The sequence below is a fragment of the Xenopus laevis genome, chromosome 2L, assembly GCF_017654675.1.
Source record: "Xenopus laevis strain J_2021 chromosome 2L, Xenopus_laevis_v10.1, whole genome shotgun sequence".
Classification (NCBI taxonomy): Eukaryota; Metazoa; Chordata; class Amphibia; order Anura; family Pipidae; genus Xenopus; species Xenopus laevis.
The window spans coordinates 132,118,568-132,260,894 of record NC_054373.1 but is presented as its reverse complement, the minus strand read 5'-3'; the positions used below and the strand labels follow the sequence as shown (position 1 = coordinate 132,260,894).

Sequence of the window (142,327 nt, the reverse complement as noted above, 5' to 3'; positions counted from 1 at the left end):
TGTTTCTGCATTTCATCACCAGAGAGTGGAATGGGAGAATGGAGCAGGAAAAAAGGGTTTATATCAACAGACAATGAATTTAGCAAGGTTTGATCATGAAAACATCTTTATATTTATGGAAATATATCTTTATAACGTAGCACTGTAAATAAAGATGTCTGCGTATGGGGTTACATTCCAGATAGAAATAAACTGTTTATTTTTTTCATCCACCATCAATTTGAAATGACTTGCGGCTATACGTTTTATTTATTGACATTCTTTCCACTGTGGTTTGTAGGAGAGTTAGGTTTGATGCTATACAGAACCAAGAATATTGAAACCTTGCGGATAACCACTGCATGATTGTGTGCTAGAAATAGAGAATAACTTGGGTCCATATCAGTGCTTCATCATAGACGTTAACTCAGCTGCAGATTCAGTTGAAACTGTCTTTCATTTTCTCACTAGAGTGCACTGAAAACATTTGGCCAACCTGTAATCGCTTCCTGTAATGTATACAAGTCTTTGGATTCTCATACAAATAAAGTATGTGTCCTAATAACTGATATAATTGTCAGTGATACAAAAAAACTAAGTTTCATTCCTAATCTGAGGACTCTTAGCCTAGTTAACGACATCTGAAACCTTCGTACAAACGGAATATTGACATAGTCTTAAGGTGGCCATACACTACAAGATCCGCTCATCGCCAAACGAGCAGATCTTTTTTCCCCTATATGCCACGAACGGGCTATATTGGGGGTAATCAGATCGGATTACGACGAGCGCAATGGGCTCCGGCAGGACAGTCTGGAGAAAAAAAATCAAACCTTCCCGATCGGCCATAGGGCCGAACGTTCCAATTAACCCCGATATAGCCCTGCCATTAGTGGCATATCGGGGAAAAGATCTGCTCGTTTGGCGATGTCGTCAAACGAGTGGATCTTATAGTGTATGGCCACCTTAAGACTATGTCAATATTCCGTTTGTACGAAGGTTTCAAATGTCTTGCTACAGTGATTTAAGCCAATGCATCACTGTGAGTAGGCTTGGACATAATGTGGGCCTTTTTTAGCAACAACCAGAGCACGCAGATTCTGTCATGCCATCTCTTCTGCTAAGAAGTATATTTCATAGAAAAGTCATTGCCTTTTAAGTATCAAAATGGTGGAATTATATACAGTACATATTATGTACTTTAATTGCAGCATAATTAGCTCAGTAATGGTTCATTATCCTTGTAAATTCAGTAATCATTATTATTTTTGTAGGCCCTAAGGACAAAACTTGCTGAGAGATTGAAGTGTTTAAAGAGGAATTAGGTCTGTTCTCTTGGCACTTAGTTTATAAGCATGTGAAACCAGAGTATATTATTTGCTTCTCATATAGCTGTCTATGGGTTTCATTATGTTTGTTTTGCACACTGCTTAGAATGGTTTTCTAATTCAGATTTAGAAAAACACATATTTGTTCATAATACTGTGCATATGTATTTTTGTTGGCATTGGTGAAATATGCATTTACTGTACAGACAAAGTAATACTAGATATTTAAAACTTGTTAAAAGCCACAGTGGAATTTTTACATTATTAAGAAACTGGAGCTTTCGGTGGGCAGTCACTGAGTAAGGTTGCCACCTATACTGGCCTTGTGTGTTAGGCTAGTGCCACACGTGGGCTTAAACCAGCCTGTTGAAATATGCAGGCCAATTTCTCCTACATGAGCAGTAGCCTCCTCTTTTTGGTTCCAACCATGCTTGGCTGATTTTGGCACGAATATGCAAAGAGTGTTTCTGCAGCGGAGCCGACGCAACTGTTCCAGATGTGAGAAGAAGAGGAGGCTACTGCCTGTGTAAGGTTTGACATCTGCCTACGTATTTCAACAGGCTGATTTCAGCCCACGTGTGGCACTAGCCTAAATGTACAGCTTAAGATAACAATTGAATGAGGAAGGACCAAAGACTGGCCATTGATGTACCAACAGCCAGGTCTAGTAGAGTGGAAAAAGTACATAGAAGATCGTATAGCAGATGTTCAACTATATTGAAGGTTTAAAAAAGCCAAATAAAATAAAAATGGCCCTTGCTCCAATATATTGCACAGTAATCATTTTATAAATATTGGCACAGGGCTCTGTAGTTTGTACATTTCATATATTGTGCGAGCCTCTAGAACTTTTACCTTTATTGTTATATATGAGAAGATATTATTTTTCAGTTTGTGGTAGACAAAACCTAAATAAAAGTTCTGCAAAGAGATGAACTACAGTTTGTACAACAATTTAAATATAACAAACAAGGGAAAGTTGTGCTCACCACTATTTTTTAAAACCATTAGGCGGGGGTGCAATGAGGCTGTGACCACAAAATACATATAGTCAAATACAAGAGTCCTCTGCACTCAACCCATTATCAATATATTTAAGACAGAGACATTTTGTGCATACTGCTACTGAAAAATGCCTTACCCTTTAAACAACACAGGGATTGTTTGTCCATATATTGCAATATATTTAAGCTGGCCAACTACGTCAAAGTCATCCCATATCTGGCCAGTCCTACGCTTAATTTCTCATCTGATTCATTAAGAATTCAATTGCTTAATTATACATTTTACAAAGGGACTAAGTTTTACCTGCAACTTACTAGCTGCTTTCAAAGTAAAACTCCCAAACTTGGCTGCCCTTTTATTAGACACCAGTGGGATCACCTGACTATAGCTGGAGAGGGTGGGAGCTACAACATGGAGCTGGTCACTGCTCCTGTATAACTATAACAAACAAGGGAAAGTTGTGCTCACCACTATTTTTTAAAACCATTAGGCGGGGGTGCAATGAGGCTGTGACCACATAATACATACAGTATAGTCAAATACAAGATTCCTCTGCACTCAACCCATTATCAATATATTTAAGACAGAGACATTTTGTGCATACTGCTACTAAAAAATGCCTTACCCTTTAAACAACACAGGGATTGTTTGTCCATATATTGCAACAATTTAAATATACCAACCAGTATCAAGCTACAATAATTACTAAAATGTAAATGCTTAATTTTATACACTTTTCTCCCTAGAGGCTAGGCAGTAGTGATATTTTTCAATAGTTACATGACCAGTCTGTCTTTTCTCTTCTTATCAACTGATTCAGTTGAAACCATTTCTTTGTTAAAGTCATACAATACTTGCTATGGCTTGTCTGAAGAATTGAAATCAATTGCCTCTAAATGGTTTTAAAGAGTTTGAATAGGATCAACATAAGCTTAAATATTTATAATCTCTTTGTTTAGGTAAATACATTGGTACAATACAGTGACCGTTAATTTCCTATCACCAAAGCAAGTCATGGCCTTGCTTGGCTAGCTATTCCCAGTTATCTCACTGATCCACAAATATTTAAGAAGTTAATCTGTAGGCCAGCTTTTTGGAAACAAGATAAAAGCAAGCAAATCTTTAATGTCTAACCTTGGCACAAAATAAGGCCTGGAGTAAAAACCTGGCCTTAGGTTTTATAACAGATATGCTAGAGTTTATGCCATCCCTTTACTGGTAGTTAAACATTTAATTGAATACCCTAAAAAATATATACTGTATATTGTGATAGTATTACTCCCTGTAGTGTACTTCTATCATAGGCTCAAGTAAAAGTACAGGATTTAATGGGCTGATAAATATGTTACTGTTTCAGTAAAGGGAATGTTATTCAGTTTTTTCCCAACATTAAAGCACTATCATTATGCTCAGTATGGCGATGCAGTGCAGGAAATAAAATTCAATTTATTGGGGAATCTGCTATCTCAATGGAGCTGTGGTGGGATTGTACAGCCAAGGCTGTTGCCAGTTTAGGACCGTTATCCCAAACGTCCCCCAAGGTGGTTAGTTTAGTGTAAGCCATACCCTAGGGGGGGTTTTCCAAGTACAGTCATGGAAATTCTCAGTTTCCCCAGATGGTGGTTTGCAGCAGGTATGTATTTATTGTACCCAATCAGTTTGTGTGCTTTGCATAGTATATTACCCTGAAGGAGAACCAGCATCGTGACCCTTTTGCATGTTTTTTTCACTAAAAGGGCATGCCGTGGGGGGCCTGCCAGACCTGAGGCAGCCATCCATAAAGGGGAACTCCACAAAAACATAACTTTAGCTTTTTGAAAAGTAAACATAATTTCAAGCAACTTTGCAATATTAAAAAATATGCAGACTTTTCAAGATTTTTAATGGTTTCTGACCGTTCCCTAAGCCTAGCCCCCTGCTCTCCTGCTGATCTGTCTGACTAATTTGCTGAGCTGGCTGACTATGGTTACTTTGTATCAACAACCAGCTGTTTTTAGTCTGCATCTTCCAAACTTCACAATTCCCTGCACATGTGATTTCAATAAGGTACGGAACATCATAGTGCAATGCATTGTGGGTTATGTAGTTCCGGCATGCTGTCTGTAAGCTGTGGAGAAGTTTTGACAATGTGTAACATCAGTGTTTTAGTCCCTCCTTCCCTGCCAGGATTTCAAATGATGCATAAAGAGAAGAACTGTTAACCAGCTGGATTGCAGCATAGAAAATGGCATTTCTTCATAATTTTTGAAGAAACAGGTAACTGTGGTGGGTATATTAGGGGTTTCTGTGTTATGTGGGCCTCTTTATCAAATTTTGGTTTGGAAGCCTGGAGTTTCCCTATAAGTTATATAGCGGAGCGGAGGGGAGGTCTCCTGGTGTATCATCATTGGAGAAATATGTGCAAGCTGAGTTGCGATGAAATAAAGGTATAGTTCAGGAAGGGCCATTCCTCCCCCATTCTTTGGCCTCGTTAAGGTAATAAGGCGTAGTCTAGCACGTGATGCGCCCCATATAAATTTACCAAGAAATGGGTTTAGTGAGGTACAGGTTGTTTTCAGTATATACTGGGGAGCGCCCTAAGGTATACTGTACAACCACTTAGAGAAATGAACATTTTTACCAGTTGGATTCTTACTGCTGGCTCCACCGGGAGGGTTTCCTTATTCTTAGTCTATTGGATAAGGGGGCCAATGTTATTTGCAGAAAACTGGTATATAAGGAGTGTGACTTTGTCTCCCAGGTACACAAAGGTATTGGCTATTTGTAGGGAGCAAGGCTGCAGGGATTCACCAGGCCTTTGCCCATCAACCAAAAATAAGACAGATTTAGATTTATTGGTTTTGAGACCGGAGACCTGCCCAAATACTGGTTAACCAGTGCCTTCTATCGCCCCCAGGGTGTCGTCTGCGTAAAAATTTTTTCTGTGATGCCTGGCCTTTCAAAATCCCTTAAAGAAGAAGGAAAGCTACAGAGGCCGTTTATAGACAATAAATTAGCCACAATAGTGCAAGCTATAACACTATATTTATTCTGCAGAATTCTTTACCATATTAAAGTAAACAGCTCCAGATGCTCTGTTTAAGATAGCAGCTGCTATATTAGCTTGGTGTGACATCACTTCCTGCCTGAGTCTCTCCCTGCTCACTCATAGCTCTGGGCTCAGATTACAGCAGGGAGGGGAAAAGGGAGAAAACTAAGCATGCTCATGTTGTACGCTGAAAACAGGAAGTCTGATACAGAAGCCAATGTGTACACAATAGAAAGACAGAAATGAGTTGTTTCTTTTGACAAAGGACTCTAAGCAGCATTACTTTGAGGGTTTACTGGTATATTTATATAGACCTTTCTGATAAAGCTTACTTAATTTTAGCCTTTCCTTCTCCTTTAGGGTTAGTCCACATGAGGAGATTCGGGGAGATTTAGTCGCCTGGCGACTTTGGAAAACTAAGCGCCGCGTGTGCTTTAGCGCATGCGACTTTTCATTATAGCGGATGGGAAGCCACGCAAAGGCAGTTTGGGGAGATTTTCACCCAAAAGAAGAGGCATCTCCCCGAATCTCCTCGTGTGGACTAACCCTTAATATGCAGGTGTAGTCTGACAGCTTGTGCAAAGGACTCTATTGCTAGTGCAAAGAGCAAGGAGGACAGAGGGCAGCCCTGCAGTGTCCCCCTTGATAGAGTACTTAGAGTAGCTGTACGATCTAAATATAGTTTGGACCAAACCCAAAGTGGGTTAAAACCTGCCACACGTCTGTGTCAAATACCTTGGCCATGTCCATGGCAGAAATGGCTCTACCACACGTGTTTTGGCATGGCAGCGTTAGGTTAAGGTTTAACCTTCTGTTGTTGAAGCCAATGGTTTTGGTTGGTATGAAACCAATTTGGTCTGGGTTAATTAGGTAAGTTATAACTTTCCCCAGCCTTTTGGCATATATTTTCAGCTGTTAAATGGGGTGAAATGATTTTTAAATTTTACTAGGGATGCAAATCCCTAGTAAAATCCTGGATTTGGGCTGAACTGAATCTGAATCCTAATTTGCATATGCAAATTAGGGATGGGGAGGGAAATCGCGTGAATTTTTGTCACAAAACAAGGAAGTCAAAAATATTTTCATCTTCCTCTTCCCGCCCCTAATTTGCATATGCAAATTAGGAGTCGGTTCGGATTTGGTTCGGTATTCGACCAAATCTTTCGCAAAGGATTCGGGGGTTCAACCGAATCCAAAATAGTGGATTCGGTGCATCCCTAAATTTTACAACAACTATGAATGCTTTGATAAAAAAAGAATTTGGATTCATGTTTAATTTAAAAAGGACTTTTATTATACAGCTTTTTATGCCTGGGTGACAGTTCTTTAAAGTAATACCGACACGTTCCTATAAAAATCATAGGAATGTGTCAGTATCAAGTAGGTGCTGCACCAGCAAAAGTTCCCCTCAAAGCCGCACCCCAGCCCCGCGAACCTGCATTAACACAACCTTCCGACACTGCTTAAAGATCTTCGGTGCTGTTTCAGTCACGTTCGGCTGGGTGCGGCGCGATACTTTCATATGCTAATTACAAATGAAAACAGGACTTCCGTCTATGGGAGGATCGCTCCGTCCCCAGCCCAGCATCACTGAAGTAATACGGAAGATCTGTTAGTAGTGTCAGCCGGTATGCTGCACCAAGGTTCGCGGGGCTGGGTGCGGCTTTGAGTGGGATTGCGGGGGAACTATTGTGGGTGCAGCACCTACTTGATACTGACATGTGCCTATGATTTTTATATTGCTTTAAGTAATGGTAACTCACAAACAGTTGTTACCTCGAGCCAGGTGTTTAGCTCCTGGGGTGTGGTGAAGAAAAATTATCTTCCTTCGGCTTGCACCCAGAGTCTGGTGGGATAGAACATTGCATATGTGAAGTCTGCCGTGCGAAGATGGTTCTTCCTGCTCTTCCACGCCCCATATTAGCATCTTTAACATGTATTTACTGTATAAAGCAGCAACAGATTCTGCAACACTGTACAATAGATTAAAGGGATACTGTCATGGGAAAAAACATTTTTTAAAAAAAATGAATCAGTTAATAGTGCTGCTCCAGCAGAATTCTGCACTGAAATCCATTTCTCAAAAGAGCAAACGTATTTTTTTATATTCAATTTTGAAATCTGACATGGGGCTAGACATATTGTCAATTTCCCAGCTGCCCCAAGTCATGTGACTTGTGCTCTGATAAACTTCAATCACTCTTTACTGCTGTACTGCAAGTTAGAGTGATATCACCCCCCTCCCTTTTCCCCCCTAGCAGCCAAACAAAAGAACAATGGGAAGGTAACCAGATAGCAGCTCCCTAACACAAGATAACAGCTGCCTGGTAGATCTAAGAACTGCACTCAATAGTTAAAACCCATGACCCACTGAGACACATTCAGTTACATTGAAAAGGAAAAACAGCAGCCTGCCAGAAAGCATTTCTCTCCTAAAGTGCAGGCACAAGTCACATGACCAGGGGCAGCTGGGAAATTGACAAAATGTCTAGCCCCATGTCAGATTTCAAAATTGAATATAAAAAAATCTGTTTGTTCTTTTGAGAAATGGATTTCAGTGCAGAATTCTGCTGGAGTAGAACTATTAACTGATGCATTTGGAAAAAACAAGTTTTCCGATGATAGGATCCCTTTAAGCTTTTAGTGGAAGCCCAGCCATGGGTTTTCCCAGGACAACAACCGGTTAAGAGATGCAGGTGATGGGACTGAGGGGCTGCTGTAAGATGCCATAGACAATCACTATTTATTGGTCTGCTATGGGGCTGTTTGAGTCTCTGTGTACTTAAAATGCCAGTCTGGACCTGTAATAAGGCACGGCAGGTAATTTTCCCAAGAAATTTTCTCAGAGGGAGGGAAGCCTTTCCATCAGAGATATTGTAAACAAACCCTGAAAAGTCTGAATGAATTTATACTGCAAACTTGCTTAGAATTATATTTTCTTTTATTAGGCTAATTTTTATTTTGGGGTTGGCTTGCCCTGTAAAATCATAGATTTCATATGAGCAGCATTAAAAAAAGTAGATGAATCTGTAAGGACAATGGAAATCTGAGTTTGAAAGTTTGTTTAATAATAAAAAAAAAGGACCAAACATTTTTGCCTCAGCTTCTATAAAAGAAAAAAATTAAAGTAGCAGTTAGAAAGCTATATGTAATCACAGACTCTGGGTTGCATGTCTTTGCTGTAACTATCCTCCCTGTTTGCTTTATATGATCATGGATGCTACTATTCTGCTTCAGAAATATCTAGCTTAGATCTAGCTAAAACAGCAGTAGTGATGCAAGCAATTGTTTGGGTGGCCCTTTCATGCCTTCGTTTGTTTTGTTTTTTTCTCACCCAGCAAGTATCCCAACTTGATTAACATCAAACCACAGGGGTCTGCATCTCATGCCTGAGCTGGACACAGGGCAGGTGGTAACAATTGGGCTCCTTAGCACCTTATACCTGCCACCTCTCTTGACACAAGTTACATGCAGGAATAGGATACCTACAGTATGTGCCCACCCTCATACATACTGCTGATGCAGAATTCTGTATTCATGGGAAGATTGCAGGTCTTTGTGCTGAATTCTAGGGTCTTACTGCGCCTCACACAGGATTAGAAATCTGATATGAGGTGCAATGCACAGCACCGATGGTCACAAAAGAGATATATCCCTACCGCCTCATGGAGCAGGTGGAAAGGACAGGATTTCTTAAAACCCTGCCTGCCAGTATTCCCTGGGATGGGGGATACCTAAGTGCCTCAACCAGCCGGTCTCTTATGGAAACATTGCTTTCTCGCATGCACTGCACCAGTGGTGAAAAGTGCCAATCCAGAGTGCAATCGTGGGATGCAGGTTTCAGATTTGCCTGAATGTGTGTCGTCTGAATGGGTGCCTGGCCAAACTGAATTGAAACCATATTTTTTTTTTTCTAGACTTTTTTCCCCTTGATTTTGCTAATTTGCATGTAAAAATTATGTTTTGGATATGGTGCAGGATTCGGAGAAATCTTTTGTAGCGGATTTAGTAAGTAATCCTAAAATTGAGGATTCAGTGCATCCCTAATGCCAATGTGCTATATTGCCATCATGCCTTTTTAATTTGAGTAGTGATGCAGGTGATGGGACTGAGGGGCTGCTGTAAGATGCCATAGACAGTCACTATTTATTGGTCTGCTATGGGGCTGTTTGAGTCTCTGTGTACTTAAAGGGATACTGTCATGGGAAAAAATTTTTTTTCAAAATAAATCAGTTAATAGTGCTGCTCCAGCAGAATTCTGCACTGAAATCCATTTCTCAAAAGAGCAAACAGATTTTTTTATATTCAATTTTGAAATCTGACAAGGGGCTAGACATATTGTCAATTTCCCAGCTGCCCCAGGTCATGTGACTTGTGCTCTGATAACTTCAATCACTCATTACTGCTTGTACTGCAAGTTGGAGTGATATCACCCCCCTCCCCCCCCCCCCCAGTAGCCAAACAAAAGAACAATGGGAAGGTAGCCAGATAACAGCTCCCTAACACAAGATAACAGCTGTCTGGTAGATCTAAGAACAACACTCAATAGTAAAAACCCATGTCCCACTGAAACACATTCAGTTACATTAAAAAGGAAAAACAGCAGCCTGCCAGAAAGCATTTCTCTCCTAAAGTGCAGGCACAAGTCACATGACTGGGGGCAGCTGGGAAATTGACAAAATGTCTAGCCCCATGTCAGAATTCAAAATTGAATATAAAAAAATCTGTTTGCTCTTTTGAGAAATGGATTTCAGTGCAAAATTCTTCTGGAGTAGCACTATTAACTGATGCTACTCCAGTCTGGACCTGTAATAAGGCACGGCAGGTAATTTTCCCAAGAAATTTTCTCAGAGGGAGGGAAGCCTTTCCATCAGAGATATTGTAAACTAACCCTGAAAAGTCTGAATGAATTTATATTGCAAACTTGCTTAGAATGATGTTTTCTTTTATTAGGCTCATTTTTATTTTGGGGTTGGCTTGCCCTGTAAAATCATAGATTTCATATGAGCAGCATTAAAAAAAGTAGATGAATCCGTAAGGACAATGGAAATCTGAGTTTGAAAGTTTGTTTAATAATAAAAAAAGGACCAAAAATTTTTGCCTCAGCTTCTATAAAAGAAAGAAATTAAAGTAGCAGTTAGAAAGCTATATGTAATCACAGACTCTGGGTTGCATGTCTTTGCATCTTCTACAGTCTACAAATAGTTTGTATTGCTCCTCTGCTTAAAATAAAAGTCCTTAAAGGGATCCTGTCATCTGATAACATGTTTTTTTCAAAATGCATCAGTTAATAGTGCTACTCCAGCAGAATTCTGCACTGAAATCCATTTCTCAAAAGAGCAAACAGATTTTTTTATATTCAATTTTGAAATCTGACATGGGGCTAGACATTTTGTCAATTTCCCAGCTGCCCCTGGTCATGTGACTTGTGCCTGCCTTTTAGGAGAGAAATGCTTTCTGGCAGGCTGCTGTTTTTCCTTCTCAATGTAACTGAATGTGTTTCAATGAGACATGGGATTTTACTATTGAGTGCTGTTCTTAGATCTACCAGGCAGCTGTTATCTTGTGTAAGGGAGCTGCTATCTGGTTACCTTCCCATTGTTCTTTTGTTTGGCTGCTGGGGGGGGAGGGAGGGGGATGATATCACTCTAACTTGCAGTACAGCAGTAAAGAATGATTGAAGTTTATCAGAGCACAAGTCACATGACTTGGGGCAGCTGGGAAATTGACAATATGTCTAGCCCCATGTCAGATTTCAAAATTGAATATAAAAAAAAATCTGTTTGCTCTTTTGAGAAATGGATTTCAGTGCAGAATTCTGCTGGAACAGCACTATTAACTGATTGATTTTGAAAATTTTTTTTTTTCCCCATGACAGTATCCCTTTAATGTAAAAGTCAAGCCAGACCTGCAAGTTTAGTATACAATGTACAATTTAATTGTTTTTTTTAACCAAAATGCAGCATTTTTTTACCACAAAGGCTTTAAAATAAAGGATCCATGAGTATCTGATGGTGCCTTTTTTTCAGTGGTCTCTCATACATTTCCTTCCATGAAAAAATCTTCTTTCTGCTATTAGGTACTTGTTGAAAATGCTAATTGGCATTTAGCTTTGTTTTCATACCACTGACATAACCATGTAGAGTTTTGTTTACAGAAGCGAGGACTCTGAAGTAACATGTTGCCTATTTTGTTATTTGAAAAAATGTTAGTTGAAAATGATACCTCAGATATTCCCAAGGGTCTCAGATTAGTCCTCTCGCATTCCAGAGCATTGCAGTTAAGGAGAGCAGGACTGAGCAGCATCAAAGGGAGTTTCAAATGCTTCTAATTTTACCTAATTGATTGGGTGGCCCTTTCATGCATTCGTTTGTTTGTTTTTTTTTTCTCACCCAGCACTTATCCCAACTTGATTAACATCAAACCACAGGGGTCTGCATCTCATGCCTGAGCTGGACACAGGGCAGGTGGTAACAATTGGGCTCCTTAGCACCTTATACCTGCCACCTCTCTTGACACAAGTTACATGCAGGAATAGGATACCTACAGTATGTGCCCACCCTCATACATACTGCTGATGCAGAATTCTGTATTCATGGGAAGATTGCAGGTCTTTGTGCTGAATTCTAGGGTCTTGCTGCGCCTCACACAGGATTAGAAATCTGATATGAGGTGCAATGCACAGCACCGATGGTTACAAAAGCAATGTTTCTATAAGAGACCGGCTGGTTGAGGCACTTAGGTATCCCCCATCCCAGGGAATACTGGCAGACAGGATTTTAAGAAATCCTGTCCTTTCCACCTGCTCCATGAGGCGGTAGGGATATATCTCTTTCCTGTTCCTTTCACATGGCAGTGGGCACTCAAAGGGTTAATCCCTCCTGCCGTGAGAAAGGCACAGGAAGTGACGCAATAAAAGGACTTCCCCCAGCTCTGGCGCCCATTCTTTTTCTTCCTGTCAGGCAATACCCCCACAATATACCAGCAGAGCCGCTCTCCTCTGTTTGAAGCTCCTCAGGCCGAGATACTGCTTCTCATGTGAGCCGTAGGAGAAGCCGGCGGGCTTGTTGCCAACAGCGCTGTAAGTCGCAATGCCGACGTTCGCGCGGCACATGCGCGATAAGACGCTGATGCGCCCAATGACGTCGCGCCAACCCGGACGCACTACTGCGCATGTGCGCACTTCCTGGTAAGGTTTAAAGGGACGGGTGGCGTGGTGCAGACAAACAATTCAGTTTATGCTGTTTGGAAGTCTGGCGTCTTACTGCTGTGAAAAGAAAGCAGAGTGCTAATAGTAGTGCATTTCTGGTCCCAGGTGTAAGTAGTTACCTGTGGATATGGATTCAATCACGCTTGGAGCTCAGGTTTGGTAAAACATAACTAACCTGTGGTGTACATATCTTTTGCAGGCTGTCTGTAATGAGTCACAGACGTTCACACTCAGGCTCCAGGGGGTAAGCATGTCTAAGGAGAGAGCTTCTTTGAAAAAAACTGAAGTTCAAAAGTAAGTAATTTCATTTTTTGACTTACAGGAGCCCATCTCAAGAACCCGAAAGAGGCAAAAGTTCCAGAAGGGAGTGCACAGCATGTGGAGAACCGGCCATGCTGGATAAGAGGCTGTGTAAAAAATGCCTAAATGAAATCAGCAATCCTCCCACGGAACAACTTAAAAAACATGATGGACTGGATGCAATCCACCTTCAAGCAATCCATGGCTTCAATGGTAGACGAAGTTACGGGAAAGGTGATGCAGAACCTAAGTAAACAAGGACCTGCGGCTAGTACGGAAACAGCTGGACCATCTAGAATCACTCCAGACAGAGAGCCGACTTCTTCTGAAGGAGAATTATCAGAAGCAGACACAGAGGAATCAGAAGAGTCAGCTTTCAACATTGAATACATTGAGCCACTCATAAAACAAATGAGACTCACATTGGATTTGGATGAGGAGGAGCCTCTAACCAAACAAGATAGAATGTTCCGATCAAGGGAAAAGAAAACACAAGTGTTTCCAGTCCATGACGTAATTCAAAACATGATAAATATGGAATGGGAAACTCCTGATAGAAAAATGGGGGAATCCAAGAGGTTCAATAAGATGTTCCCATTTGCAGAGAAAGATATAAAATCATGGAATTCCGTGCCCAAAGTAGATGCATCGATCACCAGAGTGGCCAGGCGTACAACACTGCCGGTAGATGAAGGTGTCTCCCTCAAAGATGCCATGGAGAGAAGGCAAGATGCCATCTTGAAAAAGCTATATTTGGCAGGGGGAAAAGCTTGCAAAACGACGGTAGCAACTACATCACTCACCAGGGCCAACTGTATTTGGATCTCTGAAGTGGAGAAAGCAGTCAAAGAAGGAGCAGACCAGGAAAAAATATTAGACATGATTCAAGACATAAAAACGGCTAATAATTTTGCTGCTGAAGCCTCCCTTGAGGGAACAAGAGTGGCAGCCAGATCTATGGGCCTCGCGGTGGCAGCTAGACGGGCCCTGTGGTTACGCCATTGGCACGCGGATGCGCAGTCCAAACATAACCTTTGTTCTTTGCCATATAAAGGAGAATTCCTTTTTGGGGAAAGACTAGATCAAATAATCTCAAAAGCATCAGCTGGAAAATCCGCTTTTTTACCACAAGACAGGAAAGATAGAAGAAATTTCAGAAACCAAAAACCTTCATTTCGGGACTCCAAGCAATACAAACCAGGAAAGCCGTTTTTCAATCAGCCTTGGAGATCTAGGTTTCGTAACCAAGACAAAAGAGATCAGAAACCTGAAAAGAAAACAGCATGAAGGTGCGCGAGCCCCTCTGGACCAAGTAGGTGGCAGATTAAAGGAGTTTGGGACAGTGTGGGCTCAACACATAAAAGATTCTTGGGTCCTCAAAACAATTTCAGAGGGCTACGCCTTGGAACTAATGAATACACCCCAAAGAAAATTTGTGTCATCAGACAAACAGAGATCAGAACAAGACAAAAAATACATCCACACAATCATTTTGGAGCTCTTGGACAAGGGAGTCATAGAAGACGTCCCGAAAAGAAGTCAGTTTTCTGGGATTTATTCCCATTTGTTCCTCAGACAGAAACACAATGGATCAAATCGTGTAATACTCAAGTTGAAAGATCTCAACAAAAATCTCCTTATAAAAACATTCAAGATGGAATCCATCAGAACTATCGCGATGAATATTTGCCATGGAGATTGGATGGCAAAAATCGACCTGATGGACGCCTATCTCCACGTCCCCATATGGGAACCCCACAGAAGATTCCTTCGATTCTTCATATTGGGAAAACATTTCCAATACAAGACAATCCCTTTTGGTCTGGCAACGGGTCCCAGGATATTCACAAAGATCCTGGCACCCCTTCTGGCGTTCCTACGGATAAAAGGAATACAGATATTTGCTTATCTGGACGATCTGTTCATAAAAGCCCCATCATGCCAGTTATTGATCGAGCATTTGAAAATTGTGGTTACCACTTTACAAAATTGGGGCTGGATAATAAACTGGGAAAAGTCAATCCTGACCCCGACTCAAGAGTTACTGTTCTTGGGAACAATAATCAACACACAAGAGGGCCACCTAAGTCTCCCCTCAGAAAAAATACCAGACATTCAGCATCAAGTACAGAAAATATGTACAAAACCCAAAGTCTCAATGAAATTCTGCCAGCAAGTCCTGGGGAAACTGAGCTCTACGATAGATGCAGTCAAATGGAGCAGAATTCATTCAAGAACTCTGCAAATGGAGTTCTTGACACAATGGAAAAAGGACAGTCCAGATTCAGACCAGGTCATTGTCTTATCAGAGAAAACCATTTCATCCCTAGCCTGGTGGTTGAAGGAAGAGAACTTGAAAAAACCAATATCTTTCATTCCCAAAATCATGGAGATTGTCACGACAGATGCCAGCAAATTGGGCTGGGGAGCACACTGCAAGAGCTGGACATGCCAGGGCATTTGGTCCAGGGAGGACAGCAGGAAAAGCTCCAACTGGAGGGAGTTGAAAGCAGTGCTGTTGAGCCTGATGAAATTTCACGAAGTAGTCAGAGGGAAAGAAGTCCAGATAAAGTCGGACAATCTTACGGTGGTCAACTACATAAACAAACAAGGGGGCACCAGATCAAAGACCTTGTTGAGCACGACCATAGCTATATTTGCGTATGCAGAACGGAACCTGATAGGTCTATCAGCCTGTTACATACCGGGGGTTCAGAACTGCCTAGCGGATCAGCTCAGCAGGAAATTCCCAATGGTAGGAGAATGGGAACTCAGTCAAGAGATTTTCAACTTGATAGACAACAAATGGGGCCCTTTTTCCATAGATCTGATGGCCACGTCCCAGAACAAGAAGTTGGCGACATTTTGTTCTTGGGGAACGAACAGTCAGACGACATACTGGGATGCCTTTTCTTTCCCATGGAAGTTTCAAATGGCTTACATTTTTCCACCTTTAGCGGTGATACCGAAAGTTCTCAAGAAAGTCAAAACAGACAAAGCGAAAGTAGTCATTGTGACACCTTGGTGGCCCAGAAGGGCCTGGTTTCCAATGCTGATGCAGCTCAAACAGGAGGAACCATTCCACCTTCCAATAACTCCAACGGTACTTCACCAAGGAAGAGTACTTCATCCGAATCCAGGTCAATGGGCCTTAACAGCCTGGAAGTTGAAAGGCTAAAACTTAATCAATTAGGACTATCCGACTCCACAGTATCGACTATATTAGCTTCAAAGAAAAGATCGACACACATAAAGTATGCCAGAACTTGGGAAGTATTTGCGGAATGGTGCAAAACAAAGAGTTATGATCCTCTCAGAATATCCGAGGTCACTATTGTAGAATTTTTGCAAGCCGGAGTAGAACGCAACTTAAGTATCTCTACCCTCAAAGGTCAAGTAACTGCAATTTCAGCACACACTGGTTTTCATTGGGCTTCATCAAATTTGGTAAGAAAATTTTTCCAGGGGTTGAAAAAACTTCGTCCGATCATCAGATCACAAGTTCCGCCTTGGGACCTTACCTTGGTCTTAAAAGCACTAATGGGGCACCCTTTTGAACCATTAGAGGAAGCATCTTTGAAGCATCTGTGCCTAAAAACAGTATTCCTATTAGCCATCACATCGGCCAGAAGAGTAGGAGAACTGCAAGCGTTATCAATTAAACCATCGAAGCTATCCTTCTTCACAGACAAAGTGATACTCAGAACAGAGGATAATTTCTTGCCCAAAGTATCATCCAGTTTCCATCAACAGCAGGATCTAATCTTGCCTGCTTTCTATCCAGAACCACAGAGCCAAGAAGAACATAGGCTACACTCGTTGGATGTAGTCAGATGTTTGAAAATCTACCTAGACAAAGTAGCATCCTTCAGGAAAACAGAATTCCTTTTGGTGACCATAGGAAATAAGAACTCTGGAAACAGAGCATCTAAAAGTACTATTGCAAGATGGTTGAAGCAGTGCATCAGAACAGCATACTCATTACAGTCAGCACCAGAACCAGCACCGAAAGCACACTCCATCAGAGGGATGGCAGCTTCCTGGGCACTCAGGGCCCAGGTGTCATCAGAAGAGATCTGCAGAGCAGCCACTTGGTCATCATTTTGCACTTTCTCCAAACACTACAAGTTTGATACATACTCCAAGGATCTAGCTTGCTTCGGGCATTCAATTTTGGAGGCGGCAACTGCTGAATAAATATTAAATGCAGTAAATAGTGTGTGTGTGTGTGTTCCCTCCCTAAAAAGAAGCTTGTTAAGTCCCTTTGAGTGCCCACTGCCATGTGAAAGGAACAGGAAAACTGAAAATCATATCATACTTACCGAGATTTTCATTTCCTGGACTGGAACATGGCAGTGGGCAGGGGCTTCCCTCCCAGGGGTATTGTTATCAGTCAGAAAGAATGGGCGCCAGAGCTGGGGGAAGTCCTTTTATTGCGTCACTTCCTGTGCCTTTCTCACGGCAGGAGGGATTAACCCTTTGAGTGCCCACTGCCATGTTCCAGTCCAGGAAATGAAAATCTCGGTAAGTATGATATGATTTTCAGTTTTCTCGCATGCACTGCACCAGTGGTGAAAAGTGCCAATCCAGAGTGCAATCGTGGGATGCAGGTTTCAGATTTGCCTGAATGTGTGTCGTCTGAATGGGTGCCTGGCCAAACTGAATTGGAACCGTATTTTTTTTTTTTTTCCTAGACTTTTTTCCCCTTGATTTTGCTAATTTGCATGTAAAAATTATGTTTTGGATATGGTGCAGGATTCAGAGAAATCTTTTGTAGCGGATTTAGTAAGTAATCCTAAAATTGAGGATTCAGTGCATCCCTAATGCAAATGTGCTAAAAGCAGGATTTTTGTTTTTCAATATTGCCATCATACCTTTTTAATTTACTTTGAGCTTTTGATAGCCTTGCATTCTCTTGACGCCTTCAAGCCACAATTGAAAACTTTCTGCGTCTTTCAACACATAGGATGATATAACAACATGACTATTTCAGTTCTGTATAACAAAACATTAGACCATATGATAATGTGTCTTCATGGTTATACAGTTGTGTCTTTATCTTTCAAAGGGAAGAATTCCAATTGGATCAGATTACAATATATGTTTTAAGAAAACAACACAACTTCCTCCTTTCTGCAGTTCACAAGGCAATTCCCAACAACTTAGGTTTCACCTCTTGATCTGCTGCATTCCTTGATTTACCACAGGCAGGATGTACAGTATAACTGTAACTATCCTCCCTGTTTGCTTTATATGATCATGGATGCTACTATTCTGCTTCAGAAATATCTAGCTTAGATCTAGCTAAAACAGCAGTAGTAAAATTGCTCCTCTTTCCTCATACTGTATATGCACCAAACAGGGGAACACCAAAGGCAAATAAAAGCAAATCTAGTCCAGCCTTACAGAATGGTGTATCAAAAATGCCCCCCCCCCCAGGTGATACATGCCCAGTTAGTCAAAATTAAATTAACCAAAAGGGTGAATAACTGTATGACCACTTGCAATCTCACTTGCAAATCTGCAGAGACACCTTGCTCCTCATACATACCAGTAGCTACATCTGCTTCATCTCAGTCTATCATATTTCTGTGCAGCTAATATAAAAGTGCACCAAACTAATTTAGAAGTCAAAAAAGGTCGGGTATGTGTCTTAAAAGATAATAATTGTAGCTATTGTATAAAGTGCAGAGGTAAATACAGGTACCTGATAAAAAAAGCTTAGGTTTGTGTAGAATTTGTAATACTCACTAAGGGGAAGATTTATCAAGGGTCGAATTTCGATGTGAAAAAACTTCGAAATTCGACCATCGAATAGGTGTAGTACGATAGTCAAAGTCAAAGGTTTTTTCCACTAAATTAAAATGGTACGATCGAAAAATGAAATCCTTCGAATTTACGATCGATCATACGATTTTACAAAAAATTCTTGGAATTCTCAAAACTTAGCCAACGGCTCATATAGGTTATAGAAGGTTCCCACATAGGCTAAAGAGCAGTTCGGCAGGTTTAAGGTGGCAAAGTGTCAACGTTTTTTAAAGAGACAGTACTTCGATTTTCGAATTTGTGAAGTATTTTCAATTCGAATCGAAGTCGAATTTGACCTATTCAATGGTCTAAGTACCCAAAAATTACTTTGAAATTCGAAGTTTTTGAATTCGAAAATTCACTTCGACCCTTAGTAAATGGGCCCTTTCGTGTTTAAATTTAATTTAATTTTAATTCAAAATTCATCTTTTAACTCTTTCCAGCTTACAAATGGGGGTCACTGACCCCATCTAAAAACTGCTCTTTAAGCCTACAAATGTATTGTTAGTTCTACTTTTTATTAATCATCTTTCTATTCAGACCCACTCCTATTCATATTCCAGTCTCTTATTATGCATATATTCAAATCAATGAATGGTTGCTAGGATAATTTGGACCCTAGCAACCAGATTGATGAAATTGCAAATTTAAGAGCCGTTGAATAAAAATCGAAATAACTCATAAAACACAAATAATAAAAAATGAAAATGAATTGCAAATTGTCTCAGAATATCACTCTCTACATTATAGTAAATGTTAACTCAAAGTTGAACAACCCCTTTAACTAGTTCTAAGCAGAGTAAGTGGGTGAGGTGGATTTAAATAGGCTGCACAGGGTCTGTGTAATGGTGTATAATACACAAAAGCTATGAATATCTTGTAAATTATATCCTTATAAACGGTGAGTTCTGATGTCATTTCTGTCACATGACTCACTGAAATTTCTGTATTATAATAAAGTACCCCCAGTTGCAAAATATGAGGATATTAGAAGTTACCTCGGAGTTCCATGACCTGTATAAAAACAATTGGCCTTCGGCCTCGTGTTTTTATATGGTCATGAAACTCCTCGGTAACTTATAATATCCTTATAATTTACAAGAGGGGGTACTTTATTCACTATATATTATATATCATCTTCTTTAGGTGAGTTTACAATTTTTATACCCAACAGATGTGTTTAGAATTTACAGGGAATCATACATCACTCCTCACAAGCACAAACACTTTGTCTCATTACAACTCTGTTGACATACAGTTTTGTTGTGTATGAGTTTGCCTTATATCATGCCACTGTTGCCCTCCATACAATTCCTGGTTCTCAATGGATTACATGGTTAACAGTAGATGTTTCGACAGTGAAAACCAAGCAAGCATATCACAATTTTGCTGTGATATTTGTTTTATGCATATGTGACCCCACCCTATGCCGATCAGGCAAATGGAATCCAATAGCCTTGGCCCTAGTCTTGTATATGTGTGAGATCAATGGATGATTTGCACTTGCTTGCTATCCCAGTGTGTTGACAGATTTATTTAATATCCATTTGGTTCCACTATGTAACCTTATAATTTCCATAGGGATACAGTAATGGCACTTGAAACAGCTAAGTGCTCATGTGTCAAAATCAAACGCAAGCTAAACAGCTTGCTTATGGTTGATTTTATTTAAAAAAAAAATCAGTTCTAAAGTCACCTGTGACTAGCTGGTTACTAAATAAAGTAGGCAGTGATGTGTCTTGGCAGCAATCATCCACAAAAGAGTAGCTCCTGTTTTTCCTGAAGATTTTTCACATATGGGCAGAGAGTTTCCTGGTACCAAGAGACCTGTATTTCTAAAATAGAAACAATAACTCTACAAGCCACCGGTGAGCAAAATAAACAATACCCCTAAAGTGAAAACGAATTGATTCTATGTCTCACCAAATGGTATTACAGAAGTGAAATTATGTAAAGAAAATGTCCATAGATACAATAGGTTTTATTGCTTTATCAACAAGCCATCACAGTACAAAGCCTAGTCTCTCGGAAGTATTGTTTGTGTATAGCAGTGCTGTACAAGGGTCTTTTTTTTTGTGCCTGACAATTAGCTTTTTCCTTCTGATGTTATTTTACACAGTGTTACCTAGCCAAGGGTGACTGTGCACAGCCATGCAGAAATATGAATGGAATGTTCAGACGTGTTTCTCCTTAAGAGTATTCATAATGCGGATTATACTCACTCAGTCTAACTCCTTGTACAGTACTGACCTATGATCTGTTGTACCTAGAGGTATGTATTCCCCACAACACAAAATATGTGTATATCTTTCTTTCTATTCAGGGAACAGATGATAAATATATTCATTTTCTATTGTTAAATTTTTTTCTAAAATTTTTTAAAAAAAACTAATGTAAAAATTAGGGATGCACCGAATCCAGGATTCGGTTCGGGATTCGGCCTTTTTCAGCAGGATTCAGATTCCTACTGAAAAAGGCCGGATCCTGGCCGAATCCCGAACCGAATCCTGGATTCGGTGCATCCCTAATCTTTCTGCCTGGCCGAACCAAATCCGAATCCTAATTTGCATATGCAAATTAGGGGCAGCGAGGGAAATCACATGACTTTTTTTCACAAAACAAGGAAGTAAAAAATGTTTTCCCCTTCCCACCCCTAATTTGCTTATGCAAATTAGGATTTGGTTCGGTATTCGGCCGAATCTTTCGCAAAGGATTCTGGGGTTCGGCCGAATCCAAAATATTGGATTCGTTGCATCCCTAGTAAAATTAAATCTAATGTAAAGTAAATCATCCTGTCTAGAAGCATTATGTAATTAGAAATTATACTGTTATTTTATGGTATAATCCATCTATGAAAAAAAAAAGATCAACATACAGCGTTTTTCAAAACACATGAGTTAATAGTGCTGCTCCAGCAGAATTCTGCACTGAAATCTGTTTCTCAAAAAAACAAACAGATTTTTTTATATTTAATTTTGAAATCGGACATGGGGATAGGCATATTGTCAGTTTCCCAGCTGCCCCCAGTCATGTGACTTTTACATCATGTGACTTATAAACATCAGTCACTCTTTACTGCTGCACTGCAAGTTGGAGTGATATCATCCCCTCGCTCCCCCCCCAGCACAATGGGAAGGTAACCAGATAACAGCTCCTTAACACAAGATAACAGCTCCCTGGTAGATCGAAGAACAGCACTCAATAGTAAAAAGCCAAGTCCCACTGTTACACATTCAGTCACATTGAGTTGGAGAAACAACAGCCTGCCAGAAAGCAGTTCCATCCTAAAGTGCTGAAAGGACATGTGCTGAAAGGACATGACCAGGCAAAATGACCTGAGATGGTTGCCTACACATCAATTTTATAAATTAAAAAACAATACACTTGCTGGTTCAGGAATTAAATTTTATGTGGTAGAGTGAATTATATGCAGTGTAAACAGTGCAATTTAGAAATAAAAATTATACCATAAAAATCATGACAGAATCCCTTTAAGGAATGTATGGGCAGATGCTATGTAAAGGCTTCTAATATAGTTATGGATAGCCTTAAATCAAGTTTGTTTTGGGTTTACATCTGTCTTTTTCATATGGCAGCCAAACAGGTCCAGACTGCCAATCTGTAGATTCTGGCTAATGCCAGAACAGCTCCTGTAAGATGTCATAGACAGTCACCATTTGTTGGGCTTGTGGGGAGCTGTTTGGACCTCGGTGAACTTGTAATACCAGGGTCTATTATCAATTTCTATCCAAAACACCACATGTGCCAAAGCCCTAATGGGGAATCAGGCCCGGATTTGTGGAAAGGCCACCAAGGCCCGGGCCTAGGTCGGCAGGATTTTAGGGAGGGCGGAATTCTGCCCAACCACACCCTCATTGGTTCAAGAACACTGGGGATGTGCTGGAGATACAATCATTTCTTAAATTCCCAGTACTCTAATCCCCATTACTCCTGTCCCGATGATGAAAATTTGCATGAATAACGGGGAGGGGACAGGGGAGACGGATATTAGTGGGCCTAGGGGCGCCCGCTATGTAAATCTGGCCCTGTGGGGAATAGGATGAATATGCTTTATGAATACTCTCAATCCTAGATCTGGTGCATCCCTTAAGCTGGCCATAGACGCAAAGATCCGATCGTACGAATCATCGTATGATCGGACTTCCCCATCTCCCAACCTGCCACTAACCATTCAGATCAAATAAAGTAGTAAAATAACAAATCAGCTGATGTTCTGCCCCTGATAGCAATCGTACGATAGTTATGTCCCACAAAAGCTAGTGACAGTCTCCCTCTGAAAATTACGATCGGCAATACATGCAGAGATATTACCCGCAGGTGACAGAAATCTTTTAACCTGTCCGATCGACCAAACGACTGATCTCCGCAGGACGAAAAATTACGGGACTCGTACGATCAGATCTTTGCGTCTATGGCCAGCTTTAGGGGACTAGTGGACAAGGAGATTAGACACTAGGGACACATCTTCAATTGTTTCCTGCTGGCAATAATGTAAATCGCTGATGGTAAAACAAATAAAACACTTCTGCTTTCTGAATTCACCTGAAGTTTCCTCATGCAGCAATTTATAGGCAGTGAAGCAGTGACTTTTTTGTAGGTTCTGAGTACTGTAACTCAACAGCTGAAAGCCTATAGGATGGGCAGTCACTATAGTGGCCTTCTGTAAAGTCTGTTGTGCGCATAATGGTGACCCTAAACAGGTCCGGACTGAGAATTAAAATAGGCCCTGGCATTCAGGTACATAGAGGCCCAAACAGCCCCCACCAGCCCACTAAATACTGACTTTCTATGGAACCTTATAGCAGCCGCCCCTCTGGCATTTGCCAGAACCCGCAGATTGCCAGTCCGGGACTGACCCTAAATACAGAAATGTATAGGCGTGATTGCCAGCTGGCTGTGTAAGAATCAGAGACACTCTAGTAGCATGTAAAACAGTCCCATTGTTACATACATACAAACATATATGCCTAAAAACATGATACCCCCTTTTCATTTCATATTGTTATAGAAAACTGACAATAGTTAATTTAAAAACACTTTTGTAAAGTAATTAGTTTAAATCACATTATACAGATCTGTTTTCACTTTGACAAGTTAAATCCACTGTGACTCCATGTTCTATTACAATAAATATGACAATTTCCAAGAGAGGCATCAATAAAAAAAATCCCCTTGCATGTACGGTCACATCCTCGATCCACCTTGACCACGCCTCAGTTATGTCAAACCTTTGCCTGTGATACTCCCAAGCCTCATCCACCAGGCCTGGACTGGCAATCTGTGGGTTCTGGCAAATGCCAGAGGGGCTGCTGTAAGATGCCATAGACACTGTTTGGGGGGCTGTTTGGGCCTCTGGGTACCTGAAATGCCAGGGCCTATTTTCATTCTCAGTCCAGACCAGGGCTGGACTGAGAATCAAAATAGGCCCTGGCATTTCAGGTACAAAGAGGCCCAATCAACCCACACAGAGGCCCAAACAGACCCCACCAGCCCACTAAATACTGACTTTCTATGGCACTTTATAGCAGCCCCTCTGGCATTTGCCAGAACCCACAGATTGCCAGTCCAGGCCTGGTCCAGACCTGTCATCCACTCCCCTGCAAGCCTAGTGTCTATCTATCTGATTACCGCCACTGCTATGGAGACCCTGTCTGCATTACCCCATTCATTATGCTGAAATGGTACATAAAACTGTATATGTGGATAAAGCTATTCACAGTTTAGGTCTCAGAGAAGAACAAAAAAGGCTGTTTGCCCTGGGAGACCCTTGTTCAAAAATTTCCCTTGTCAAAAGCACGTTAACTTATTTACATGCTTAAAAGTAAACTATACCCCCCAAACAATGTAGGTCTCTATAAAAAGATATTGCATAAAATAGCTCATATGTAAAATCCTGCTTCATGTAAATAAAACATTTTCATAATAATATACTTTTCTAGCAGGCCTGGACTGGCAATCTGTGGGTTCTGGCAAATGCCAGAAGGGCTGCTATAAAGTGCCATAGAAAGTCAGTATTTAGTGGGCTGTGGGGCCTCTGTTTGGACTGATTGGGCCTCTGTGTACTTTAAATGGCAGGGCCTATATTATTTCTCAGTCCGGACCTGTTTTCTAGTAGTATGTGCCATTGGGTAATTATAAATAGAAAATTGCCATTTTAAAAAATAAGGGCCGCCCCCTGGGATCGTAGGATTCACTGTACTTACAAACATACCAACAAACCATACATGTTAGGTCACATGAGCCAATTAACAGACAGAGTTCTGTCTTTTGCTTCAACACTTCTTCCTGTTACAGTTAAAGTTGTAGTATTTCTGGTCAGGTGATCTCTGAGGCAGCACAGAGACCATCACGAAATGGTGGCTCAAGGCAAGAGATGTAAAAGGACAATATTTACTTAAATATATATTCCAGTTTGGTAAGATTCTTTAATATGCCACTTAAAATGATATAAACTATCTGTTGCTTGTGTTCATTTTGGGGGTATAGTTTTCCTTTAAATGTGATAAACAACAAGCCCTCCAGCTGCTCTTGAACTCCCATTATGCGGCTAACACACAAAACCTATCTGATGCTTGTAGATGGGTGCTAATAATAGCTGAATGATAGTGTGGTGGACATTCCTGAAGCTGGGACCCTAAATTCCTGCTTTGCCTTGGGCCCCTCCCTTTGTCTTTCATCACTCTGGCCCATCAATTCTTACAGCTATATTAGAACAAATGGGTAAGCAGTGTATTGAGCAATTCTCAAAACTGTTGTACAATTTAATAGTGGTAACAACAGCCAATTGCAATTTTTCTTTCATCGTCATCACCATAATCATCATCTTAATTGGTCCTGTCGTAGCAGTCACAGCTAATTAATGATTTGTTGCTACAGGTTTCTTCTTGAAACTACAATTATACCAGATTTGCGATTTCCTTCCATGTGGCCAAGGCTGCCTTTTCCTGAAAATTAATTTTGATTAAAAAAAGTAAAAAGACGTGCAATGGTCAAACTGGCTGAATATTTCTGCATAGTCATACCCCCATGCATTCCTATACATTCTTAGAAGTTTGAACTTTTTTTAAAGATAATTTAAAAATAGAAACACTACAGTTGATGAGGGATATGGCTAATTTGTCTGGAATTCTCTGTCCAGAAATATGTAAAGAATGTTTGGTCTCCGGGTTCATACAAATAGAAGATTATGCCACCATGAACAAATCTTGTGCATATCTCCACTAAGAAACAAACAGTTGTAAACAGATTCTTCTTCTGTATACAGTTTCAGTAAATGCTTTTTTGTGCCCCTACCAGTTCCTAAGATATTGACACAGTATTTGGAAACACTTATTAAGTCAGAGTACAGGGCAACAATCTCAATCAAGAGACAACAGAGGCAAGTAAACAATCCAAACATTTCAAGAAAGAGGTGTTAGATGTCTCAGTGCAATGGCCTTATTTGGCATTCTTACCTTGATAGAAGCAACTGCAGGACATAGCAAACTTGCTACAAAGCACATACACGGGGTGATAGCAGCTTGCTTGCTGCCTTTTCCTAGGAAAGTGATCCCCAACCAGTAGCTCGTGAGCAACATGTTGCTCTCCAACCCCTTGGATGTTGCTCTCAGTATCCTCAAAGCATGTGCTTATTTTTGAATTCCAAGCTTGAAAGTAAGTTTTAATTGAATAAAAACGAATTATAGAGCCAAGTAGAGCCTCCTCTAGGCTGCCAATCCACATAGTGGCTAAAAGATGAAGGAGACGGCAAAATTAGTTAGGAAATAGAGGGGGAAATGGGACAAACTTATAAACAGACATATAAAAAAAAACATACAAGAGGTATGATGTAGAGCAGGGGTCCCCAACCTTTTTTTACCCGTGAGCCACATTCAAATGTAAAAGGAGTTGGGGAGCAATGCAAGCATGAAAAAGTCCATTAAGGTGCCAAATAAGGGCTCTGATTGGCTACTTGGTAGCCCCTAATGAACTGGCAGTCTACAGGAGGCTCTAATTGGCACTATACTTAGATTTTATGCAACCAAAACTTGCTTCCAAGCCTGGCATTCAAAAATTAGCAACTGCTTTAAAGGACACGGAGAGCAACATCTAAGGGGTTGAAGAGCAACATGTTGCTCACAAGCTACTGGTTGGGGATCACTGATGTAGAGGAAATCAAGGAGAACAGAAAATGGGGTAAAGGAAAGAAATACAAAATTGGGGATAAAGGGAGAAGAAATGACAAAATGTACAAAAGGTATCAATCAAGAGTGAACAACTAATACAAATAACGAGGGGTAAAGGTGGATGCAGAGGAAAAAGAGAGTGGTTAGTGGGCCCTTTGCCTTCAGTTTTCTGCATTCCTACTTTAATATGGCTACTGACACTTATATGCAGACAAATATGAGTCCCTGGCTAGATTTACCTTGAAAAAGAGTCCATATATTATTTAGAAAAAGGTAAAATAAATGCAAACCTATGGGAAGTTATACTGACATATTTAAGCTCATTGGGTGAGACCATAACTTAAACATTACATTAAGCTGTGGACCTGTCCACACTGAGATATTAATTAAAAACTGTTCAGAGAAGTTCAAACTAGAAGATTTGTGGTCTAAATAGAAAAACATGTCAGCAAAGGCTTTAAAATCTCAACATGTACAGATTACAAGGTAGAAAGATGATAGGACAAAAACAGGTCAGAAGAGAGTTCAGGAGAGGAGGGTTTTGTGAAAGAAGATGACAAGACCCAGGGGACATGTCATGAATCTGGAGGGAGGAATACTGACAGTTAAGGCAAGGAACATTTCTTTACAGAAATAGTAATAAATACATCAATAGCCTTCTTGCTGATGTGGTGGGTTAGGAATTCACATAGGATAAAAATACTGCATTTCTGGCTGCCAGCAAAAGTCAGATTAACCATTTCATGGGCAGACTAGATAGACCATCGATAGACCATAGCTTTCTGCATTAGTGTTTCTTATAATTAGACACACTTTTTACACCCAGGGGAAACTGCAGAGAAAACAAACTGCCTGACAAATTCCATGGAGACAGAACATAGTGATAATGGCAGGTCTAGCACTGAAAGTTACTGCCAATTCCCCAGGGGAAATATTACTGGGAGGGGGTCCTTTTAAAAATGTTGTCTAACAAGTTGTGACTGAGAGACTGTGTATTTACTATGGCTGCCACCTTTTCTGGACCTTTACCTTTATAACACTGAAAATTAAGATAAAAAATAAGCGGACTGGCTGGGCTGCGAAAACCCATGCCATGAGACTTGTTTATTTTTAACAAATATTTAGGATTACAGGCAATTCCAAGCCATGAGCCTCCAGGATGCTTCAGACTGCGTCACGAGAAAATGGCAGCCAATCTATATGCTCCCACATTCCCCCTAGGGTGACTCTTCAAAATGCTACATTGTGAAGCAAAAGCTGTGGTGAAACGTGTGAGAAGGCCCTGGAATAATCAAGTTTTATTTAAATAAATATGCCAATGCTATTCTCACTGAGAAACGACAAACAGGTACATTCTGTTATCAGGCAAGGAATGGAGTTTCTATGAAGGTGAATATGAATGCACGCAAATCACAGCCCCCTAGTGCGCGATTTAGAATGTGCATTTACAATAATTCGGTACACAGCAGGTCTCTGAAACCAAAAACATTCATTCCACTTCAAGCTGAGATTTATTCGACGCCCCTCAAACAACACAGTCCCCTAACTGGCTGAGAGCGCCCAGTGGGAAGCGAGAGTGGGGCGGGGCATTTACTCGCTTTCTCTTGAGACGATTTGGAAGGGCGGGGCTTCGCACAGTCTCCTTGCTCACCTGCAGCCTGGACGCGCAGACTTTTTTTTCTGTACTTCAGCGATACTTTCTGCGGGGAGTTTGTCAGAGAAACTGAGAATCGGACTGAGCGCATGCAGTTCATCTGCGGCTCCTTCTGAAAAGGTGAGATGAGCGTTCTCAATGGCAGTGCCATAGCTCTCCTGGTCACAAACGATATTAGTCCCTATATAGCGGCATCCCCAGCCTGCAGCTCCCTTACATTCCAGCCTCGCTTAGCCTTTGCCTGTAGTACAACTTCAGTTAAGTGGCTGTGGGTCAGTAAAGAACTTTAAAACTTTATTTTCAGGCTTATTGTTCCTGCGCACAGCCATTTGGAACTTCTAGGGCTGCTGGGAGTTGTAGTTCAGCTCGTGATGGAGGGCATTGGTTAGATCTGCTTGCAAGCCTTGCCCATACACAAAATGGAAGTATAGCAGACTGTGAGTCACTTTTATTGGGGCTGCGGGCTACTTTGTTTGTCTGGTTGCTATAGAGAAGTCTCTGCATACCCGTGTGTATAAATGCAAATATTTATGCTTCTCTTTCATTAGTATGAAGCAACCCTTTAAATTCACTTTAGCATTAACTTTTTTTTTTAGTTTTATAGTGATATTTTGATCCCAGTGTATTTGGCTTTTTTGTAGTTTTTAAATCAGTTTGCCTGTCTCTCTTCCCAATCTGAAAGTGGAATAACTATATCTGCATCAGACGGCTGCAACTGGAAAAGCAGATTAATGCTAAGGTAGTTGGATGCTGGATAAGAAAGATCTCAAGAGCCTATACATTTGAACTTTTAATGTTTATGGATTTTATAGATTCTAGACCGTCATTTAGAACAGCCTTGTTCTAAGCAGCTTTTCAGTTGCTCTTCGTTATTTATTTTGGGTGGTTTTTAAATGACTAGTCATCTTTTATGCCCATATTCAGCCTACATCTGAATACTATGTCTTTTTGCTGCACCAAACACTGCAAGGGGCATCTGCCACTAGGCTGACCTGTAACTCTGTAACTCCATTCACTAGTGATATTGGACTATGAACACCTTTACTAGGACCAACCGCAGTCTTTATTCATGCCCTCCCCTTAGCTTATAATGTTACATACATATATGTATTTTATATATATATATATATATATATATATATATATATATATATCTCCATCCATCCCCTGATTTTAAGTTTCTACGTTTAATTTGTGGTCCCACCTATACCATATATATTTATATATATATATATATATATATATATATATATATATATATATATATATATATATATATATATATATATATATATATTTATAGGAAAATATTGTATAAGCATTCATCAGTGGTCGCAAGAATATTTAGTAGTTATGTGCGACACTTAACCTGGAACCTGTGAACCCACGAGTTGACCACGGTTTGGGTTGAAATTTAGCCAATCATTGCGAGTTAGGTTTGGGTGCAGATCAGACTGGGGAAGTTCGTTCCTCCATGGTTCCCGAATATTCCGTGTTTTGGAACTAAAGGAGCGCACAGAAGTACAGAGCGAGGTGACCTGAGTATGGGCCGGGTGCAGGTCTTACAATGACTGCATTTTGCAGGTTAGGGTTGAGTTTTTCTTGACCCACACATCACTAATATTTAGAGGCAACAAAAAGATTAACATCTACACCAAATTAATCTTGACTTACCTCAAAGCTAGACTTTCAGGGGAATTTTAAACAGTTGATGAATCTAGATCCCTAGACCTGACCCTAAATAGACTTTTGGGTAAGTACAGTTTTGTATCAATTGTACACCTAGCAACAAGAAAGTGTGCTACCAACATTATTGGCCAGTAACATATTCAACAATACCGGCAACGATTTCCTTATGTGTTTTAATGCCAGATATCTTTGCACCCAATTATTTGGATTGTTTTGCCCACTGTCTAAATAAATAACCCATATTGCATTAAGCCAAAGCAGCAAAAAATCTTGGACAGTCTTTAACTGAAACAGTAACATACATTTTGTTGGACTTTCTTGCTTATTTTAAGTGCCTCTGATTTCTACAAGATAACTTGCTGTTATCAGCACATGTGTTTCCAACATTTCACAGGTTAACAAATTAGAGCTCATGGTGAGTGAATGATTTCTATGCTTCCCCCACTTAGATCAGGATATTCACAGCTGTGAGTCTTCTACTGTTTCTGAGATGCTTTGCAAAAGTTTCCTTCTAGGTCTGTTCCTCTGGTGATTACTCTATTTCCAAGGAACTTGTCATGTGAAAAATGTCAGGCTGGAAATTGCTTAGTAATGAGGCCAGGTGACCTAGTAAACATTTCACTGTTCTGATGTGCAGAGATACATTTTATATAGTATAAGTAGTTGATTATCCTGACTACCCTGAATTCTAAACCACATGTTTGTCAGTGGTGCTTATTTACAAATATAAGTACCAAATTGCAACAGTGCAGTTACCCACTTTAACTAGTTGTGAAATGTCTTACTGCTTACACTAGAATGTGAAAACAAAAGTCAGATTGGTTGCATTGGGTAACTACTCTGGTGTAATTTAAGACTTTTGTTAGTAAATCACTATCTCTTTGCTGACAGATGTGGATTACTTTGTGATCCTTGTACAAATTTTGTAGCAACTATACGGCTATGATGGGAGGGCTGGAAGCAAATACAAACTGTCGAGTATCTCTGTCCAGAGATGCTTTACTTAATAATGCCCAGTGTATTACTTTATTAATTTAAATTAAGCTTCCATTTTTCCATGAGGAAAGTTTAAATGGGGGACACTTTCCAGTTATGACATGGGTTTGTTGCAGTTTTTGCATAGAACCCATAACTGTTTCATACAGCAACTGCAGCAAGATGCAGGCAAGGGGGTGATTCTGGTTATTACATTTTTAAACCCAAAATCTCGTCACTGCAATAAAATTAAATAATGTAAATAATACAAAATATAAAATTAAATAAACCACAATTTTTAAAAAACAAGACACAAAGTATGCCTAGGTACATTAACACATTAGCTCTTAAAGGGAATATATAGCTCCCTTTTTGGTATGAGCTCATTCAGTTGGGCTTATGAAGTAAATATAATAGATTATATGTTATAATGTTAGCCTGACACTGGTGGGCACCCATATTGAGAATCAAGGCCACCTGAGTTTACAAAATAAGGACTTTAAAGGGGTGGTTCACCTTTAAGTTAAATTTTAGTATGTTGTAGAATGGCCAGTTCTAAGCAACTTGTCAGTTCGTCTTCATTATTTTTTTTTTTTATAGTTTTTTAATTATATGCTGTCTTCTTCTGACTCTTTCCAGCTTGTAAACAGGAGCCACTGACCCCATCTGAAATACAAATGCTCTGTAAGGCTACAGATGTATAATTATTGCCATTTTAAATTACACGTCTCTATATTCAAGCCCTATTCCAGTCTCTTATTCAAATCAGTGCATGGTTGCTAGGGTAATTTGGACGCTGTGTTTAAGGTTTGCATTTCAGCTTTAACTTAAAGTGTATTTTTTAATCCCCATTTAGTATTTGCACTCACCCCTGGTACTGACTTCAAGCAAGGTAGCAGAGGTTTGTGTCTTTGATAGTCTCTTTTATAGTCTCTTTGATTTCCAGCAAATCTCTGCACCAAATGGAAAGCAGAGTTTTTTTTTTTTCCCAGAATCCATTACTTCTCTATAGAACAAGGTGAGGATGAGGTTGCATGACACTGTGAGTGTGGAAAATGGGGAAGTGGTTCATATGAGTCAAATATAGGCACGGTTTATTTTTAGTTTGTGTAATCAGGGTATGTGTGGAATAAAAATTATAAAGTTTTTGTTCATGCAACCTCTTAAAATAAGCCCAACTTCATGAGCTAATGTTAAAAATGGGATATTTCCCCTTTAAGTAAAACTCATTCAGATGCTTCTTGGCTATGTTTGTTGACTTTAAACTGAGGAAAGACTGGAATGTTTATGGTTATTTTCACTGGAGGAAAGGAACTCGCCTGGGGACATGATTCCTCTTTGCAAGAGGACATTATAGACTGATGGCGGGGAAACTTTTTCCCCATAGCAAAGATCAGTGCTCCAGTGGCCACCCCTTTAGACTTGAGTAGGTGGTTCTTCACAGTTAAGGCCCTGAGGTTGTGGATCACCCTGCTGGGTGTTGTTGTGATGGCAGTGTTAAAAGGGTTGTTCACCTTCCAACACACTTTTCAGTTCAATTGGTTTCAGACAGTTCACCAGAAATAAACACTTTTTCCAATTGCTTTCTATTTTCTGTGTGTGACCGTTTTTCCTAATACTGAATTGTAAATCTAAGTTATCACCTTTCTAAATCTGCTTTGGGAGGGGTGGTCGCCGACTCTGTAAACTGTTCTAAATTGATACATTTAGTTGAAATATTGCTTATCTTTGTCACAAGTTTCATGAAAGAGCACCTGTTGGGTAAAAATGTTATCCCCAACCAAAGGTGCAGGCTAATAGAGCCTGCATTCCAGTTGGGGATAACAGTGGTTTTAAGAAAAAAAAAAAATCCCCGGCCAGCGCTACGCTACCCGTACCGGCAGGCAGCCATGTCCGGTCACTTGCATGCGCATAATGAAAAGCTACCCCAAATTGCTCATCATGCACGTGACGTCACATGTGCTTTATGCACATGCAAGTGTCACAACATGGCAGCTCGCACCGGGTCATTCCCTCCCTCCTCACCTTCTTCTATTGAGAAGTGATGGATTCTGGGACATGAAAAACCTCTGCTTTCCATATGGTGCAGACATTCTCTGGAAATGTTATTCCCAACCGGTATGGGGGCTCTTTTAGCCCGCACCTTTGGTTGGGGTTAACATTTTTACCCAGCAGGTGCCCTTTAAAGGTGGCAGTTGAAATTGATACAATAGTTGCTAATATTCTAGAGATGTTGCTGAAAAATGTATCCAATAAATGTAGCAAAATTGTAACAGTGTAACAGAATTTGCACCTGACTTACTGCCATACTCATACACCAGGGACAGGAACCTTAAAAGTAGATTTTGGAAAAACGGTAAAAAATAAACAAGGGGGAAAACAAATCAACTGAAAAAGTGTTTGGAAGATGAAAAACCAATTTAATGCCTTAAAAAGTGTCTTGGATGACAATTCGTGGACAAGCATAATGAGGCTACAGCCTACAGTAAAATGTACAGTTCTTTAGTATAGGAATGTGTATTTTTAAATAAATTGGGTGTATCTACCTACCTATATACCTATCTAGTGTGTGTGTTTATATGTTTCTATATGCTCTGGGGGTCATTTGAAGGGCTTGACCTTAATGGTAATGGTAAATCAAATTAATTGTGTGAATACAGGGAATGCCTTGTAGCACAGCATATTCACATGGTACACACAATGCATTGCCTCAGACCCAAACAGTGAATAGTTGATGATGACCTGATGATTACCACTTGTTCTGTAGGAAAACAATGAAAAATTATATTATTGTAGGGGACTGATAAATAGTTCCCCATTCATATTGCAATCCCCTAAAGTTTGGCCACTGAAGTTCCCCTTAGTTTATACAGGGCTAGGCTCATCTTCCTTGAACAAAGCATGACTCCAAGCTTTCCCTAGTGTTCTAAAATATATAAGCTGAGCACACATGCACTCGGTGTCCATCTTGCCAGTACCTTTAGTTGAGCAGGCAGGAAGGGTGCATTGGAACCTAGACAGGTCAGGATAGGCTACTCAATTTAATAGCTCACTCTAGGAGTAATAGATAGCCAGGACTGCTAAGCCAAATAGCACAGGCTCCACCAAAGAGAGTGAGTGGGACTAGGATCCTGGTACTAATTGCCCAGAAGTAGGTACTAAGTGTCAGAGTTCGTCTCTAGAGCAGGGATCTCCAACCTTTTGAACCTGTGAGCAACATTCAAATGTAAAAGGAGTTGGGGAGCAACACAAGCTTGAAAAATGTTCTTGGGGTGCCAAATAAGTGCTGTGATTGGCCATTTGGTAGCCCCTGTGTGGATTGTCAACATTGAGGCTCTGTTTGGCAGTACAGCTGGTTTTTATACAACCAAACATGGCTCCAAAGCTCCCCATAGACGCGACGATTCTTCTTGCTGAAGGACCAATTTTAGAGAAGTCTGACCAATCCTTCGAAATTATCGTGCGGTTAGTGGGATTCGAACGATCGTACATCTTACGATTTTTCGGCCGACATCTGTCGGGAAATTGGTCGGCCAGCCAGGTCAAAAAATCTTTGTCAGGCCCAGTGCAATCTATCTATGTTTGCAGGACCAAGCAAGCAGCTCCCCTTTGTTTTCCTGGCTAATTGGTCTTTTTAGTTGATGGTCAATTTGTACGATCATTCCGAGAAAATCGAGGTCTCACAATGAGGATCAGATCTTTTAAAAATCTATGATCTATGGCCAGCTCAAGCCTGGAATTCAAAAATGAACACCTGCTTTGAGGCCACTGGGAGCAACATCCATGGGGTTGGTTAGCAACATGTTGCTCAACAGCTACTGGTTGGGGATCACTGCTCTAAAGAGACACCATTGGAGCTGGGAGTGCCTCTGTCTATGCTGTGTATTCTCTCTCTCTCTCATACCCTGTGGGGATTTATACTGAGCATTGGTGCTGTGAGTATTTGCCTGTCCATGAGTGTTGTTTGTTCCTGTATTACCTCATTCGTCTCCTTTGTGTTCTCAATAAATAAGTTCTATGGTTAAATGATAAGAACCACTGGTGTCCATTCTTGTGGAAAATACTAAAGGTTACGTTTGTACTGTACCCTGCCTCCACACCATTGCCCACACTTGTTAGTATCTGGAGTCTCATCCAAAGCAAATATATGGCTACATTTTACTATAGCCTTACACTATCTATAGGGAAAGAGACCGCCAACACAGCCATTTCAAAATGTGTGTGTATGTATATTTTAAATATTGTAAGCTTTTCAAAGGCATCAACATGTTCTCAGGATTTATGAATATTACCAGATCAGAATTTTGTACTTGCCCAATTTCTTGTTGCAACTGAGCAAAACACATGCCCCTGCAAAGGGCATATGGTCATTCGGGCGATATTTTCCTACTGCTTAACCCTTCACATGTTTTCTCCACCTTGTAGTAAATAAAAAAGTAAGCATGTTTCTAACAGTTGTCACATTTCATTTGTCCTTTTGAATCCTGGAAAACAATTTTATCCATTGCATTTTATTAAATGTTTAATTTGGTTTACCGGTTTTGAAAGTTGTAATAAAGTTAAACTTTTATGTGATTATGCTGCTAAGATTGATTATGCCATGTGATGCCACTGTCTTTATGAAAGAATCAAGCACATCCTTTTTTCTGTCTCTCAGCTTGCAATGGAATGGAATGAAAATTCAGAGGTGTCTTGTGACTTGGCTTATTCCGAAGCACAAAGGTGGATTGAGGTAAGACTAGCTTTTTAGTCACTCCAGTTTCTGACTGTTGCTGATAAATATACAGCAAACGGTACCCTATGAGCACTGTAGTGGATTTATAAATGTTCTTTGCCCAAAGGATTCCCAAGGATTTTGCAACTGAAGCCTGATATTTTCCTCATGCAACATCTGTTGCACTGCTGCAAGACAAGTTATTCTAATTCTAAAGAGCAGTTTATTATTGTCTGTGTGTGCTAGCTTTAGAAGGACAATTTCTGAAAAGCCAGTACAGGTATGAGACTTATCCAGAATACTCAGGATCTTCTGTTTTTCGGATAAGGGGTCTTTCTGTAATTTGGATGTGCATACCTCAAGTCTGCTAAAATTCATTTAAACATGAATTAAAACTGAGAAAATTATTTTGCCTCCAGTAAGGATTAATTTCATCCTAACTGGGATCAAGTACAAGATAGTGTTTTATTATCCTAAAGAAAAAGAAAATCCATTTTTAAAATTTTTAATTATTTTATTAAAATGAAGTCTATGACAGGTGACCTTCCTTTAATTCAAAGCTTTCTAGGTAACGGGTTTGCGGATAATGTATCTCATATAAGCGATTGCCACACGCTTCTCTCCCAATTATATGCCAGTTTAACTTTGTGCTGATGACCAGTGTCATTGCCATGTGCAAAAAAACAATATTTGGCATATCTAAGTGAAAGGTGGTTTTCTGTTCACTTTCGAGATATGTATATGCAGGACCCAGCACAGACTGTAATTTGCTTATAGAATAACCTTTTTGAACCTCTGTTGCCTTTGGGGTTGGTGTCAAGTCAGCATGTAACCTTTTCAAAAAAGTTTATTTGTGCAAAATATAGTGCCACATTCCTGGGTTAAACCCCTAAAGGGATACTCATAGGCTCTTATTTTACTTGATATAAAGTGAATATCTACATATTCCATTGAAACAGAAGAGGTAGCAGAACAGTAATACGTTATTTTGCTATTCAATAAAATAAGTGAAGTTAAATAGATAAATAAACTATTTCATTCCAGGAGGAATATACATTTTGCAAGCAGTTTTTCCTGACTTCCTCTCTGCAACAATTTTAATATTTCTGCAGTGCCACATCAAAGACCCAATATCATGGGCTTACCACTTTGTTCAAATTCATATACATTTTCATAACTACAACCCCCTCTAGGCCTTCCCCCCCCCTAAAGTCAATGCAAATATTATTCTTCAGTGACTTTGAAGAACAAGAAGTCATGTTGCTACCTGTTCTCTGTGGGAGCATGCAACAACCTGACTGTCTAAAGTGCTTCTTTATTTACAATCTACTGTTGCCCCAAAATATAACTGGCTGTACCAGCAAATACCCAAAATAAAATTTTAGTAAAATTTATTTTCCATCTATACTACGGATAACGCATAATACACTGTGAGGGTGTTTTCTGTTATGTGCAGTCTTTTTAACAAAGTCTTGTTTCCTTTTCCCATTTAAACTATAAGCTTGTGTGAAGTTTTTTATTTATAGAGTTGAACTTAATGTGCTAGCTATGAAAGTTGTTACGTTGATATGTGCGAATGTTTAAATAAATTGACAGAAATGTAAGGGTTTTGAACTTGAGTTTCCACTGTACCCAGAAACTGCATCCATTGCATAATGTTGATCCTATGGCATGATACTGAAGTGTGAAGTTCACTTTCACACTTTGAATCTCATTTGACTTCAGTGTATGCAATTTGTGTGTATAGTTGTGAGCAGGTAACCACAACTGTTATGTAAAATTCTGATATGCATAAAACCTAGTGCAATACAAGATTCTGACGTATCCAAAAACAGTTCTCAAAAAAACAGGAACATTTTTGAAATGGTGGATGTGAATGTATCAAAACACTTATTCCATGGAGCAGTTGTTTTTATAAATAAAATTGATCAAGCAGCACAGGATATTTTGAAAATCTGTAGTTATCACAAACACACGTTAGCTCAGATAGGAATTCTCCTACATTGACAAGAGGATCCATGTTTTATTAGGCAATTATACTTTACAATGTAGAATGAATGTTCTATAAACCATGGCTCTTTGATGTCTCATGAGGTTGGATCGCTTTTATCATTTGTTTTCCCATGACTGAATCTTCCTTACATCTGGGGCTTTGAATCATTAATTTTCAGACTCCTCAATCTCTGATGTTTCGAATTTTCATTTTGAGTAAACCTGCCTGCCCTTATGGCTCTACAGAACTCCGGATCTTGTGATTTTAAGAGTGCTAGTCAGTACTGAAGCTTACTGAACATTCCAGAAGACTGGCTATTAAACTTTAATATGCCTGATCCTGTGCATATTCCTTTCCCTTCTACTATAACGTACCTCTCTTATACTTTAATATATACCTTAAAGGTGGCAATACACTGTCGCATTCTGTATGTACAGTATCTGACAAACTGGCTCGTAGGCCAGTGTTCTGTTGCTGTGTGGAATTATTAGCATTTAATGAAACTTCAATCCTATATAATCTATCTATTGATAGATGTACAAAAAAAATAGTGTGTTGGAATGTGAGCATCTTGGTCACCAAGCTTAGACGTTTGCAGTGTTGAAGTAAGTTGCATAATTGAATCCTAAAGTATTTTCTTTAGTACAGTTCCCTTACAATGTAGAGCCATGCAAAGTTTATGATTTACATGAAAGGGTTTCTGCCTTGTGTAACGTGATATAATATTTCTTACAAAAAATACACTTGCTAAAACAGAGTTGTATCATCTTGAAGGGTTAATATACATCTCTGTTCAATGTGAGCACTGTGAATCATTGCTTTGTTGTTAGTGCTCAGTATAAACAAGACTATCCCCTTTTTTTCTCGGATGCAACCTGCCTGTGCTTTAGGCCAGGGCCAGACGAGTGCGGATCTCTGCCTGTGTTTTTCTGCAGTCGGAGAATCCACTGCCCCACTGTGCTTCTGCTCCTAGTCTGCCTGCAGACACTGTGGATTTCGGCTCCAAAACATGACGTTTTGCATTTCCTGCCAAAATCCGCCCGCAGTTAGAAAGCCAAGGGGAGCAGCAGGACAATGGATTCTCTGCCTGCTTTGGTAAGGGTCGTAAGGCCTTAGCCCAGTGATCCCCAACCAGTAGCTCACGAGCAACATGTTGCTCCCCAACCCCTTGGATGTTGCTCCCAGTGGCCTCAAAGCAGGAGCTTATTTTTGAATTCCAGGCTTGGAGGAAAGTTTTGGTTGTATAAAAATCAGGTGTACTGCCAAACAGAGGCTCAATGTATGTTGACAATCCACATAGGAGCTACTAAATGGCCAATCACAGCCCATATTTGGCACCCCAGGAACATTTTCATGCTAGCGTTGCTCCCCAACTCCTTTTTACTTCTGAATGTTGCTCACGGGTTCAAAAGGTTGGGGATCCCTGCCTTAGCCTTAGGTTTAACGTACAAGGTATTCATTATATAGGGACTTTTATTTTAAAGGAATAGTTCAGTCTGGAAATAAAAACTGGGTAAATAGGCTGTGCAAAATAAAAAATGTTTCTAATATAGCTAGTTAGCCAAAAATGTAATGTATAAAGGCTGGAGTGATTTGATGTATAACATGTCTGTCAGAACACTACTTCCTGCTTTTCAGCTCTCTTGGTTTACACTGACTGGTTACCAGACAGTAACCAATCAGAGACTTGAGGGGGGGGCCACATGGGTCATATCTGTTGCTTTTGAATCTGAGCTGAATGCTGAGGGTCAATTACAAACTCACTGAACAGAAATGTACCCTGTGGCCCCCCTTCAAGTCGCTGACTAACTCAGAGTTATAGAGCTGAAAAACAGGAAGCTGGATTCTGGCCGTTTTATTAGACATCTGTTCACTCCAGCCTTTATAACAATTCCTTTAAGGGCTGATTTAATTAATTACCTCCTACTTCTCCTGTAATTGCTTTAAAGGACCAGTAAGCTAGGAAATAAAAGTACTTTCAGTTTCACTGTTTACATTACTTGGTGCATGAAATAACCAAAACATATAAAATATATTAAAACAGCCAGAAAAAGCCCTATTCGTCAAAGTCCTGTTGAACACAGGTGTATATTGACAATTTTAAGACTTCTGTTTGTGTTTGGCATCAATAATAATGTACTGTATTATCAAGAGGGAAAAGCATATCCATTTTGATACAAAACCAGGAACTCTAAATGACATGGCAGGGGATTATTACAAATATGAAGTATAATAAACTAACAAACCTTCAGCTAGCCTCATTGCCAATGCTGTTCCCTAATTTTCATTAAAAGCCAGGTAGCATGCTGGCTCTGAGTTGCTATTTTTTCTTTCTAATTGCATAGTAGTTAATCAGACTTGGCTCAGGGGATGCATGCTGTAATTGCTTTTATTGCTTATCAGCCCACCCAAGCAGTCCACAAAGGTCATGATTTTTATGGCATTTTAAGTAGGTACTAGGCTTGGGCAAATTTGACCCGTTTTGTTTAGCCAAAAATTTGCCGACGGCGAAATGTCGCTGACAACCATTAAAGTCTATGAGCTTCAAAGAAAATTGACCCTCTGCAAATTTTATTTTGAAACGTGCCGCCATACAAGTCTATGGGCGTCATTACCACTGCGAAACAAGGCGAAAAAATTCACCCATCCCTAGTAGGTACCTGAAGTAAATGATTCACTATAAGACTGAAATGGGCCCCATTTTATTAGATCCCCTGTATAGTACTGTTGCGCTATAGCCTTCTTGTTTAATACTTATTTTACTATTGGAGCTGGCTTTTGCCTGATTTGTTTTTGGTCTGTGCCGTTGCATAAGCTGTGCTTCTGGTTCTTGTTGTCCAGGTATGTGTAAGTGCAACCATCAGTACTGTCTTGGATTATGGCACAGAATATAGATATACTCTAATGAATTACTCTTTATCTGAAAGGCTGATAAATATTTACTGTCCTGCTACTTGAAGATACCCGTGATTGATTTAAAAATGGGATTGAATGACAAAAAACTAAATACAGTACTATTAAAGCTTGTGAAGGCATTATAATTTTATTAAGATATTATTATTAACCTGTATTTATATAGCGCCAACATTTTGGACCAATCTGATGCTGTCCTCACCTGATCACATTTGAACCATGCATGATGTATATCTGGATGATCACTGTGAATTTGTCGGGCAATTCTTTTAGTCCGAGACATGGGCCAAAAATCTGTCATATTTATCTAGAGTGGCCAGCTATTTATGTCAAAAATATTATTTTATGACTGACACATGTTCCCTCATTCCACACACACAAGTTCGCAAGCTCACTTACGCAATCTCAAAATTGAAAAAATTTTTAAAAAAATGTCTAAAAATTACTTGGGCCAATATATCCGACTTTCTACTTACACTTTGTGCTGAAACACTACTTAACTTGCTTTGCTATGAAACGTATAAAGCAAAAAACGCAGGGAGCACAGATTTAAAGAAAAAAAACAAACCGCAAAATTTCGTACAATATTCTGTGTGTGTATGGTGGTAGATGAGGCAATCAATATCTGCAACTATAGATATCTGTCTAGTTGATTGGACATGATGGAAAATGTTTAGGGGGTGCATTAGATGGCACCTGAACATCGGCATAAGGTTAATGCTAAATCATCAGAGAGAGAGAATTCTATTGTTTCGGCCTGCATATCTGACAATTCAGCTCTTGACATTTTGTAACAATCGTTTGTGTCCAATGGCCACGGGAAAGATCGCAGTAGTAAAGTGTATGGCCACCTTTAGGACGTGAGTGATTTATTTATTTTGAACACTTGATTGTTCTGTACAAACAGAAATTCTGCAGGAAGAAAAACAACAAGAGAAAAAGCAATTGATACAAGCACACAATTATTTTCTGGCAATGATTATCCTGCACCCAATGCTTGACCAGTAATAAATATTTTCCCAAGTGTGCTGCTTCTCTTCTTAATCTCCCTTCAAGTATTCAGGAAAGGGAGAATGATCAGCAGCCTCAGGAGTCCCAAATCGCATAGTCCAGCCAGAGTCTGCATTATTTATAGCATCTCTAGCATATGGCTGCCCACCTGTTGCTGAATATTTGGCATCTTGTGATTTTTATTAACAAGAAGTGCAGAAAATACTGCAGAGCCCTGGGCTGGCACGCAGTCCTCGATGTATTGCATGTGCAACTTATGCGTGAAAAGAATGAATCAAAACCGATTTTAAACAGTTCAGCAGTTGTAAATCAAGTCAAATTGCATGGGGTGCACATGTATAGTGATAGGTGTAGCATGTTAATCATTGCTATATCTTTTGTCACTCTTTTACAGTGAACAATGCTGGTACTGCGTAATCCAGTGAAAAAAACATTTGCAGGTGACCTTTTAGTATTCTTTAACATTTTTGTTCAGGCTCAAACATTTGCTTTTTACACCCAGCTGTCTGAATGTCAACCTCTGATAATGTCTCTAACACATTTAATTACCTGATTTTGGTGATTGACAAAAGTATGTAGCAACAGTGAAGACTACATTTTAAAACCGATAAAACTACTAAAAACAGGAATTCCAGGCTAAAAAGAGTTGTAAGGCAAATAATATGGAAACGAGCAAAAATGACCCTTAAGGCAGCCATGCATGGGTTGGTCTGGTATACTTTTTGACCGAATGGCCCACAAGCTGGACAGAGGGCATTACTCATGCCCACACTTCATCTGCTGATGCACCAGGAATTTGCTCAATCCTCCAAAATGCTATCTAAAGTACATGGATATTGGGTGGGTTTGTCAGGCCACTGTACACATTAGATATGTGTAGTCTTGTGTTTGAATGAACAACATATCTTACATGCGGTAAACCCAGGTAATCGTAGGAAAATGCATATAGATTATTACTCTGAATTACTGCATGTAAAGTGTTTTACGGGGATTTTAGTGGATCCATATAGAAGGGTATTTTCAGGAGAGATGGCTTCTCATTGGTGCCTGATGAGCTTCTGTGATCTACTAGCCACTACAGGTATGGGACCTGGGATTTTCCAGATAACTGATCTTTCTGTAATTTGTATCTTCATAATGTAGTGTACTAAAAATAATCACGTTAACATTAATAAACCTAATAGGATTGCTTTGCCTCCAATAAGGATTAATTATATTTTAGTTTGGACAAGGTACTGTTTTATTATCACAAAAAGGAAATAACTTTTTAAAATTTGGATAAAAAGGAATCTATGGGGGATGGCCTTCCCATAATTTGGAGCTTTTTGGATAATGGGTTTCTGGATAAAGGATCCCATACCTGGAATCTCAATATCTGTTGGAAGATCTTCCTTTTAGATGCTCCTTACTTATAAAGTGGCTAGTTTTTATTTTCTAGATTGGTTGGGCATTGCATTGGTTCATTAGAGTCTATGGGTAAAATGTTATTTTACCTGAACAGAATAAGCCACATATCCACTTTGACTCATAATAAATACAAAAACACAGCGGTAACTTAACTCTTAATTCTTTTTATTGATAATCGACTGAAAGTACCTGGTGCATTATGACAGGCGATTATAGCTGGAAAATGCTTCAGGAAGTGATGATCGCCTGATATGAAGGTGGAGGGTTATTTTTGTCCCAGTAGCTGCAGAACATCTGAGCAACCAAATACTCATAATTGCCTTATGTGCCATTGCCCTTACACACTACTTCTCACCTCATACATTTCCTGTCTGCATATTACACAGGCTTTGTGTTTTTTTCTGCACTCTTCTGCATTTCTTCCCTCTCCTGCAGGGAATAACTCACAAAAAACATTCATGGTACCTTAATGGGACATGCATTAAAACATTGTCCTTTAAATTACTCTAAAAACATCATCTATTGAAGGAGGAAAATTGAAATTGAAATTCTTAGCCTGGCAGAAAAAAATATTAACCTTGTTTTATTAAACAAGAAATAGTTAAACTCAGTGTAAATATTCCAACAATGCTAACCACAAATGCTTTACCAAGTCTAGAAATTTGTATGTGGTTTCTCTTGGACCTTTTCTTAGTGCATGAAAAAATTCCTCAAGGAGAAATAAAACCAGCGTTATGTAAAAAAAAAAGTGTAACAGGATCTTGCATATAAGCAAAACTATGTACAAGGAATTTATTAGATTAGGACTACAATACCTAATCGTAGGCAGAATAAGCATCCTGCCAAGCGGGAGAACTTTATGATTTTAAAGTGTGTGTATGTATGTGTGCGAGAACTTTGATTTTAAAGTGTGTGTATGTATACATGTGCTGGGTTGTGCACTTCTAAAGATATTTTATTATCTGCTATTTATGATATTTTTTCAGAAGAATCTTACATGGACATCCGGTTCTGCCCTCCACATGCGAAACCTGCATGGCTTTGGTGTAAAATCAATGTGGCAAGGATTTAAAAATTTTTTTTCAAAAGATACTAAATTAAATTTAAATTTTTATTCATTAAACAGCTCTTTCTTTAAGACGCAACACTAAAAAATGTTTTGATCCTTCTTGCTTACAAGTAGACTTGCTGCTCCTACGAGGTTTTAGAACTACTGGGGAGGGGTTGTGGGTTTGACTGCACCATGATCTGCCCCCCCAAGTGCGTAAGTGCTATAAGGAGGATGGTGGGTGGGATTGTTGTAAATTTTGCTAGTATGCATAACCACTCAGGACATGTACATATTACACACCCAATTGTTATTCTTTGACATTTAACATCACTTAAAGGGATTCTGTCATTGGAAAACATGGTTTTTTCAAAATGCATCAGTTAATAGTGCTACTCCAGCAGAATTCTGCACTGAAATCCATTTCTCAAAAGAGCAAACAGATTTTTTTTATATTCAATTTTGAAATCTGAAATGGGGCTAGACATTTTGTCAATTTCCCAGCTGCCCCTGGTCATGTGACTTGTGCCTGCACTTCAGGAGAGAAATGCTTTCTGGCAGACTGCTGTTTTTCCTTCTCAATGTAACTGAATGTGTCTCAATGAGACATGGGATTTTATTATTGAGTGTTGTTCTTAGGTCTACCAGACAGCTGTTATCTTGTTGTAGGGAACTGTTATCTGGTTACCTTCCCATTGTTCTTTTGTTTGGCTGCTGGGGGGGGGGGAAGGGAGGGGGTGATATCACTCCTACTTGCAGTACAGCAGTAAAGAGTGATTGAAGTTTATCAGAGCACAAGTCACATGACTTGGGGCAGCTGGGAAATTGACAAAATGTCTAGCCCCATGTCAAATTTCAGAATTGAATATAAAAAAATCTGTTTGCTCTTTTGAGAAATGGATTTCAGTGCAGAATTCTGCTGGAGCAGCACTATTAACTGATTCATTTTGAAAAAATGTTTTTTTCCCATGACAATATCCCTTTAAATTTGACTGGGGCAGCTCTAGTAGAACATCAACAGACAGGTGTGTTGATTACGTGGCTTCATATGATTCATAGAAGTCTGAGCTTTTAGTACAAAAAAACACAAAACAAACCTATTTTTGCTGCAGATTACACAACTGCATGCCCATATTGGCAGTGGGTGTGGCTTAAATAAATTATTCAGCTAATCAAAAGGGGTTTGTGGATTTGACCATATATTGTATTGCGAGTTATGTCCCACTAATCTCTGCTGAATGTGTGCTTTATTGGAATCTTTTGACTGTGATTTATTATATTATTGCCAAGAACATGGCACTAGCAATAACTATACCACATCACCGTTCTACAACTCCTCCAAAGTAAAGCAAGTATTTCTATTGGCTGTAAACAGTCATGTTTGCCAGAAGGCTTTAATGGCAAAAGAGTTAACAATAGCATTCTATCCTTGTAGAATTTTTATAGTATCAATTAATTTTAAGATGGTTTATTATGTGCATGGCATGGTGAATCATTTACAGATAAGGCTGTAAAAACAGCATTCCAGAACTTAAAATGTGCCCCCTGCAAAGCTGAAGTACAAATTACTGACGAACAGAACACAATTGAATGTTCCAATTTATTTTTTAAAATCGACGGCAAGAGTATGCCACTTGGTTGTATTGAACACAGCAGTGTGACATGTGAAATTCAGTTGTTAGAGACGTCATCCTATCTTACCTGCTGTCACAGATACAGTGCTATCTCTTAACTCAAAGCATGATGGAAACTTGGAATGGTAAGTGATTTTCCAGGACTAATCTCACAATAACTTTGAGGGATAAAATTCCAACTAATTAAAACAGTGATCTGTAGTTTTTAAATTATTATTTTAAAGGGCTTGACTTGCCCTTTAAGTCAAAAGTCATTATTGTGAGAAAGTAGATTTATTTTGCCCTATGTTTGAGTATTAGAACAGTGCCACCAGATACGATTTGTGCAAAGAAAAAAAGTGATGATTGGAATGCAAAAACATTATAATTGTTTAGTTTCCAGAAATGGAATAAGTCTGGTTAAAGGGGGTTTTCACCTTTTGTGTTTACTTTTAGTATTTTGTAGAGAGTGATATTCTGAGACCATTGGGTATTATTTTTTGTTATTTACCTGTATACTCAGTAGCTCTCCAGTTTGCAATTGCAGCAATCCAGTTGCTTGGGTCCAGATTACCCTAGCAATAACAATAAATATGTAGCCTTACAGAGCATTGTTTTTAGATGGCGTCAGTTCCCGCAGAAAGTTGTGGAAAAAACAAGATGGCCAAATGTCCATATAATTTTCAAGCGACTGCTTAGTTTTACACTGGATGTTTACACAAATACACATTCACTCAAAAATCACCGATTGATAAGTATGACGTTTAATGCAATTATGCCTGGTGATGTGTGGAGTATTTGGTCACTGTTTTCTTACACCGTAAGGTAAATATGGTACTTAATATGATACAGGTGGAGGAGGCTTCAGTGGTCATTTACAATCCACAAACTACCTGAAACCAACTGAACTGAAAAAAGGTGTCAGAAGGTGAACAACCCCTTTAAGATGTAAAACCCTGCAAAATCCTAAAAACATGGCAATTGTGTCTGGAATGCCACCCCTTTGAACTTTGGTACACATTATATCTATTGCAATTATCATTTGATACATTGTTGGAATAATTTGGTGTGGCTCTGCATGCCAGGCCCTAGAATTTAGCCTATTTTCTCTGTAGTTTAGTTTTATTATGTAAATTTTATAGCTCAAATACAAACAGTACAAAACTGTAGATATACAGCATATTCTCATGCAGGAGAGATTTCGAAATCTACTCTACTATTTTCAAATAAATTTAGGGTCCAAAATTATTTGTAGAATTTATTTGTATTAAATAATCCCTTTACACTGGCGACATTGACCAGGTAGTTATGTACATAAATAATATTTACATGCATCATACAGCAAAAATGTTATTCGTACAGGTGTAAGATCAGTTTTCCGGAAACCCGCTATCCAGAAAGCTCCAAATTTTGTGAAGGCCATCTCCAACTGTTTATTTTAATCAAATAATTTAATTTTTAAAATGATTTCATATTTCTCTGTAATAATAAAACAGTACCTTGTACTTGATCCTAGCTGAGATACAATGAATCCTTATTGGAGGCAAACAATCCTTTTGGGTTTATTTAATGTTTAAATTATTTTTTAGTAGACCTACAGTACTGTGATCCAAATCAGGGAAAGATCCCTTATCTGGAATAACCCCAGGTCTTGAGCATTATTCTGGATAACTGGTCCCATACCTGTATATATTTTTTGTATATTCTCCCAGTTCAGTAAAAAAAAAAAATATGAACATGGGGCTGTGGTTCTATGAACAGGACATGAGGCTTATTTATCAAGCTGTGTAAAACAGTGGAAAAAAAAAATCACCTGTGATATTGCCCATACCGTAGCAACCAATCAGCACCAACAGTCACCTACAAGTTGGAAAACAAAAGCAAAGATCTAATTTGGTTGCTGTGGCATCCAATGTTTTACACAGAATGATAATTAGACCTCATATGTCTGGAAGAAAGCAACATTGACATGCCGTTTACACCTACAGCTATATTCCCAGTTAAACATTTAACTTCAGTTCAGAATCTACATACAGTAACATTGTGGATCATATCTGGGTTAAGGTGAAATAAAGCACGTTCATACTTGTATTATTATTATAATACTTGTATTATTGCAAAGATGACTGTGTTTTTATGAAGTCACAATACTCTGTTCTGGTAAATACCATTTTCTGTAGAAGTTTTATATCGTTAATAGCAATTTAGCCCTATATTTACTGATGGATAGTTTCTTAGGTGGAAGGGTGATTGCTTGGAGGCACATCTGGTATAGCACTGAAAGCTATAATCTAGAAAAAAACTTAGAATTCCTCAAATCTCACAGTGCCACCTGTCTGGCAATTATATTTTTTACTGGAGGGTGTAGTGTTTATCACTAATTAAAAGTTTTCTAATGTCGTAACATGATGTCTTTGCTAACTTTATGGACTACCTTATAGGCTAAATAAATGGGTGACTGTCACTATTTGTCGGAAATAACTATCATATGATTGCTGTCCTTTTTACTACTTCATTTAATCTGAATTGTTAGCTGTAGGTTGGGAGACTGCAATGCACGATCGTTCGTCGGACATAAGGATGAGCTCACGTGGCGTTTCTATTTCTATATTGTTTTTAAAACTGTGTAGTCAAGCGTAAATACACACAAAATGAAGCCCTATTGAAAATAATGGAATACGTACTATAGCAATTCCCATGGGGAGGTTGTGAGCCAGCATCCACCATGCAATGCTAGTATACGCCAAGGAAACGCCATATTATTGAACTCTATAGGATGTGCAAGTTTGGAAATACACTTTGCTAAAATAAGGCGGGTATTTACAATATGGCGGCCAAACTCTCGTGAGATGGATTGTGCATATACGTTTTTGTGGTGTTGTATAATTTTGTTGTGTATTGATAATTAGTACGGCTAAATTTTGCATGTAAATGCTTTTCCACTTGCCAAACAGAAATGCATGTTGGGAAAAGAAAACTAAAGGCTGAAAAAGACATCCCATCATGCGTATTTACACTCGACCACTTTTTTTCTTTTTTTTTTTTTTTTTTAAAAACTCAGCTCTTCCTAAGGATAAATCTGCACGTCTATGGTCGGCTTTATCCTCTTGATCTGTAAGATGAAACTATTCAGACAAAAGGTACAATTCAAGGCAATGATTTCCTAACTAACCAGCAGGGGTCAGGTTATCACAATATATCTCAATATAGATAATACTGTCCATACTATCCACACTTACATTTTTAAAGGGGATCTCCACACAAAAATACTGTTTTTTTTTTTTTTTTGTGTAATGAAACAAATTGTGGTTTTTAAAGTTATTGGTAAATTCAATTGATGGCAGTGTTTGTGTATCCATTTCTCTTCTCTGGTTCTAACTTTTAAAATAATGAAACAGAAGTAATCTCTTGCCCAAGCTTCTGCCGCTTGGAGTAAGAACAGTATTGTAGAGAATATAAACAGCTGCAGATAGTATTTGCTGATACTGAACTTGATGGCTGCCCTAACTTAAGGCAATGGTGTTGTTGCAGGTTACATACTAGGATGGACTGATTGGGTGACATTTTGCACCTACTTTAAAGTTTAACGTGTGATTTCATTTCTACAGCTCCACCTCTGACAGTCTGGTAACTGCCAAATTTCATGCATTAACATCATTTCTGCAGGTATTTCTTCTCCCTCCCATGTTTCCTATGACAGTCATTGTTTGTATAGTGTGGCATGTAGTATCCGTTGCCATGCAGACAATAATCCCACCTAGGCTTTCTACATTCCATTTGGTATTTGATCACAGAACCTGTCATTTCATACATCACCCCAGGCATCTCTCTAAGCAAGCACAGAAGTAGGTTAAACTGATGAATTAATGATGATTCATAACATTCTAAGCCCAAGCTTGGCATGCACATTTTCTCCTAGATACATTGCAACATCACCAGAAAGATGCGTCACCACTGAGCTGATCATATAAGAGATTGCTTTGTAATAATGAGTCATATGGTCAATCATATTGCCACGCAATTTCTACTAATCCACTTTTGCCCTGATCAAGTAGTGTATAAAGAGGCTTAAATTCCATTTCTTGTGGGCTAGCTGGTGACCTCTCCGGTTTGATATTGAGGGTAACTGGCAAACAATCTGTGGTCCAGTAGATTAGAGCTTTGGACAAACGTAGCCTCCAGACAAAAAAACCATACTGCCTGACTAAAAATGAAAATTTCCCAAATACGTTATTTTTTGAGATGAAAAACTTAGAATTCCAGGGACTGTTTTATCAACATTTTAATTTGAATTTTTACTGCAAATTGAAACTGACAAAGTTAAATTTTAAAAAAAATCTAATGTTCGATACTTGATACTGTCTTAGGCAGAATTTAACAGATTTTTAGTGTTTCACATATTTTTAAGTTTGTAGACCCATTGACATTGATTACATATTTAGATTAGGCTGAAAAAAGACCAAAGTCATTCAAATTCAACCCCTCCAAATGAAACCCAGCACCCATACATACACACATTGACCCCTCCATAAACTCAGACAAACTATATATACTCATACACTAACTACAGATTTTAGTATCACAATAGCCTTTGATATTATGTCTGTCCAAGAAATCCTCTAAGCCTCTCTTTAAAAGCATTAACAGAATCAGCCATCACAAAATCACCCGGCAGTGCATTCCACAACCAAAATGTCCTCAATGTGAAGAACCGCCTACGTTGCTTTAAATGGACATACTTTTCCTCTAGTCTGAAGGGGTGGCCTCTAGTGATCTTCTTTATGGGTAAAAAGGTCCCCTGCTATTTGTCTATAATGTCCTCTAATGTACTTGTAAAGTGTAACCATGTCCCCTCTCAAGCATCTTTTTATTTATTTATTTTTTTCCAGAGAAAACAACCCCAACCATGACAGTCTACCCTCATAATTTGTCTTCCATCCCTCTAATCAGTTTTTTTTTAGATTCAAATATTTTATTAAATAAGCGAGAATTTGAGTTTTCAAATAAACGTGAAATTGTACCAAATTTAAAATTTTGGATAAATAGACCTCCCAGTGTATTTTAAAAGATATTACAGGTGCTGTTTGTAGTTTCCCCCTGTAAAAGGACTATCATTTTCTCTGTCTACTAAGATTGGGAAAAAAACTTTTTTTGATTGTATAATACCCAAGAGCCATGAATATACTCTATGTAGTTGGGCAGCTTAAATATATTGCAATATATGGACAAACAATCCCTGTTTTGTTTAAAGGGTAAGGCATTTTTCAGTAGCAGTATGCACAAAATGTCTCTGTCTTCAATATATTGATAATCGGTTGAGTGCAGAGGACTCTTGTATGTGTCTATATGTATTTTGAGAGAGAGAGAGATTTTATAGTTTACATTATTGCCTAAAAAATGAGAGGCGTTTCAATTATCCTATATGTCTCTTTTAACCTATGGCTTTATTTGATTTTGTACCCTTACTTTCAGCAGAGGCTACATTATGTCCTGAATGAAAAAACTGTAAAGCCAGTGATTGGTGATGCCAAGATTAACCTATATTGTGTAAAATACTCCTTAAAAGTCATTTTCAATTATGTTTTAGGAGGGGTTCTTACCTTTCAGTCATCTGAGAGTTGTGTGTATATGTATTGCGTGCACAAGTGAAAGTGAATAATTTTGTTTTCCTAAGGTTGGAATAAAATAAATTACCATGTCAGGTTAGTTTAAATCTAACATTATTTACACTGTAACAAAAGCTGATTATGGTATATAAACATATGCCCATAATTCCTCCGATTTCTCTTTAATGTCCGTGATGCACAGTAGCATTCAGTGATGTCCTAGTGGAGCATCAACACAATCCACTCTGTGCACTCCACCGATTTCAGAATTGTTCTGGTTGCAGTCAACATAACTAGTGATTATATTACATTGGCTAAACACTCTTATTTTATGCTGATTCATGTACATCCAGTGCACATGGATGTAGTAGCAGCTTCTTTGTTTTGGCTTGGTTTTGCAAATGACTGTAAAAATCAATTGCATTGCATATGCATACCTCCCAACTGTACTTTTTTTTTTTTTTTTCATGGTGCAGTCCTGATTTCACAGCTCAGCCCACAGTCCTGCTTTCTTTCTGAAATGTCCCGAGTTTCTCTTTGATCTCCTTCCCAGAATACCCAGCACCTGCACTTAGATATAATTGTAACTATTTAAGACAAGCAGGTCTTTTGGGGGAACTGTGACTCTCAGCTTAAAGGGCAAGTCACCTTCATTAGCTAAACTGTTATAACACATAAAACATGTACCTCAAACCTCCAGAGATGTCTTTAAACTTTCCATAACCTGACAAATGTAAAATGAACACTGCATTTAGGGGGTGTGTGCAAAAAAATTCAATGCAGCGCCGCTTTCCATTTTTCAAATGTTGGGAGGCATTGATATTCTTTACTTTCGTTTCTAATCATGGAGGTGGCAATATGTTTACATAATTTTCTAGTAGACTTAAGGTATGAAGATCCAAATTATGGAAAGATCTGTTCTTTGGAAAACTCCAGGTGCCAAGCATTCTGGTTCTATACCTCTACTGTATATTTCCCCATCTGCATTATTAAACAGTGTACGTTGGTTGCTGTCACCAATATACACATTTTATTTTACAAATTGTATTTCACATCGAGTGTTTCTGTACTTCGACTCTGTTTTATTAGCCTTACAACCATTTTAGGAATTTTTATGGTGGCTTTTTTTACTTCTCATAAATAAAGACTTCTGATTTCCTTCTGTTTTATTGCGCAAATAGTTTTCTCCTTCAGTCTTACTTATTGTGTGAAATGTCATGGTTTTGATTTACAGTTTTTAAATGCACCTAATCTAATGTCACAATCATGTAATCATTCTGTATGAGTTAATGGTTAGACTCCACTGAACGTTATGAATGCCCTGAATGTTGATTGTGTGAAATAAAGAATGTACGCCCATCTGGTCCCCCTTTCGGATACTCTTCACCTTATTTAGATTTATTTTAATCTCTGCACTGCCATGTGATTTTCTCTGACTATGCATACACAGGTGTTTGAACTTGCATCAACTTGCAAGGTTAAACCATACAAATGAATTGATGCATTTATTCTTGTAAGCAAAAGTAATCAAAGTTTTTGCATTCTATGTGCATGCATATCTTACATCTCTATATTTGCACTTAAAGGGATACTGTCATGGGAAAACATGTTTTACACATCAGTTAATAGTGCTGCTCCAGCAGAATTCTGCACTGAAATCCATTTTTCAAAAGCGCAAACATATTTTTTTTATATTCAATTTTGAAATCTGACATGGGGCTACACATCTTGTCCGTTTCCCAACTGCCCCCAGTCATGTGACTTTTGCTCTGATAAACTTCAGTCACTCTTTACTTCTGTACTGCAAGTTGGAGTGATATCACCCCTCTCCGCCCCCCACAGCCTAACAAAATAACAATGGGAAGGTAACCAGATAGCAGCTCCTTAACACAAGATAACCGCTCCCTGGTAGATCTAAAAACAACACTCAATAGTAAAAGCCAAGTGAGACTGTCCCACTGAGACTGGCCCAATTACATTAAGTAGGAGAAATAACAGTCTGCCAGAAAGTAGTTCCATCCTAAAGTGCAGGCACAAATTACATGACTGGGGCAGCTGGGAAACTGACAATATATCTAGCCACATGTCAGATTTTAAAATTGAATATAAAAAAATCTGTTTGCTCTTTTGAGAATTGGATTTCCATGCAGAAGACTGCTGGAGTAGCACTATTAACTGATGCATTTTGAGAAAAAAAAACATGTTTTCCCATGACAGTATCCCTTTAACCCTTTGCCTTCCAAGCACGTATGGCATACGTGCTGGCAGGCAAATGCTCAGGCTGCCAAGAACGTACATGGTACTTTCTTTAGCAGCTGAGCTTTCTCTCTGCTTTTGCCGCCTCCGCAGAGAGTGGGGAGAGAAGACAGCCCCCTAGGCAATGAGGCTGGGGGGCTGTCAAATCGGATCTGCGATTCGATTAGCGCAGATCCGACTTCAAAGTTGCAGACACATCGCATGGAGCGTCTGCTACTACACTCACCTGCTTGCAAAGCCGCCCACGCACTTCCTGCTGAACAACAACTCTGAAGACACACTGCCAGGACAGCGATCCTCCTGCTCCAAAAACGGTAAGTGCACTTTTTTTACACACTTACCTGCACTTACACATACTTACAGTACATTTATACACACATTTTAGTAAAAGTATTTTTTTATTTTAGCACACTTGGTCCCTTTTGTACAGTTATTTACACTTATTTACATGTATTTGTACACTCAGACAACTTTTATTAGTGCACAAATATATGTATTCACAAACAGGTGTTTTTTTTTTTTGTTTTTTTTACGTATTCATTGTACTGTTATGTTTTGTTTTGTTTTTTTGCCTAAAAACGTGTTATTTTGGCAGCGTGAAACATTGTACGTAAAACATTGTGTGTGATAAATGCGGCAAACTGCAACATTTTTAGGCGATTTTCAGAAATGTTGTAAAAACCTCTACGTTTAGAAAAGCTTTGCAGTTTGGTAGTTTTGTGTAGAAAGATGTCTTTCTTTGTTGGAATCGGCAGAATGTGTACTTTCCAAAAATGTATAGTTTTGGGGGGTCTTACTTACTTTTTTCTACCTCCCCCCCCCAAACGATGTAAATGTGTTGATTTTGCAGTACATGAAATGACAGACCATATGGGGGGTGTCTTCATTTTGGGGCCCCTATTAGGTACACCTATACATATTTAGCATCAAACTGTTCAGAGGACCCCAGGCTTTCATATTTGGGGAGATTTATCTTGATACTCAATAGTATGTGGGACATACAATGCGGCAGAGTGGAAGTTTTGAGTTGATTTTTGAAAATGTCCCTAAAATTGCCAAACTTAGGAAAGTTTTGAAGCTTGGTGCTTTGGAGTAGAAAGATGTGCATACCTAATTTGGATTCAGGGGAATGTGTACTTTCCAAAAATATATGGTTTTCTGGGGTGAACACACTTTTTTCTACCTTTGCCCCCCCCCCCCCCAAACGATGTAAATGTGTCGATATTGCAGCACCTGAAATGACAGACCATATGGGGTCTTCATTTTGTGGCCCCTATATGCCATATGCTTGGGTACACCTATACATATTGGACATCAAACTGTTCAGGACCCTAGGCTTGCATATTTGGGGTGATTTCTCTTAAAAGTATAATATAAAAGAGGTGATTTTTGAAAATGTCCCTAAAATTGCCAAACTTAGGAAAGTTTTGCAGCTTGGTGCTTTGGAGTAGAAAGACATGCATACCCAATTTGGATTCGAGGGAATGTTTACTTTCCGAAACTATATGGTTTTCTGGGGTGAAAATACTTTTTTTTAACTTTGCCTCTCCCCCCCATCTATGTAAATGTGTTGATTTTGCAGTATCTGGTATTACAGAACTGATAGCTCAAATGGGGTGTCTATATTGTAGGCCCCTATATACCACATGTTTAGGTAAACCGATACATATTGGGCATCAAACTGTTCAGTGGACCCCAGGCTTTCATATTTGAGGTATTTTACATTGATACCTAATGATGTGTGGGAGATATGATGCTGTAGAGTGGAAGCTTTGAGGTAATTTTTCAAAAAATTCACCAATTTCTATAAAACATAACTTTAGGAAACAATTGCAACTTGGTAGTTTGGAGTGCAAAGATATATTTACCCATTTTTGAATCACCAGAATCTGTTCTTTCTAATGGGTAGTTTTCTAGGGTAAACCTACTGTTAGTGGAATGTTTGGCCTTGAAATCAGAAGTATGCTGTTTGGGGAGCGGTGCTTTGGAAATTTGGTAGTGTACTGCTTAGAGATTTTGATCTATACAAGTGAGAAATCTCCAGAAAACTATATATATTTGGTATTGCCGCATTCAGGAGACATAGACCTTTCCAAATCGGCTGTGTTCTTGTACATAAAATTTCTGATTTCTTGGTGGTACAACTAGATCCAACAAAATAAGAACAATTACATCATGTGCTTAGAAGCTCACAACATATACTCTAAAAAGAGTCCTTGTCTTCGCTTTCTTTGGTAAGTACAGCTTTCAAAGGCTGATCGCTAGCTCTGTCTTCACAAAATGTATCTGATATATCAGTGCCGTTCTCTCTAACCTATACAGTACATGCGTACACAAGTAAAATAAGATACACCATATTAAAAGGCTAATGTGCCATGCATTTTAAATTGTGATAGATTGTTCAGAACTCACAGCATACTAGTTTTTCAATATAGAACAGCATTGCTCAATTTCTTTAAATTAAAAATGCCTTTATTGCATTACTTTCTGGGCATTACAGCTATGTTTTGGGTGCTCCTTTGGCCTTTATCAAACTTTGGTAGCTTGATAAAGGCCAAGGAGCGCCCAAAACGTGGCTGTAATGCCCAGAAAATAGTGCAATAAAGGCATTTTTACTAGGGATGCACCGAATCCAGGATTCGATTCTGCCTTTTTCAGAAGGATTTCTCTCTCTCTCATTCATTCATTTGCTGTCCTAGATACTACTACTATCTTGAAGGTCATTTTAAACTATGGCTGAATATATGATAGCGAATGGTAAACAGAGAAAAGCAAAACATGCTTTCTGGAATGTTTGTATGCTGAAAGGCATGGGGTCAGCTTGTCAGTGAACACAGAATGGAATGAATCAGCATTTCTCTGCTGATTATAGGAGGGAAAAAAAGCAAACATCGAAATGGAAATAATATGGAGCCTTACAACATTTAATACAAGAAACCATATTTCTCAAACCTTGCAGCTGGGACTAAAAATTAAATTAAAATTGTTTTACTACAGCTTACAGAATTGATATGACTCATATTATAAATCTCTTCATGTATCGCATCATCCCATCCTTTATTGTTGTGTTATTATTTTCACACCTCACCTACTTGGCCAGTTTTTTTGTATGGCTTTGATTTGCTCAAGATCAGCTGTTTCCCACAGTTAAATTCTAAAATTACATTTTATTTCTTTTTGCAGACCTCAAAGATAAACATATTTTATCAGCATTTCTCCATCAATGCCAAATTTGGATGAATGTATATACCTTTGGAAACAAGCCTAAATAATTTATCTGAATGGTCCAGTTGCAACCTGCCTTGTTTTGGACAAATTAATTCTATTTGTATCAGACTCTAGACAACTACTCTCTACCATATTTGAGTGGAAGAGACTTGTGAAATCTTCTAATGACACAGGCTTACAGCAACTTTGGGGCACTATTACCCAAGGTTTTATTAATGTTTGCATGTTTGTACAGAGTATAACTCATATTATCATTCTGGATAATTTATCATTTATCTCTAAAATGAGAAGGAAAAAGTAATAAAGCTTAGTTTTCTAATGACACGGGCTTATTTTTTTTTTTTTTTTAAAAAATACATATATGTATTAATACACTACAGTTTATTTATATGTTTCTATCACTTACCTCCTTTAATAAAAAATATTAAAAGAATAACAATTTTCTTCACTTTGCCCAATTACTGTTTGGGTAAAACATTGATGAGCATAATAAAGTTGATACCCTGGACTCTTACACTGTATATCCTGGACTGTAAGGTATAAAAATGCAGCTAAACTGGTAGCAGCATATTTTTATGTGCACACCCTGCTGAAAATATTTGTGAAGACATGAATCATACAATACGCAGCACATAATCATTTGTGACATGAGCTCCAAAGCAGTGTATAGCCAACGTTATTTCTGTCCCACCAAATACAAACATACTGAGAGCAAAGGGTCATGAAATGTGCATAAAAGAACATGGGTGAATAAGTCGGGAACTAATCTGCACAGTTTGGTATGCCTTGGCTCACTCTCTTCTGCTTATAGTTGTGCTGAAATGAGAATATCTGCTGTTGTACTTTGCAGAGATTCTGAAGTTATTCTTTGCATTAGATAAGTAAGAAGTGTAAATACTTTGTCTACGCCCCAGCTATATTTAGTGTATTGCCTACAGTCCCTCGTTTGACAGCTCAACCCGCATCCCTCTTTTGTATCGGAAGGTCCAGTTTTTCTCTGCACTGAACAGCCAGAAAAAGAATCAGTTTCTAACTTAATTGGCTTTTGGCAGAGAGCCTAGAACAGCCACAGCAGCAGATAAGATACATTTGTTATAATTTCTAGATAAGCAAATAAGTAATTGTAACAATATAAGATAACCGTTCCCTTGGAAAAAGTTAGACTCACAGCTTAAAGGGCAATTCACCTTCATTAGCAAAACTGTAATAACTGGAAAAAAAAACACAAACAAGTTCAAACTTTAATAACCTGCCAAATTTTGTAAGATGAACATGGTAATTAGGGGGTGTGGTCACAAAAATGGGTGTGGTCAAAATATTTGCAACTTTTTTGTCCCTCTTTTTATTTCCAAAATGTTGGGAGGTACTGCTTTTTAATCACTTGTTAACAATGGCCAAACCATGTTTTAGTAAGGACAATTATAAGCAGTATGGGCTTCCTGATAACTTAAAAAGTGCAATGAAATTTCATCCTTTAAGCAGTAAAAATGTGTTTTAAAATATAAAAATACCCTCAGTAAGAAGCCATTGCTTAACTTTTTTTCGTCTTTAATGTATACTATAGTGAATAAGCACATTGGTTCTGTTCGTTTGTGGTTAGAACTTTGTTTCGGTCATACAATATGCGATTGAATTGCACAGTCTAATTGCTAGGGTGACCGATTCAAATATCACTGCTCTTTAATCAAAAATATGCACAGAGATATCATTTTTTAATGGCATTCATCCTTAAAAATGAGTTCTCAGTGACTTGAGTAGAAGAGAGATGTCGTATTGTTTATTAATCACTTGTTTCATTTGGTGGACCTTTGTTTTCTCAATCACCAGCAGCTGTGTACTGAATTATTGTTAACATACAAGGGGTACTTTAGACCTGTGAGTGCTGTCTTTTTACTTCTGGACTAGCATTATTATAAGTAATATAATTTTACTTTCAGTTGTGGAATTTAGGTACTTAAAGTGGGTTAGGATTACCAATCATTTATGTGGTTTTAAAAAATCAATGCATCATTAATATATACATTATTTTTATTCTCCAGGAAGTCACTGGTAAAAACTTTGGGAACAAGGATTTTCGTTCAGCTCTTGAAAATGGGGTGCTGTTTTGCGAGTAAGTACATTCTTTGCATTTGAGAATGATTTTTTTTTTTAACGTTAAGAAGGCCATTCACATAGGGATAGTGTGTTATACCCCATAAGGCCATTTGTTATGTATTATAACATCATCGTTACGATGAATTAATAATATTTAAGGACAACCACAGATATTTTCTCCGCAGGTGTATTTAATCAGTAGGGAAAAGCCGCTGCCTATCACACCAGCCTTCCACACCTGCATACATTTGCGTTTCTATACCAATATCTGCTCTGTGTCTTCACTAACAGGACCTCTTGGTGCCTGTCAATGAACACATGACAGTGCGTAAGGCACCAGATCGATGTTTCTCTACTGGTGTAAAAATGCCAGCGGTGAAAACGATCTATCTGCCATTGGTCTAATAAAGGTGGCCATACATGGGCCGATAAAAGCTGCCGACAGACCGTGTCGGCAGCTTATTGGCCCGTGTATTGGGCCCCCCCGACGGGCTTCACCGATCGAGATCTGGCCGAAAGTCGGCCAGATCTCGATCGGATGGGACAAAAAAATCTATTCGTTGATGCGATCCCGCGATCAGACCACCCGTTTAGGCATCGTTGGGATCCGATCGTTATTCGGATTAGCCCGATATTGCCCACCTCAAGGTGGGCATATCGGAGGGAGATCCGCCCGTTTAGCGACATTGCCAAACAAGCGGATCTCTCAGTGTATGGGCACCTTAAGACTGTCTCAAATATTGTTTGCAGAAAAAGATCTACCATTAAAATGGCGCTCACACAGACACAGCTGTCAGATTTTCATCTGTAAAGGACACACTGTGGTCTGGAAAGCATAAAAAACTCATTTAGCTCATTTAATTGGGCTTATGTAAAAATAGAGACGATTATGGTATCTGTAAAATGTCTATTTGACATAAGGTCATAAACCCTCTCCCTTACCTTTTTTATTGTGAAACTTGTCCCTCTGTTTTCCATTGTGGTAATAGTAGGGTTGCCATTTTTTTGTGGCGCGCCAGTGATGTCAGAGGTGGGGCTGATCACCAAGCCAATTACTAAAGAGTCCTGTCCAAATTTCCTAATTTGAAAGTCCAGACATTCTTCACCCAAACCGGCCCGTCTGGGTAAAAACCAGACAGGCGGCAACCCTAGGTGGTGCACAGATTGTATGGAAAGCAAAGTGACTTATTTTCCTATTGTGAAGTGATGGATTCTGGGACTTGCCAAAGCATCAGTTTATGGCTATTGCCACTTACCTAGTTTTTGCTGAGCTACTTGGATATTAAAAAAATTAAAAAAAAATGTGGAAACGAGTTGGCAAATAAGTAAAAATCATGGCTTTTTGATCGATATATCTAATTAAGCCTCTGTGAATTACTGCTATATTGATCGAACAGGCTGAAAATCCTGTCAAGTAATGACCCTTTATTGACAGGTCTGCATCAGTTATATAGCTTTTGAATGAGAAATTGCTGTATATTTCATTGGAAGGCATTTTTAAAGGTCATAATTGTAAGTGTATTACTTGGTACTAAGTAGTCATTGCAAGCTGAATCATTGATTGGCACAAAAAATGCTCCAGTGTGAGAGGTCTAAATACTCAGCCAGGTAATTGAGAAATGTTAAACTCACTGTACGAGTTATTAAATAACTGAAAATATTCTCAATAGCAAGTTTTGTGTTGTCTATAAATAGGACATTTTTCCCTTAAATCTGTAAAAGTTGTAATTTGTAATGAGCATATTTTAATGTATAAATTCATGATTCGTTTGCATCATTCCACTTAACATATTGATCACTATTAAAAAATATACTTTTTTTTAATCTTTAGCCTGATTAACAAGATTAAACCTGGAATCATCAAAAAGATCAATCGCTTATCCACACCCATCGCTGGCCTGGTAAGTAAATTTTATTACATACTAACCTATATACAGCAGGAAATATTTTTTTCAGTGTCACACACCCTCTCCTCGTCAGCACAGAAATTTGTGGAGAGTACCTCTAGCCCTCATGAACCGGCACCAGTATTTGGCAGCTTCTTCACTGGCAGAGAAAACACCCTGTCTGACATTAGCCATTGGTACTGTTACACAATAGTGCTTTGAGCACCTCTTTAAGTAGTCCAGAAATGCAGAGCCAAAGCACACCAAACTGCCTAGCATTGATTTGAAGTACGTTGAGGTGTGTGGCTTTCATTCCCTGGAAACAAGGTCTGCTGCCAGGTGGCCATACACGGTTCCATATAAGTTCCATATAAGTTCCATATAAGTTGCCTATTTGGCCCCCACAGGGGCAGATTTATCAAGGGTCGAATTTCGAAGTGCAAAAAACTTTGAAATTCAACCATCTAATAGGCTAGTTCGACATTCAAAGTCGAATTCATAGGATTTTTAAGATTGCACGATCGTACTACAATCGTACTTCGAATCGAACGATTTAATCATACGGTTTCACTTCGGCTTCTAAAAACTTAGCCAAATATTGGCTATATGTTCTAGGAGGTCCCCATAGGCTAACATAGCAATTCGGCAGGTTTAAGGTGGCAAAGTGGCAAAGTCGAAGTTCTTTAAAGAGACAGTAATTCTATTATCGAATGGTCGAATAGGCGATGCATTTTCACTTCGAATCTAATCAAAGTCAAATTTGGCCTATTCAATGGTCGAAGTACCCAAAAATTACTTTGAAATTCAAAGTTTTTCAATTTGAATTTTCACTTCAAATTCACGTCGACCTTTAGTAAATGTGCCCCTAAGTGTGCAGCTTATTGGCCTTCTGCCTATCTGGTGAAAAATTGGACAGATATCCATCTAGCAGGGCTGAAATATCGGATTGTTAAACCACATAGCATAACACAATCTATTCTAAATCTTTCCATTGTATTAATGTGTGTGTGGTGGGGGGAGGGGGCATGTGGCTAATGCTTTTGGCAACTGTTTTATACTAGTGCCATTCGAACACTGCCCTTCTTATTATAAAGAAAATGCCTTAACTGGAAGGCAGTCCATGTTTCCAGCCATCAGGTTACCTATACTTCAGAAGCTTCCAGTTGTCTACTGGGAACCAACATGTGGGGTTTCCACTCTTGTCAGTCAGTAGGTGTGGACTACAATAATGTCATGGGAACACTGTGTAAAATGCTTAAGAAACATGTATTACAGTAATAGTCTGTGTAGTTGTCTGCTTATAAAGGAAAGTTGGGCAGGCTGTGTACTTGGTACGCTGCACTGTAGGATAGGAACCAATCTGCAACTAGGCACATCTGATAGGGAACTGAAGCCTGCCTTGCTTGTGTGACTGCAGGGCTGTAATTGGCTCCCCCCCCTACTGTGCTTGTAACAGGGACCATTAGAACATGCCCACCCCTCATTTGAAAAAGGCACAGAGACCATAGCAGACCTATAGGGTTCTCCAATAAAGGGGCAGTTTTAAAGTTAATATAAACCAGCACCATCATTCATTAAATATTGCCTACAATATTGGGGGAGTGTTTAGTTATGCCATATGCCATATACTTTTTAAATGAGAACTAAACCATAAAAATGAATACTTATACACTGCCCTTATTGCACCAACTTTTCAGCTTCTCAATAGCAGCAATGATCCAGGACTTCAAACTTGTCACCATCTTGGAAAGTGTCTGTGCTCACTGTGCTTTAAACAGCTGTTGAGAAACTAAGATTAGGGTTTGTCACATTATCAAGCAGAAAATTAGGTTGGCCGGTAATGTAAGCTGATGCTACAAAGCTGATTATTAAATTCTGATGTTAGTTGCACTGGTTTCTGTGCTGCCATGTAGTAATTATCTGTATTAATTACTAATCAGCCTTATATTGTGACATTTATATTCTATGGGTACTGTATAAGAGTGGGTCCCTAAGCTCAGTAAGTGACCGCAGCACAGAGCATGTGCAGTGAATCAGCAGAAAAGAAGACTGGGAGCTCCTGGGGCATTTTTGGAGACATAGATCTTTACTGCTAAAGTGCTGTGGTTCCTTCTTTAGTTAAGCTTTATGTCTCCTTTAAATGCAGCTGTTATAATTGATACAACAGTTACTTATGTTTCACAAATACTGCTGAAAAATGTATCAACCAATGTAGCAAATTGGAACAGTACAGAATATTCACCTGGATACTGGATACCTGGAGCTGCCAGCCTGAAACACCAGAGGGAGCAACATTAAAATTCAGACTTAAATTTTAGAAAAACTGTAAAAAATAAAAGATGGAAAGCAATTGGAAAAAGTATATATTTCTGGCAAACAATCTGAAAAACATCTTCGTAATTAAGACATAGGGGCAAATTCACTAAGATGCGAAGTTGCGCCAGGCGCAACTTCGCCGCACTTCGCCAGGCGTAGTTTCGCCAGCGCTTCGCAAATTCACTAAAATCCGAAGTTGCGCACAGGGGTAGCGTAAGGTTGCGGAGTTGCGCTAGCGTTGTTTCGCTATATAAAGCGAAGTTGCGCTAGCGAAGGCTAATTTGCATACGGCGCGAAATTCAAATTTCAATGGATTGCTACACAGCAGATTTATATAAACAATAGTAGTGTTTCTTAAGAAAACACACCAGTTTTACCAGTGCAGGGCAACACTGCATTATATTTTCATTACTTTTAAAAAGTTTCAAAAAGTGTTTTAAACATTTTTTGATGTTACTGTTCCTTTAACCACCAATTAACAGCGTCTGCAATTCTTAAAGTGATTATTGGATTCTTGCTCAGTGCTGCACAAGGCCTTTTTAGTTAGATGACACTTCTCTCACCAGTGTGAAGCTCCCCAATTGGCTCCTGACCATCACGTGTCCAAGATCCAGCTCCCTGGCAACAGAGCGTCCTCACAAATTTCAAAAATTGATTTCCATGGCTCGTTTTTCGTGAAATAATAAAAGCTTCTTTATTTATTGTTATATTAATTGCATGTCAGCTTTGACACAGTGCACATTGTCATTACTACTGACCGGTTTCGTACCTCATGGTACTTCCTCAGAGTATACATTTTTTCACACAATACACAACTTTATAGCTAACCTTGATTACAGACAAATATCACACCCATTATCTTAAAGGGATATACCCTAGTTCTTATATCAATTTATTGTCTCACTTCTCTATTTTGATTTTAATAAAAACATTTAAAAACAGATGAATGCTATAAACATCGTAGATCCATGTATGCTGTTCTGGGTAATGTTTGAATTACAGGGATGCTTTACATACTCTCTTGTATAGTACCTCTCACTATTACAAGTTACAAGTTATCCCATTTAAATTTACATATTTTTCGCTTATTCAATATAGAATTTGATTTTGCAATCTTTGTTGAGACCCAAAGGCTTTTCTGTTTTTAAAGTAAACATCCACCATGCGTCTCTCTTATTCATTAACTTTTCTAGATCACCTTTCCTCTTATCTAATCTGACCTGCTCTATGCCTTGAAAGGATATGCAGCTGTCATTTCCATTATGTACATTCAGAATATGATCAGCTATAGAGGATGATATTTCATTTCTCCCTACACAGGCCAAATGTTCTAAAATCCTATATCTTTCATTTTCCTCATAGTTCTTCCAACATACTGGCATCCACAACTACATGTGGCTTTTGTAGTTTTACAATTAATGTATGTTCTACACTCATATTATTTTCCTGTAGCAGTACTACTAAATTTTCTGTATTTAAATGTTTTTATTAAAATCAAAATAGGGAAGTTTGACAATAAATTGATATAAGAACTAGGGTATATCCCTTTAAGATAATGGGTGTGATTTTTGTCTGTAATCAAGGTTAGCTATAAAGTTGTGTATTGTGTGAAAAAATGTATACTCTGAGGAAGTACCATGAGGTACGAAACCGGTCAGTAGTAGACAATGTGCACTGTGTCAAAGCTGACATGCAATTAATATAACAATAAATAAAGAAGCTTTTATTATTTCACGAAAAACGAGCCATGGAAATCCATTTTTGAAATTTCTTTTAGTTAAGATGGCCTGTAGTAATTAGAGTGCATATATATGGGGTAAGGAGGGTAAACAGCTAATGGGAAAATAGCAGGGAGGAAGGATGATACGTTTTTTTCAGCTAATGCCAGTGGGGAAAAAAGTAGTTTGGAAAGGAAATATTCTTTTTGCCCAGTCACTGGCATTAAAACATACTTGTGTTTGGGCGTGTGCATATTCTTCTGATTTACATTCACTTTTCAAAGTTGGTTTATGGTAAGGGTTAATTACATATAGGGTTCAACAATCAATTTCTCAAGGTATAGTTCCTACAGTTAATTTCAGTCTTTGAGCTAATGTTTTCTTTTCCAAAAAGCATCTGTTTGACTAGAAAAGTGATCGAAGTGCTCTGTCCCTCACCCTTATTTCCAGCCCAGTCGGCGATCTTGCTCATTTGCATTACTAGTTTTTCTGCACTCAAAAATTACTGTGCTGTAATGCATATGCCCAAAGAGTAGAAATCGCCCAGACACTGCGAGCCGTGGAAGTTATGTGTGTGAAATATGCCATCTGGGCATAAGAGAACAGCAACATTTCATGTAAGTAAAAGCATAGGGTTTGGGTTATGCAGTCTGGGGCGATCCTGGCCCCTCCGCCGCCTGAGGCAGCAGCAGTTGCTGCTGCCCCCCCTCACCTGGAAATTTGCTCTTAAAGTACCAGGAGCAGCATTTTTGCTGCCCCTGGTACCTAGTGGGGTGCTGCCGCCTGAGGCGACAGCCTCAACTCGCCTCATTGGCGAAGCACCCCTGTATGCAGTTATATTTTACTGAGGTGCAGAGTTTGAGGTATCAAGATATTGTGGGTTTCCTTGTACCTTTTTGGTCCTAAGGGAATGGCAAAATGAAGATATATTGTACCATTTGACACACGCAGGGTGTGTTCTAGGGCTGTGATAAATGACAGTCCATTTTTTCCCAAATATGGTCTCTCTCTCTCTCTCTCTCTCTCTCTCTCTCTCTCTCTCTCTCTCTCTCTCTCTCTCTCTCTCTCTCTCTCTCTCTCTCTCTCTCTCTCTCTCTCTCTCTCTCTCTCTCTCTCTCTCTCTCTCTCTCTCTCTCTCTCTCTCCTCTCTCTCTCTCTCTCTCTCTCTCTCTCTCTCTCTCTCTCTCTCTCTCTCTCTCTCTCTCTCTCTCTCTCTCTCTCTCTCTCTCTCTCTCTCTCTCTCTCTCTCTCTCTCTCTCTCTCTCTCTCTCTCTATATATATATATATATATATATATATATATATATATTAAAAAAAAAAAAAATCAGGTTATGGCAATGTTTTAAGCCTATAAATTAAATGTTATAGTCTCTACCTACATTTCTTAAAGTTGTGTATCATATTTTAGGTGTTAGGATAAGTTAGTAAAATTGTGTTAAAACTTATTTTATACAAGTGCACTAAATTTACACACTACCTTGCAGCCAATTCTAAACTTTGGGAAAAGGTAAGCTGTATAAAAAGCTATGTGGAAAAGCAAAACAATGTTTGTAGATCTATAGTTTGTGTGTGTGTTGCAGCAAATCTATGTGCACTTTGAACAGCTGTCAATCTTCCCGTATGAGTATTCAAGATTTTTTTTTTTGGCCACACCTATGTCGCACCCAGATTATTGCCAGGTCACAACCTGTTGCTCACTGCTCATACTGTGTTAAGAATCTCCCCCAAATACCAGAGGGTTGAACAATGTTTTCTAATGACTGCACTCCCCTAACAAGCAGGTTTTATTGTTATATTTATTAGGTTGGGTAACAATTTATAATCTACAGTTATCTGAAAAAGATGTACAATTGCAGAAAGACAATATATAAAGCACCTTCAAAAGGTCTGTCTACTTTTCTGGAAAAACTACCAGCCAGGTTTTTTTTAAATAATTCTTCCCTATTAATAACACCTGCATCATGCATAATTTTTACCAGCCAGTGACATTCCCACGTCCATACAAATAAGCACTGATATAGAGATCAGGAGGCCCCCCTACTACTAAATCATAGCCAGCAATCATACATGTGTCGTGTACAGAATATGTATCCCTTGTCTTTAGACTTCATCATCTAGTTACCATATATAGAACGGGTCTATACATTTAGGGACATATTTATTATGCTGTGTTAAAAAACAGAGGGTAATACACCACACATCGCCAGGCTTCGCCGTTGAAAAATGGTGTAAAATTGTGATTTTTCTTAGTGACTTCTGCAGCCATGTATGATAATAGCGGCAAATCTGGCTTTCGCATGCCGTAAACGTGCACACATTTTTACAGCGCTTTTTACACCATTTTTTTCATCTAATTTAGTTTTACACAGCAAAATAAATATACCTCTTAGAATGCTTCAGCCATGTTATGGCTGCTCTTCTTTTTTGATGTATATTTACAGAGAGCCTTTGTCTACCCACAATTTACTGTCCCCCATATTTTTGCTATATTTTTTTTTTGTTTATCCATCATTATTTTCATCTGTATTCAAAAGCTTGTAACATTGTAGAAGCTATGGAAACATATAATTGAACTGTGGATAGCAAGTATAATTTTAAGGGCTGATATACAGTACAAACTAGTCTGACCACATTTGTTCCCACATAGCAGTTAGTTAGCTAGCAGCAAAGGGAGTCCTAGTTTTATTCCAGGTGATGAAAAATAATAAAATTATTTTAAAAAAGAAAATTTTAGCATGGGCTATATTTGACTAGGATCTACTGCTTCTTTTCTAGTTTCTACTGGCGTAGACTAAGCTCTGTCCCACATTGCGGTTGGTTATGTAATATTTCAGCAACAGTTATGTCACAATTTTCTCTCTGGACAGCTCAAGCAAACCTTAATGATATATTATACTACCTAAATTATTGGTTTAGAAAGCATGATTAAACATGCTCTGTTGTAAACCAAACAAGCACTCCCATTTCCCATGATAATGAGCCACTGGAGGGCACAGTTAAATTACAGTCTCTGGATGAGGGTTTCTGATCCAAGCAATGATGACTGTTCCTACTCAGAACAATGTTTTCTTGTAAATGTAACACACACTGGCATACCAAGCTGCTAAAGAGAATCTATACACCTTTTATAAATTGAGTATATAAATTGGGGATGGGTCATCTGAACAAATGCAGAGAAGTGAATTCGATCAAAAAAAATACTTTACCTGTGGTGTTTTAAAAAATATTTTAACATAACTTAATTTCACGTTGGGGTGGCCTTCCTTATATGACCTGTCAGTAATCACAGGGAACAGTTGTGCTTTTTCTGTCCGAAATCTATCTGAACACAGATAGGCAAATGTAGTTCCTTTCTATTGCCATAGGTTGATTGTTTTCAGGACATAGATATAATAAAAAATATACTAGAGGTCAGATTGTGCTGCTGTGTGTCATAATTCGGTGGACCTGACCTTGCCATGAAATGCTAGAACCATATCCTCAGTCCAATGTATTTATTTGCTGTTAAAGTAGGTACTTTATTTGCAACAGGCATTATTACCAAATGTGAGTACTAGACTAATTTAAGCTGTGACACCTGTAATATTTATTACGAACGCATACCACTTTTCAAGTTGCCTATATTTTGTGCTATTAAAAAGTAAAAATTAGTAAAGAAAACAGAAAGGATGGATAAAGGTAAAACAGAACTGTAGAAAGCCTATGATAAAAATTTGTATCTCATCTGCCTTAACTTAAATACATAGAGACTGTGGTAACCAAGGTATATGTAGGATATAATAGTAAGCCAGCATATTTATCTAATGCCTTCAAAACCTTTGTCTGGAGAGATTTATTAAAGATCATGCGAGGAGCTGGAAAAATATAGTGTGTGATTAATAGGGATGCACTGAATCCAGGATTCGGTTCGGGATTCGGCCTTTTTCAGAAGGATTCGGATTCGGCCGAATCCTTCTGCCTGGCCAAACCGAATCAGAATCCTAATTTGCATATGCAAATTAGGGGTGGGGAAGGAAATAATGTGACTTTGTCACAAAACATGGAAGTAAAAATTTTTTCCCCTTCCCACCACTAATTTGAATATTCAAATTTGGATTCGGTTCGGTATTCGTCAAATCCTTCACAAAGGATTCGGGAGTTCGGCCGAATTCAAAATAGTGGATTTGGTGCATCCCTAGTGATTATGGCAGAAATGTAACATTGTTGGCCTTGATACAGGGGATAATTTGGCCATGTTTTGTACTATTTTCAGTTATGATTTTGGCAAGTCGTACCAGTGCCAATATACAGGAACAAATGTACAAGCTCAGTCTATTTGAGAAGGAATGCTGATGAATAAAAGCACCTCCAAGAGAAGTAGAGCATGCAGAAAGAGCAAGCAGCTAAGGGAGTGTATTGCATTTGGATGTCCTGAATCCTTAGCTTGGGTTTGGAAGGAAATCTGGTACTCCAATTATTTAGGATAATTTGGATATGATTCATTTAATGTTGTTTCGTTCAGATATTTTTGGTTGTGGAATGTAGATATATTCGATCGTTAGATGGGAATGTAGATCTGTTCAAACTTGAGTCAAAGAAATAGAGTTTACATCTTTATAGAAATCTGTGACCGGCGAATAGGGTCATTAATGCTTGTGTACAGTTAAAACCCCATGTGTGCTATTTGTGTAAAACGTAAGGGGCATATTTATTATGCTGTGTAAAGTGAAATTCACTGGAAAAAAAACAGTGTAAAAAGCTGTGTAAAATAAATGACAAATTTACCAAGGTATGTTTTGGTTTACACCATGCAAACACCATATTTGCCATTGTTATTTTACATTGTTTCTGGTGGAAGTCGCTATTAAGAATACATTTTTTAAAAAATAAATGTTTTTTTGTACGTGTCATTATGCATGCCATGTAATAATAGCAACAGTGACTGCTCTACACTATAAATAGAACTATATACCCAAAGATGCCTTTGTAATCCGTTAAAATCATCGGTGCCCACAAGGTTGATTGCACTGGTAACCTGTAAGTCCAATCTGCATGTTATTGTCCACAAAACGCTTTATAAGATTAACATTCAAGGTACTTCTCGTATAGATTTTTTTTAAAGGGTTTGTTCACCTTTGAGTAAACTTTTATTATCTAGAGAAGTGATCCTCAACCTTTTATACCTGTGAGCCAAATTTAAATGTAAAAAGAACTTGGGGAGCAACACAAGCATGACAAAAATTCATGACGGTGCCAAATATGGGCTGTGATTGGCTATTGGTAGCCCTTATGTGCGCTGTTATTGGCTATTGGTAGCCCCTATGTGCACTGGTAGCTAACAGGAGTCTCTGTTTGTTAGTACACATTGTTTTTATGTAACCAAAACTTGCCTCCAAGTCAGAAATTCAAAAATAATCACCTGCTCTGAGGCCACTGGGAGCAACATCCGAGGGGGTTGTTGAGCAACATGTTGCTCACGAGCCACTGGTTGGGGATCACTGATCTAGAGTGTGATATTCTGAGACGAGATGCAACTGGTTTTCAGTTTTTATTTCTGATTTTTGAGTCATTTAGCTCTTTATTTAGTAGCTCTAGTGGCAACCATGAATTGATTGAAAGCCTGGGATATAATTAGGAGTAGGTCTGAGTAGTTATATGAATAATAAAACAAGTCACAATAAGAATAAATTTGTAGCCTTATAAAGCATTTATTTTTTAGATGGGGTCACAGACCCCCATTTGGAAGCTGGAAATAATCAGAAGAAAAAGGCAAATAATTAAAAAAAAAAAACTGTAAAAAAAAATTAAAACAACTGAAAAGTTGCTTAGAATTAGCCATTCTATAACACGCTAAACATTAACTTATAGGTGAACACCCCTTTAATGTGGCATGAAAAGTGGGAGATGTTCTTTCAAAGGACATGGAAGGGTAAAATCACCAGGGGTTCCAAGTGGTTAGAGACCCCCGTGTGATTTCAGTTGCTTACCCGTTACCCTGGGTTGGTGCTTTTCCCAAAAAGATGCATCAGCCCAGGTTACTGTTTAAGGAGCCCCACACCACATTTCCCTTATGATGGGTACACGGCAAGTATAGCATTTTTTTTCATGAGATTTCTGTGTTGTGCATGCACTCATTGGTATTGTAAGGTTTTAGGCCATGATGTACTAAGTTGACACCACATTGCTAAAGTCTGGGCATTCTTAGTTACGTTAGAGACAATAAGTCAGCCTTGGATATTGTCAAAACATACCTCTCAAATGCATTGTTGGTGGGGATTGTATTGTGTAGAGAAACACTGGTTTACTATGACTGACAACATGGATCAATGTTTCATGCTTGGGAGGGGGTAGTGGGAACAAAAGGCCCTGTACTGAATAATGGTGCAGGGTATTTTACACACATAAAAAGGAAAAATGTGTTGCCGTACCAACTGCAATGATTTTGCATTTATAGTATATTCGAGCTTAAAACTTTTGCTTGCCTGCAGCAAGAAAAGGTAACTGTGTCATTTGTCTTAATGTATCCTTCATTCTAATCTTTACAGTTCTGCTGAACTCAACTGGCCAACGTGATGCATTGGCAGATGACGTTTTTTTAAACCTGCCCAATATCCATAGTACATGGATATCAGTTGGGCTTAAAAAAGGTGCACCATACACATTAATACAGTATTATTGGAACAACTGTGGCCTGCTTAAATAAAAACTATACCCCCAAACAATATATAAAAATAAAATGCATAAAATAGCTTCATGTAAATAAACCATTGGCATAACAATATACTTTTTTAGTAGTATGTGCCACTAGGTAATCATAATTAGAAAATTGCCTTTTTAAAAAATTACGGCCGTCCCCGTTTGTCACGGTGCACACAAACTAACAAACCATACATGTTAGGTCACATGAGCCAATTAACAGACCGAGTTCTGTCTTTTTCTTCCACACTTCTTCCTTTTACAGTTGTAGTATTTCTGGTCAGGTGATCTCTGACGCAGCACAGAGATCATCACTAAATGGTTCAAATATATATATTCATTAATATGCCAAATAATTTGATATAAACTCTGTTGCTTAAGTCTTAATTTTGGGGGTATAGTTTTCCTTTAACTGCCCATCGTATGTAAATGTATTTTCTGTTGCTACTGCACCAGAAAATCTGCTTCATCTTTGTGTTTGACTTTTGCTTCTGGTGCCTTCCTGTCATTGCATGCATTAGATATACAGATTTCAGTGTTGCATTACCCTTAAGGACACTGTTCAACCTCCTCACTCTACTACATCTGTTAAAAAAAATCTATCTATTAAAAAAAAAAAAAAAAGCTTAATAAATTTAATCTGTTTTCAAAGCAAATCAAGTGAATTTTATATATTTTATAGAAAAACATAGGAATGCTATTTTCTTCCCCCTGTTCAGTTTTATAAGAGTAATATACCCTGCAAGTTTAAGGGCAACTAAATAAATTACAAAAACATTTCAGAAGAGAAAATAAAGAAATCTGCATAATATTTGAGATAAATTTAGTGTATGAGTATATTGAAGTGTCTATCCCCTACACTTGTGTGAAATTCTTTGCAGTCCATGTACTTCATGGTTGGAATGCATGCTATGTCAGAGGCTTACAGAGGATCTGTCCCTATCTGCTCATTATGCAACTTGCCTTCACTTCTAGGGAAATTATGAGCACAATGGAGAGATATTCATATGTCTAATGATAATCACTCCCCTGCCTGTTTATCAAAAATAGTAACATGATCCTTTTGACTCTAGATGAATAATTTCCACATACTAGAACTTGGCAAAAGTACCTTGTGGTGTTCTGGGGCTTTAAAGTTCTTCTTATAATTATTATTACCCCGTCGTTCCTCAGATATATATTACAGAGATCAAGTAAACACAGTGAAGTAACCTAAAGGTTTAAAAAGAGCTGGATGAATTGGGAAGGACTAGCCTGAACTGGAGGGCAGGAGGCTAAAAGTGCTTAGTTAGTGGGCACCGAACTATGGTGCATCTAGCAATTTTCATCCGGCATTGGTTTTTATAGATTAGAAAATTTGCATTGTTCACAGTGAAATGTATCCATTGTCCAATTGTCCAAGCAGGCAGTTGCGCACAGTTTCCTAGCTTCATCATTAGGGCCTACGATAACAAAAAGATCTTTTAAAAATCGTAACAGCTATGGGCACCTTAGTTTAGTGGCTAAATGGTTTACAGGAACATGGAAGAGAAGCTTTGGCTTCCTTTTCCACAATGTTGCCGCATCGGTTGCAGTTTTTTTGGGAAACTTTGTGACTAGTGCTGTTCAGTTAGGAGCAGTTATTGATATGTGTGTGGGCACTGTTATACATGTGTTCATGGTAACACATACGGTAAAGATTCTAAGGCGCCTATTTATCATGCTGTGTATAATGATTAAGTTGGAAAAACTGTCTAAAATAAACGTTGATTAAGGATATGTCTTTTATATTTTACACAACTTTACACCTTGTGTAATCCATTAAAGGAAGGGTAACACCAAAAATAAAATTGTTTTAAAGTAGGGATGCACCGAATCCACTATTTTGGATTCGGCCGAACCCCCGAATAATTTGCAAAAGATTCGGCCGAATACCGAACCGAATCCGAATCCTAATTTGCATATGCAAATTAGGATTCGGATTCAGTTCGGCCAGGCAGAAGGATTCGGCCGAATCCGAATCCTGCTGAAAAAGGCAGAATCCCGAACCGAATCCTGGATTCGGTGCATCCCTATTTTAAAGTAATCAACATTGAATGTACTGTTGCTCTGTATAACGTGTTTACTTCAGAAACACTGCTATAGTATAAGTAAATAAGCAGCCATTAAATCTGAAATGGGAGAAAATGCACAGGTTATATAGCAGATAAACTCTATTGAATGCAGTGGGTTTAGATTCCTGTGTTAGAATTAAAGTAGTTTTTTACAGAGCTGTATTTTAACTGAAATGGCTGCCCCTGTGGCAACACAGCAGCTTGTTTATATAAACGGTAGCAGTATTTCTGAAGCAAACACACCAGTTTTACTAGTGCAGGGAAACCGTTCATTATATTTTAATTACCTTAAAATGCTTCCATCCTTTGATGTTACTGTTCCTTTAAAGTCCATAGGTAAAATAGAAGCATCACGTAAAGCTGACCATCTGCAAAGGCAGATTTAAGATGCTGAATAAAGGCCCTTCAGACCAATTGGGCAGCTTACTGGCCAGTGTATTGGCCCTCCATGACTGCTGCCTCAAGTAAAAATGGCAATGGGCGAATGCCTTATTTTCACATAGCATTTTCAAGTGGTTGATGTCAATTCACCGCTTGGTAACTAGCCCTAAATTTACAAGAAGGCACCAGACAACACATCTTTTCTTGATAATTTTGTGAACATGTTACTATAGTAGATTCACCCAGGAGCCCAAAACTAGGGATGCACCAAATCCACTATTTTGGTTCGGCCAAACCCCCGAATCCGTTGTGAAAGTTTCGGCCGAATACCGAACCGAATCCTAATTTGCAAATGCAAATTAGGGGTGGGAAGGGGAAACATTTTTTACTTCCTTGTTTTGTGACAGTCATGAATTTCCATCCCTGCCTCTAATTTACATATGCAAATTAGGATTCGGTTCGGCCAGGCAAAAGGATTCGGCCGAATCTGAATCCTGGCCGAATCCCAAACCGAATCCTGGATTCGGTGCATCCCTACCCAAAACATATAGCTTCCTCATGTTTCCTTAAAAAGAACATATCAAGTTAGCCTACAATTTGCAACACTTTATACATACATATTGTTAATGTTGCATAATGTTTGTTTTGAGAAAACCAATTAAGGCTTAAATGTTACCTTGTTTTTAACTCAGGCAGTTGCTATTGACCCAGATTCTCTTGGTTGAAGTCAGAATGGGTTGAAGAGAAATAGGTGGTGTTTTCAAGCTCAAGTAACCATAAATAAATGGAATTTGTAATAGGAAACCATTTATTGTACTTGTGAAAACATTAACTTAAAGGGTGATTGAATAGTGTGGTATTCATGTTATTGACTAAATGTTTGGGAGGGGTAAGGCTATTTCATTGCACCAGATAATGTTCAACATTGCTATTTTTCAGTGTAGAGGGCCAGTAACACATGTTAGCGTTTTTTTTTTTGTGGGGGGGGGTTCACATTTATTTTTTCTGAGGAACCCTTGCAAAAGGTCTGAGGCATAGAAGTTCCTTGGGTAGTGTCCACAGTGGATTGTAGTACAACCGGACTCATGTAGGCAGTATCTGGAGGATGTCCCAGAATGATTGTACCAAAGCTATATTTAAATTCACAAAGGCTGGCAATTCTGGCCACAGCAAAATGGAGAAGTTTGTATGAGGAACTCCATTACTAGTAGTGTCTGAATAATAGTACAATACAACAATATTATAATAAAAATATTAATTTATGACTGAACTTCTGCCTGAGAGCGGAGGTCAAATATCCCTGAAAAAACTTACTGGAATCAGCCAGCCAACTATTCTATATCCTTCTGGCTCTACAGGAGAGCAGCTTATGTTTGCCATTAGTCCTGCTTCAGGACCTTGGTCCCTGGAAACCCCAACTGCACAACTTTATTATAAAATATTTCTATGTAGTTTTATAGGGGAGAAGCACCATTTCTAAACTTGATTTTTCAAAAAAATTTCGGTGCAATATAAGGATAATAGGTTACCATGAGTGCAATGGAAAAGAAATTGAGATAAATTCACCTTCTGAATAAATATGTGCAAACATTTTTTTACAATCAGAGCAAAGAATATTTGACTCTGACCTTGAGTGCGTGGGGATTAAATAGTGTGTGGTGTGTTTCTAGATCTCACCAAAAACCAGGCAGTCCCTTTTTGTGGACAGACAGCAGTTTGGGGAGCAATGACAGGGAGAAGCATTTTTTATTTCCCTCTGTTGAGGCACAGACGTGATTGGCTATTTACATCCTACTATGCTTTTGGGAAAGGACCTCTAGTACATGCCCACCACTCATTTGTAACAAAGGTAGAGACTAAGAATCTCTAAAATATGTATGAATTATAACATTTTGCAAATTTTTTTTTCTATTCAATAAGAAATACAAAGGTCAAGAGTGGTAAGCATTTGTATTCAACATAAAGCCAATAAACAGAGCATACATTTAACTCCAGCTTTTTGTCAAAACAAAAAAAGCATGTTTCCCCTCCTATGAATACCTTCATAAATAACCTACCATAACAGAATGTGACAATCTCTGTTTATTGAGCTTATATTAAAAGTACAAACAGTACAGTAGAATAGGGTGTATTTTGGATCCCAAAGCCAATAAAACCTGGAACAGTAGGTTTACCCAGGAAACCATATATTTTTGAAAAGTACACATTTAAACAAATGCGAAATGGGTAACCATGTCTTTCTACTCCAAACTAAAGAGTCGCAATGCTTTCCCAAAATTGTCAGTTTTGATGAAATAGCTGAAAATCACCCAAAAGTTTACACTTTCTAGCATCTTATCTCCCACATAGCAGTAGGCACCAAGAGAAAACATCCGAAATATGAATAGCAGTGGTCCACTGAACAGTTTGATGGCCATTGTGCATAGGATTACTAAAGTATCTGGTGCTGAGACCCCAAGTAAGCGCATAATTTCCCCAGAAGTCAATTCAGCTATTGAATAAACAACTACTTTACTGCAGTTAATTACCCTGATTTTTACATTTTCCTGAATTTTACATCATTTTTTTTTTTTCTGGCCCCCTGAGAAATGTAAAATGGGGGTTCTACTGTACATACATATAGTTTTGGAAAGTACACATTCAACCAAATCTAACCGTGTCTTTCTACTCCAACTTACTGAGATGCACTGCTTTCTCAAAATTGTCAGTTTTGATAAAAAAACCTGAAAATCTCCTCAAAGCTTCCACTACCATCTTTTCTCCAACATAGCATTAGGTACCAAGAGAAAAATTCCTAAATATGAACACCAGTGGTCTACTGAACAGCTTGGTGCCCAATATTCATAGATTTACCAAACTATGTGGTGTACAGAGACCCCCAAATGCAAATAGTGCATATACATTTTCATGTCTGACACTCTGGCTTCTGAAATATAAGCACCCATTGTGTGTATTATGTGCCATAAGACCCCCTGTGCTATAAGACCCCCTAACAGTACATGGATTCCTTGTGCCTGCTGTTGCCTTGGGGTCCCTGGGCAATAGCGCTCCAGGGGCCTTTTGTTCCAAGCTTCTGCTTATTGCCTAGGCAGGTACTGGGGAACGAGTGGGGACGGAGCAACCGGCTTGAAAAGCTGCCACTCTGCTCTCCAACCTGGAAGTGCTGCAATAGTAGAATCTACAGTCTGTGGTACCTTTTATCCACAGATCGTAAATTCTGTTACATAGCCTGTCTGTTACATACTTTACTAACCCCCATGTGTAATATAAGACATTAAGTTTGCCCAGGTACAGTAATCCATAGCAACCAATAAGATGTTTGCCAAGTGGCCAATAAATGATACCCTCTGGTTGCTCTAGGTGATTAGTACTGGAGCAAACTTTGCCCATGTTATTACATAATCCCCTAAAAGTTAATGTAAAGTTTAACTTCCCCTTTATCAGCTGGTAGTTGTTGGTTGTGTTATCAACATAGGCATGTTTTTTCAAAGCTGACAGTTGAGAAGCTAAATAAAGTTGAAATAATTATATTCAAACTCGTGATAAAAACTTTTGGGAGTGATACACAGACCATTCCAGAGTCGCTATCTTATGCTGTATGGGGGTAGGCCAACCATAAGTAGATATCTATTGGGAAGTTTTGAATATCACTTTAGATGAGGATTGCATTGGTCTATTGAAAGGTCTCTCTGTAGGCCTCGATTATCACATAGTCTTTGGTCCTGGTGTCAAATGATCAGATTTGCTCGATTTAGCCCAGCACATTCTTAGTCAGCTTGAATAACAATCCCAATACATTGCAATGAGGAGGGAAACAGAAGTAGTTATACTTGCCATGCTGCAACATTTCTGACTGTTAATACTCATGAAAATAAGGCAACTATCCCTCTTGTAAATAAGGCAACTATCCCTCTTGTATGTAGGATATATGTTCAATTGTTTTATCTAGATGGGCAAGATAAGCTCTTTATGTGAATATATACCTATCTGTAACTGAGATGTCTAGATGTTGCCTTCAGTCATTAGATTTTTGGTGATTTGGCCAGACCTGCTTTGGGAGAGGGAGACTTAAGTAGCCTCAAAGTATCTAACAAAATGTAAGCGATACTCTCTGTGAACTTGAGTGCACCTAGGGAGTGTTTTGTATTCCGGTAAATTGGATTGTCTCAGGATATTTCTGTCTCTGTTCATATTTTCTCTTCTGGTCCTTTTGGACAGACTAAAATGGAAAAATTAACAGTGATCCATACCTCACAACTGTCCCAGTTTTAGTGGGGAAGTCCCGATTTTGACAGCTCAGCCCGCAGTCCCTGTGTCTTCCCTTTGATCTCCTGCACTGACACCAGAAAGTGATACCAAGTTTCTAAAACTTAATTGGAGAGCCCAGAATACTCAGTGCCTGCACTTAGATACATTTGTTGATACAACAATTTAAGATCAGCAAAGGTACAATTGATAAACTGTGGAAGCAGTGTGGAGTTTCGGTTCATGAGCAGTTGGAATAATGTTCCGTTTCCAAACAACTGTGCATTCGACGAAAGTCACGAAAATTTCCAAAAATTTTTGTGACTTTCGGGAATGCGCAGTTGTTTGGGACTGGAATATTACTCCAACTGTGCATGCACTGAAAATGCCAGTCTGCTTCCGAAGTTTAAAGAAGAAAAAAAGATGGCTTCCGTGAACTCCCGAGGATTGAATCTGCACCGAGGAGTAATTTAAAAGTTAGGGGCATTTACCCAGGGGGGCAGCTAGACTAGGGGGGGGGAGGGAGTGGCTCTACGTAGGGTAGGGGGTATGGTTTTTTTATGTTACAGGTTGAATTCTCCTTTAAAGGGAAATTCACCGTCATTAGCAATATTAGTAACTGTAATTACACATTAAACATGACACTAAAACACCCAGAAATGTGTTCAAACTTTCCATAACCTGCCAAAATTTGTAACATGGACATGGTGTTTAGGGGGTGTGGCCACAAGATGGGCATGTTCAAAAATTTCCACCACGTGTAATGCGGAACAACTTTTTGTCCCTTTGTTTCTCAAGTGTTGGGAGGCATGGTAATCTAATCCAGCACATGTTTAATCTGGATTTGCACAGACACAGATTGACCCATCCAATCTGTTTGTGGTTTGTTAGGCAATTAAGATATCTACATATTCAGCCAATTTTCCCTTTCTTACAGACATGTCTTTTCTCTATAATACTTATTTAATTCTTGATACATAAGTTGCCATGAATCCATGCTGACCGCAAAACGTTAAAAAAAAAAACAACAAAAAATATAATTTTTTTTTTGGTAGCAATAAGGCAGGGGTCCTCAACTTTTTTTACCCATGAGCCACATTCAAATGTAAAAAGAGTTGGGGAGCAACACAAGCATGAAAAAGTCCCTTGGGGTGCCAAATAAGGGCTGTGATTGGCTATTTGGTTGCCCCTATGTGGATTGGCAGCCTACAAGAGGCTCTACTTGGCACTTTACTTAGTTTTTATGTGATTAAAACTTGCTTCTAAGCTTGGAATTCAAAAATAAGCACTTCATTTGAGACCGCTGAGAGCAACATCCAAGGGGTTGGAGAGCAACATGTTGCTCACGAGCTACTGGTTGGGGATCACTGCAATAAGGTATGGTGCTCCAATTTACAAAACCCCTCTCCCATATCCAATAAACTTCAGTCCCAAGCATTCATGGTCTTGGATCCAGTACAATTTCAGATAAGCAACAACAACAAAAAAGATCTGTGTAATTCTTTTACAGTGCCAGTTACTTGCTCGTGTGAGTTAAGTTTCTTGGCTTTTTATAGGCAGAGCAGTTTTCAACAGGTGCAACCAGAAAATAATATACCACTCCTAAATTCTTTGTATTTGTTTTGATGCATAGAGTTTTTTTTTTTTTGCTGTCTATTTATGTATTTATGTACTGTCAGAATTCTACTCGGCTTCTAGAATCTAGGTGCAGTATCCCCCATCAGCGCATAATCATAGAACATGAACGTTCCTCCTCTTTTCTCCTCACCCTCCTATGTCTGAACTGTCAACAGTTTCTGGGTGGGTCAATGTCATTAGTTGTAGTTATTTTTAAAGAGCCAAGAGGCGAGGTTTGTCGTGCAAAGGCAGAAAGAGGGCGTTTGTTTGCAGAGCTGACATCAAAGTGTACCTTTCTGCCTACTGACTACAGCAGGTAACCTTTTCAGCCACACACACAGGCACATAGTTTTGCATGAAATATTGCATTTTTTACAGTATACTGTCAGGGCTTTCTACAGAGTTTTATGTGATTCTGCTGGACTTTGGAGTTTTGAACGTAGATAAGAAACATTGTTTTTCTATAGCAGCATAAAGCAATCATATTTTACTTGCTGTTTTAGGATAATATCAACGTCTTTCTGCGAGCCTGTGAGAAACTTGGATTAAAAGAAGCACAACTTTTTCACCCTGGGGATCTTCAGGATTTATCTTCTCGAGTCACAGTCCGGTAAGTCTTCCAGCTTTGCTTGGAATGAAATACTGAGTGTGTCGGATCCTAAATGTGCCCTTTATTAGTGCCGTGTATAGAGAGCTGTAATGTCCTAATGTAGAAACATAAGTCTGATTTGTATGACCTTGATTCTGCAGGGTAACATGACAGTTCTGATTTATATATTTGCACACCAAGGCCATAGAACGCTGGCAAATGGTTATGTACGGACTCGGGTATGTGGTTATCTGTGCTTTTGCTATTTTTACCTTCCATTGCCCACATGTTATTTTTTTTTCCAGGGTTACTTATAGTAGCAGTGACAGAGAAAACTCTCACAATGGCTAATGTAGGCAGTTCTCTTACTCCATGTCTCCAGTGCAACCCCTGGCAGCTAGAGGGTTAATTAAGCACATTTCACTTGAATGTACATATGGGCCAAAGTCAGAATCAAATCTTGCTTGGTAATATCTTCCTAGAGCACTTGGCAAGGGACAGTGCTTGTCTGAGTTCTCGATCTTTATTTATTTATTTTTAAGTCTAGAATTATTATGGGCCGCATGGGAAGTGCGTGTTTTAACAAGTCTCGTATTCGTGTTTAATGATTATGGCGTGTGCCTTAAATTGTTGTGAAGCCAGTGACTGTGTAAGCCCAGGGAAGCTATTAAAATGTGTTTAAGTTGCAAGAAACATATTGAAAGTTTTATGATTTCAAAGTATCTTGTGTAAGAAAAAAAATATCCGTTCTTTTGGAAAGACAAGAATATAGAGATGAGAATAGCTAACCGTAATAAGACCAAGCTCTTGTGAACTACAATACCCAGCATCCTCACCCCACCACTGATTAAGCCAAGCAGTTGGAAACGGAAGTTGACACCAGCTTTTGAGATGGCTAATATGCCTGCATAGCAAATATTTCAGGCTTTTATGTGAATGTAACACACCAAATGCCTGTGTTTGCTTCTGTCATGCTGAATAGTAATAATACTAGTTGTGGTGGCCAACATAAGTGAATTCACTGCTATTTTGTTTAATTGTAAATAGGGTTTGTTTTTTCATAATATGGTCAACTGAAACAGCTCCATATGCTGTGCACAGTGTATGGGCCCAAACATACAGGATGTTTCCTCTGCTAGGATATGCTGTGTGAGAGTGAATGTGAATTTGGTTTAACTATCAAATATTTATGGTTATTAAACCAAAGGTTTCTCTCCTTCAGGCAGTTGTTCCAGTGACTTCAGTTGTTTATAGATTGCTAGGCCTAATGCTTTAATGGCACACTATAAAATCTCTGTTCCCGTATTATGGCTACACCTACATGTAATGACAATGCAATGTAAGTCAACAGATGCAGCATGTTTTAATTCATACATCTGATATGAACTGCATATGAGGTGCAAAAGTCTAACACAATTCCCCAGGCTTTTTTTTTTTTTTTATTCCCAGCATTCATAGTAATGCTATTTTTTTTGCACAACATTTTTTTTTTTGCATCTTGCATCAAATTTGTCAATATTCCCATTGGTAAGTATGGTGCTAGTGTGTTGGGGTTGAGCAGTATATGCTAGTTTAAAGTAAAAGGGCAGTCTTGTGTCCTTTTTTTGCAGAGAAGGTATAACCAACATATTTCTGTACCACACATGTATAGATAAATAAAATACATTATTAAGGAGTGTTCTTGATGGCACAATTCTGCACCCATATTTGTGCCTAATGCTGCTATCAGAAATGAGCCCCAAAGACAAACATATTCTAACACTTTCAGCACATGTAAAAAGTACAAATCTGCAACCACTCTTGGGGAAAAAAAATTTTTAAAGGGGTTTTTCACCTTTAAGATAACTTTTAGTTTGATGTAGAGAGTGATATTCTGAGATAAGTTGCAATTTGTTTTAATTTTTTATAATTGAAGGTTTTTGAGTTATTTAGCTTTTTATTCAGTAGCTCTTCAATTTGCATTTTAATCAATATGGTAACTAGGGCCCAAATGACCCTAGCAACCATGCATTGTTTTGGAATATGAATAGGAGAAAGTCTGAATAGAAATAAAAAGTAGCAATAACAATACATTTGTAGCCTTACAGAGCATTTGTTTTTTTAGAAGGGGACAGCGACGCCCATTTGAAAGCTACAAAGAATAAGAAGAAAAATACAAATAACTATAAAACTATAAAAAAAAATATAATGAAAACCAATTGAAAAGTTTCTTAGAATTGGCCTTTCTACAACATAATAAAAGTGACCTTAAAGGTGAACCACCCCTTTAAAGCTGTACTGCATTCATGTCTCTTTCTTATATCCACATATATAAATAAACATGCTTGATTTAAGAACACTTTATTCAACTGCATTATGGATTGCTGGGGCGAAGACATTGCATGGGACTTTTCTATTGCTAGTTCTGACTGTGCTGTGGATAAATATAGATAAGTCACTGGATACTTTTAGAAGTGACTCCAAAGGATTGTTGTCCAACGGATCTCCCACTTGGTACTGTCTGTCACTGATTCTTTCACTCTTGGGATGTTTTGTGGTTATGACATGTCACATATCATGTCACATATTCAATTTTGTGTTTATTTAAGGCTCATTTTACCTTTTACCTAATGTTTGCAATACTTTAAACTGATCAGGTGAGCGCATCCCTGGTTTTCCACTGCATTCAAAAAGTTTTTCTTGCTGAATTATTCCATACAATGCTAATCTTGGTATGATTCACCACAGTGGCAGCTATATGAACCTAGCACAAACTGCAGCCAAGTCAAAGTTTTCTGGTTTATCTGCCATGGTTTTGCTTTTGTTGTGTTTCCGTTTTTGAGCTAATTTAATGAAACTGGTCATATCTGGCATATTACATAAATTTATAGTAGCCAATCAGATGTCTCATTTCATTATCTTGCCTCCAATAAACAGATGCAAGCTAATTGCTTATGGGTTTCCATAAAATACTGTTGCAGGGCAACTTTTTCCAGTGTTGACTCAAATTTGCTATTCCTCAGAGAGTCTGTGCTATGGTTACATTCTCAGGCTGCATGAATGTATGACTTACAATGAATGTATGACTTTAAAATCTGGCAATCCTTTCTAGCATATTTCATAACCTATGACATAACTGTTAAAACCTGCCCTGAACACCTTCAAGCCCAACTACATGCAGTTTGATCTATTTGAATGGAAACACTGCGTGTGGGTCCCTAGGCCAATGGAAATATACATATTCCATGCTTGACATAACTAGCCTCTGTCAAAGGCAGGAACAGATTGACACATGCATATTAATGGTCACACAGAGGGCTATACTTAATAGTCTGCTAAGTGTGTCATAGGTCTATGTTTTACTCTGTACATGCACCTTGCTTTTGGTTGTCTTTCCGTCATTAGACCTTCGAACTTTGTTCCAGAACCTCTGCTCTATTTCTATTTTCGCTGCTGGTAACAGGTTTACAATCTTGCAGTTAAGCTGCATATTACAGTTGTCTAAATTAGTCATCATTACTCTGATAATGTGGACGTTTTTTAACAGTGGTGCTTTTCTTTTTAATGGCATCAAAGCTTGATTTTGTCTTGCCGGTGCTATGGTTTTTTGGCACCCAAATGAAGATTTAGGTCTGTTGAATAAAAAAAAAAATCACCTACCAAAGGGTACAGCAAAGGTCCCGGCTTAGTGCACACTTGTGTTTTCTAGGCGACAGCAGTAATTGTGACTGCTAGAATTGGATGTTAATACTGAAATATAGGACTTGGGTTGAAGTAGTGTCGAAAAATGAGCAAGCTTACTATAAGGTTGGTTGACCTGATCAACAGCACGTGGGCATCAAATGTACAACATGAATATTTACTAGGGACATTTAAAGAAGTAGTTTGTCACTCAAGCCGTGTGATCTGGATGACCAACAGTTCCTTACCTTATTTCATCCCACATATATTCAGCTGCTAGACGCTGGACTTGTTTCTTGCTTTTATCCAGCATTAGAGTAGCTGGGCCATGATTTTGGCAGTGATTCCTGTAAATATTCCAACACAGGTGTTTAGTTGGGGCAAGGTCTGTGCAAGCCAATCAGGTTCTTTAACTCCAGTCTCAACACATTAATTCTGTCATAGTATGCTGTAGCACTAAACTGTGCATTTACTAGATCATGGAGCCTCAGGCCATTTTCCATCAAAGATTACATGTGGTATTATGCATTCAGGTAAGCTTACTTTTTTCATCTAATAAACCCCAGAATGGTCTGTCCAACTTCAAATTATGTTGCAAGGTTTTTCACTCCCAAGAATGCATTTCCTTCTTCAGAGTCCAATGGGATATTTCTGTCCACACCTAGACTGTGGTTGTCACTGTATATTGTACCACTTCTCGCCACTTCTCACCTAGGCTGTGCTTCATACAAATTTCTCATAAGACTCTATTGTTATTACATACTAGGGGTTTTGAAATTCTCTTGGTTCCGCTCCCTCTGAGGTTCACCATTTGTTCAGCTCATTACATCCTCTTACCTAGAAACAAGCTTTTAGGTAGCTGTGTCAGCCATTCAACCATAGTTGAAATGTAGAGTGTGTAGTCTGTAGAGACACACACCATATATAAATTAAGGACCCTTTGTATTCTCTTGTGTGAGTGTGTACTGAAAATGTTGCGCTGCTGTATCAACCCTTCTCTGGCAAATAGTATTCACTGGTATGTCCATGCTACCGTAATCTTTAGAAGTGTGATAATATATTCAAAGACATACTTCCAAGATATGTTAATCAAGCATTAAGATGAAATAGAGCATCTAAATCTCCAAACTTCAACAATAATAGTGTCAGTTTTTATAGTGTGTATATGCAGTGGACAAGACCTTAATGGCATATACACTACCTTGCAAAAGTATTCACCCCCCCTTGGAATTTTACATATTCATTATCAAACCTGTAATTTAAATGTTTCTTAGTCTTATTTTATGTGATGGATCTGCACAAAATAGTCTGTCTGTGAAGTGAAATGAGAAAAAAAATAAAAAATAATATATATATATATATATATATATATAACCTGCCAAGAGAGTGCCGCCCACCAAAACTCACATACCAGGCAAGGAGGGCATTAATCAGACAGCCAGCACAGAGACCAAAGGTAACCCTGAAGGAGTTGCAGAGACTGGTGTATCTGTCCTTAGGACCACAATAAGCCGTACACTCCATAAAGCTGGGTTTTGTGGAATAGTGGCCATAAAAAAGCCATTACTTAAAGTTAAAAATAAGTGAGATTGCCAAAAGGCATGTGGGCGACTGCCCAAATAAATGGAGGAAGGTGCTCTGGTCAGATGAGACTAAAATGTAACTTTTCAGCCACCAAGGAAAATGCTATGTCTGGCGCAAACCCAACACATCCATCATCCCAAGAACACCATCACCACAGTGAAACATGGTGGTGGCAGCATCATGCTGTGGGGGTGTTTTTCAGCAGCAGGGACTGGGAAACTGGTCCGAGTCATGGGAAAGATGGATGGTGCTTAATACAGGGATATTCTTGAGCAAAACCTGTGTCAGTCTGCCTGTGAATTGAGACTGGGACAGAGGTTCACCTTCCAGCAGAACAATGAGCCGAAGCATACTGCTAAAGCAATGCTCGAATGGTGTAAAGGAAAAAATTAAAATGTGTTGGAATGGCCTAGTCAAAGTATGTGGTCAAACTTGAAGATTGCTGTTCACAAGCGAAAACCATCCAACATGAAGGAGCTGGAGCAGCTTTTCCTTGAGGAGTGGCAAGATGTGGAAAGCTCATAGAGACTTATCCAAAGTGACTTGTAGCTGTAATTTCCGCAAACGGTGGCCCTACAAAGTACTGACTTTAGGGGGATGAACAGTTATGCACACTGAAGATTTCTGTTATTTTGTCCTATTTGTTGTTTGCTTCACAATAAAAAAAAAAACATCTTCAAAGTTGTAGGCATGTTCTGTAGATGAAATGAATGAAGATAGTCGGCACCGAACGATTACGAATCCATCGGTTTTTCTTCTGGTCAGAAAATCAGTCAGGTTGGAAAAATTTTTATAGTTCACAGTTTTTATAGATTTATCCATTGTCCAATTGTTTGTAGGGACAAGCTGACGGTTAACCACGGTTTTCCTAATTTCAACTAGACTATTGCTTGAAATGGTTATTAATTGATGGACAAATCATACATTTAAACGATCGTTATAGGATAAGCTTAGTCCTACGATCAAGAAAAGATCTTTTAAAAATCTTAAAGGAGAACTATCGCAAAAATTAAAATTTTATATAAGCTTCATTACACTGAAATGAAAAACGTTCTAAATACAGTCCATTAAATATTCTGCATTGTTTCTGAAATCAAGTTTATCTTAACTATCCCCCCTCTCAACATCTGTTTGTCTACATTCTGTCTTTATGCAACAGTTGGGTGTCAGATATTCATTGACAGATCCAATATATCTTATAGGGGGACTTCCTTTCCTAGCAGATGTATTAGAGCTACCTCAAATAATTGATTTCAGTACAAACAAAATCTAACAAAATAACTGCCTTTTGCACAAATCTTGCATGTAGAGAGACACCATGTCTGGTGATTTTAATAGAGTGAGCTCTAATACGTCTTGTAGGCAAAAGAAGCCCCCTATAAGATATATTGGATCTAAATGTCAATGATTATCTGACACCCAACTCCTGCATGAAGAGAGAATAAAGAGAAACCGATGCTGAGGGACGGATAGTAAAGATAAACAGTACAGAATTTCTAACTGATTATATTTAGAAAACTCTCATTTCAGTATGCTGAAGCTTATACAGGAACCTTATGGAACCTGTTATCCAGAATGCTCGGGACCTGGTGTATTATGGAATTTAAATCTTTATACCTTACATTTACTAGAAAATCATGTAAACATTCAATAAACCCATAGGCTGGGTTTGCTTCCAATAAGGATTAATTATATCTTAGTTGGGATCTAGTACAAGCTACTGTTTTATTATTACAGAGAAAAAGGAAATCATTTTTAAAAATGTGGATTATTTGGATAAAATGAACTCTATGGGAGATGGCCATTCTGTAATTTGGAGCTTTCTGGATAATGGGTTTCCGTATAATGGATTCCGTAACATCTGTGGCCACCTTTATTGTAATGATTTCTCTTCCTTTCTGCCATCAAAAAATTGTTCAAAAATTTGTAGAAAATTGCCTTCAGTTTCATTTTACTAGTGAAATAAACAAGTCTAAAGGTCTAAACTGCACCGTAAACCACAGGCAATAAAAAATACTTAGAAAGCTCCACATACTCTATTAGATAATGAACCAAGTTCAATAATAAGAAACATTTTCTCACCCGCATAATTTCCACTTTACTAGAGTGTCAGTGTTATCTGCTTGTGGGAGTACATCAACCAGAGACCAGACACCTGCACACTCTCCTTCTGTAGTCCCAGAACCATAGTTCCAGTGTTTCACAACAAATTAGTTTTTTCGACATATCGCCCTAAATGGCCTTCAAGTTCAACTTTCTAGTGGCTATATTAGAGTGCTAGGTTACAGCATACACTGCGATGACAAGAGAACGCCTATATTCTGGATCACGATGTCCCATTGATCATGTTTTAAAGTGACTTTTTATGTTTACTTCTGGAAGGATTTGCTTTTTACTTCATTACCAGTAGACTGCGCTGGAGACCATCCAGCTTTCTGTTCCATCTCATTACGTGTATTGAGAGGTACTTACTGGTTTAGAAGCTGAAACAGCATTATTATTTTAGACATATATTTTATTCTTTTAAAAGTGTTATGCATGCAGCTTACTTTGAGAGACTGCAAACACTTGAAACTTGGCTCTAGCAGCAGCATAGGACTAAAGTGTCTGCATAGCTTCCATTGAAAATGCTTAGCTCTTGTCAGTTTCTCTTTCGTCCAAGTGACACTCCTAGTTATTTCGAGCAACTGAGTTGCCCTTTTGGGCTAGAATAGTTTTGGTGTTATGCAACACTTTGGTAACCCTTTAGCTGCCACTAGAGATCTTGATTTGTGGTTGCTGTAAATAAACTGCTCTTTCAACACGTGTGATCACAGGTGTTGACTAATAGTTGTTTTATGTAATTATTGCGCAATCTTTTACAAATAAACATATTGGGTTTTGTCTGAAATTTACATTGCACCATGGGTGGACTCTAAATGCCATTGTGCTAAAACATATCAAACATAATCATATTCCAATTAGAATGGTGCATCATTGCCATCCGAATTCATCCGATGGTTATGTCAAGGCACACTGCAGATTATCAGGCATACATGTTGGACAGATGTTACAGCTAGGTGCCATACTTATAATATGACTTGAGTTTTACACCGATATCTGCATATAATGGAGCTAGCAGCATTGTCCTGTTTGTTAAACTAATTAGCATAAATTTTTGTGACTAAATCAATATTTCTTTCAGTTGCCTAATACAGGATCTCCTATCAAAGATTGATCCAAATCTAAAACTGAATCTAAACACTAATACACACACATATATATATATATATATATATATATATATATATATATATATATATATATATATATATATATATATATATATATATATATATATATATATATATATATATATATGTGTGTGTATTAGTGTATATATATAGCTTTGAGCATAATCCAAAAAAAAAGACCATATTCTAAAAATAAATGACCTTCAGTTGTGCAGCACCTTTATCACATGACAGTAAAGTACATATCTATACATTTATAAAATGTTGCCCTTTACTTACGTTCAGTCACGCACTTACATTATAAAAGTGTTCCACCACTTTGAAAATGTTGAAAGCTTATTCTGAAATGCTGGATGATGTAAAAGCTCATGTACTGACTAATTTATTGCCCTGTATAAGTGGCTATGACAACATTGCTGAACTGACAAATGTAGTTCTGTTATTATATGCTGTTCTTAAACAAAATAAAAAATTCTACCTTAAAAAAAAAAAAAAAAACCCTTGAATTACAGGAATGCATCGCCCAATGCAAATTAGCAGCGGGGAGGGAAAGTGCGAAAGTCACGCACTTTCCCTCCCCGCTGCTAATTTGCATATGCAAATTAGGATTCTGATTCAGTTCGGCCGGGCAGAAGGATTCGGCCGGCCGAATCCGAATCCTGCTGTAAAAGGCCGAATCCTGGATTTGGTGCATCCCTAGTTTTTAGCAGACTTAAGGTACGGTGAACCTGTTGACCCAAAAACCCCAGGCTCCAAGCATTCTGAATAATGGATCCTATATCTGTACCCACATTTTGTGCCGTCATTGTATAATATGGTGCTCTTTGTATTATTATAGCTGAACTCATCAGTCATCCAGTATTGTTTGACTGCACATTATTATTCACCATCGGCATGTAATGCAAATCTATTTCCTGTGGCAACACAAATGATTTTCATTTTCCAAATGCATATAAATAGTGTGTTCTTTTTATTTTTAGCCTAGTCTGTGAATTACATGTAGGATTTGCGGTAGGAAGGAGACATTGTTGTAGAGAGTACTTGTACATTTAATTGTTTTGTCACACCCAAGGCAACTCCTGAGATAATGAGATTTGTCAGAATAACTTAACAGCTAAACATTTGTCATCACAAATATTCATTTAGTTGGTCGTAAATGAGAAACTAATATGGTCTCTATTAAATATTAACTTTCCGAGGCTAGAGTGCATGCTGAATTCTTAACTTTGAATATCCCTGTGTTTCTGCATCCGAATAGAAATACTCTTATGCCTTCATATCTGTGTGTATGACCAGCCTGAAACTAGATAAAGTTTAAAATTGCTTAGCTTGTGACCATGTCATCCATATTAAGCAACATATTTCCATGACTTATCTTCCATTTTATTGTGAAATGCTCTTTGATAACTAGCATGGAAGGTGCACCAGTTGCTTTACTCTGATGCAAGGTGTTTTGACATTTGGGCACATCAAAATACCTGGACAGGTGTGTCTCCTAAATATACAAAGCAAAAATAAACATACATTAATACATAAAGCCACAAGCTAATAGAGATTATGGGTGTCGCATCTAAAGAAACCATTTAGTATAAGAAAAATGTTACTGTGGTGGGTTACATTATACAGTATTTACCAATGGAACAAGCACTGCGGAGTGCATGTTGCCCAACTTAGGACCCATGCACAGTCCATTTTTGCCTTTTCAATTGCATGATGTTAATGTGAGGGCTCCCCTGCAATTGCCAGTTTAGGACTGCACTTAACTCCACTTGCCATTAGCAAGGCACAAAGTGCAAAAGAAATAGTTTTTTGCACTATGAGTTCCTTGGCATTCCCTAATGTGTGCATTTTAATGGGTACCTCTTGCCCCCACACTGGATGTATTACAAATTGCAAGGTGCCTCTGGGTACAAGAAGTAGAACAAAGTGCCAAAAACATGGTGCTTTACACCTTGCCTTGCCGTGAGAAGTAAGTTTTCATATCTGTTTATAATATATATCAGACATTTCTCATATTGTATAGAGGAAACCTGACAAAAACTATGCCAATGCAAATAATTCTAAGTAGATTCTGGCTAGAGGCTGAGCAGGGTGTAGATATGAAAAGACCTGTCTACAGAAAATGCAGCCATAGGTTTCTATATGACTTTCACTGGAGTTGTTTTTTCCATTGCTTGTTTGGGATTGTCATTTGCAAAGAATAAATAGAGCTGGAAAAATATTATTTAAACATACACATGCAATCCTTTTTTTTTTCTGTACAGCTTAACTCAAAAATGCAATTGCTGCATCTCAGTCATTCTAATATGTTTAGAGTCCATGGACATTTTAGCAGCCTGTAAATAGCAATGTGTAACTTTAGGGTGTTTCTATTTTTTACAAACAGCAGACGTACAATTGTCTGTAGATTTCTGTGAGCTGCCTATAAAGCCATGTCTTTGCTGAAGCTGTGCTTGTATTTGTCAGCCTTGCACAGAGCAGGTTTGTTGAGTTGCAAGTAATTCTTTCATCCAAAGGCAAATGTTGCTCAGTGCCTTAATATTTGAGTCTTATACCTGTAGCTGCTGTTTTCAGCACTCATAACAAAGTGCATTCAAATTATGATTTTAATTGAGGTCTTACAATAATATAAAACAACAAGTGGAAACAATCTGTTCAATGGTTCCTTGTAGCGGTTGAGCAATATAGAAGAAGGGCAATTCAAATAAACATCTGAGGGATAGGGAAGCTCTCAACAAATTTAAGTTCAACACTATCTATTGTATCAGTACTGATGTATCCATATTTTAGTGGATATTTTATAATGTGTGTAACTTTTTGATGCAATAAATCCAAAAATAGAATTATATTCTCTTTCATAAGGCAACATATTAAGTGACTTTCCAATATACATGAGCAATTGAAATGGTTTGAAAATGATTTGTGCAACTAGCAGTTAGTTGCCTGTTCCTTTCTGCACTCCTGGTTTCGATTCTTGAAACAATATAGCAGAAGTCAGTTCTCCACCCAGACTCTAGTTCCCAAAGTGCCAAAGCCTGATAATAATTTGGCTTAGCTATACTAAATGCTCCCTGCTGATTGGTTATTGGTTATTAGACCGGTAGCAGACTTTGCACCTTTTATTACATTTCCCCTTTAAAAAGTAGTAAAAAAGGAAGTGAAACATCCAATACAGTTACTGTATGTTTTTTTTAAAACATAATAGAAGCACCTTGTGAGTGCTTGCTGTGAAGACATTGAACTCCAAGCTGTTACATTTTGGTCAAAGTAAACAGAATATTTAGTATGTACAGGAGAACTGGTTGTCCGTGTATTTTCATATTCTTAAAGGGGTTGTTCACCTTCCAAACACTTTTCTGTTCAGTTGTTTTCAGATTGTTCCTCAGAAATAGAGACTTTTTTCAATTACTTTCCATTATTTATTGTTTTACTGTTTTGTCCAAAATCTAAGTTTAAAGTTGAATATTCCTGTTTCTGGTGTTTGTTTGACAGCTCAGTAATTCAGGTGCAGACCAGAGATTCTGCTCAGCAGGGACACATATAAGAAATATATTGACTAAATATATCAATTTAGAACAGTTTACAGGGTCGGAGACCCCCCCCCCCCTGAGTTGCTTTAGAAGGTGAAAAATAACACTTTAAATTTCAATATTAGAAAAACGGTGACACAGAAAATAGAAAGTAATTGGAAAACGTTCTTTCTGGTGATCTATCTGAAAACAACTAGTTGTTTGAAGGTGAACAATTACTTTAATGGAGGACTAAAGCTAAAGAAGTAGGCTAGAAATCTAGAATCTGTATAATACAGATAATGCAGATAATTACTACATGGCAGCACAGAAATCAGCACAGCTAGCATCAGAATTTAATAATCCGCCTTGTAGCATTAGCTAATATTATAGGCCAATCTCCATTTTCTGCTTGATAATTTGCAGCAACCCCTAAGCTTAGCTTCTCAACAGCTGCTCAGAGCCCACTGAGTATGCGAGTATCACAGACACTTTCGAAGATGGTGACCCCCTGTGATAAGTTTGAAGTCCTGGATCATTGCTGCTATTGACAAGCTGAAACTTTAGGCTGGTGCAATAAGTTCAGTATATAAAACATAGCATTTTAGCCATATTTATTTTTAGCAATTAATTCTCCTTTAAGGGTAATTGCACACAGGGCATTCTAAAGCCTGCATGCGCCCGCCCAGTCCTTCCAAGTGAGAGGTGGTATTATCAATGTATTATGCATTTTCAAGCACATTTCACATTTTATAGATTTTCTGCTAAATTAGTAGAGAGTTCTGGTCTCCCCAGTGACCTCTCTGTGTCATTGATCTTTAAAACTGGTTTAAAATTAAAGCATATGTCTTAAAGTTGCACAAATGTATATTTTGCTGGACTTTTGAAATTTGTTAACTTGGTGCCATCCTGTAAAAACAGTCTGTAAAATAATACTGTATCATTGACACTTGGTTAAAAATCTCATGTTTACTGAGCAATAAACACTACTGTGGAAACCAGGAGAGGAATGCCACTGGGGACATAGTTATCTTGAGCAAAGTGGACTTGTTTATCTCCGCTGTTATGTTACTATGTAACATATCCGTAATTTCCCAGTGCTATATGGAATTACTACTGCAAATGGTACTTGCTTTTGGCTTATTTTTTTTGCCTCTTCGGTGTATATAGGCTTTTAATCAAGTCTTTAATAAGAATAGGCAGCGCGATATTCCACTTGTTGCTAATGGAATGTGCTGTCCTGTCACCAATACATTAACCATGAGGGTAGGAAATGAAAAGTGCTCCAGTCACCAACATAGTAACCATTAAGGTAGTTTATGAAACATGCTGCAGTCACCTGTAATCACTAGAGTGGAAAATAAAAAATAGCTTGTTTGAACTGATATTTCTTGCCTGAACCTATGCCAGTTTGTTACAAGAAATGTTCCTCCTTTGATGCACATACTTTATTCGGGCTAAAATATAATTCCTTTTATTTCTAGGGCTATAGTTCAGCTGTGTTCAGCAGCAATTTTTTTATGCGATCCCCTGCGTTGCACTTTCTTCCATTCAGCCGCAGGGTAGCGCAAGAGTAGACGCACTCAATTATTGTGAAGGGGGCTGTACTCACACAGACGCATGCACCGAACACAGGGGAAATGCAACATGCTGTGTCCCACCTGCAGCTGAACGGAAGAAAGCACAACGCAGGGGAGTGCAGAAAAAAACTGCTGTGTGTAAGAGCCCTAAAGTAGGCTGCGAGTTGGACAACCCTAATTATCCTGTCATTTAGCATAGGTGTGGTGAGCATTGGTATGTTAAGCAATTATCTGGACTAGTGTTAGGGTAAGGGTACGTGTAAACCATATTTATTGATAATCTGCACCGGCAAAGTCAGCATGATTTCCATAGTAGTCTATCCTGGGTGTTTGTGTGTGACCACGGCCACTGTGCAAGGTCGTTATGCGTGAATATAGCACAGTCTCTAATTTTGCGAATATAAATTCGCCATTTGTGGAAACTGTTTTCCACCACCAAAGCTGTGGCGTACCTCACATAAATATTCACAATTTGCCATTATGCCATATTGAAAAAGCGCTAAAGGACATTCGCAGCATGAATAAAAATTCACAATTGTTTTTGCACATTAAATACTCCTATCTTGACCACTTATATTATTCTGTGCTGCACATAGTTTATAAGTGATCCCCAATGACGCCATAGGCCGCAAGAAGAAAGTTCCCTTGATTTAGCTTTCAGTAGATCAGTGGCTAGTTTTGTGGATGTATTCATGGCTTTGATCATATCTCTAACCACTCTAACAAACTATACAGTGATGGATGTAAACATGGATGTTTGTTGTTTTGAATTTTGATGCTGTGATGGCACAAAATCTTGATACTGTTTTCAGGAAAAGCCTTTGAGTAACAAGTACACTTTCCCTTTAAAGGAGAACTAAAGCTTAACTAAAGAATGTCTAGAAATGTTGTACATTATGTTTTGTGCTTCTGTACCAGCCCAAGGACCACAGCCCTTTAGCAAGGAAGATATGTGTCTCCAAAGATGCCCCAGTAGCTCCCCATCTTTTCTGCTGATTCACTGCACATGCTGTGGGCTGGGGACCGACTCTGTAAAGTACACATAGAATATAAATGTCACTATATAAAGTGGATTAGTAATTTATCCAGATAATTACTACATGGCAGCTCAGAAACCAGTGCAGCTAGCATCAGAATTTAATAATCTGCTTTGTCGCATCAGCTTATATTACAGGCCAACCTCATTTTCTGCTTGATAATTAGCTTCTCAACAGCTGCTCAGAGCCCACTGAGCATGTGAGTGATTGCAGACACTTTCCAAGATGGTGACCCCCTATGACAAGTTTGAAGTCATGAATCATTGCTGCTATTGAGAAACTGAAACTTTAGGCTGATGCAATAAGTTCAATATATAAAATATGGCATTTGTAGCCATATTCATTTTTAGTGGTTGGTTCTCCTTTAAAACATGGAAATCAGCATGTTGTTTATTGGGAAGAGAGAGTTTTTAACATAAGTGTGTTTTATACCCCAGTTTACCAATGTTGTGCTTGCAGGTAATTATACTTGTCCCGTGTCCCACTGAGACACATTCAGTTACATTGAGAAGGAAAAACAGCAACCTGCCAGAAAGCATTTCTCTCCTAAAGTGCAGGCACAAGTCACATGACCAGGGGCAGCTAGGAAATTGACAAAATGTCTAGCCCCATGTCAGATTTCAAAATTGAATATAAAAAAATCTGTTTGCTCTTTTGAGAAATTGATTTCAGTGCAGAATTCTGTGTTTTGAAAAAAACATGTTTTCTGATGACAGGATCCCTTTAAGACTCTAGCAGGGGAATTGGGGAGTTGTGATTCTAGCACTGAATATTACCTATACCTAGTATAGTACAATGCTGAGAAATATGATTTTTTTTATTTTTTGCAGAAATAGTTGCTCTGATTACTTGACAACAAGTATGTGTTCAGTTTCAGGTTCTGGACTTGATACACACTATAACAAACTGGGCTTTCTCAGCATGGGACATTGTGTTAATATGTGCAGTTTTGCACTGTGCTGTTAAAAGGAAGGCGTGCTGTGTCTCAGCTACAGTAACTTCAGTTAAATCAAATACACGATCCCTGTCAGCTGTGGGGTTGAAAACAAAGACCGTACTCTTACCCATCATATTCTATTTACTTTGTAAATGTGGTGAAAAAATGTATTGCATCCATAGTTTACAAAACCCTCTGTGAGGTTATCCAGTGGGAAAAAATAAATAAACATCTAAAAATAATAAACCACACTGACTGTCTTAAAATATTTTTTTCAATGCTGTTTTTAGATAAGATGAGATGCTCTCACACTTTTATGAACCTAAAATGGAGAGGAACACTCCTTGTCAACTGTTGTCTTAGCTCATGTGGCTGCTGTTCTATTTCATATTTATGGCAATTCGTGTTACCAACCAACCCACCAACCCCCTTCTTACCATGACAGAAACACCCAGTGTCTTCATTGCACTGTAATTGTATACATGTAAGAAAGCAGGCTAGATAAATGAGGCCTAGACTGTCAAGTGGAAAGATCAGTGGTCATTGTGGTACAGTGCTATGATTAGAGTTGTATATTGCTAAAAGCTAAATAGCCAAATGTTTAAGTTGGACACTCTTATTATAAAATCAATGTTTATTACATTTTGGGAAATGTTACAGTAGGGAAAAACAGAGTATTGTCCAGCTACTTATCAACTGAGGGCCATATATTTTTAAAGGTTATTGTTTGGTCAATATCTTGCCAAACCCTAACCAGATATAAGTTGGTGAGGTAACCATTCTGACCTTCTACACATGGGCCAATAATCTACCAACTATAGCTTAGACAATACTAGCCAACTTTATTTCTAACTAGTTGTGCAAGTCATTGGACTGTGTCATCCTCTCCTTTTAACCACATAGTACTATAGGAAACCACTTATTATTTTCGTATTTTTGTTTTAATTTTTCTTTTCTTGTTTTTCAGGCAAGAAGAGACAGATAGAAGATTAAAAAATGTATGTATTATAGTTAACTTTCTACAATAAGTCTGAATACTTTCTCTGTGTACACATACACGAGCAAGAAAGAGAATCTTTATTTAATAACTAAAGCCTGTATTCATTTAAGATGCATGTGTCTGCTAAGCTAGCCTGGCATGAAGGATACCTGATGTGCATGTTTGGTGTTGGCCATAGCGTGGGCCACATGTAGAATGACTTTCATTTTACTCAAATCTATAGCCTATGCATTTGACTAAAAAGGGTTTTGTGATGGGTGCTGTGAATAGGCTCTAACTGCGGCTGGAAATGTGTTCTTCTGTTTCCTCTGCTTCCTCTGCTTCCTCTGTCTTGTCTCCATGCAAAAAAAGGCTTTGGATTTTAGTTTGCAGATTCCTTGTGCAGTTCAAAGTGCAATTTAAAAGCTGCAGAATATGTCTGCATTATTGAATACCAGCACAATAATATTACTGGCTCTGCTTTGAGAGTGTGTTGAGATAGAGCGCGCGTTGCTTATACTTGCTTGATGGAGAAATAAAATATTAATATTTTGCAAATATTTAGTAATGATTGTTGCCTTTTTTTTACCCCTTCAGGTTCTGATCACCATATATTGGCTAGGAAGGAAAGCACAAGGTGATTCATATTATAATGGTCCTTACCTGAATCTAAAGGCTTTTGAAGGCTTATTGGGGCAAACTCTGATTAAGGTGAGAAAGAGCTGTGCTTATCCCATAAAAGGTCAATGGTATTTTAAGCCAAATATTCATTTTTAAGAAGTCTAACCATTTGGTATATCCAAAGAAATGTTTTGAGTCGGGTAACACTATATAAAAGAGAATTTTGCATAAAAACAGTTGTAGTGGCTTTAAAGGGGTTGCTCACCATTGAGTTAACTCTCAGTATGACGTAGTGAGTGATATTCTGAAACAATTTGGTGATATTCTGAAACAATTTGGTTTTATTTTTTATTCTTTGTGAGTTATTTGGCTTTTCATTTGTCAGCTTTTCAGTTTGCAATTTCTGGTTGCTAGGGTCCAAATTACCATAGCAACCATGCATTGATTTGAAGAAGAGACTGACATATGAATAGGAGAGGCCTGAATAGAACAATGAGTAATAAAAAGTAGCATTAACTATACATTTGTAGCCTTAGAGAGCATTTGTTTTTAGATGGGGTCAGAGACACCCTGTTGAAAGCTAGAAGAAGAAAGTAAGAAGAAGAAAACAATTAAAAAAACTATATAAAATAAATAACAAAGACCAATTGTAAAATTGCTTAGAATTAGCATATATATATATATATATATATATATATATATATATATATATATATATATATATATATATATATATATAGTGAATAAAGTACCCCCTCTTGTAAAATATAAGGATATTATTAGTTACCGTGGAGTTTCATGACCATATAAAAACACGAGGCCGAAGGCCGAGTGTTTTTATACAGGTCATGGAACTCCGAGGTAACTTCTAATATCCTCATATTTTACAACTGGGGGTACTTTATTTATTATAATACACACATTTTAGTAAGTCATGTGACAGAAATGACATCACTACTCACCGTTTATAACTGATGACATCACTACTCACCGTTTATAAGGATATAATTTACAGGATATTCATGGCTTTTGTGTATTTATATATATATATATATATATATATATATATATATATATATATATATATATATATATATATATATATATATATATATATATATATATATATATATATATATATATATATATATATATATATATATATATATATATATATATATATATATATGTCATACTAAAAGTTGAAGTTGAACACTTGAAGGTGACCCACCCCTTTAAAGTGCATGCTATGTCACAATTACTAAAAAGAAAGGTTTTTAGTGTAAAAATCAGAAATTTAAAAATATAAAGTGATTGTAATCTGAAGCCTTTTCTACATCTACATTGAACTCTATTGGGAATTTGGATTCAATTTCTGGTCTTGCAGCTTTGCATTAACATTGAAAATAAAAATAGGCTGTAAAATAAAGGTGCGGCAGAAAAATGAAACTGTGTGTTACTTGGTGATCTAATTCTCTATGTTAGGGCTGAGTGATGTGCATGCAGACTGGTTTCATACACACCTTACCAAACAGACACTCTGTGCCAATTGAAGGGCTTTCAGATTTCCATGCCTGTGAGTCATAGTTTAGTTCCAGTGAACAAAATGTGCAAAAGAATTCTGATTTGATTGAATTCTTAGGCTATTATGTCATCCCTTTATTTGTGCAGCATTTAGATTTGCATAGGAGCAGTGTCGGACTATCCCACCGGGATACCCGGAAAAGTCCCTGTGGGCCAAGGTGTCAGTGGGCCCTTATGCTGCTAAACTTTTGTCTTATTTCATGGTCATTCCCTATTTCTATGAGAACAAAGAGGCTAAATAAATGGAATAATAGATTATAGTATGCAATGAAAAGAGACTAGGAGAATAGAGGTTGAGTGAGTAGAGTAAAAATAGTACTGGGAGTGGGCTCCTGGTCTAAGATTAATTGGTGGGCCCCTAGTCAAAGGTTTTTGGGTGGGCCCCTGGTGTCCCAGTCAGACACTGTATAGGAGGAAAGGGATGTTATTGCAGAATTTTTGGTATCTGGAGAGGCAGGAGTTGTGAAGGAATTTTGTAGGCAGCTGAAAAAAAGAATGGGCAGTTAAGAAAAACTATTTCTGAAACAAATGTATTAGTAGTATGTGCCCAGTCTTCATATTGCCCCCCCCCAAAAAAAATTCTGAAACACCACTAGAATAATAACGAAGACCCTGACAATAAACAACGTTCTTACTTTTACTGAAATTTAGGTGCTTGAAGAATCCAGCAGTTTGAAACGAAGCGGCAGAGATAGTGGTTGTAGTGATTTGTGGTATAGTGAACAAAGAGACAGCGTTACTTCTCCCACTGTTCATAAGAGAGACGATTCCTGGGACAGTTTGGACTCTTTTGGTTCAAAGTCTTATACAAGCTTCTCATCAGACACAACCATTAAAGGGAGCAGCGAAGGTATGTTTTTGAGCTAGTGCATAAAACTGTGTGTGTGTGTGTGTATGTATATATGTGTGTGTGTGTGTGTGTGTATGTATGTATATATATATATATGTATGTATGTATGTGTGTGTATGTATGTATGTATATATATATATGTATGTATGTATGTATGTGTGTATGTATATGTATGTATGTATATATGTATGTGTGTGTATGTATGTATGTATATATGTATGTGTGTATGTATGTATGTATGTATATATGTATGTGTGTGTGTATGTATGTGTATATATATATATATATATATATATATATATATATATATATATATATATGTATGTGTATGTATGTATGTATGTATGTATGTATATATGTATGTATGTGTGTGTGTGTATGTATGTATATATGTATGTGTATATGTATATATATGTATATATATATGTGTATATATGTATATATATGTGTGTATATATATATATATATATATATATATATATATATATATATATATAATATTATATAGACAAATACAAGAGTCCTCTGGTTTAGTGCAGAGGACTCTTGTATTTGTGTATTTGTCTATATGTATTTACACACATACATACAACACACACACACACACACACACACACGCGCGCGCGTACATGCAGCTGAACGGTGAAAATTGCATCAAAGTAAAACACATGCGAGTATTTTTTCAATAATGTTGAATGAATAAATTGCATTTAACTGTATGTTATTGCTTTTTAAAATTCTTCCACTTCCCAGAAAAGTGCTCGTTTTTCATAAACGTAAACTTCTCAGAGCATATTTTACCTACGTAAAATTTCTTTTTGGAGATAATTATTTGAGAAAATACTGTATGTGTTTTAATTGTAAATCAATGTTGTAAAAACAAAATGTATTTACCTATGCTCTATGCAATTATAAAATAAAATGTAGCTGTGTTTTTCCTCTCATTTGAAGTTTGTAATACTGAAGTATCTCATTGTTTTCTGCAATGGCTTGGATTCTGAATATGGACTTCAGTATCATGGCCGCAGTCTCACACACTAAAATATGCTCTTTATACAAAAGGCTTATTCATACAACATTATCTTATAAAGTATACAATATTAAAATTGTAGAATACATACTTTTTTATGGAAGAGGAACAAATTCCATACATGTAAATTTATGACACCTAGACCTCGTGAAATTAGACAACCCAAACTTTTATGCTTGTATATGTTATTAAAAAGTATTATAAATCTGATGACTGTATTCCTTTACTAAAAGAGTATTTTTTTTTACCTATTTACAGGAGTAGAAAGTGAGACAGAATCTGAACTTACTGACAAAATGCAGGACAGCAGCAAAGATGACATGTCCCATCGTAGGGTGTCGGCCATGGAGCCTAAAGTGACCGCAAATTTTAATCAGTTTCTACCAAATAAAACCAAACACTTCAATAACATGCCAGCACCACTGAGAAAAAAACGCATAGATAAAAATGAAGATAACAGGAGGAGCTGGGCAAGCCCAGTTTTCACCGAGCCAGATGGCACATTTTCCAGGTAATGCAGTCCTTTGGCTTACTGAAGTCTTCCTTTAGAGACCGATTTAAAAGCCCAATACTCGTTTATTCTCTACATTACTTTCTCTTCTGTGTCTAATGAATTTTGGTTTCAGATAAAAGCTAAATATAATTTATGCTTCCAAGTTTGTGTTTGCTTAATGCTGTAAGTTACGTCCATTCAGGTATACATGTTCATGGTAAGCAATTCATGTATCATGCTTGTCGACTTCCTCTTTTTCAATATGTGCAGAACATGTTGCTATAACTTAACTCCTTTGCTATACATGATTATGGTAAGCTATTAAGTTTTCATGTTTATACAACTTCATCATGGACTTCCTCTTTTTCAAGCAGTTCGGACTCTGAGGATGATGGACCATTGCCGGATTTGGTGCTTGATGATTTAGCAAAGAGGAAATTTCATTTAAACAAAAAAGCACCTATTTCTGCTACCTCTGGTGATTTTTTAAGTCACATTTTAAGTAAGGGTATTCAACCCGCCTCTCAGACACAGCCACACAGGTTAGAAACTGCAACATTTGCTTTGCTAGCTCTGCATTGGTAGAACATTTTTCATTAAATACTCTCAGATTCAGAATCTGCTAACAAGCAAACATCCTACTAACACGTTTGTTCCTGGCAAATTAACCATGTGCAACGTCGATGAACTAATTTTTGGACATATCTTATGGGCAATATGCATTTACGCATGCTGAGAATGCTGTGTGATATGGACAGAGGATATATGCTAACTGGTTGGCTGTTTTGTATGTTAGCCAAGACCAGAAAACTGATGGACAGAAGAAAACTAAAACTGTGTTAAAGGATTCCTTTGAATACTCCAGTCTGACATCAGATGAAGATGACGATTTTACAAGAGAAGTTCCGAATCTTGTGAATGATGATTTTTATGTTCGAAAAGTTGGCTTGTCTACTCCTCAGTCCAAATCGTCAATTGATATGCTGTTGCCCAATTTCTCTGCACAAGAAGATGATCAACTTAGAAAACAAATTCGAAAAGGAGTGCATTCCAGACGCTGGTACAATGAGTTTCAGGGATTCAGGTTTGTTTTCATGGACTGCTTGTATAATTCATTGTAGACGTTCAATGAAAAACAAGGCCACAATCTTTGGGCTGGAAGAGCCTTTTTATTGCACCTTGGCATACGTTGTTGATCTTAATTTGGCTATAGTAATTACAATTTTGTTTACTTATTTTTTACTAACAATACAGCTGCAGTAGATATAAACTCTGCATATATTTCCCTCAAGCGATTTACAATATTGCTAAGAGCGGGAAAGCTTTTAGAGGACATTAGCCACCTCTGTAGCTAAGATTTATTGCCATTGCCTTTATCCTACAGTCTTTCCTACTTTTGGAGATCTGGAAGTGTATTTTCCAGTCTTGTGGTGGTATATGTATTAGTATCTGTATTTGTGTGTCTGAGCTAGCTTTAATGTAGCAAGTAAAACTATTGCTATTCCTGAAATTACACAAAGTTCGATATTATTTAACTAGATGCTTTATTTTAGCAGCATTCTTTTCTTTCTACACATTTCAGAATGTCAAAAATCTACATTTAAGGTTTTACCTCTAATTTCATATATTTAATATACAGTAAGAATTCTGCACAGAATTTAGACTTTCTGTTGGCATCTGGTCACGGGTCAGCTTTGACAACAAATGTTGATTCAGCATTGAACAGAGATTCTATTTCACAGTCTGCCTCAAGCACAAAAAACAACATGGATGAGACAGATGCATCTGAAAAACCAAGGTGCATAAATTGCATGATTTGCATGGTTGACCTATTTTATTTTTGTGCATTGCTGCCATTTTATAAATTTTAGTTTATTGTTGGAACATTGTTGATGCTCCCAAGCAGAAAACGCTAAATTCAACAACAATTTTCAGCATGCTTGTTGTGTGTGAATTATTTTAAAGGAATTAATGAAGCATTTTCCTATTTAGAAGAGATGCTGTGCATTTAACAAAATTCTCATGGGTTCCTCTTCATTTTATCTCCATGTTTTTGGATACTTCAGTCAATTTATATTACTTCAGGCATTACAAAAGATGTCATCTGATGCCTTGACATCTAAAAGTGACCCCACATCTGGTCCTAGAGTTGTTACTTCCTGTCAGAAGCCACTATACGTGCAAAGTAATCAGAAAGAAGATGCCATGGAAATGTTGCCCAATCTACAAAATGATGATTTATTTACACGGAAAACCAGAACCTTTCATCTCAATGAGGTTATCAACCTTGGGACACCTTTAGTTCGGGTCTGTGAACTAGAAAAAGATATTATATGTCAGTCAAAGCCAGAGGATTCAGAACTTCCAGATTTAGTAAAGGATGATATGACGAATCGCAGAGTTCAGAGTGAACCAAAAGAAGTACATATATCGGGTGCACCGGACAATTACCATCCTGTGCCTTTTCCAGAGCCATGGACTCTACCAGAAGATATACAGTCCAAATTCCTTTGCCCTGTGAATAAAAAGCAAGAATCGACTACAGAGGATAATTGTGGACGTGTGGTAAAGATGTCTGACAAGCTGAAGAAAGATGATATGTTGACTAGGAAAGTAAACTTAGGCCAGACTTCCAGTTCATTAACACCAAAAAGTTTTATCCCTGGGCCCTGCAATGAAGAGGACTTTAAAAAGTGGGAGTGGATTAGGGAGGCCAGCAAAGCAAGGCATAAGAAAAGACTGCTGGTTGAAAGGTCAGATAGCACTTTGGTGTTCTCCTTGTTGCTTGCAGGTTGTCAGCAGCATGCTTCAGTGTTTTGTTTTTAAATAATGAAATCCTCCTTACCAAGCTTATGAATCAGCAATTCTTTTTGTTTTTTAGTTTTAGTAAAGGAAAAAAAAACTCTTGCATGAATAACAAAAGGGTTTCTAAGAGAAATATGGGAAACATGTCTGATATTTTTCTCCAGTACACAATATGTAATCATTTCTTATGCAAATTCTACTTCTGCACAAATGTGGCACTCATTTATGTGTTCATTTGTCCATATCGAAATTAGAAAGCCATTCAGGGCTGTACAGGTGGGAGAGGGAAGGGGAGGAGGCATAGTACAAACCCTGTGCTTTTGTGCAACTGTCAGATGTTCTGTTTCAGTCCAGGCCATGTGTTGCCATCAGAGAATTCTGTTTTGGCCTGGAATGTCGATTGATTAAACAGAGCTATGCAAACATTGCATGTCCGTGGTGTGTGTTTGTTTTCGTGTCATATGATTTTTTTTTTATTTACCTTTTTTGTAAAGACTGCAGTATTTTGGTTGGCATCCTGACTTGGCTTTTCATAGCAGACTGAATATAGTTGTTTCAACTGGTTATTTGTATCATGCGTTGCACATTGTAAATTTTGATTCATTTTAAATTAAAATGTCTATAACTATTCTGTTTCCCAGACTTCAGGAAAAGCTATCCATTAACTCGGGGTAAGTCCATGCAAGCACTATGTTGCTTCAGCTGTTTGGGCTGCGTCACATTTTGTTTGCTTTTTTGTAGCAAAATGGAGTCTGTGGAGGTTAAAACGGGGCAGGACAATATGTGCATGCTGCTTATAAATGCTGGGTATGGTGACTTTGATGTTTAGATTTGTGGCTTTGCTTTTTATCCAGCTTTTACTCACTTTAATATAAAAAGCTTCCAAAAAGGACTGCTACTGACATGGCATAGAGCAACCTTGCCTCGTGTTGTATCAAAGAGAAATAACAGGTCATTCTTTTCTCTGCCGTAACCTTGCCAGGAGAGCTTTATATTCTAACATGCTGCATGGTACTTATGTATTGCTCTTTATTCACTGAATTGCAGCTGTATTATTCCTTATTTCTTAAACTGCGATGGGTAGGCAGGTAAGGAATCTATTAACTGGAAATGCATTATTTAGAAAGCTCCAAAATAGAGGTATGCCATTATCCATTTTTGCACTGATTTCCTCCTTTCCTGTAATAATAAAACAGTACTTAAGGGTAACTAAGCAGGATCAATCCATGTTGTTGGCAAATACAATTATTGATGTTTAAGGCAAATTAAAAACAAAACATTTAAAGTGTTTATTCACCTTTGAATTAACTTTTAATGTGATGTAGAGAGTTAATGTTCTAATACAATTTGCAACTGGCCTTTATATTTTTATTTTTCTTATTTGTTTTTGTTCGATTATTTTACTTTTTGTCCAACAACTCCAGTTCAGAATTTCAGACGTAATGTAGTTGCCAGGTTTAAAATTACTTTAGCAACCAGTAAGTGATTTAAACGAGAGACTGATATATGAATAGGAAATAACCTTAACAGGAAGTTAGAGTTGACCATTCTATAACATACTAAAGGTTAACTTAAAGGTGAACCTCCCTTTTGTGCAACTAATTACAGAAAGGCCCTGTTCTCTGAAAACCCTAGGCCCCAAGTATTTCAGATTCCATAAATTAATTGATGGTCTATCATTGTGTTTCCTTAGAAAGCTTGACTTCTTTATCCTACTCCAATCTGGCCGATTTCTTGTTTGGGATCCAAATGCCACATTGACCCCCCCCCCCCAAAGTAAACCTGCTTAGCTCCCAAGCTACATAGTAAATTATATTAACCTTCTCCCCTAAAATGCAAGGAATTCATCATCCAGCACCCAGTGAGCCATTAGGAGAAGTGTTTTGTGGACTGTGAATACATAAAAACTAAAAATTATATGATGTCCTTATGCAGCTATTTAGTAACTGCAGAGTATTTGCATTTTAAGAAGAGATTAAAGTTACTAAGCAAACTCAATCTTTTAGATTTAGGTTAATATGCAAATAAAGGTGATAATAAGCTTTCAAATATTAGCAGTGGCTTAACTATAGAGGAAACAGATCCAACATTCACGGTAGGGGCCCCTGAACTGATGCGTCAGCTTCCTCTGTAGCGTTCAAATCTCCCTCCTGATAAAGGCACGGCTTTGTAGGCAAGAACATGCTTTGTGTGTGTGTGTGTGTGTGGGGGGGCATGCTTTTGTTATGCCCATGAGTATTACTTTTAGAAAAAATATATTAAAATGCGCTAGTTATCTGTGGAACTGCACTTGCAAAATTATAACTATAGTATTGTATTCAGTAGACATTGTAAATTATTTTTTTGGGGTTTTTAATCATGCATACTAGAAAAGTCTTTTAGAATCCTTTGTTTTGCTTGCCCGACTGTGAAATCATACCCTGCTCAATAAATACCAGTAAGGGATACCTAGGCACATGCCTTGTATGTAACATTACTAGTGTTATAAATGTCTTGTTATGTAAATAAATGATTACTGAGCACTATTCCGGAGGATGGGAATAACCGAAGCATCCCATAGCCCGTCATATATGACCTTCTCTAGAAACCTCTTTACCAAAAGCTACTTCTTATTAATGAGATTTTTGTATAAAGAATAAAATATTTACGCCGTAATAATGCCCACAAAAGAAACTATGGAAACCCATTATCCAGAAAGCTGAGAATTACGAGAAGGCCATCTCCCATAGACACCATTAAAAATGTGAAATAATTAAAATTTTTAAAAATTATTTTCTTTTTCTCTGTAATAATAAAACAGTAGCTTGTACTTGATCCAAACTAAGATATAAATCAGTATTGGAGGCAAAACAATCCTATTGGGTTTATTTAATATTTAAATTATTTTCTTTTAGTAGGCATAAGGGATGGAGATCCTTTATCCGGAAAAAAAACCCCAGGTCCCAGGCATTCTGGATAATCTGTATTAATAATTGAAAAGAATGTGTGTATCAACTTGCAAGGGGAAGGATTTTCAGGAGTTTGGAGCAGTTACAAAACAGAAACCTATACAGTGTAATAAAATACACCTGACTAGGATTGCACAAATTGGAAAATAGTATGATTTAGGTCTCACAGTAAAAGAAAACAGCCAGGTGGATTTTAAATTTAGTGTACCTGTTCCCTTGCCTGTTTTTACCCGAGACATTGTTGTTAGGTGGCCTGCAAAGATAGACTTGTTTCTGGGCTCTTATCTACAGTTTAAGTAGCTCTAATAGCTCATACTTTAGAAGAGGAGCGTGACAAGTGGTGCTCTGGCTCTACAGAGTTTAGATGTTTCACATTCTTTTGTACTTGTGTATTTGGCCTATTATCTTAGCTACAAGCCTGTATATATTCCTTAAAGGGATTGTTCACCTTTGAGATAACTTTTAGTATAGTACAGATGGATATTTTGAGACAATTTGCAATTTGTTTTCATTTTTTTTTTATTTAAGGTTTTTGAGCTATTTAGCTTTTTATTCAGCAGCTCTTCAATTTCCATTTCAAGCAATCTGGTGACTAGGGTTCAAACTACCCTAGCAACCATGTACTGATTTGAATAAGAGATTAGAATATAAATAGGAAAGGAACTGAATAGAAAGAGGAGTAATAAAAAGTAGCAATAACAATACAATAGTAGCCTTGCAGGGCATTTGCTTTTTAGATGGGGTCAGCAACGCCCATTTGAAAGCTGCAAATAGTCAGAAGAAAAAAGGCAACTAACTATAAAAATAAATAATGAAAACCAATTGAAAAGTTGCTTAGAATTGGCCATTTTATAACATACTACAGGTTACCTTCAAGGTAAACCACCCCTTTAAAGGTAAAGAATACATTTTGTAAGATAAATGTATCCGTTTACTTCAATGACTAGAATGTTCACGTTGCTTGTTTCACGCATAGTAATATATAAACCGTTGTTTATATTTATGGTAGTGTTCTCCCTTTATAGCATACACTCAATAAATAAGGTTTGTGCTAAAATACTTTTTGACTATTGTGTTAAGAAAATTATTTCTGGCACAAAACAGGAAGATGAAATTGGTTTCACTTTATTACTTCCTGATCCAACAGAGCACAGGAGAATCTGATAAAACCAGTCTAAAGACTGTTGCTTAGAAGAGGCATGGGGGTGTTTATTTAAAGGTAGATAATGAGCAATGAACAAATTGCCCTGTATATAAAGGAAGGGGGTGCAGTGAAAATAACCCAGCTTTCATATTGGTACTTTATAATGGCAAAAAGTATAACAGGATTAACTGCTTGTTTATCTCTTATTGGCACAATTATAAGACCAATCTGAATTGGTTTGAGGGCCACGCATTAAAAGCAATGTTCATGCTGGATATAATATATCCCCTTTGTGAGTAACACACTGCAGAGCTTCGGTCCCCAATACTGCTATACCCACATCACTAACTCTGTGCATCACTGTACTTGTGTACCTGTATTCAGTTACCCTACTGCTATTTTTTTATTAGCAGTAGGGTAAATGAATACAAGAATTACATAGAAATTCAGTGACAACATTCACTGACACTCTTCAAAGAGAGCTGCTTGAGCTGAAGCCTGCCTAGCTGTATAAACTGTCTAAAGCTACAAACATCTCAGAATCATTATAAATATAAAATGAATGTAAATTGTAAAAATGCTCGGAGCACTTTCACTATATCTTTGGGGTTTAGATACTCTCTAACTGTGTGGGTTCTTTATTTTATTATAATCTGACCCCCAAACATATTGAACATAGTATTATGTTTTGTTTTTTTGTAGGATTGTGTAGCCAAATGCAACATTTTGGCATTATTGGCATCGAATTCTGCCATTTCTTATATAGAATATTACACCATGCCAGAAATTCTTTGCTGTCTGAATTTGTCCCCCTTCACTTCAGTGGGTTATACCAGGTCTAGAGTGGGATAAAACTATTACATTGGCATTATTCAAATATTTGCATCTTAAATAAACCAGTTATTGAACCATTTCCTGTATGCGCTATTTGTTTATCTGAAGAATAGTAGTGGCTTGGGTATAGTCAGCGATACTCCTTTTGTTATCACAGGCAAAGCAGATAATGGCATTCAGAAATTTCCTTGGCTCTTGATAGATTTTTTTCTTTTTTTAATCTTTCTGATTAAAGGAGCAAGTCTTTGGAAGCGAACACTGCAGAGGAACTGATTAGCAACCGACAAGTTCGCTATGAAGAATTGCAGAAGATAAGAAATCAACTTCAGGAGCAGGATCAGCAGTGGCAGAATGTGAGTGCTTTTAGTACCAGTGTTACCAGTTAATGCAGCACAATAACATGATCTTCCATACAGAAGGGTCAGCAGAACATGACACCATTTCGTTTCCACTTTTATGAACTCTATAAAGCATTAGTTAGGATTGTTGCAATATAATTTAAAATTATTTTCATGTCACAATTTCCATTTAAATGTTCTCAGTTGATTTTGTATCTCACACCCTATACATAAATATGGTGGTCTGCTGCTATGATGGTAGTGGATGCTTTTTGTTTTTTTGGGCCGATCCCTGCTTGGCTCTAAATGATGCAGGTAACAGAAGGGACGTATCTTGTGTAGCTGAGCGGAGGTGGCATCTGTACGTATCAATGTGGTTTTACTAAGGTGCGTAATGGAGCGGATCCACTTCTTTGAGCCTCCAAAAAAATGTTCTGTATGCCTTCAGCCTCAGTAGTGGTGGACGCAGGGTGCAAAAGGATGAATTGTTTCATGGCTAGTGATATCTGATTGATTCTTTTTGAGTCTTGTGTTCTAAAATCAAAGTATTAACTTATTTGTGTAATGTAATGCCCAGGATTTAGCAAAATGGAAGAATCGTCGAAAAAGCTTCACGTCTGATGTTCAGAAGAAAAATGATGACAGAGAAGAGTCTGAAAAAATTTCTACTGAAAGTACAGAGCGAACATACAAAACATTCCGAGAGATGCAACAGGAGAGGTAGGCACAATTGTTATTTTGGGAAGAGTTAATAAAGCAAGAGTAAGTTTGGACCAGACTAAAAAAATTTGAAGTGAGGCACTTGATGGAGAGAGACAACTACTAAAGGGGAACTAAAGTCTAAAATAGAATAATGCTAGAAATGCTCTTTTGTATACTAAGCATAAACATGAACTAACTGCCCCAGAAGCCTAATAAAACAAATAATTTATGCTTTCCAGGGGGTCATCATTTTGTAACTATGTTAAACATCTTTGCAAGATATCACACGACTGAGACACTGTGGGTTGTGACCCTTGAAAGTCAGAGGCACGCACCCTTGCTTGAATGAAAACCAGTTCAGGTTATCAACAGAGTTTGACTAGATCAATACTGACATTAAAACTTTACATTTAATTAATATAAAACAAATAATGCACTGGGCGCGCCCACATAACAAACCACAAGTTTATAAAGACTCACTGCATTTCACGATTTCATGCAATACAGGACTGTACCCTAAATATAAAAAGTCACAATAGGTAGAGGATGAGGGTATAGAGTAACCGCTAAATCACGCAGCTAGTTGCTGTAAGTTTTAAATATGCTGAAGATATTCTGAGACCCTATTCCCTTTAGGAAAATTCTACCTGTCTTCGTTGGGAACGGATGTGAGCTAATTCTCCCACCGTCCACCTATGCTGCTGTTTGAACTAGTTTGCATTCGAGCAAGGGTGTGTGCCTATGACTATCAAGGGTCACAATAGACAAATACAAGAGTCCTCTGCACTCAACCCATTATCAATATATTTAAGACAGAGACATTTGGTGCATACTGCTACTGAAAAATGCCTTACCCTTTAAACAAAACAGGGATTGTTTGTCCATATATTGCAATATATTTAATTTGGCCAACTACGTCAAAGTCATCCCATATCTGGCCAGTCCTATGCTCAATTTTCATCTGATTCATTAAGAATTCTATGGTTTAATTATACATTTTATAAAAGGGACGAATACGTTTTACCTGCAACTTACTAGCTGCTTTCAAAGTAAAACTCCCAAACTTGGCTGCCCTTTTATTAGACACCAGTGGGATCACCTGACTATAGTTGGAGGGGGTGGGAGCTACAACATAGAGCTGGTCACTGCTCTTGTAGAACTATAACAAACAAGGGAAAGTTGTGCTCACCACTAGTTTTTAAAAAACATTAGGCGGGGGTGCAATGAGGGTGTGACCACAAAATACATATAGACAAATACAAGAGTCCTCTGCACTCAACCCATTATCAATATATTTAAGACAGAGACATTTGGTGCATACTGCTACTGAAAAATGCCTTACCCTTTAAACAAAACAGGGATTGTTTGTCCATATATTGCAATATATTTAAGCTGGCCAACTACGTCAAAGTCATCCCATATCTGGCCAGTCCTATGCTCAATTTTCATCTGATTCATTAAGAATTCTATGGTTTAATTATACATTTTATAAAAGGGACGAATACGTTTTACCTGCAACTTACTAGCTGCTTTCAAAGTAAAACTCCCAAACTTGGCTGCCCTTTTATTAGACACCAGTGGGATCACCTGACTATAGTTGGAGGGGGTGGGAGCTACAACATAAAGCTGGTCACTGCTCTTGTAGAACTATAACAAACAAGGGAAAGTTGTGCTCACCACTAGTTTTTAAAAATATTAGGCGGGGGTGCAATGAGGGTGTGACCACAAAATACATATAGACAAATACAAGAGTCCTCTGCACTCAACCCATTATCAATATATTTAAGACAGAGACATTTGGTGCATACTGCTACTGAAAAATGCCTTACCCTTTAAACAAAACAGGGATTGTTTGTCCATATATTGCAATATATTTAAGCTGGCCAACTACGTCAAAGTCATCCCATATCTGGCCAGTCCTATGCTCAATTTTCATCTGATTCATTAAGAATTCTATGGTTTAATTATACATTTTATAAAAGGGACGAATACGTTTTACCTGCAACTTACTAGCTGCTTTCAAAGTAAAACTCCCAAACTTGGCTGCCCTTTTATTAGACACCAGTGGGATTTCCCTTGTTTGTATCAAGGGTCACAAACCACAGTGTCTCAGTTGTGTGATATGTTGTATTAAGTAACTACAAACCTACGGGTGAAACAACTCTTCTGATTTATTTGCTTAATCGGTACATCTTTGCAAAAACAAGACCATGCAAATGCTCAGTGTGGTCTGGGCTTCAGTTGGGAGGTTAAGCTTAGGGATCTTCATAAAACATGAACTAACTGCACCAGAAGCCTAATAAAACAAATCATTTATGCTTTCAAAGTTGGCCACAGGGGGTAATCATCTTGTAACTATGCTAAACATCTTTGCAAGACCAAGAATATGCACATGCTCGGTGTGGTCTGGGCTTCAGTTGGGAGGTTAAGCTTAGGGATCATCATAAAAGATCAAAATAGCACAAGTCAAATAATATCTGCCAGAAGCCGATATAGCAAGACTGATTAATAATCAAAATATATAGACTGCACTGGGTTTGGGGGTACAAATCTCTATACGGTTGCCGGCTGCTCTGCAGGGAAACAAACAAAGCTGCTCGAGTTCTGGGAAGTAAAGTGAGGGGTCCTCCCCCTGCCCTTTGAAAGTATGATAGTTTCCCGGCAGAGCTGCTAAGGACTGTTTCCTATCTGCAGCAGTCAGAGCAAGTAAAACAAAGGGGGAATCTTACTGCATACAGTCAGGTTTCTTATAAAAACGGTTGACCTTTTTTAATTTAAAGTATACTGAAAGTGCTTTTAAAGTATATACTATGGCGTGCCTGGCACCTCTGATATTCGTACTCTATGATGTTTGATCATTAAGTTCCTCAATACAGCAACAGAACAGACACAACAATTATAGAATATGTACAACAATACCTTTAAAATTAACAGTTAAGACAAGAAAGCAGGTCCCTGCCCTGTATAGCTGACTAAGTTGGTGTTTAACATACAGGCAAAAATAGGATGTACAAAACTCTGCAAGAAAAGTTTGAATCTTAATTGGGACATGTGTATTGCAAGGTCCTGGATGTCATTCATCCGTAACCCCCCAATGTTTCACGCTTGACATTCAGGGTTTCCCCCTTTGTCAAATTTGAAAACCTGAAACATGTAGTTTATGTTGGAACAATAAAACTTAAATTAAGATGAAGACTCTTCATAAATGTCCGTTCTTTCAATAATTTTTGTTTAAATTAGGGGATATTTTTTTAATATGAATTTCCAGTTGCAAATGTAGGATTTCAGAAAAATTGTATGTACAGTGCTATAAAAATTGAACATGATTCACTATTCATGGAAGTACTACCAGTATATATTGCCCTTTTACCAAAATGTATTTAATATAAATATTTTGCTTTCTAAATTCCAAACAAACCAATTTAAAAGGATTGTAGTAATCATCACATCATTATTTTTGCAAAGGGAAACCCGAAATCAAGATAATTATTACTTGAACAAAGAAAGATCAGAAGACCGGAAAATGTACTCTTCCAATGATGATATTTTTGGTGATGTAAATGTACCATCCAAGCGTATGCTGGAAAGAAGCTATACTGTTGCAGTGGAAGCCCCCTATACCATGAGTAAGGGCACTGCACAGGATACAGCTAATGCCCAGAAAAAGGAAAACAACAGTGGTGTAACATCTGAACTGCCCCCAACATCTCATTCTACAGTTGAAACAGATGGAATTTACTCTTCAAAGGCAAACACCAGTTATGCTGAGCAGGGCCCAGAAAAGTCTGATTTCAAAACATCCAAATCACTGTTTGAAAGAAGTTACACTGTGGAATCTGGCGCACCTTACAACAATAAGAAAGAAACAATTTATTCCGTCACAAGTTATGAAAAGCAGGACAATGGCCCACCTATGAACTCCGGTAGCCTGCTAGGCGAGCAACATTCTTACAGCTCCTTTGTTACAGAAAGTAAACCCATTCCAGGTTTAACTTCTTTGCCAAGAAGTTATCAGAAAAATGATACTTCAAGATTAACGGCAGTAGTTACCCCCAGGCCATTTGGAATTCAGTCAAAGGGAATCACGTCACTTCCACGATCCTTCACAGTAAGGCAATCCAGATTCTAATATTCCAAAAATGTTTTGATACATAAAATGTTGGTTGGATACAATTTTCTAGTGATGATTTATGTAGATAGCGTTGGCCTGGAAATCTTAACGGAGATCCTGACTAGTGCCAAAATAATTTCTTATTTATTTATGTTTTTATGAATAGCATTAGTTGCATATACTGACATTGTTTCTTAATTTTCTCTTCTGAATCATTTAGCATTCATTTCCCCACCATGTTTAAAATGATGATGTTCTACATTACTCACCCCTTACCTCCGTAATGGACAACTCCCAGCTCTCCAGATGTTGTTCAATTACAGCCTCTTTAATTGCCTCCCCCCCATAAGGCATTGTTGTAGTTCAACAACATATAGAGAACCACAAATTACAGTACTCTTTGTGGAATTCCAGCAATTCTTTGTGTTAAACTCAAAAAACTGGATCTGTCAGAATCTGAAATATGCATATTGAAAGACAAACCTTTAATGCATGTAGAATATGTATTTGAACATTTGAACTGTCTTATTTTTGGCCCCAGTTTGGGGGGGCATAATAGTAACCACATTGGGGCTCCAGACAGCATGTAGTATGATATTTCTTATAATATACCCATTTCCACAATGTATGCAACCTAATTCAAAAGCAAGATTGTTTAACTGACAGATATTCATGAAAGTATGGCTTTTCTAAAAGTTGTTAAAACTGTGCATTTCCTTATGTACTATACAATCACTTAAAGTAACATTAGATCATGTATGTGTGAAATGAACCTCATAAAAGGACATATTTCACACTGTTTGGTCCTCAGATAGATTTCTGCTCCAATCTCACTGGCTCCTGGAAGATGTAAAAGGTGTGCATATAAAACTAATGAACACTCCAAGTGTTTGAAAGCACCTAGAAATTATAGGTCTTTTGTATGGTATTTACGAAACTCCTGCTGGAGCCACATTGCTTTGTATATTGAATTATACCTACAATATACACCTTCTGTTTGTCTTTCGTAGTTTAAAAAAAGAGGACCCCCCCCCAATAGCTTGTCGATATTTAGGGCCCTTCTGCATGGGCGATCCATCCTGCATTTAATCCACTGCAGGGGAGCGCAGAATGAAATTAAGGAAAATTAAGCACAGGGAAACGCAGGGCATAACGTCCGCGTGTAAGGGTCCTAAAACTGGTTTAATTTGACAGTTGTCCTAGATGAAACCAGAACCTTGGAGTTAGGTATCTCTGCATGCCTTATTTTAAAGGGGGGCTGCCACCCAGACATAAAAAGCTTTTCACACAAAGCATGAAACCAACATACATAACTGTTAAAAACTTGCATCAATTAGCTGATGTGGTCCTCGATCGCCAAGAAAATTAAACCTGTCCGATCAATATCTGGTTGGTTTTTGGCCTATCAATCGTGGAGACCAATTGGAATGCCCCATTCACGTGTAGATAAGATGCCAAATTGGTCTAAAGGAACGATATCTGCAGCTACAATCTGCCTTTAGACAAAGTGGTGGGGTAGACTTTTGGTTTCACTTTCCATTCTGCACTTCCTAGATGTCACTACACTCCCCACATTTCCCTTCCCTCCCATCAGGTCCCCCATTCTGGTGTATACACAAGATTGTCTTAATAACCATGCCCACAAAATGGCACCTGCCTAATTGTGAATTCCAAGACTGAAGGAAACGAGATTTAAATAATTTTTATATTGAGTGAAGTTTATATTTCTTGATTTTTTTTGTATATATTTGCATTCATTGAATCAAAGACTGAAATAATACTTTATTATTTTTTTAGATGGATGATTCCTCCAAGTATAATGGGGATCTTAGTTCTACAAAGAATAATTCCACATTTAACTCCTACTTTAAAGTTGAAGAGAAACCCAACAGAACTCCACAAAGTAAAGAGGCTGATGAGCCAGATGAAAAGGAAAGCATTAGAAGAAGTATTTCACCTAAACCATTCCCTGTGGTCAGTGCTGCTCCAGAGAAACACATGATTTCAGAATCCGTAAATGTCGCATCTTCTGCAAGAGGGGTAGAACAAACCAATGTTCCAGGGCCACTGGTAGGTTTACTTTTTCTTTCTTGTGTTCTGTTAGCTAGCGAAAGCCTATTTTGTTTATGCATAACTATTTATTGCTTTGTGATAAGAGAAATGTATTTGCTGTATGGTCTGTTTTGTTGTTTTACAAATCAGTCACACAACTTTTAGACCCCTTTAAACACACTGAACGCTAAATAATGAAATATCCTTGATTCCACTCAATAGGACGCATGCACTTTCATTTGAAAGCATACACCTGATTTCTAATAGCTGACAACATATTTTCCTTCATCCTAAAGAGAGCCATATGAACACATATTTAAGATTATCCATTTGAATTGAGTATGTATATTTTTATTTCTATAGCCCTACTTATATTTGCAGCACAGGACATGGTCATGACAATTCATTTTGCTGTGAGTAGGCTTCAGTTTTGTTTGTTTTGCAGACAAGGGCTTTTTGACTCATTGAAGCCCAGCTCACGATAACTTTACTGGTTTGTTTTGCTATTAATTTCATGCCCCTGATATCAGATTTTTTGTCCCATAAAAGTCAGTGATTACTGTATATTTAATAAGGTTAAAATAATCTATCTGCACACTGGGGTCAAATGGCTCTGAGTCTGCATTTTGGTACTTTTTGCTAGGGATGCACCGGATCCAGGATTCGGTTCGGGATTCGGCCAGGATTTGGCCTTTTCCAGCAGGTTTCAGATTCGGCCGAATCCTTCTGCCTGGCCGAACTGAATACAAATCCTAATTGCATATGCAAATTAGGGGCGGGAGGGAAATCGCGTGACTTTTTGTCACAAAACAAGGAAGTCGAAAAATGTTCCCTTCCCACCCCTAATTTGCATATGCGAATTAGGATTCGGTTCGGTATTTGGCCAAATCTTTTGCAAAGGATTCGGGGGTTCGGTGCATCCCTACTTTTTGCACTGGTAATTTATTTGTTTGTCGTAATATTCAAGAGTTGACATTTTAGTTAAATTATGCTCTTTCCAAACTATAGCGTATTACTTGTTTTAATAGACTAGATGGAAATATATGACTTTTACCCGTGCGTTTCTCATGTCAGTAGATAATTGTATCGCTCACTGCTCCCAGCCTCTCTTTTGTCAGTGGATAAGCTTTCCTCTCGCAGGAGTGCAGTGACACAAGATACCCAAGTACTTTTTTTTTCTTTCTTTCAGGACCAGTACAGTGACCTGAGAATCAGCATTAACCAGAAACCTGGAAGCAGCCATGACTTTGGGTTTAAAACAAGCTGGAACAGTGCTGGGGTCTTTGTAAAGTCTGTTGATGTAGGTAGGTAAATCACCTCTTGCTTGGAAAGGCATATTCTCTTTCTCTCAAAATACATTTCCACTGGTATAGTTGGATTAACAGGCTGGTATTTGCACCTGGTAGATCTGAAAGTCAGGGTCCACAATGTGCAGATCATCGGATGCTGTAGAACTCCCACCATCTCAAATGAGGTTGAATCTGGATTGGTGCCTTTTACTCATTTTAAGTAGAGATACAGTATTGTAATACCTGTACAGATAGACTACTTGCACACGCCATTTCGCTATATATATATATATATATATATATATATATATATATATATATATATATATATATATATATATATATATATATATATATATATATATATATATATATATATATATATATAACTGCATGCATAATCACGCAATATTGCAATTAGTATAAATAATCCATTTATCCATAGATTATGCAATTACACCAATTATCCATAGTATAAATAAAGTACTGACTCTCCTATAGGTCAGAATAATTTTAGTTTGTGTTTTATAATTTTCATAATCCAGTTAGACATAATGTTGGATATTTTGACCCTGATTCCCTACCTTTGCAGAGCCCAAATGAATGATAATTTTGTTTATAGGGAGTCCAGCAGAATTTTGTCATCTGCATGTAGATGATGAAATTCTATCTCTCAACGGCACAAAGGTTTCATCAATGGACTACAACCAGTGGGTGGAAACAATGGATCAAGCTGTAGAAACTGGAAACCTATCTATGGATGTCAGGCGATATGGCAAGAATGGTAGGTTCACTAACAATAACATCTCTTCAGATGCGCTGGCTCAGCCTGGACAAACAGGAGACTTTTGCCTTTGTCTACACGATTCTTAGTTAAACTGCTGCACATAATTTTATGCGCAAGGTCTGTGCCTCTGTTTTTATATGGCACTTTGGCAGCTCTGAGGACAAAATAGGCAGAATTTTCTTATGTGAAATGTTCATATAAGAGTAGTGGGCAAATAAAAACACAAAAAGGTTGGGCTCAGTTAATGTAGTGAGCAAATATAGCTATGCTGCTTTTCTTAATAACATTTTTATATATGTGAACACCACATTATTAGGCAAAACATTTTCTATTTAGTAAAATAGATTTAAAATATAACTTAAAAATATTATAAATACTTAAAAATATAATATTTTTAGTACATAGGGACAGCAGAGAAAGTGTGCAGCCAATTGTTTTTACATCTAAAGATCTTCTGGTCAATAATGGTAGTAGGGGTTGTGGTTCTGTAACATCACCATCAGTCTCTTTAATGATCAAATCAGTTTGCAGATGACTTGAATTAAAAAATAAACATTTTGCAGAGATATTGAATTTCATTTTTAAAAATGCAGAAAGATTAGAAAGGCATTGGCTTTCACTTGATTAAAAATATATAACACCAGTGAACGCTTCAAACATAATAATGACTAGAAAAACAGGACTTTATGAGTAACATCATGAAGCCTAAGCTTTTTGTGTGTACTTTTCCATAGAATTGTTTACTAAAGGTGCTAAGGCTGTGGTGTATTGCACTCGTATGCATGGCCTTTATAATAAAACCTCTAACACATCTGGTGTTTCAAGTTTTGCATTTGTTTAGGTGCTGAATGAAGCAAGTTTGAAATAGAAGACATTTTACCTATGCACCATCAGTTTGCCATTGTTAACAAACATACTCACTCCTCATTTTATTTTGAATTGCACCTGTTGCTCCCCACCTATATTCATCTCTTACACAATTAAACAATTGCCCATTGTTCTTCTGCTCTTATATAACATAACATATGCTGCAAGCTTCAAACATACATTTTTTAAAAAGGTTAAATTTAAAAAAAAAAAAAGTTGCAAGAGATTTGAAGCATCTCACGTGCATCATAGTCTGTAACCTTATTAGACAGAACAAAGTAAGCATGGAAAAGACCTTTCTCTATCCCATAAACCGTAAATGCAAACATTACAGAATAAGTAAATATATATTTACAATACATACATACCTCCCTATGTCCGCCTCCAACTACCCACCTTTTCTACATCTCCTAACTATTGGCCTGTCCTGCCCACCAGCATTTTCTACCTCATCATTTCTTAACCCAATCTGAGACCCATCCTGTTCTACCTATCCTTTTCTTCTTCTGCTTGCAGACTTCTCCTTTGCATTGTCTGCACTTGTCTACTCTCTGTTCATACCAATCACATCTCTTCTTCTTGCTGGCCCACCCACTTTTGTCTCCTAACCTTCTCTTCCACTGTCCTCTCCTACCTGTCCCAACTTATCTCTTATTCTGCCTACACGATTCCCCAAATAAACCAGTTTTGTAATGGTGTGGAAGTGAACCCAACTGGCTTGAGTTGATAAGTCTGCAGCCAGCAGCCTGCCTGTAATGCTCCCTGTATCCATAATATACCATTACATAATGTGTGTGCCAATTTGTTGTTGTGCACACAAATATATTGAATAAGAAGCATAACAATTCACACCGTAGAACAGACCAAGGAGAAGCAACAGAACATGCATTTTGTATGTACAAATACACACACACACACTTTCACTCAGTAAGTCTGTGTGAACTAATGTATTGTGAGTCTGAGACATTGTGCTATTGTGTATCTAATAATACAGCTCATTGCATGACTAAGGGACTCTATAACTCACTAATGTGTTTAAATGCATGTCTGGGAAGGTGGTCTTTCTGCAAAAATCTAATACTTTCTGTTATTCTGCTCATTCCTGCTTGCTTCATCACTTTTTTGTTTGTGTCGTCCCATATATTTGTATTTTCATTAACTTTCATACTTGATGTTTGTTGCTGCACTCATTACTTACCAATCAGACTGGGGCAGAGACCCACCTTCCCTGCCATACAAAAGCCATAAAACCCTCAATCTGACCAGTATGGATCCAAAACTTATAGGTTCTCCTGAAAATAAATGGATTGATGCAAGCAGATCACAAAGCACCTCCCTGAAAAAAGACATCCCTGACTCTGGAAATGTAAGTACTCTCCAATTTTCTATCCAAATACTGTAATTTTTCAGATAGGGGTTACATGTAATAATATGTTGAAACCTTTGCTTTATCTCAAAGCAAGGTACTTTAGGAACTGAATTTTTCAAGGTGTTGTGTGTTCCAAGACTTTAACAAGGAAATAAATTCTAAATATACTGTGCAGCTGATTGGTTGTTTCAGAAGTTTACCAGAATGAGATTTTAATTGGCACTGTGAGGTTAAATTGGCTTATTTTAATAAAACCATGAAGGTAGCCAATGTATTTGTATTGAGAGATGCATTGCACCCATATAATCGATTTTTTCTCTCTTTAAGGCAACAAATCTGTTAAATGGACTACAGGATTCTCCACAAAAAGGTATTTATACAGCCATGTACATTAGCCGTGTTACTGTACTGGTTTCCTTATTTTATTTATTACATTAATGATGATACTGTGACAGCATGACTAGCTTGTTTCTATCCCTATAAATTTGCTGTAATTGCTCATGTTTCTGAGGCAGCCACTGATGAACTCAAACTTGTCCAACACCTACCTCCTGCTGAATGGTGGAATTGTAGGCAGTACTTAGAGAGAAATTCACCTGTACTATACCTATCGATGTTCCACTTCATAAGCAACCATGTATCTATTGTGTGGTTCAATATTCTAAAAAATGCAGTTTGGTCGTAGGATTGCAAATAAGGGGCATTCACCTGTACTATACCTATCGATGTTCCACTTCATAAGCAACCATGTATCTATTGTGTGGTTCAATATTCTAAAAAATGCAGTTTGGTCGTAGGATTGCAAATAAGGGGCATTTTTATAAGGGGGTACTTCAACTTTAAATTGACTTTTAGTATGATGATAGTGGTATTCTGAGATAATTTGCAGTTGGTCTTTTTTTGGTATTTTGCTTTTTGTTCAGCAGCACTCCATAAATTAGTGTTTGTGTCATGCATAAAAGGAAATACATCCGCTAACGCTTCTTCATTACATTTATAAATATTCCTGTTATTTTACACAACATTTTAAATTCTTTTGGTGTATCTTGAGATTCCCCATGGTACCCTATATTCTATTTGTTTATGCTGTCAGAGATGTTCCCTCCAGTGCAGGAGTGACGAACAGAGGACTGGCTTTTGTAGCACAGGTATCTCTAGTATAAAACACCAAAAGTCCAGATTAGGCAGTGCATTTTGTAACTTGAGCCTGTTGGTAGATGCTAGGGCTATATGCCTAATGGGCAGGGTATCAATTATAGACAGGGTGGGACACAATTAATGTTTTTGGAACTGACTGCATTTTAGTTGGTAACTTCAAATTACCACTTTTGCTGTGTATTTGTGTTTTGCTTCATGGCTTGTTTATGCCGCTATTGCTTGGAGACAGAAATCCTTTACCCGGCTACCTTACTTAAATATCTCATGAATATAAAGTGCAGCCAACTGATACTTTGGAGACTTCTCTGGTGACATTGTACAGAGGCAACTAGAAGTAGGGTAAAACAATAGCAGTGTTTGGTGCTTCATGCTGCAGTCTCCCTGCTAAGGGAGAAATTCACAATACATTTGTGGAAAAACACTGTATTTATTATTTGCTCAATATACATTTTGAAATTTATTTTTAATATCCGGCAGTTTTTTGCCTTTCTTACACCTTTATGTTCTAGGCATATCTTTATAGGGATATCTTTATCGGGATCTGCAAATTGGTTTGGGATTTGTCTGAATCACAAAACCTTTTACAGTACTGTATTCTGATTTAGTTAGGCCACTCTAAACCAAACGCTAAAGTCACATGACTTAAAGCACTCGAAGTGAAAGCAAATTATATTGTTAAATTGTATTTTTAAAATTCAATAAAATGCATTCTATTAAGGGGCAGACCATTAATATGAAATGAAATCTTGGTTGGGGTTGGCCAAAAATATCATCCTTAATAACTGTTAAATTTCTTCCATATTAATTGGCTGAAAGAACTATTTTACTTGCTAGGCTGAAGATAGACCAGGTGGCTATGATAAAGTGGTAGGCTAGTAGTGCTAGGCTAGTAGTGGGTTAAATGATTCTGCTGTGTTAGTCCAGGTGAAGCAGACAGACAGGAATTTTTGGTACATTTATTAGAACATGGCTTGCTCTTCGCTTAGACAGGAAGGGGAAACAGGAATATGAATCATAAGACAATGGCAAAACAGCAGGAATGCCCTTAACCAAAATGTCCACAAGCAGGTTACTACAGTGACCACCTTAGTTGTGGTTTTAACTTAAAGGGATCCTGTCATCGGAAAACATGTTTTTTCAAAACGCATCAGTTAATAGTGCTACTCCAGCAGAATTCTGCACTGAAATCCATTTCTCAAAAGAGCAAACAGATTTTTTTTTTTATATTCAATTTTGAAGTCTGACATGGGGCTAGACATTTTGTCAATTTCCCAGCTGCCCCTGGTCATGTGACTTGTGCCTGCACTTTAGGAGAGAAATGCTTTCTGGCAGGCTGCTGTTTTTCCTTCTCAATGTAACTGAATGTGTCTCAGTGAGCCATGGGTTTTTACTATTGAGTGTTGTTCTTAGATCTACCAGGCAGCTGTTATCTTGTGTTAGGGAGCTGCAATCTGGTTACCTTCCCATTGTTCTTTTGTTTGGCTGCTGGGGGGGGGGGTGATATCACTCCAACTTGCAGTACAGCAGTAAAAAGTGATTGAAGTTTATCAGAGCACAAGTCACATGACTTGGGGCAGCTGGGAAATTGATAAAATGTCTAGCCACATGTCAGATTTCAAAATTTAATATAAAAAAATCTGTTTGCTCTTTTTGAGAAATGGATTACAGTGTAGAATTCTGCTGGAGCAGCACTATTAACTGATTCATTTTGAATTTTTTTTTTCCCCATGATAGTATCCCTTTAAGATAATTATCCTGGGTCCAAACTTAAAATGTTAAGGATTGCTGTCTTGTAGTATTCATTTATTCTGAATATACGAAAGACCTGATGGAGAGCATTTGTTTCTTAATAATGTTTTCTTATAAAGGGGTAATAGTTATAGTTTAATCCTTGCTACCACCACAATCATGGAACAAACGGTATTTGTTTAAAGGAGAAGGAAAAGCTTTGTGCACTTGGGGGTGCCAAATGTTGGGCACCCCCAAGTGATTGTATTGACTTACCTGAAACCCGGGGCCGGTGCTCCTATCAGCAGAAAACAGCACCGGCCGGGGTTATACCCGTGAGCACCACTGAGCGATCCTGTTCCTTTTTCCTCTTTCTTCGTGCGGCTGCGCATGCGCAGTATAACGAAAAGCCAAACTTTAAGTCTTCCTGTTTAAACAAGCCCCTTCTGTTCCTTGATGCCTGTGTCTCAGGAATACAGATAAGGAGGAATTCATTGTACACGGGAGTAAGATCTAATTATATAACCAGTCCTCTTCCCACAATTGCTTGGAAGCACCAAACGTGTCAGTTCTAGTGTAAATTGAATATTGACCTAATTTCACTTAGTTTCAAAAATGCATCTGTAATGCAGTTCCTATTTAATGGGCTCATGTGGAATGCAAGTGTATGTTGACCCTGTAATCAAAACACTCAAGATCGTTCAATAGGAGACTTGCATGCTTGTCCTGTCTGTCATCCTTTCAGAAAAAATATTATGTGATAAAAATATTACCAAGTGGAAATGCTCAGAATAAGGATAAAGGCCTTTATAGAACACATAAGAAGATGCTTTAACTGTTATTCATGGAGACATGTTTGTGCAGACTATGTGGGCCTGTTCACCTCTTCTGCCGTCCAACTTCTGTGTTTTTCTGTTGTGGTTCATTTGGCACCAGTTGCAGAAACTCCATTCAAGATATACTAGCAACATAAGCAGCTAACACATCTGCATTACTCACACTTTGCTTCTTGAACAAAAATGGGTTCTTTCCTGGTAAGGACAAAAATGGAAAAAAACCTTTTTGTTCAGCATTATATAGCAGTCCCTAATTTTAATTATTAAGGATGTTGTGGATTTCCACAAAGCAAACCAACCATACGTGGCTTGCAACAATGATGTTTCAGTTAAACAGCATGATTTGTTGTTTGGCCAGACCTGCTAACCGAGTACCGTGTGCATGTTATTAAACAGTTATTTTGATCAGTGTTCCCTCTAATTTATCTTTCACCATGTGAGTAGGAGTTGTCTTTTGGGCACACTTTCAAACAACTGTGTGACGTGAGAGGCATGTGGGACTGAATTTTTACTAAATAATGTATTTTCATACAGAATTTCCTAATTTCCTGTGTGCAATTACTATTTGCTGTTGTGAGGGAACATTGATTTGATTGCTAAATATTTTATTTGTAGCATTGCTCTTTTGCTTATCTCCCACTATGTACAGCATTAAATAAAGCAGCAATGCAAGTCACTTGATGTAGATGTTCTGTTTTGTTTTTCAATTAGCATCTGAATCTATTTCATTGAAAAATTATAAAAGAAGGTCGCAGTTTTTTGAGCAAGGTAACAAGAAAACCCTCTACCTCCCCTATCACTAGTCTGCCAGGCATCTTTCACCACAACTAACAATGGTGTTGGGCTCTGAGCCACTTCTCTTTCTGGTGGAAGCAAAATAACATATATGTTCTTTCTTTAGGATCATCTGGTTCTTCTTACAGTTCATGGGTCTACCTATGTGGTAATGGGTGCTGTGTGTTCTCAAACCTACATCTTGCCTTCAAAAATAACCTACACCCCTGTCTGAGAAAAAGCATATAACAGCACAATTGCAAGACTACACAGGTGTCCATTACAAAGTAACAGGACATTACACCTAGAATGGCGTGGTGCAGTAAGATGCATCACATTGAAAGGAGCATGTCCTGTTTGCTTCCTGAATATCTGAAAGGGTAACTATCGTGAAAATGAAAATTTAATACAAGCTTCAGCAGTTTTCTAAATACAATCTATTATTCTGTACCGTTTCTGAAATAATCAAGTTTATCTTCACTTCCTCTTTCATTCTCTCTTCATGCAGGAGTTGGGTGTCATATATTCATTGACAGTTAGATCGATTATATCTTATAGGGGAGGCTTCTTTTGCCCCCTAGAAGATTAGAGTTCACTCTATTAAAATCACCAGACATCATGTCTCTCTACATGCAGGATTTGTGCAAAATGCAGTTATTTTGTTAGATTTAGTTTTTACTGTAATCGGTTATTTGAGTGAGCTCTAAAACATCTGCTAGGAAAGGAAGTCCCCTCCCCCCATAAGTTATATTGGATCTAACTGTATGACACCAAACGTCTGCAAGAAGACAGAATGAAGAGAAATAGATGCTGAGAGGGGGGGATAGTGAAGATCAACTTGATTATTTCAGAAACAATGCAGAATATTTAATTGATTGTATTTAGAAAGTTTCTTATTTCAGTGTGATGAAGCTTATATTCAATTTTCATTTTCGCGTCAGTACCCCTTTAATAAACTGCCAATTCAGAACAGCGCTCTATGCATCCCATGGATTTGTACCTCAGCCTGTACATGGACTCCATTACTGTATGTATTACAGTATGCTAAAATATGTCACTTGTAGCTTATGTGGTGTACCCATAAATAGGGCTGTGTAGTGTACTGGTTGGGACAGTGTCAAATGATGCAATTTTGAATGTTTATACCCCAGCATTTTATAGCTTATTGCTCAGAATTGCCCCTCCATTCATTTCAATAGGGATCACCTTAAAATGCCGGAAATGTGCCAGTGAGGATCGGCAAAATGCTCAAACATCCTGTGTCATTGCCTTTGTTGTGTTTATGTAATGTAAAAACAAAGGTGCAATATTTGCTACAGGTGTAGTCACTTGCAGCAACCAATCAGCAGGTAGCATTTATTGAGTGAGGCTGCACTGAGAGAATATTGGCCCGAAAATGCAAAAGGCTGATCATATGTCTCTGAGGATTGTACACCCAGTGTGACCTTGGCCTAAGGGACGCAGGGTGAATAGAATTCTCTGTTCTACATTGTAAGAGACTTCATGGTGCCCACTAGCTGCCTTGGGTGAAGTGGAACTTTGAACTGGGAGTTTTAAACTGAGTTTAGTGGTTGGATTATTTATAAATCTATAATCCCTAATCGGCAAATGCGTCTGTTTTATTGTGACATAATAGATTCAAGTTATTTTCAGTTCCTACAAGGGAACACCATATTAGGCATTGTTTATAGCTTTCTGCATATTATCCAAACTGAGCATTAAAGTTTTACGTCATTTCTAGATGTTTAAATCCCATGTTTAAACTCGCTATAAAAAATCTATCATGTATGTCCTTCGCAAATTGGCCAAATATGCAGGGGAATGCTGTTTGTATGGCTTTTTCTGTTGTGCTTGCCTTTCATTGCATGCTTCCTAATCTGTATGTCTTTGTTTGCTATCTATCATTGTGTGTGTTGTCTGTAACATGCATGCTTTTGTTGTATTCTTGCACTTTGATCAGGTGTGTCCAACCTGAAGCCTGACCTGTACAGCTGCTTTTCTACTGCAAGTCTACTTGCAATCCAGCGGCTTTCTGAGGCTGATGGGAGCTGTATTCCACTTAGATTCTTCTGATTTTTATTCTCTAAATAGTGTATATGTTGAACATATTCTGTTACACTAAGAGTAAAGAAGATGTAAGACATGTCTGTTTCTGAGAACTTTTTTAGGGTGGTGGCAGACAGGAAGATTAGTCGCCCAGCGACAAATCTCCTCTTCTGCGGGCGACTAATCTCCCTGTACTGCCTTCCCGCCGGCTACAACTTTTTGAGGCAACTCCGGGCGACTTCGGATATGTGAATCGATCCCACAAACGATTCATATTTTAGCCAGTAGGGGGAGATTAGTCACCCGCAGAAGAGATTTGTTGCTGGGCGACTAATCTCCCCATCTGCCACCACCCTGAAGTTATATACTTATTTTCTTTTGATCTTATATTGTTATAAACAAATAGATGCTCTGCATTCATATTTGCCAGTATATTAAACCAACCCTTGTGGCTATAAACATTTTATAGTATCACATAGCTTTTGCCTGTGTTGTGAAATGTTATTTATTTGTATTATAATACACAAGACATGCATATCCTGTAAATATCCTTATAAATGGTGTTTAGTGATGTCACCAGTTATAATTGGTGCTTAGTGATGTAATTTCTGTCACATGACTCACTGAAACCTGTGTATTATACTAGGTATACAAGTTCCTTCGACCTTGTGCTTGTATGTGGCCATGGAACTCCTCAGTAATTTTAATATCCTTATATGTTACAATAGGGGATGCTTTAGTCACTATATAGTTTCATGGCTTCTCTAGAGTATTTCAGTACCATTTGTTTTGTGGATACCATCACAAACACAAACCTCTCCTGGGTGGAAGGGTTCAGTTACTGTCTAGATGTATAGACAGTAGGTTTATATTTATTCTTCAAACTATTTTTAAACTTTCACATCTTCGCTTGTTCAGAACTGCATTAGAACACACAAGATCATATATTCCACAGGACATTACAGAGATTATATATCAGTCACGTCAATCCATTTTATATTCTGTAAGTGTTGTGTTTGAGAATTGTCCTTTCCTTGTCATGATATTGTTTTCTTTTGTTTTCGACCAACTAACAGGAAGTTCGGATTCTTCATTACTTGATGTAAGTAACTTCTCTCTACTCCTTATAGAAATAGCACTATTGGATTCCTTGTAGAAATAGCACTATTGGATTGTGTTTATCTGCCTGCAACATTACTGCTAAAAACACGCATAACATTTCAGGCATAGTCAAGGAGCAGTAAAACTAACAATCAGAATGTCCTTTTTTTTTTTTGTTAATATTATTTTTTCATACCAGATGCCAGTTCCTTCAATTAATGTTTCAACACACCGGTCTTGGGATCCAGAAGATGAACGAAAACGTCAGGAAAAGTGGCTTCAGGAACAAGAACAAATTCTGCAGGTAGAAACCAGTGAAGCTTAGAAGACTTTGTATTTTATCTTTAGTTACTTAAGTGAAAGAGTTTCTTGCATGGGCCAAAATAACATGAGTATTTTTTTCGCTGGGCTTCTGTACCAGTACCTATACGGCAGCCCTTGGTAGCTAAAGTTCCTACTGTATATAACAGAGCACCTTGCTGGGATTGATGTGGGTATATTAAGTACCCTGCTTCCAATAGCTTGTCACTATGTACAACAATATTATAAAGGTACCAAGAACTGCAAATGCGCTTCACAATGCCATACACAGCAGCAGATGTTTTTGTGTGTATGGGCCATGAAAATAGAGTATAAGGTGCGTGCAATGCTGTGGAGAGAAGCTAAACCCACTTTGGCAATCTAAATCCACTTTTAAATGCCCCGCCCATTACAGTCTGCTTAACTTAGTGTACAAGTTTTTAGGGAGAAGACAGTGACAGCCTGGAGCAACACATCCAAGCAAGGCTAATAAACCACCTGTTTGCTACCAGTATTGCTTACCTGACTGGTCTCCAATACAAATTTCTACTTTCTATTAACACTATCGTACCTCAGATACACGGATACACTGGTGAAATGGATTTCTTGATTTTATAAAAATCAATATGAGAATGGGAAAATTCATCTATTACTGTCATATTTTTTTGATGTACTGAGAAAATATTTTTTCGCACCACCAGGAAAAGTACAAACGTGAGCAAGAAAAACTGAGACAGGAGTGGGAACGTGCTCAACAGGAAGCAGAAAAGGAGAGATTTCAGCAAATTCAGCAAGTTAGTTATACTCTTTGCAACATTATTTGCACCCAGCTTATTAACCATTTTTTTGGCTTGCCTGCTCATTCTATGCTCTTAGCTTAGGAAGACTTGTTTAGTTTAGTCATTGGCCAATTTAGATTCCAAGTAATATATCAAACAAGAGAAAGCATACATAAATATATCTTAAAGGCCAGCAGTGATTTGAATTTTTCTGTAGAACATACTATTTCCAAATTACTGGTGTAATGTAGTTTCTTTAAAGGGATACATCCATGTTCACTTTTCCATACAAAAAGTTTTTCCAACACTCATCAGGCATTGTATACCAAAATCCAACAATTTATTTAGTTGTGAGTGTTTTAAATTTTGCTCTATGGAATCCTAGCACCCTGGGAGTTGTGCAGTTGCTATTTAAAACCCATAATAGAGAACTTAGATAAAATAAGGTATGTGTTTCTTTTATTTTTTAATACAGGAACAGACCCACTCTAGCATGTCCAGAACATCACCGTCATCATACTGGAAAACATTTGGCTCTGAGGTATCTGATGATATGCAGAGCAGTGAAGAGGACGACAGACAGAAAGAACGACGATCAGAGGAGGAACTAGAAAGTGAGAGACAATGGAAAAGAGCAGAAGAAGAAAGGTTGAAATATTTGGAAGCTCAACATCATCAAGAGGTAGAGGAACAAAGACAACGTCAGTTGGAAGAAGAAAATCTGCGTCACCAGGCAGAGGAGGAAAACCGGCGTCGTCAGACAGAGGAAAATGAAAGAAAACGTCAAGAGGAGGAAAGAAAGAAAAAGGAAGAAGAAATACATCTTCAAAGAGCTGTGGAAGAAGAAAGACTGCGTAAAAAATTCCAGGAAGAAGAGGAGCAGAGACAAAGGTCAGAGAAAGATACTAGGTAGTCCATGGACATCATGTCCTCAATAAATATTGTAAGGGTTTAGGTAGCTGGGATCAGTTTCCTGGGGATAGCACAGCCCATGGTACAAGCACAACTCTTGAGAGTATAGTCTCTTTTTGGCAGTTTATTATCACATGCAGCAGAATAATCAAAACAAACAATTCAAAATAAAATCCTTGCCACTTAATGGGCTTCTAACTAATACAGGTCTGTTCTCCTAACTAACCAGGAGTAGGCCTACTGCCTGTCTCCTCAAACCAAATGAAAAGGAAATACAAACAAAGTTCCAACCTTGTAGAGATTCCAAAATCTCTCTGTGCTCCCACAGACCGCTTCCCTGTGTCTTTCTTTCTCAGACTGCAGCTCTCCCACTCTGGCTTGAGGTGCCTTTTTAATTATTCACCTGAGATGAATAACACAAAAACCCGGGCTGGATTAACAGTCCCGGAACCACCTGGGGCATAAATAAGCTCCGTCCTGGACTTTCCCAGGTATCCTAGTGGTGATCTTACCACAATATGTACAGTTGTGGGATCCATTATCCAGAAACCCGCTATCCAGAATACTCTGAATTACTGAAAGGCTGCCTCCCATAGACTCCATTTTATCCAAATAATTAAAATTTTTAAAATGATTTCCTTTTTCTCTGTAATAAAACAGTACCTTGTACGTGATCCTAACTAAGATATAAGCAATCCTCACTGAAAGCTAAGCCATCCTATTGGGTTTTTTAAACATTTCATGATTTGGTGGTAGACTTCTGGTAAATAATGTTACTTGAAATTACTGAACCTGACTGTTCTGCCAACCCGACTGTCCCTTCTCAACAAGTCAGTTAGAGTTTCTAATGCTGCTGAACTCAAATGTGGCAGCACCCTCAGAGAGGAACATGGGGGATCAGATGGGTTATGTAAAAGCATCTGTAAATACTTTTATGGCAAAATTATAGATAGCATACCTATCTCTTTAAGGTATGAAGAGCCAAATTACAGAAAGATCTCTAACCCGAAAACCCTAGGTCCCGAGCGTTCTGGGTAACAGGTCCCATACCTGTACTGAGTTTTATAAAAAGTCAAAAATGTAGTGCAAATTGGCGGTTTTATATAGTGCTACCCAATCCTATGATTAATCTATTAATCTTTGCCAAAAGAAAGATTTAAATGATGCATCATGGGCAAGGGTGGCATGTTAGTTTTTTTTCTCTTTCAAATATGATTTTTTGGCACCGAGTATTGTCTCGGGCAGAGCAGAACTTACGCCCCCAAGATACTGTAATATGTTGTTCTGGTTTCCATAAGTGGTTAGTGTAATGTTTGTTTCTCAAACAAAATAAAAATCAGTGATTAACATTAAAATGTCTTCAATTACTCTTACTCTTTCTTCTGTCTGATTTATTGGTAGGAAAATGTTAGTAAAAATAAAATAATACAAAAATGGGGAATATTACAGCTTGTTGCCATTTATGAGGACCACTATAGACTATAATATTTAACCAGCCACTACAATATTTTGCAAGTGGTATGCATATATGTACATTTGATTTGGTTGTTTATGTAACTAAATTCTCTGTGAGCAGTTATGGATTCAGGGCATCCCTAGCAAAAAAACGAACTATCTTCACATATATTTAACATCTGGGAAAGCACTGATTTCAGATGTGTTATATTAGGTCAGTGTTTTGATTTCCAACATGATAGTACAAGGGGGCTTTTAAGATAACTTGGAATTGGGCTGTGCTGAATCCACTGTGTCCCTTCACAAGAAAGGGTTGACCAGGTATGGAGAGCAGTGTCATCAGTCATCTGACTATAGAAACTTCCTGCATAGATAGGATTGACACATTTTATGTATGGATTAACATAGTTTTTTTTAATACTATGGCATTTGTTCTTGCTGCAAATATTATATTTCAGGTTATTAATTTTCTCTCTGATTTATGAGGAGGATGCTGATATAATTTTTTTTTTTATTTAGGAATAATGTTTTAAAATCAAATGATTCTCGTACCCCAGACGATGGTAAGCATTCTACTCCTCTCTTATTTCACCATTTGATTCATATTTTTTTTGATAATAAGATCATGTTTTCCCCTACAGGACTTTCCCATTCATTTTTATTACACCCTATAAAAATATACAGAGCAGCAAATATTTTTATGTCTGAAGCAGAACACATATCAATTTTATGATGTCCCGTACAAGTGATATTTGAAGCACAGTGAATTTCCCACTGCTATTGCCCACTGGTACCCAAACAATTTATTATTAAGGTGCTAATTTACCATTATAACTGGATTGTTTGTTCAATTTTGTGCAGAGCTTCTGAGAAAACTATTATGCACAAGCCATAAAGTGCTAAAGCTTCCCAAGCAGAACATTTTCAGTGAATCATTTTCACATCATTCATATTTGGCTTTGTAGGTACCAAATAAAGTTACTGATATCTTGGTTACTGAACGTATTGCATCCTGGCTCTGGTATTGGAGCATTAACTATACTGTATGTAGGCATTGGATTTTTTTCACATGACCAGTGGCATATCTACTGACAGGTGGCGTTATCAACTGCTGTGTAAGTAAATGAAGATTCTTATACACCAGTGCATTTGATGTACATAAAAAAATTGCCCAAAGTGAGAGCAGTCTTACTATTCTTTTTATAATGAAGCTATTTTACATATGAGAAAAAAAATTCACATGGTTGCCTCCCAAATCAATAATGAACTCAAAACATTAAATAGGAATATCTGGGAGGCCACGATATGGCTTAGCCCATTGGCTGATTGAAGATGAGCAAAAAAGAAAAAACATGAAGCTATCTCAAAGCAGTGTGCCATCAGAATTGGAGACCAAGCGAAAGCAAATATTTAATCAGATGAAATATCCTGAGCTGTACAGAGGTGGGAGAAAGTCTCTTAATGTCCCCAAATTACACAGAAATCATTAAAGAGAAAAGTGAAATCTGACCAATCTTGTGGTCAAACTGTGTCGCCTTGCATTGATTTTTGCACCCCTTGATCACTTTAATCCGCAAATAAAAATGCGTACACTGTTAGTGCTGCATTTTTATTAATTTCCAGCTTTGACACATTTGTAAAATTAGTCTCGAGAGTAATTTCCCTCTATCTTTCTGCTGATCAGCTTGTCGTGATGCGCTGACAAGATTTCTGCTGCTAAACTGTTCAAATCATTTTTAACCTTTTCTATTGTAGCTTGCAGGCAGACCTAGCCAGACACATTTGGTTTGAAGACATATTCTGCTGAGTTAATATTTCCAGCAAAACTTGATGGAATTGGATAGTGAACATTTAAAAGTTCTTGGCTCGTGTTATATTTCCCCCTAAAACTCTTCTAAATTTTAATAAATGAACAAATCCAGCTGATATTGGTACAAATAACTCTGCAAGCTCTTTTGCTGGCCATTCACTTACGAAAAAAATCAAGCATTGTACAATTTTTTGGTACAAATATGGTGGCTTGCTGATCCCGATGTTCTATGGATATCTGTTGGTTTGGAAATTGGGCTAGTTTGAAAATGTTATCAGCCAATGCACCATGTCGGCCAGTGCAGGTACAATAGCAGATGAGGAAGTAAAGAGGATTTGTTGCTTCTTTTCACTTCCTGCTGATCCTTCAGGTAGTGTACCCATACAGTTGGAACAATAGAGAGGTATCCTTACTGTGTATGGCCCCTCATGCTATCTGTCAGTGTGAATCAAATAGTGCAGGAAGTCGCAAGATATTTGGCTACCTTTAGGATTATGTGGCCACAACTACAACTCTTACACCCAACAGAAGCAGTTAAGAGAACCTTTGAGTGAGAATTTAACATAAAACATGCACATGAGTTGGCATAGCAGAAGTCACACTATACAGTTTTCTGAATAACAAGAATACTGGGTTTTGGTCAGGTCATGAGGTAACCGCTCTACTAAAATTTATGAATTAGTGAATTTGCATGCACATTGACCAGAAATCTTTCTTTGCATCGATCATCTTTTGCTCCCAATTAATTGTTTTTCTTATTAAACTATAAGTCTGTTTTAGCTTTGAACAAGGCAGGTGTTAAAAGGTATATTTTGTATTATAGGAGATCACACTGATTCGGGCACTAATGAGAGCACAGGAAATCCGCAGCTGAGACCATACAAGGAACAAGGGCATGGTTCAGCAGAAGTGGACAGGCAGCGGATCATTCAGGAAATGAGAAAAAGGGCATCGCTCCATAATGACAACAGCTGGATTAGGCAACGCAGTTCTAGTATGACAAAGGATACATCATCCCTTCCTAACTATATGAGAAGGTAGACCATGATTTTAACTTAACAGAACAAAAAAACTGTTTGTTGTGCATTATGTCTTTTATCAACCTAAAATATGCTATGATAATGTAGTATTAAATGTTCCTCGCAGATGCCATTGAAATCCACAGTAGAAAAATATGCCCTTTTTGTGAGAAATGTTTGTTTGCATTTATCTTTAGACCATAAAATAGTGTGTGTGCCTGGCTTTCTTTAGATCTCTTAATAATTGAGCCATCTCGCCACAAACTAATAGATTACTCAACTCTACTTCTGTTTGTCTATACTCAAAATCTGTTCTAGCAATGCACAATTCATATACAATATAAAAATGCAATATCATTTTATCTCTCATTCCAGAGGGGAATCATTAGATAATCTTGACTCCACCTCAGGTTTGCAAAGAGTGTCTCCTTGGACAAATCAGTCCTCATCTTATAACTCATTGTCATCCAGTCAAGACTTCAGTCGACCATCTCAGGTTGTTTCCACATCTAATCGTACTTTCTCGCGCAACTCATCCAATAGTTTGCCACAGTCTTCTGCTGGCTCCCTTTCCCAAACTTCCTCTACTCTGCCTCAGACACAGCCATCATCCCAAATATCCAACCAGCAACGCAATAAGTAAGTAAATCCACTTGTAGTCCTCTAGTAACTTGATTGTAACGGTGTTTACTGATATTCACTGCTTGTGTACGCAAGATTCTATATGCAGGTCCCTGGAACTCAGAAGAATATGCAGAGATTGCTTACTGAACAAAAAATTCAGTTTCATGTTGGAAAGTGGGAAAAGCCCAAAAAAGTGCACCATGCATTAACATGTTTGCTTTTTAATTCAATTTGCAGTTTATAAACCCAAGTTTAAAAAAAGTGCAGTTCAGTTTCATATTGGTACAATGAGCAGCAAACTATCTCACCAAAGTCTCAGATGATATCTCATATTTCCCCCCCCATCCACTTGATGGGTGATCACAAGGATTGATGGGTTTTATTAATCCTTTGCTGACACATTGAGCCTTTCTTTGAAGTCTGAGACCTGGAATGCGGCAGTCATGTTTCCATTCTATATCTAGGTCAGTGAGTGGGAAGAAATTGTGCTCTTACTGTAATAACAGTCTGGGCAAAGGAGCAGCCATGATCATCGAATCTCTTGGTCTTTGTTTTCATTTGCAGTGTTTTAAGGTGAGGCGTGTACATAAATCCGCAGAATACTTAATGTTCGGCGCTGGTTGTGGGTCGCAATACTAATCTCTCATGCTTCAGACATGCTTCCATGAAACAAGCCTAGTGTATGTTTTTACTGTGTTCATTCTACAATAATAAAATAATTTTGCCCTAACCATATAACAATTAGTTATAATTTCCTTTTTATATTTGTGCAACCTTAAAATGTATGTGTTTCCCTCCTCCAGTTAAATGACTGCATGCTTTTAGAAAATTCCCTTTCTGCTTGTTAATGCTGTATAGTGTCTTGAGCTGCCAAGTGTAGGCATCCATCTGGAAGGCTCATATCTTAAGGGACTTGCCAGTGGTTAGAAGTTAAAAATTCATTTATGGCTCACAAATGATGAGAACTTTTTTAGTTCAATAGCAATATACTTAGTGATAAGTGCCAACATTTTTGGCAGTACTATAAAGTTCTGTATAATAAGACAAATATGCCTTATATTGACTGTTAAGTAGTGGTAGAAAAGGGACTGGTCACTTGAGTTGTGATCCAACGCTGCATTTAATAATACAATAGTGAAACATTTATCAGTAGGTAAGTGTGAAATATCTTTTCCCTAATAGTGTATGCTTCCCATAGCTTGAAGCTGATAATGTTTATGTGAATATGTATATGGGGCAAAACAAGTTGAAAAAATGCTACCTATGTAAAAAAAAACAAAAAAAATTTACATACTAAAGAGGCAGATTAATTAGTAGTTTGAATGGTTTATAAAGGTTATTGTGCAGTAAAAAGTATTGTTAAGAAAGTGGGGTTGTCTTTAATAAAGACTCCTAATGTTCCTACTGTGCAGCCATCATGTTGAGACAGTAGTAATGTTTGAGGTCTCTATCAATAGATGTTGTAATAATACATTACAATTTTCACTCCTGCTTATCAGTCTAGGTTGGATCCTATTTGGATCTCATACATGGATTTGTCTGTCTTCCACTGTACACTTGGTGGCAAATAATTCTCTTTATTGTGCATTGTCTGCAGGTGCTGGCTTTTACTAACTCATTAATCACATTTGCTTATTCATTTGTATAAATTAATGGCATAATCTGCTCAGTCTGGCTGCGCTACCTTTCCTAAGTCTCTGCAGTTGATTGGCTTTAGCAATTTTGATTCATTCTAGGCTTTGTAATTGGCATGCCTGACCTGTTGCTACTCATCTGCTGTTGTGCTACAACTCACAGCACCCTGTGATAAGTGACTGGGGGCAGTTGTAGATCAGCAGGGTCATCGTTGTTTCCTGATCTAAATGATGTGCTACAGTAATCTTCTGGTGTTTCTATACAGTGCGTTGCATGTGAGACCGACCTCGGAGGCTCCACATCTGGAGCTGAAGTCCGAATCCGTAACGGCGAGCTGTACTGCAAAAGCTGCTACATCAGATTCAAAAGTAAGAATTACTTATCTTCTTTTTTTCAACTCACCCAGACGTAAAAAGAAGGTCATTGCAAATGAAACATGAAACCCAAATTCTTTATTTATTTATTTTTAAACTTCCATACCTTTTATAAAAGGGTATCATATATTGCCTGCCCCTCCTCTATGCTTCAGGCATAGAGGCAGGGCAGTCACTTACTTTCTCTTTCCATTCAGTACTTCCTAGATGTCACTGCCCTCCTTACATTCCCCTTCCCTCCTCACACTTTATAATTGTGCAGGGTACCATGCATGGGCATTAGGTCCCCTATTCTGGCGCATACACAAGATTTTGGGGTGATACACAACTTGCCTTGTCCACAAAATGGCACCTGCCTGCTTACTATGATTCCAAGACTGAAGGAAACAAAATTTAAATAGCAAATATAGTGTAATTTCTTGGGGGGACAGGTCCCCTTTAAAGTGCACTGTGGCCCAACTCTCTGGGTTTGCAGTTTATCAACTCCTGACATGTACACGTACCTCTGTGTATCACTGGGAAAGGAAATACATAATACAATATGGGATGCTTATGCACCCCGTCACAAATCTGGTATATAACTATGAAAGCTGATAGAGCACAAAAGGTTTTGTTATTAGCATGGTAAAACAGATTTGCATTCCCAAGCAGGTCTGCTTCCTCTATAACCACTGAAAATTTGTGCAGCTCCAGCAAACGATCCTTGGTTGCATGTGAGCAGGCCAGGTAGGTTGCTTAGGGGCAGGGGCCAGCGACTTGTTGCAACACCACTGGGGAGCTTGTGTACTAAACTCTAGTTAGTAGACTGTATTTAAAAAAACAACAACATATTTTTGCAGCACTGGGTTTGTTTTCCTGTGATCCTCATGCTGCTATATTGGTCTGGCGTCTTAGACATCTCCTGCATTCATAGTACAGAACTGTCCTCTTCTTTACTGCACATGAACCCACCTTTAATAGGTACAGGGGATCCCTGGCATACTGAAACAACATGGCCGACATGTAAGAAAACATACCCCTGGCCTTTTCATTAAAGGAGAGGACTGCAATCTGGAGTAGGAAGTGACTGCTAATGGAAATATTAAAATATCAATGTGTATTTATTTTATGTATTTCCCCAGGCTTCTCTGAAAGTATAATTGGCTCTTTGTGGCAGGGCTGTAATTGCAGATTCTATTAATGCCTTTAAGAGTGGCTTGGAGGAAGTTTTTGAAAAGCATAATATCATAGTGCTATTGTGATACTAAAATCTACAATTGGTATAGATATCATTATATAATACACAAAAGCCAGGAATATCTTATAAATTATATCCTTATAAACGGTGAGTAGTGATGCAATTTCTGTCACATGACTCACTGAAACTTGTGTATTATAATAAATAAAGTACATCCTGTTCCTCGGCCTTCGACCTTGTGTTTTTATATGGTCATGAAACTCCTCGGTAACTTATAATATCCTTATAATTTACAAGAGGGGGTACTTTATTCACTATATATAATTTATGTGAGTGTATAGATATGTTGGTATGATTGTATGTATGTATGTATGTGCACTGGGGATCATTTGGAGGGGTTGAACTTCATAGTCTTTTTTTCAACTTAACTGTTCAAATCCTGCTTGTTTGCTGCAGTGGGTAACTAGAAATGGAGAAAACGTTTCCCCTGTTATTATATTGGCTCCATTGGCTTAATGATGAGGAACTGCTGCTTCCATCTTTGTTTTTCTATAGATTGCTTTGATTTCTTTCTTTCCTTCCATGTTTTTTCTCCATTCACCATAGTATACAGTGACATTGATTGTATTCACAGTCAAGCTTTCTGTGTTTTTCAGTGGGGCAGCCAACCTCCATGTGAAGGTAATGTCAGCCCGGAGCCTCTTGAAGAAGTAGCAGAAGAGGAAAGTTCTGATGAGGATATGAATGTGTAGCTGCAAAGTGGAATTGCTGTTTAATTCTCTATGGTTGACGTTGTAGGACTTAGCAATCTTGTATTTTTGTATTGCCTCTTGCATTGGACCTTTCCCTATGAGATATTTATGAAATGGTAATCAAATCTAAGATATTATATTTTCAGTGTTCTGAATGCAGTATGTAAAGATAAAGTCTCTATTTGTATTTTCTAAATATTTTTGAATCTTTCTGCTTTTCCACATTTTTTGGGCATCTGAAGAGATTTTGTGGGAAAAATAAAGCAAATATTTAAGAAACAATGTTGCAAAATAATGACAGAAGTTACTGTTGCCGTCTATAGAACAAAGTGAAATCAAATGCACTCAGTCTTTAATGTTTTTTTTTTTTTTACTTATCTCCAGACATATTTATGTACGCTTAGCATTATATAAGTACAGTATACCTGCTTCAGGGTGAAGGTTGGACATACTCTTCACTTTTACAGTATTGTATTCTCTTTGCAGAAATCTACAACTGACTGCTGTTCCACAAATGATTACTGACAATAAATGCTTCTTTTCCTAAAGTTATTCTTTCAGAAAATATTTAGGTTTTTTTTTTGTAAATAAAAATTTATTTTGACTGCATTTAAATCAAACTGTTTATGTTGGTCTTGTTTGCTTGCATGTTTGCACAATGGAATGTAATAATAACCCAGACAAAAATAAACGTCAAAAACGAAAGAAAAGAAATACTGCGACAAATTTGTCCCAGTATAATGATAAAGCTACAGTTGTTCAAAGGGATTCTTTACCTTTCAGTGTGTTATAGAATGGCTAATTCTAAGCAACTTTTCACCAGACCTTCACTTTTTCTTTTTTATAGTTTTTTTTAATTACTTGCCTTCTTCTCTTTCTTGCTTTCGAATTGGGGTCACTGACCCCATCAAAAAAAAAACAAATGCTCTGTAAGAGTACACATTTAGGGGTTATTTATTAAAGGTCGAGTGTATTTTTCAGTCAAAACTTAAATTTTTGGATTAAAAAAAAACAACTCAATTTTATTTTAGATTTATTATAGCTGGAAGTAGCTCAAATCTGAAAATACACCAGCTAAAACCTGTCAATATCATGTAGGAGTCAATGGCAGAGGTCCCTTGAACCATTTGAAGATGTTAATAGCCTTCATGATGTTTGGGGTTTTCGGTGGGTTTCATTTAAAAACTCAATTCAAGTGATTTGTATTTTTTCCACGTATACCTTGATTAATTTGAGTTTTCGGGTTGTTAACCCCAAATTCACTGATTCAGGTTTTTCCCATTCGAATTTTTACTTGAATTAGAAAATTATTCTTATTGCTACTATTTTGTATTATTCAACTTTCTATTCAGGCCATCTCTTGTTTATACTCCAGTCTCTTATTCAAATCAGTGCATGGTTGCTAGGGCAATTTGAACCCTAGCTACCAGATGCTGAAATTGTAAACTGCAGAGCTGCTGAATAAAAAGCTAAATAACTCAAAAAGCACAAATAATAAAAAATTAAAACCAATTACAAATAGTCTCAGAATAACCCTCTACGTCATACTAAAGGTGAATAGAAAGGTGAAAAAACCCCTTCTAGCCTGGGCAACATTTCAGCAGCTGATTCTTGTGGTGAGCTACATGTGTAATGGCAATTTATTTGCTCTGATGACAAAACACAGCAGTTTCATGGGCCATTTCTCATAATAATTGCTGTGAATCCCTGAAAGCATAGAACACACACACAATTGACTAAAACCAGTTTTTGTGCCCAGTGCCTTGTAAAAATATTCAGACCCTTGAACGCTTGTTTGCTTTTTTCATTTTATTGTGTTCAAATCTTACATACAGAGAAAATATCATCGTGATTTTGAAAAAAAAAGTTTTTAGTATCCAATGCCCAATTAAGAGCCACTGCCAACTCCATTTTCTATGCACGTTTTTCATAGCAAATGTGTGTAATCCCTTAAGTATCTAAACGCTGATATACATATATTTTTTTTTTTTAAATATAAAAAAAAATACATCGGATTCTGAAACCATTTCGTCACAGAGTGAGCAATTTGTCCATAAAAATCTTTGGTGAAGATCAGTACAAATTATTTTCAAAGCAAAACACCAGAATAAGCATATATTATACTGCAAGGCCAAAAAGTATAGTGAATGTATCACCCAGTGAATTTAGATACCAACATCCGGCTGGGACATTTAATTTTCTCCTTTATAAAGAAAAATAATTTACAAGAATGGTTGCCCTCTGTGACTCCGGATACAAAACATGACTTATGTATTGCTTGGTTGTTGTCATCTGATATATGCAAAAAAGATCAGCACTTCTAAGGTCTTAAAAATGAACAAAGATTTATTAAATAAAATGGTAACAGATTGACGTTTTCGGCTGACTCCTCAGCCTTTCTCAAAGTGCCAAAATCAACTCTCTTTTAACCAAGCACTGGTGGGAAAATCAAGAGCTCCAATGTTCAACTAATTATACTTTAATGGGGCAGATTTATCAAGTATTTATCGAATTAAAAAACTTTGAATTCCGTTTTTTCAGCAAATTTGGCAATCCTGCGATTGAACGATTCGAAGGATTTCAGCGATCGATTCGATGTGTAAAGACTTGGAAAATGGTCCCCATAGGCTAACATAGCACTTCGGCAGGTTTAACTTGGCAAAGTATTGAAGTCGAGTTTTTTTTAAAGAGACTCGATTATCGAATGGTCGAATATTCGAACGATTTTTTACTTCGAATTGAAGTCTAAGTAAATTCGAAGTCGTAGTATCCAAAAAATTATTTCGAATTTTTTTTACTTCGAAAATTCCCTCGAATTCACTTCGACCCTTAGTAAATCTGCCCCTAAGTCTATATATATAAAATGTACCAGTTCTCAGTGGCAAAACTAGAAGTCACAGGGCCCCCCTGCAAAAATACATTTGGGGCCCCTCGCCTC

General features: G+C 37.8%; 1 protein-coding gene across 23 annotated transcripts; it reads left to right on the top strand.

Annotated features, from left to right (window-relative positions):
* The first annotated feature begins 28,450 nt into the window (after positions 1 to 28,450).
* Positions 28,451 to 140,004, top strand: lmo7.L (LIM domain 7 protein L homeolog). Of its 23 annotated transcripts, none has more exons than XM_041580789.1 (35): positions 28,451 to 28,618; positions 28,803 to 28,935; positions 35,820 to 35,894; positions 58,991 to 59,061; positions 60,877 to 60,946; positions 80,481 to 80,587; positions 97,074 to 97,104; positions 97,683 to 97,796; positions 99,942 to 100,140; positions 101,429 to 101,681; positions 102,038 to 102,205; positions 102,460 to 102,747; positions 103,303 to 103,461; positions 103,730 to 104,416; positions 105,110 to 105,139; positions 109,630 to 109,747; positions 110,310 to 110,452; positions 113,900 to 114,542; positions 116,343 to 116,615; positions 117,787 to 117,901; positions 118,509 to 118,670; positions 120,746 to 120,906; positions 121,237 to 121,279; positions 125,343 to 125,399; positions 128,528 to 128,553; positions 128,752 to 128,856; positions 129,554 to 129,646; positions 130,107 to 130,522; positions 132,518 to 132,561; positions 133,283 to 133,441; positions 134,632 to 134,845; positions 135,203 to 135,466; positions 135,916 to 136,024; positions 137,352 to 137,454; positions 139,294 to 140,004. In XM_041580789.1, the coding sequence occupies exons 3-35, from the start codon at positions 35,826 to 35,828 to the stop codon at positions 139,314 to 139,316; spliced, it is 5,517 nt and encodes a 1,838-aa protein (XP_041436723.1). In that variant the 5' UTR covers positions 28,451 to 28,618; positions 28,803 to 28,935; positions 35,820 to 35,825; the 3' UTR covers positions 139,317 to 140,004. The 23 variants fall into 23 exon arrangements, with proteins under 23 accessions (XP_041436723.1, XP_041436724.1, XP_041436730.1 ...); XM_041580790.1 differs by lacking the exon at positions 28,803 to 28,935 and adding an exon at positions 32,019 to 32,063 and having other exon boundaries at positions 28,452 to 28,618; XM_041580796.1 differs by lacking the exons at positions 28,803 to 28,935; positions 125,343 to 125,399 and adding an exon at positions 125,533 to 125,574 and having other exon boundaries at positions 28,452 to 28,618; positions 120,827 to 120,906.
* The last annotated feature ends 2,323 nt before the right edge of the window (positions 140,005 to 142,327 follow it).

Bases quoted from the DNA above. Each gene is read 5' to 3' on its own strand.
- lmo7.L (XM_041580789.1), top strand. From the start codon at position 35,826: ATGGAATGGAATGAAAATTCAGAGGTGTCTTGTGACTTGGCTTATTCC. The intron at 80,588-97,073 runs GTAAGTCTTCCA...CTTGTTTTTCAG, and splicing joins TCTTCTCGAGTCACAGTCCG to GCAAGAAGAGACAGATAGAA. The intron at 100,141-101,428 runs GTATGTTTTTGA...ACCTATTTACAG, and splicing joins CATTAAAGGGAGCAGCGAAG to GAGTAGAAAGTGAGACAGAA.